Source organism: Gnatocerus cornutus, chromosome 9 (genome assembly GCF_029298725.1).
Source record: "Gnatocerus cornutus isolate USDA-ARS CGAHR chromosome 9, icGnaCorn1.1, whole genome shotgun sequence".
Taxonomy (NCBI): domain Eukaryota; kingdom Metazoa; phylum Arthropoda; class Insecta; order Coleoptera; family Tenebrionidae; genus Gnatocerus; species Gnatocerus cornutus.
Genome location: NC_142241.1, coordinates 9,300,887 through 9,443,544, shown reverse-complemented (window position 1 = coordinate 9,443,544; position 142,658 = coordinate 9,300,887). Strand labels below are relative to the sequence as shown.

Genomic DNA, 142,658 nt, shown 5'->3' with positions numbered 1-142,658 from the left:
CAGATGGTAAATTTCAAAACAAAAATTGACTAAGTTTAATAGTATTCGAGAACTGATAAAAAGTTAACAACCAATCCCAAAAGCTTATTCGAGAAGTGGAGTAAATGGCCATTCCAATTTCCTAGGCAACGAGAGTCTAATGCTTAACTGACCAATGGATAATAGTATGTGTCCATATTTACCAATTTTCAAATTCTGTTCGGCTTCGGGATTTGCTACAGTTTTTTTGTCTTATCTCGGTTATTTTTTGAGTTAAAAAATTATGGTTTCAAAATTTTGGTTCAGAATTGTTGCCTCCATAAACCCTTTCTCTCTGGGGCGTAGTTCTGGGACACCCTGTATGTACATAGAATTCCGTAATTCAGGATAAAACGTTTTTGATTGTAAACGAAGGACATTTTGACATTTATTTTTCGAGTTTGAGTTTGAAAATTAACAATTTATGAACCTACCTAAATTTAACATTGCTCCTTATAATTATAATGTAGGTTGTAAAATGTCGTTTTCGCTAATCCTTAAGGCTATATATGTTCTATTCCTGTCGAAGTGTATAGGAAATAGCCCAAAAGCCATTACTTTTTACAGCCACAAATTGACACTTGTATTTTTTTTGTACGTGTAGATAATATTGAAATTTACCTGAAAAACTCTTCGTTTTTCAAAAATTTTTTAAAACATTTTATAAGAAAAAGTAAAACTGAAAAACGCCATGTCGTTTTAGGAATTTTTGCTTGAACTACGACGTGATGGATAGGGAATTTTTTGGTTTTTAAAAGTTTCTTTTTAGTTAAAAATTAATTCTAATGTAAAAATGGTTCTCTGAAGATTTGTCTTGCTTGGAGATCTCTAGCACAGGGATTATGGATTATGGAAGATCCTGGAGAGTACCGAATTATTGCAAAAAATACCCATAAATTATAGAAATGTATTTTTATTTGTAAAGTTATAAGAGTACATAATTTACTATCTATAAATTACACCCTGTACACCTGTACATAGTTTTACAATTAAATTTATCCTTTTAAATGGACCTAACTGAATTGTCTCAAATACCAAATTTCACTGTCTTACTTTCTAAAGAACAATTTTAGAGATTTTTGTTCTCTATCAAACGCCATAAAGTCTAATTAAATCTGTGAGAAAATAATAAAGTTACGTTCAATAAAAGAAATTAGAAATAAATTTCTTCAGCGCAGCGCTCCCTAATTGCAGTTAGTGACGAATTCCATTAAAATATTGTCAAGACTAATGCAAAAAATGTATACCTCGAATTTGATGTTGTTACGAACATCTTTTTCGATTTTTCACCCTGTGTAAGTTTTCCACTGTGACGTCTTGCATTCTACTCCTAATGATAATTAAACTTTGGTCAAAAAGAGGTCTAAGATTTTTTTTCTCTTTGAAAAGTTGTTAAAACGAAAATAATCGGTAAAAAATAACGTAGAAATAAACGGAAAAATACATATAGGTATATAAAATGTTCGATTTTTAAACATTCCTCAAATGTTTTAATTTGAAAATTAAAAATCAGAAAAAAATCCTTATTTTCCTCATATTCGGTCGATATTTCGTTTATTTGTGGAGCAAACTTGATTGTTGGTGCTCGTTTTACGTAGAATTTTACTCAGAATCTAAAACTGTGTAAATTTTTCACGTACGTCAGTTAATACATGACCAAATTAAAAACGATTAAAACTTTAAATAATACAATATTATTTCCGAAATGTATAAAGCTGTACGTCTCTAAAACTAAGACAGAAAGATGCGGTTTTTACCATCGTTTTCTTTGCCCTTGGGCCGATAACAATCAGTTGCCTAAATGCAAAACCCGAAATCTGCATCAGACCGAAATTTGACACAGCAATATAAATTCCGTAATTGTGACTAAATTGGTTCTATACAGATTTTGAAAATTTTTGGTTCACCTTTGTAATTTATAAGCTTTTTGCTATAAACTGACAAAATTTTATTTTCCAAGTAACAGGGCTAGCATATCTTGGGTTGAAAGCAGATGTCGGGTTTTGGACTTCTATATTGAATTTGAAATTTGAATTTGAGATTAAGAATAGTTGGACTTCTAGTGGATTATGGGCCTAAACTGGACTAAATTCGTATTGGACTTGATATTATTAGACAGATTAATTAAGGTAGATTAACTGAATTAAATTGGATTTATAGCCAAACCTAAGTAGCTTTGTCGGATAACATAAAAAGCCATAAACTGTATCGTCAATCTAATGTACGCATTTGTACATGTTAATTGTCAAAAAATAACAGTCTCAATCAAACTATCATAAACAAACACAATGAGTGGCACACCTAGAGTGAAAACACAACTGTGATTTATAGCCCCATTTTTAAACTTGCGGCTATTTCATTGAGAGTAGATGTTTAATGTTTTATTATAATACGCCATTGTAAACACAACTGACATAATTATGTAATTCGATATTTATGACTTTTACGTAGTCAAAGATTCCGTTACAATTGGTAAAACTGGTGAAAAAACGTTAATAATCTCCTGTCAAAAATGTAAGGAAGCTGTTGTAGAACACTCCGTGATTTGCATGTTGATTATCCCAATCGCATAGTAAATTAATTATACGCTGCCACAGCATGAGTCTCATATAAAAGTGCTCTTAAATTTATTAAGAAGTGTTTTAGTTCATCAAGCAAACGAGCAAGAACATACACTGTGATCGCAGCATCCGCGCTGTATGATAAATGAATGACGACATGATGGCGGCCGTAGGAGAGGCAGTCAGGGACTTAACCCCTCCAAAAAATCGTGAATGAGTAATTTGCGTTATAAAAGTGGATCTGCGTGATTTTTTTTTCAAAGAGGAATCATCGAAGCTGTCATCGCTCTCGTTATAAATTGTAATTTATTAGATGGGAAGGTTCCAACGCACCCAAAGTTCCTTTTTGGTTCTGTTTCGTAATGAATGTGCTTTAATTGGCACGAAATAGGATCAATTAGTTACACGAAATTTATAGACTTTTGTAGTTTCTTCAGAGAAAAAATCCAGCAATTCAAGATCATTAAGACGGTAGATAAACGCTCTTAAATGTTTAGACGATTACGAGCAATAAACAACAATATGGTTTATTGAATCGCTGTTAAGTAGTCAATTGTTAATTAACAATAGGCGAGTCTTTATTTGTTAGGCAACAATGATGAATTGAAGCGCGATGGTTCGGTTCTTTCGTTTTTTTTCCCTCTTCTTTGTACCGAGCCGTGTGACGTCCGCTTGTTTAACAAGTTAATAAGCCCAACAATCAGTTAGCGCATCAATCAAGCGTGATGCCCTGGTGGAAGAAAAAAAGGTCTCGCCCGTCAAATTCCTTCTTGATTGGTTGTTTGCTGGGAAATTAATAGCGTTTTTTCTTGTTTATTTTACTTGTTAATTGTGTAAAATTCACGCGTTTATTTATTCATGGGTTGCCCCCCGTCGGGTGCCCACATAATACATCTCTCTTTGGACGCCTTGCCCAGACGGGGTTCTGGACCCTCGAGTTTTTTTCTTCGGACAAACTGGATTTGGGCAATTATTCACGTTAATCGATCGAGGTTAGTCTAAATGGGAGGAAATTCAAAATTTTGTCAAACAATTTAGATGGGTGAAAACAGTTTTTTATATCCTCGACTCAATGCAGTATGGTAAATCGATGAACGTTGAAATTGATGTGGTAATTTTCATAAAAGAAGAATATCCCGGAAATTGAGGCACTCGCTTGATATGGAAATTTTATACGAAGCTCCGTCATATTACAAAAGGGAGTTATTTCCTGCATTTCAGATATTCTCAAACTAATAGTTCCTCAAGTTCATGATGACTATCCCGGATCCTTTTTCGTTTCCAATATTGCATAAATAATTTTACAAGTCGACAGCAACAGCTATAAAGTTTGTAATAAATGGTAGGTGTCAAGTCGAACATGGGATTACAGATGATTAATTTACAAATGAGCGTTTTAGAGTTGGAAAAATTGATTTTTTTACATTTATTAATAACGAGAAAACCGAAATATTCACGAAAAATCATTCAGCTGTGTGAAAAATTGATTATGTTGTCGCCTACGCTGCCGCAATGGTGGAATGTTTTCAATTAAGCTGATCGTTAACAGAGTGCTTGGATTTATTGGCGCACACAATCTAGAAAGATTTTGATATTTTCGGGCTTATTATTCCTCGGAAGTACCAAGTCATAAAAATGTTTAAAAAAATATAGAAAATGTGACATTTTATTATCTTATAAATTCTGAAGAATCTATAAATGTCTTCTCCAGAGTGGGTTATATAGTTTTTCAAGATTCTTCGAATTTACCAAATTGTCTAGATTTAGGTACCAAAATTCTTTATTTCTATTCTCTTGAAATTTTACCTGATTTTCAGTGTTTAAAAAATTATATTCAAGCATTGTTTTTTAATTAATGCGACTAAAGAGCATTGTTTCGTTAGTTGCTATTCTTGTCAACTGCTTGTCAAAACTGAGACATGATCTAATAAAAAGGGTCATTTGTTGACAGTTGACACTTGAATGACGTTTCTCTGACGTTGCACCAACATAACCGTTCTAGCAAAATGTCCCTAAATGGAATCATTAAAATAATAACTCTATAAAAATAAATAAATATTTTTTTTTACTATTTTACACTCCAATTATTCCAATTAAATTTCTGAATTTTAATTCCAGACTATTTCTATTATATAGGTATGTATCTACGTATAAATTTTAATTTGTCAAGATTTACTTTATATTTAGTGTTAAATTAAATTTTGGCTGACTACGTAATTTTTTTGCTGTGAATTTACCGATTTACGAAGGAGCTATTTTTTAGTAAGTAGAATTTGATAGGGTTAAGTTAGATACCTTTAATGAATGCATTTTAATTTTGTTTAACAAATGGCTCCACAAGCAACTGTCACTGGCTCCCACAATTTGGTGTCAATTTGACAAATGTTCTAGTTTAACATTCCGCAAGAATTGCAGAAGTTTTAAAAAACAGCATTGTATAACTCGCTCTGTAGCAGGACTAATCACAGAACCGTATTTTAAATTTGGCGCCTACAAAAATTCTCTGCAGGAAAAATGAAATTTAGGAACTTCTTAGAAACAAATCCATTTTGCCATAAAAATGTATTGGAAACGAAATCGTTTATACAGCGTGTTTTTGAAATGAATGTACAAAAAGAGTGTGGTAATTAAGAGGAAAAGTTTTAGTAAAAGTTAGTTTTTGTTTTAGAGATAAAATTACACAAGAATTTCTATAAACTTGCTTGTGCGCCACTGATTTAAAAGATTTAAAAATCAAATTGTTTTTTGCCAGTGATGTAGAAAGTACGTGGCATGGGGTTAATTTTAACTTGTCAGGTTTTTATTTAAAAACTGGTTTTTGATTCTTTGTACTTCTTCTAGAATAAGGCAAAACTGTTTTGTACATGCGTTTTAAAAACAACCTGTATTTTAGATCCAATTTATAACATGGTTTTGGATGCAAGTTTTAAAAGGTTTAGTGGTTTCAATGTGATAATTGCGATTTTTCTAAAAAAAATAATTTTAAGCTTAATAACTGTACTTTCTAAGAAAATAAGAACAAAATTTCGAACATACTTTGATTGGTACAATTTTTAGGTAGATAATTCTGTATTAACACAGTAGAATATTTGGTCAGTATTAATAAATAAAATATGAAATAAGAGGAAACAAAGTCTGTTTTGCCAAACAAACGTATGAGAAATAAAAATTTTTATATCTTGATTCAGTTTATGCTTGATTCAATGGAAGCTATTTGTTTCAGGTTTTCAAATTTTTAGTGGTTTCAATGTGACCAGTGCGATTTTCCGAAAATTATGTCACTTCTAATTTTAATGAATTTAGTGTTAAACTAAGGCCAAAGTCAGTACTTTTTTTCTCGGGGGCGGAATTATAGATAAAAACTTGTTCTAAAAGTGTAAAAAAAGCATTTTTAGTTTTTGCTGGCCAACATTAATAACACATCGGCAATTGTTGGTCGAGTCGACAGTAATTGAGTGTAAACGATCCTCGTCGAGTGGCAATTTCCATAGATAAGCTCGATGCAAATTCAGTGGTGTATAGCCGTGCCGAATCAATTTAGCAATAAACATAGATTAGCCCGGAGCCACCACACCGTCCAATAAAATCTGGCTAATTAGCACTAAAATAAATTAAGTGCTTATTACGGAACACATTGTATTTCAGCAATTAAACGGTTGTAGCGCGCATTTAGCATATAAATAATCCCTCCATGGGCACTATTAAAAACTTTAATTCGCGACAATGATGTAGTAGTACAGGTTTGGAACTGGTTCTATTAAATATTAAACAGATATTATTTTATAATGTTCGATCAGTGTTTATTTTTCAGTGTTGGCGAACAGAAGTGGTGCAAGAATTGTAAAATATGTCCGGGCTTGTTTGCTGCTCGTGTGTATGCTTCTTTATGACTTATTTCAATTCGAATGGTAAAAGCGTCTGGTTTACGCGCCCTATCAGGCCACCATTACAGCGATATTTATATCGCCAGTCCCACCCATCATATATGTTGACTTATTGACGGCGTAAATCGCGTAACAGGCTCTAGGGGGCCGCCAATTGTGCGTTGCAAATCTAGATAGCGATGTCTAGACGCTGACGTCACAATATAACCTATAAAGTGAAGATGCGCCATATTGAATACGTCACGAGAACTCAAAAGGAGTAGTTTTAGTAGCATCTGTGCTGGAATGTAGTTCCCACTGTGTTCACACCATAAAAATTACTTCGAATTCTTATTTGCCACCAAACTGATTTGATGGAAAGGTGGGCCAAAATGTATTGTCCCTCTGTGATTGATTTTTCACCCGACTAAAGGTGCGCGCAGGCACACTTACTCTTTGTATTTGAAAAGGCATAAAACCATCCGAGAAAAATCAAGTCAGCTGCAACAATACCCACAGTCACTTATTTCGCCATTTACACAATGTCCCAGCCGCCTTGATCTTTATTTGTTAACTACACGCTCATTATTCGTCAATAGAGGGTCATTTTGTCAATTCTCCGAAAAATGATGGGAATAAAGCCGTATATACTTGACAACTAACGCGAATATTGTGCCTTTTCAAGTGGCTCAGCAGGACGTCTTTACGTTGTTTGTAACGAATTATTTTACCTGGACGTGTTTGTATGGTGATGGTGTCGGTGGAGCCAAGTTTTTTTTTTGACTGATGAACGAAATATTTCGGTTGCACAGACACACTAGCTAATAAGGCGATTATCGTGTAATAAAAACGGCGGAAGATTGAATTCTGGGCCTTATGATTTAAAATTGCGGGGTGCAATTGGTCGGTTGAGTGGTCGATTCGAGTTCTCCGAAGAAGCAAACACAGTGTTCTTGTGTATTTATGTTCCGTAATGATAGGCTGCCCACGGCCTGATATATTGGACGGGCCGGCTATGTTGTTTATGTCCACTGAACAGGGACGGACTCTGTTGGTATAGAAGTAATTAAAAAAGATAAAGTACTGAAAACAAACCGAGATCCTAACAAATTGAAATTTTGAGATTTTTTTCTTAACACCATCTCAAAAAACTATTTTTACCTGTGCACTCTGAGCTTTATAGTTCAAAGAACCATAAAGTGTTCAATTGCCTTAGGGGCAATAGAGAGTGTTTACGACCGTGAACGTATTTTACGCCGGATTTGAACCCAAGGATGCCTTTTACGTTGAAAAGATTTTGCAGATTTTTCTACACGAGGCAATGAACCACAAGAAGCACCAAAACGAAACGGATTTTGATAACTAATTGGGTTGTCTAATTTGATAAATGGGGTCCAAATTTGGACGCAGTTTCGGGTCTAATTATAGCCCCTGTTTAATTCGCTCACTCGCATTTCAAAAAAAATGTCAGCAATTGACATAGTTTTAAGATCTTGATGTTGAAAATTAGCTTCTTTTCTAAAAAAAAAAATAGTTTGGATAGTATGAAAGCGTGAAGAATTAGCAATAAGTTGTTTCATTTAAAAATTCTTTAATAGTTCTTCTGCTTTTACTTTGTTTCTCAATGTTTCGTACTTTGAAACTTAGAAATAGCAGAGCAAACAGATGAAAACATGTAAAGGACTAACGTCGATGATATCTTTTTTATAGTCAATATTTAGGATATTTGGTCTTTTCAAACACAAATTAATTTCATATTCTTGAAAATACGCTGAGTTTCATTTTTCAGAGCAAAGGAATTTGTTCTGAAAGTCCGGCAGAAGTCGGTGCTAAATTTCGTTGGCCACGCAAGCGTTTCCAAGTTCGAAAACTGAATAGATTTTCCCTGAAAAATATCTTTAAATCAGGAGCCCTTATAATCCAAGAATTCTTCAAGCTTATCTCTGTGTATATATTTCAAGTTATTTCTTTCACACACGTCAAAACTCTCGTTGTAAAAAGCAGTCATTCTATCGTTATCGCTTCACGTCAAAAATGTAACCGTGCGTGCAGAATCCGACCCTGTCGTGCCTCGCCATACCATTGTTAGCACAACACTTTACCGGCCTCTGGCCACGATTGCATCGCTTATTCATTAATAATTACCGGTCAAATTGATATTTATATTTCGCCCGACTACCCCAACGTTATCTGGCACTTCATCTTAATAACAATTATAAATCTCACAAAGGTAAAGATTTCGCCGGAGCATAGTCGTTTCGCAATATTTAACACTGTCGTGTATTTCACTTAATAAATCCGCCAAGTGACCTCCTTCGAGGAGCTTCGCAATGAACGCGCTTTCTGCCTTCGAATAATTTATTAATTGGATTTATGACAGCGGAGTAGGACAATTTCGCCCTTTTACTGGAGTAGTTCGAGGTGAATCTCTTGATGAAATTAACTGGAATTAATTAAATAGGATAGAGAATTTTTTCCGAGTAGAAGCAGCTGGTGATTAGGCAATTTGTCATTTTTATCGATTGCAGCTGGAAATAATGTAAATGAAAGCAGCGCCCGAAGAATTTACATTAAAAAATAATTAATAGTTTTCTAAAGTACGTCGAACGTGGTTAATAACATGCTAAATACATATGAATACTAAGCACACAGCCCGGAGGCCTCGCCATACTAAATCTAAACCCATGCACGTTACAACGGCGTTGATTTTTTAATTTATTTACGTCGGCGCTAACAATGTTGGGGTGTTAAGAAAGCCATTATTTATAGGACAACTCATGAAACTTTAATCGAGCGAGTCTCACTCTGTACCACTGGACGGCCCCAATAAACAAAATTTATTGTGTTTCGAAGCAGCTAAATAAATACTCCCCAAATACCCACTTGACTTCCAACGCCCCGACACAAAAGAGATCAATTTCTCGATACTCTTCACTTGGTATTTTAATTTTTCGCTAGGACGATTCCAGGTGCCAGGCTCTTTCGACCACCCATTCGGCTTTTCCGGGCCGATGGACCCGGAATCGCAAAATCGGACACATTGAAGAGCCTGCCATTCCAATAAAAGTGGCTGTAATTCGTACATCGAGATGATTATCTGTGGATATCCTCCGCGGAACCATAAAACCCATTAGCGGTTATTGTTATTCTGGAATGAGTCGAAGAGAGCCCGACAGTTTTACAGTTTCCTGGAAGACAGACTTGATGGTCTCCCCATAAAGTGAATACCAATAGATCAGGTTGAATAACTCGCACTGAAAGACACCCACTACTTGCAAGTACATAAATATTGAAACTGACGCGTTCTTCCACGAACAACGGTTTAATTCAATTACGGGCGCTCAGCAGACGCTGCACGACCAACGCTAAACACCTCTTCGGCAAACGAAGGAGAGCACAGCTTCCCGATAGATCTTCTCTTCCTGTTATATTTTTTCTAATTATCGTGAATAGAATTGTCCCCTTTCAAATGAAATAAAAATATTTACTCAATTCCCACCGCATTTGTCGGGCATTTACCGAATCAATTCGCCGCTTCTTTTGTAGCCCACGTCAGGTAGAACTTTTGCTCCGTAGTGTAAACTAAACAAATTGCTTTCACGATTTCGGTTTTGGAAATGTTTTCAGGCGCCTCCGGCGTCCAACGTTCATTAACGCGTCGATCCTGCTCCTGTGAGGTCGTATCAGTATTCAGTTGGCAGGAATAGTTAACAATGGCACCAATAGTCATAAATTAACCACCCTCACCCGTTGTTTACGGTTTTGTCGCGTTATGACGTACTTTTCCTGTGAACGTTTGTATGCAGGCTTCAGGATGAGCACGGAGTATTCCACGAGGCTCATGGGTTATTCATGACGATGCTATAGCTCGCTGTAATTTGTATCGTTTTATGGACGGCGATGTGCCCATTTTTATTATTTGTTGATAATGACCTTATGGGTGAGAAAAGTTGGTTAGAATTTGCACAGAGAGGTCAGGTCGGGTCATAGACGCCAAATGTTAGAACTTGGAAAGCAACACCAACAAGCAGAAGTGAGCAGTCCAAAAACAGAATTCTTATAGAAAATACAAAGAAAATTTATAATGCCCACAGAAAGTATAGAGAGTCTAAAAACAAATCGAAAGAGTTAAGAGATTTTGAGGAAAACCAGAAACAAAATTGGAGAATCCACAAAGTTTTTGAAAAATTAAAGCCTCTGAATCAGAATGTTAAAAAAAAAAACAAGAAAAATGTACGAATAATTCAGACAATTTAAGAAAAGATTAAACAAATATTTAAAAGAAATCTCATAAAAATGAGTCAAACCGGGAAATTATCTAGACGAAATGAGGAAAATATGAGCTTTACAAAAATTTACAGAGAATTTAAAGAGAAATTCTACAGGTTCTAAAACAAACTAATAGAGAAAGCGAAGAAGTAGTAGTAGACTCTAAACAGAACTAAAAATCTGAAAAAATAGAGAGAATCCAAAAAGAGTTTAAAAAAACCTAAAGAAAAGTCTAAAGAGGCACAAGATAATCTCAGAAGAATTCAGATGGAGTTTATGCATCAATACAAAATTCAAGCATAATCTAAAAAAGTTTAGCTTAAGAAAAATCTGAAGAAAATTCAGAGTATTTAATACACAAATCAATACATAATAAAGAATCTTGAAATTTCAATGAAAATCGAATTAGAATTTAAAGAAAATCCAATAGTATTTAAGAAAAAATAGAGAATTTAATAAATTTTACAATCAAAAAAATCCAGATAGAATATAAAAAATTTAAACAGATCTTAATTATAAAGAATATTTTGAGATTTTATAGACACTTTAGAAAATCTGGAAAGAATCTAAAGTAACTGTGGACTAAAAGACTAAACCTAAGAAGCTAAAGTGTAAAGGAATTTAAAATCATATAATAAAATGTAAAAATAAAAAAGCATAAATATAAAGTGAGTAATTCAAGACATTAAAAGAAATTAGATAAAATTTAAAGAAAATCTAGAAAGAATTCAATGAGATTTCAGAGAATCTAGAAAACCAAATAAAATCTTAGGTAAACTTAGATCAAATTTAAGGAGATTTGGAGGATAATATACAGGGTGATGAAAAAAGACCATCATTTTGCAGCTAATCCTTTTATGAGCCCAAAATTGAAAACTAAAACAAAATTTGTTCTTTTTTTTCCAAGATAGAGGCTTTCTTTTATAAACGATCAAACTCTATTTGTATAAACTTTTAATAACAATTTGTTGGACACCACATTTTTTACAGTTAATGATAAATCTGTATCAAAAAAAGGACAAAAACTGCTTTAATTCAGGTTTTTTAAACTTCTAAAAGTACCATTTCTTGGCTTTGCCGAAAATTTTTCAATGTTGCAACATTGTGAAGTTATTAGTTGTTTAGTTACGGAGACTGTCGAATGTAAAATTTTATAAGAAAAGGTTGAGCAGCGTTGCCAAGTTTTTCCTTTGAAAAAAATTCATGTTGTAAAGAAGAACAGGTTTAGATTAATTTTAATTTGATTTCTGAGATTGTTTAACTGAAAAGGACATGGTACTCCCACTCATGGGCGTCTTTTTTTCATCACCCTGTATTATGAAAAAAAATATAGGAAGTCTAAGAAATCTGAAGAAAAATTAATAAGAGTTTATGCAGTCTAAAAAAATTGAAAAATTTTTGAGATATTAAAGAACTTAAACAAAACCGCCAAAGTAAGAAACATCGAATTAGAGTTAGAATTAGAATTAGAGGGAATCTAAAATTAATCTAAAAACCTCTAAAAATGTAGCAAAAATCATAAGAAAAATTATAGACGAGCTACGAAAAATTTATAGAGAATTTTGAGATATAGAAAAAAATGTATAAACAATCTACAGAGTATTTAAAAGAATTTCCGTGCCTAATATTTTGTCAGGTGTCTCTGAGCTCGCCTATTGAATTTTCTTATTTTCTTTTTAATTATTGTTTTTCGTTTATTAAAAATGCAGCATTGTCAAGACAGTACGTACAATATGCGAGAATGCAAAAAAATGGCATACATTTCCTGGAAGCGAAATATCGTAATTATTCTCCTGGCCCCGACTAGAATTTTAATGCGGGCATATCATGAGTTAATTTTAAATGTAACTTTCCGCCTACCAGTTGTTTTAAAATTAATTTTTCCTGAAATCGCCTGTACACCTATAATTTCTCTCAATTTCCAGAACAAATCTTAATTATGGCCATAATTGACCATCCTTATATGCAATCTTGCAGGCTGCCGAAAATTAGGTAATATTATCGTAAATTTCGTTTAATTAAATTTTTATTTCAAGCGTGCATTTCCCACTTATTTATATTGTTCCATAACTGGATGTAAATGCGCTGCGAAAATAAAATTAAAATTAAAAAGGCCACATTGGCATGACAATAACGAACATATTGCGATCGTGGGGTTCCTCAAGATTTACGAGCGAACTCAAGTCTTAAAAAAGCTCTAACCGTCAATTTACAAATATTTAATGAACCTGAAAATTAGATCGATTGAGTTCAATTCTCGTTCAATTACCAATTGGTTTTCTAATTAATTCTATTTATATGACAAGTTGAAATAATGCTGATTTCCGGTGTTACGCCCTTGCCTTCAGCTTGCGATTTGGATGAGATTTATTATTTCCCTACAACATTCCCTTCACCATTATTAAACCTGGACAGAACATAAAAACAAATGACTGCAACATTTTAGACCAGAATCGGGCCAATTATGTCGGAATTGCGCTCACCTCGGGGAAAATGTTCGTTCTAATAGACATGGTTTATGGAAAACGACGGTCGCTACCTCAAAGAAAATCGACAAAAATAAAGAAATACGAGCGCGAGACCAGAAGCTCGCAAGCTCAAAATTCTATTCTTCGTTGGCTAAATTTTGTGGCCACAGGCAGGATATTGAATGAGCCACTTTCTAATTACGGGCGTCGGTAATAAGGACGAGGGAGTTATCACAAACTGGATATAAAAGCCCCATAAACAAGAGAGAAAACAACAGGAGTGCGAGAAGTGTAACGTTCATTTGTACGTGTCGAAACAGAACACAACACAAACTAAACAAAAAACACGTTAAACATCCGAACATAGCCTTTCGTCGTCCATGAATCATTGGCATTCCTGAAAGTGGCATCCTTGTCCGTTGCGAGCTTTCCAACTGGGTCCATCCCTGTCTCCCCGCTCGTAAATTATCACTAACCAATACGGCTGGTTGAATTATTGTTTTTTTACCTCATTAAATAAATTTTCAAACTCGATAGGTGTTTTCGGAGCCGTGAAAATGGTAAAAATAAAGCGCGTATTTATTTTGTGGCGATGAATATATTTGGAATATATCAACTTGTTTGTTGTAATAAACGTTTTCATAAATTATCCAAGAGGCAGCTTTCGCATGTGGGTTTAGGGACTTATTAACTGGCTAATCTTTTCTTTTTAATTTACTCTCCTGTCGGGGCGTTCAAGTACCTGGTGCTTGACGAAAAAGGATTAGGATGTTTTTAATGGTTTTAAATTTTCGGAGAAGCGGCTCCGGACACCACGTGCAAAGAGGCGAGGCACGGATTTTTGAAACGGCTTTTAAAAAGTCAAATTGTTGTGTCCGCTCAAATTGGATTTTAACCAGGTAGGTACAAGTTTCTTGAAATAGTTTGATAAGGATCTTAAATCTGTTAACTGATACCCAACAGGACAACTTAGCCACCCTTGAACTGCTCTCATCCAAGAACTCACGCATGGCTTAGCCCATATTCACTGAAATCCAAATTTGGAAACTAGTTCAATCAGCTTTATACAAAAAACTATCGAAAGTCAAAGATCCAAAGAATGCAAAAATTGAAACAATTAAAGATCCAAAGGATTGCAGAGAATCACAAGAATTTAAATAATTGAATGAATATAAAGGATCTTCAGAATTTCTGAGGACCAAAAAGATCTGAAGAATCCGTGGCATCTTATTAAAGGTACAAGAAATTTAATTTTACAAGCATCTGCATAGGAGCAGTGATTAGAATCTCAGAAAACTCAAAAATCTGAATTTGAACAATTCGAAGAAAAAGAGAACTTAAAAAGTCGGTACACCATTGTTAAGATTTTTCATTTCCATTTCTATCAGACACATATTTAGTATTCCCATATCGAATTATTAATTTTGAAAAATCATAACAATCGCAGTCATAGTTATTTATCAGTTATATCGTGCGTTAAAACAAATTTAACGTCAATGCAATCTAATTTAGCGATAAATTTACTTGTACGCACAATGTACTCAAATTCAACGATCTGTAAAATAAGTTGCCCAAGTAGGTGTTATAGCCGGTATATTTTTCCTTACTTGTTATATAAAGGATGTAGGATGAAAATTGCCCGAACAAAGTGCTATAATTTCAATTTATTTTGCAAGCTTTCCCGGAGTTTAAGATGAATCACAGGTAAAGTGGTTAAGTATGTCCTAAAGATAATTTAAGAAAAGGCGACAATGTGATTATGGTGAGGATTAGGTTAATCTCTTCTTATAATTAAGAGTCAATAACATTTTGAAAAGATTACAATTCTCGTCGCAAACTTTAAGAGTCAGGTTGGTCTTTTAGGAAAAGAAAAAAATGTGGGAATGGGCTGGAACGGAGTGGATTAACTTGTCTTTTTTCGGTCTGTTCTATAAGCACGAGTATTTACTTTTGTGATTTATGGCGGTGTTTAGCATTTTCTTTGTGGACTTAAATACTTCCAATAAATTTGGATTAAGGGGAGGTTCTCTTCAGACTTAATAGGACATAATTTTCTAATCATGTATTTAGCAAATATAAAAAAATAATTCACCTTCGGCTTATGGTTGTAAATATGGCAAGAGGTGTATTTCAACAAATTCGTGACAGTGGAACAACTTATTTTGCTGTTTGGTTTGTAGTTCTGTCGCGTCATACTAGTTTTATTTTATTTCAAGATATTTATCATATCGTAGCCACCATGGTGTCATTTCACACTTAATGTAGCCATAGACATTCTTAGCCTAGCCATTAACTTCGAGAATTTGACTTTTTATTCAAAACGCATCTTGTTCACGAGCCCTCTTAATGTTTATTACATCCTCTAATATCAAAAATGTGTTTTGACGCTTTCTTCAGAATCATCTAACTTTATGACACGTTTGTTCTCACCATGGTGTTTCGATTACAATTTTAAAAAATAAATTCTGCGTTAACATACTCAAACTACATTAAAAATTTTACGAGCTATTTGGCAAATTAAATGTATTTGTAATGTAAATTTTAAAGGTCATTAAGTGGGCAGATTGTTATCGACAAGTACGTCTTAAATATACTCGATCGTAAATCAATCATCTGACAATGCTTAAAGTTTATTATTGCATTTGTAATTAAAATTTTTTGCAATCATTTTCCCGCATAATAGGTTTGCTCATGTACTTGCAGGGTAAACATTTTTTTTGAAAGCCATCCGAAAAAAGAATGTTAATAAAAAGGAAAAGCAAAGAAGACCAAAAGAGAAATTTGAAAAAATGAAGAAAAGATAAAATTTTAATTGTAAAGTCTCTGTTTATTTATTTAAATTGGTCTAAATTCAAATATCATTGCATTGTGAGCAATTTTAATTCGACTTTAGATGAATAACAAAAATATGTGCATATAAGGTAAAATTATAGAAAATAGGAAAACAAAAAAATGAGTTTAAACGAAAATTCAAAAAATATTGAAATAAAGTGTAAAAATATTTTTGGCACACAATGAAACTCGGAGAGGTTGTTACTTTTGAACATCTTATTAAGTTTAATAAAGACCAACATTATAGAAGAAGTTACAATTTTAGAAATTTTTTAAAGTAAAAAAAAAATTTCCGACACTTTATATAAAAAAATTTAATTTCGCTAATTTTGGCACTATTACAATGAAATTTAAAGAGGTTGCTATTTTTGACTTTCTTATTAACTCTGCTAAAGGCCAAAATTATAGCACAAGAAGTAACAATTAAAAAAAAATATATTTCAAGATGAAAAAAAAATAACCGAAAATTTATATTCAAATTTTTAATTTCGCCAATTTTGGCACTATTACAATCAAATTTTGAGATGTTATGTTTGACTTCCTTATTAACTCTGCCAAAAGCCAAAATTATAGCAGAAATAAGAACAATTTTTCAACTTTTGATTTTCAAGACGAAGAAAAAAATTTCCACACTTTGAAACAAAAATTTTAATTCTACTAATTTTGGCATTATGACAATAGAATTTGGAGAGATTGCTATCTTTGACTTTGACTATGCCAAAGACCAAAATTATAGCACAAGAGAGACGGATTTTAGAAATTTGTAGTTTTAAAGTGAAGAAAAGTGTAATAATACAGGTAAAATTAGAATCGATTAATAACTTGAAATTTGGGTACAATATCTCTTTGTTTCCAAAAATTTCACATTTTTTTACATTATTAATAAAATTAACTTTAATATGATGATAATTTTCCAAGTTTCAGGTGTAAATTGTGACAGATACTTTTTTTTTAAATCGTCGAAAAATAAAGAATCTCCTGAAGCAGAACATATTTATCATTTTTTCAAATTTTATCATCTAATTTGAGTCAATTTTTCCTCTCTGAATTCGCTCGAAATGATTGTCGAAATGTTCTGGTACCACGAAACCGATCACATTGTCAATTCGTTTTGGAAGTAACCGAATTACTGATATTTTAAATACGCGTGAAATGAGCTACCTGTGCCAAGTTCATAGCACAAGGTGCCTAACTCCAGTTTCAGACTTCAGATCTGTTTGTTTCTGTCATTGGAGCGCGTCGCATTAAAATAATTTACGAGTTGGTTTAAATATATTTAGTTGCGGTCATTGTTAGAATCTTTTCTAAAAACTAAATTAAAGAAGAAATGAATAGCTGTAAAATTTAATCGTTAATAAAAGCGCTCTAACAGGTTGTATTTAATAACCGTTTTGGTAAAAACCATCCCAAATAGATATATATTATAAAACCATTAAAAAGCTAATATATTATGGCCTCCTTAACTACAGTTTGGCTTTGTGGCTATTAAAATTATGTTAAAATACGCTCAACGAAACGCCCGCTCATAAATCTAACCTTTTGTGGCCAGGGCTAAATCTTTCCGGACCGCTTTCAGGAATTTCTTTACCAAAAATCACCCGTGAACTCAACTTTTTGTTCATTTAGTGTCACCAAAACCACGAGATTTGGCAAGTTATGTCATCCAGAAAAAAGCAAATGTGTTTGCTTAGTACCTCATTTAGGCGTTTAGACTGTGAGGAGTTGGACACGATCATAAATAACACGATGCACATTCTGAGAATCTTTTTTGAATTATTATGGTAATGCAAAAGGCGTATACTGTTTGAAAATGTAAATTGACAGCGAAAGAGAGCGCAGATCCTGAATAGCGAGGGCAGACGAAGAAGAAACATATTTTATTACCTGAAGGTCTAGCTAACCAATTATACGGTGTCTTTTTTGACAGCTTTAATGTTAATATACACCAAGAGTACCTTGTTAATATGTAATAGCCTTTGTCCGAGCTTGGTTTCTTCAATGGAGCATAGGGGAATGGAAATGGGAATTTTATTCGGAATTTTTTAATTGATGTCACACTCGCGCCCAATTTCACACTTAACATCCTCAAAACGTCGTGAAGAAGTTAATGAAGAGCTTATTCCGCCCACAATCGAAAGCCTCGTTTATCACAGGAAAATGGGACAGTTATGGTACTAACAAACACAACCAAGATTGAAAAAAAAAGAACTTTCAGAGATGGTTTTATATTTTAATCTTACATTATAATTTAACTTGTCATAAGATGAATAAATTCACTTGACTTCTGGGTGTTTGCTTGATCCCTGGTAAATAATGTGGTACAAGCCAAAATCAAACGGTCACGCATCCTGCTCATTTAATATAAATTCCTGAATAGCTTTGGCGTAGGACGACACAAAATGCGGTATTACCAATCGGCGGCAGAATTACGAGTTTTCTTCTCAGATCCAGAATTTCGAATTAAAAATGTGTTGGTAGCTCTGGTTAAAACAATGACAGTGTTACCAACTGTAAAAAACACAGAACCGACTTTTCAATCTTGCGGTTAATATTATTAAATTAGATGGTAATTGCGGTGAAAAAGGTGGGCCCATAATAAACTCAAAAAAGTAAGATATGTTGACACTTATTAAAAAATGTCAGAACGTTGTACATTAAAAGACAGCTTCTAAAAACAGGTATATAATTTACGCTATTTAAGTCCCATTTATGACAACAATATCTTCCGAACGCCCCTTTATTATCCAACGTAGGCAGCAAAACGTCAAATGATGGACAAGTGATCCTCCCAATTCCTCGTAAACTTCATCACGGACGAATTTTCAACTCCCATTTCGATTATCAAGCGCCAAGAAAATAAACAGTTGTCATCAATGTAATTATCTTTTTCAAAACAATTAAAAATGTAATAATAATTCAGTCCAGTTTCCTGTATGGGCGCCGTAATAAATTAAACATACAAGATCTTCAAATAAATTATGATTTATATTTGAAGGCATCACATGGGCAGATATAATTAATGGCGATAAATTCGACGTGGAGCCAGTGTGAAAAACAAATAAAAATCGTGACTTGCAAGTCCTCCTCGTTGAAATAGAAAAAGCAATAATCCTCACGTCCATCAAATTGATTCGTATCGACACAAATACACGGAATTAACGCCCGAAAAACAGACATTATCTAGGTCCTAGCCGGAAAAGCGTGAACTTGGAATGTCATATAAATCACTCAATCTTCGGCAAGTTGCTCCATGGTCCCATAATTGTAATTTGTTTGTTTTTTCCTCCACGACAAGAAATCAATTTTGCCCAGTTCCAGCACATTTGCTTGATTACAATGTACTTTTGATTCGTCAGGAGCCTCTATTATTGTGCACGTCGACGAGGTGTTATTTAGATCCAGATCTAGATTGTGATTGTATTCATAACGTTCAGTTGGTTTATTCTGAGATAATTAAGATCTTTGCTCGCGATGAGACTATAATTTTTTCTTCATCTCTCCATCAAAACGATTAAACAAACTCTTTCTCTCATCTCGTTGGCGTTGTTGTTGCATATTATTGTTATTAGAAGAGCGATCGTATCAGCTTTTGAATAAATCGCCACGGAAACGATACGAGACGCATGATTTAATGCGGCAATTAGTCATTGCTAGGGATGGGTTGGATTTCGATATAATGGAAATATCTGTTCAACCATCTTTGTCTGGGAGATACACAAAGAAGAAAAGATCTGCAGGGTCTGTCTAGAAAATGTAAAAGTACTGGCCCATTTAAGAGATTTATTTTTACTGGCCACATGATTACTGTATTAACTAGATTGGTATTGTGAAAGTCGAGGAAAAAGTTAGTTAACTTAATAGAAGGGTAAAAACCGTTCAAATTAAACGAACATTTTTGTGAGGAAAATTAAGAAAGAGCTAACTTAGTGGAAGAAAAGTTCTACTGTGATAGAAAACAATGCAAATGGAATCGGATTTTCGTCAAAATCTGTCTGATCTGTTAGCACTGTCGATTATGATTTTGTAAAAATAAAATCAAAATTCTAATAGGCAAAAACGCCCTCGGATTACGCGTTATTTAACGCTTAATTTCACTGAATTCAACAACTGTCAACTTCTATTTATTACCCGTTTTAAAGACAACACACACATATTGCAAAATCAAAATATTTGTTTGAAATAAATGCTTCATTTAAAAGGACTTTTTTCGACTTGCTCGGTTGATCAAACTAGAATTTTAATTAGAAACGAAAAAATTACCTGCAGTTTAAATGTTGCTCTTCTTATTACACAACTCACAAGTAAGTTTAGTTTCACCTGTAAACTTTAGGTTCATCAGCACTTTTGAAGAAACCGCGACCAAACAATTAAAAAACATAACTCAAAATAATGGAAATTTTTACATTTCAGCACTGTAAAACTCACGTTCCTATACCACGATTACTAGGAAACTGACGGAAACTCCGATTATTAGGCATTTTTTGCCACTTATGTAATTATTTATCAACGTTTTTATTTCAATGTTTTGCACTAACATTGGCATTAAAAGTAATCTTTCATAACAAGTCATTTTAAGTTAAAAAAAACGGAAAATTTGTCAATTTTAAAAATTGACAACTGGACATTTATCAGTTCCAGACATTTTAAATTTAAGTTGTGGTTATAAAGTTTTATTTCGAATTTTTAATATACCAAACATGAGATTGCATCAAAAGTCTGTCGGTATGTGAGTGATTCTCAAGTAAGTAGGTAAGTAAGTCAAGACGTTTCATTATTTTGACAAATTGCAACAAATAAACGTCAAGTTGATTTTTTTTTAGTTTATTGCCTTGTTCGAGAATAAATACTTATTACTCTATTTGAAAGACAGTTAAAATTTAAATTTTTAATACTTCTACTATTGACGACAACGAAAAATTGTCTTGAGTGATTTTCGCTTGAAATCATAGAATAATAATTCCGAGACATTAAACTGTAGCTTAAAAAGCAAGAACCGCGGAAACATCTTCATCAATATCCTTTTGATCAACATCACTTTTTTTTCTTTGTGTTCTCCACATTTGTGTACAAAATCACAATTCTCCAAATCATTGCGAAATTTTAACGGATAGTGGAAACTGCTTCATTTTGCTAGCTGCTATAATCTTCTCAAAAAAATTCTAGCAACGATGTTCAAGCATAGCATTGTCTCGATTTTCCTTAGAAGCTTTGAAGTCTTGGAAGTTAAGCTGCTGCTCTTATTAGCGACCAATTTTCTTCTATTTTTTTATTGTAATATTGCTGTTTAACTTGAATTCAATGTGATATACTCGTTTTGTTATAAACTGTTATTTAAATGTGTTTAGTTTAACTAATATTCCTAATTGTCTTTGATTTCACAAGTTTTTTAATATTTGTTTAGAGAAAAATCAAAGAGGAACGCCACTGCTCAAAGCCTATTATGAAAATTAAAAAAATTCATGACAACGAAAAAATCGGCCACTTTTCGTTGTTGCCAATATTATGTCTTTAATTCGAATATCTATGTTCAAAATTTGATCAAAATGGCATATAGACAATTTTATCTTCTATTAAAAGCTCTAAAAACGAATGAAATTTGTTAAAAAATAAAAAAGTCAACAGAAATGCTTAGGTATTCATGTAAATTAAAAATAAGTAAAAAAAACATGATAAAAAAAACATGACTTGTAAGGGAGAGAAATTTTGAACGGATCAAAAGTCGAACCTAAATCCTCAGAATGCTGTAATTAATTGCTGGAAAATTCTAAAGCGATCTGTGTATTGTTTATTTCTAATTTAAGTAATTCCCAATGATTTCTACACTATATGCACGTTGCACATAAAATACTTCATTTTTATAGAGCTTGAAAATGTTGCCAGAGAAAAAAAAAAGATAAAACGAAATGTGAGGGACAAAATAAATTAAAAAATATTTAATGACAAACAAATTTCTTGAATCTGTTAAGATAAGATTGCTCATTTGACTAAGAGGGTTAACTAAACAATATTGCAAGATTTCATGTGTTTGGATGTAATTTAACTAGTTTAATTAATCACAGAATACATGTGAGGAACACATCAGAAATTAGATATTTTGTCCATCAAACTTCAATTTCAATAATGTTTCCAAAGTAATATGTATAAAATATAGTGGTCCTTTAGGAGTGTAAATCTGCTTAAATATTCTCTGGTTGGAATTATTGTATTTGGCGTTGCCACCAAATTTACCCATGTATTTAATATTAATTTTGCAAAATGTAAAACCCAAAATTTGTAAATTGCGTGTGGCTGCCGGATCTGAGAACTTTAAATTAAAAAAAAATAGAATTCTTAATTTTTACTACAACCTTTTATCGAGTCTCTCAAATAAGAAAATTCCTGAACGAATTTCGTGCATTTTTGTGTATTGCAAGCACAAACTGAACTGAGCAATCTTCCCACGAGCAACTGAAGTTATTAACTCTCAATTCTGTAGTGACTTCACTATGAAAGAAGCAAATAGAAAAACAGTTTTATAACTTTCTTCACAGCTGTAGCAATTTTTAACGACCAAATTTGAATAATTCTGCTCCAATCGCTGGTCATAACAATAGAAAAAAGGCACATTTTTCTCAAAACTCATTGATTTTATCGCAAGCATGCATATTTAATTTTAGTGGTATTACTATGTGTGTACAACTCATTGATTAACAAAACGTGCATATTATTCCAAGTGTGCGATTCTTGTACTTGGAACAATAGCCGCCAAGTAAAATTCCTGTTCAGCAATCGGACATAATAGAGCTTCCTAATGATATTCAACAATGATCGTTATCGGTAGCCTACTTCTTGGAAATCCAAGTGACAAGTCGTGAAGCCACGCAGCCCCTCGCTATATTTTGGCCGTTTAGTTGCGTTTCACGACTCTGATAACGACCAACAATCAGAACATAAATAATAAATAAAAATACATATGTAATTCCCGTATGTCTGATTGCTTTAAATTCACAATCGATCAGAAATTCAAGACACACAGATGGGATAAGTTAAGCCAGGAGCCATCGTTGTAGTGCGTGATCGCACACAAGAAATATACATCATAATCAGGCGGTGTGACTGTAACAAGACGCATTTATATGAATATTGTGAGAGTGGCTAAGAATGGCCGCAACAATGACTTACGAACGGACTAAACGGATTTCGAAAATTAATTTCTGGGGTTTCAGGTGCCGCATGCGACGTAGGTTGTGCTGATAAATAGCCGAGATAAAGACGAAGGCACAATATGCTCGAATAAAATATTACGCGAGCAAGCTGAGATATGTGCGGGAGATTATACTTGGATGTGGGATAGAGTTGTCACGGACGACGGAGACCTCTGCGGAGGTTTTCTGAAGCTTTTACCAGAAACACTTTTACAAATGAAGAGAATCGAGAGACAAATGAACCGGCTGCCCCGCATCATACCGCATAAACGACATGCAGCGAAATTCATCATAAACATGGCTAAATCCGGCTCTGCTAAATTCAAGCTTGATTAAAAATAAAAATAAAAGCACAAGAATATATGTGATAATGAAATTAACCTTTTCGTTTTGCCAGTTTGCCCAGGTTAATAACCAGAAGTTGCGAGCCAACGACATCCATAATTGCAAACTGATACTTTTAACAATTCCCAATCTCATTGAAACTGATTCTAAAACAATAAAACAGCCATAATAAGGCGAGGCACCATCCGCCAATGTAAATATTTAAATTGAGTGTCAAATAGCATTAAACTCCATAACACACAATAGAAGTCCGTGTAAATCATTTCTTTCAGGCATTCAGGTCTCTTTGTTTCTCTCCAAACGCTTTCTAAGTGCGTCCCTTTTCCCGCTCGCCAAACCCAACGCGAGCGAGCGAAACGACTCCTGAAGAAGTGTGGGTACGAGTAGGTAATAAAATCACCTCCGAAGAGTCTCAAATATAAATTGTAGCGTTTTCATGGCCTTGCCATAAATAAATGGCGTTTATTTTCGCGACGCGAGTGAGTTTGTGACAGTTCTTTTGGAGGGTTTTCGGGCCCTCGGCGCAGGCGTCCAGGTGCAGAGACGGTCAGGCGCAGAACAGCAGGCGGCCAACATAACGAACGCCCGCTGAGTTTTAAACAGCTGTCGCTGTGCTAACCTGCTCGGTAGACATCTTCATCAGAACGTGGCAGGAGAATTATAAATAAGACGGGCATAACGCCGAGATATCGCTTGTTAAGTTCTTCGGAGGCTATCCAAGGGAATGTGCGTGGGCGAGACGTATTAGGTTGGCTCGGTGATGGAGGCTTTATGGGGAATGTGATGGAGAAGTAATATTATTGTGATGCGGTCCAAACCTTGAAAAAATCGCTCACAGCCCGAAGACAAGTCTATTAACACGAAGACGTTTGTACACACTGGAAAAAAAACAGTGCGAACTTGACCACTAAAGATGAGATGTTTATGCGACTTGCTGGACCGCTGATCATTTGCATAATCCTTTAATTAAGCTGTAAAGTACATAAAACAGCAATTTATAACACAAATTCAGCCATAGTTAATTTTTGTGTAAATAAACTTGCACATGTTGACTAAATTAGTCGTTAATAGTTGGAAATAACAGCCCGGGGGCGAGAAATATCGTCGTTTAATGCCGTGGAAACGTGACGCTTATTAACAATAAATTTATTGTCTAATTTGAATATTGCCTGGGAACGTTCACCATCAAAACAATCCGATCCGTTAGAGGCGGACGAAACGTCGTAACGTCGCTTATTTATGCCCACACCAAATCTGGACACTCTACAATCAGAAGATTTAATGCCCCAGCCAAAACCAAGTGCCCAAAATTTTCATTCTCTGGTTCGCGATTTGAAAGAATCTCTTGGCAAAAACTCGGAGCCAACAAATTGGAAGAATCAGTTTCTATGGGTCGATCGCCAAATTACATGATTTTGGTTTTTGATTCTCTGCCACATTCTTTCTTTAGTTTTGGTTTTAGAACTCAAAATTTTGATTTTTTTGCAGTTCCCAATTTTTTGACAATGCTAACTGTTAAATGTAAAACGACCTTTATGTTCTCCATAAACAGTCAACTTTTGGTTCACATTAATTTTTAACTTAAATATCCAGTTCAAAATATTATGACCAGAAGTGTATAAAAAAAGAGCCAGAAATATTTACAATTTATTTTTAATTTCAACATTTCGGGTATCACAGATTTATTTTTTTAATTGTCATATTCATTTCATGAAATGTTTAAGCTTTTAAAGAAAACCAGAACTATTTCTAGTAAGCTCTGTGGATTTTGTACACCTTTGGTCATAGAATTTTGGACAATGTCAAGTGTCAAATGTGAAACCACCTTTATGTTTTCCATAAACTTTCAAATTCTGAAAAATCAAGCCTAATCACATTAAAGTATAGTTTACATTCGCTTTTCTTGACATAACGTAACAATCGTGTCTACAATTCTATGACCAAAAGTACAGCCGCGGACACAAAATCTTAGACGTCAATGTCATTTAATTATCGCATGGTGTAAAACTTGTAAGAATTTGTATTACTTTTTTGTATTGTCAATTTTGAGTTATAATTTTTTAATTCAAAATTTTCGATATTTCCAATATTGCAAAAAACTGACTGTAGATCATACCGCTCTGTTCTAATTTTATTCGTTTTAAATACTTCAGTTTTGAGAATTCTTAATTGTCAACTTGTCAATACTTTGATGTTTAAAACGTCAGTAATGGCAATGACAGTAAAGCACAGTCTGCACTCAAATTTTTGAAACGTCAGAAAAATGACGTCTAAGATTTTGTGCCTGCGGCTGTATATGTCTTGGGATTTTGATTTTTTTAGATATTTAGAGACGCTGGTAAAATTGTTCCACTTCTCATTCTTCTTATCATTAATTGCCATTCAAAATATGCTAATAAATGAGATGCATATCAACTAGCCAGTTTTATACAATGAAAACGAATTTGTTTTCGCGAGATGTTACCACATGATACGCCTTCCGCATAGCTGCCACTCAAAGAACTGTCTTCTGTCAAATTCCCCTTGACTTGACAGTTCGATCTTAATGCATTATTAAAAACGAGCGTCCTATGAATTGTCTGAATTTTCTAGATTTATTTCCACACATTCGCTTTGAAATCATTTCCATTTTGGCTCGAAAAGCGACATTGTATTGAAACAAATTAAACGAGTTATAAATGCGCCTACCATCCGTCTATGCACGTTAACGGAAAGCTTGTCGTCCAAGCCAATATATCAAAACAATTTATGCGTTTTTTATTGATGTAAAGTTTCGATTAAATCGAAATTAAATATTTTAATAGTCGCACAACAGTCTGCCACTCCCTGGATGTCGGACGACGCTGTAAAAACTATATTATCACTTCACAGTGCTCCACAGGGGTCCACCACAAAATATTACACCTCCGTTCAAGGCTACCAAAACAATCGCACACCCATGAAACGATCCAATGAATTCTTATGAAAAATGTTGAGAAACTCTGAAGCTTTCGTGCGAACAACTCAAGTCAAAGATAAGACGAATTAACCTAATGGTAAATCACCTAGTCAAGGAAACGAAAATTAGTCATCAGAGGATTTTTATTAGATCTGTGAAATGATAAACAAGAAGAATTTTGTGTGATTTATCTGGTGATGGCACCTGAAATTAAGAAATATGTCGACAATGACAATTTTTCTTTCATTAGATTCATTCGATATGGTTGTGGCCGAGGAATCTTGACATGTTTATGGGCGAATTCTAATAGCTAAAATAACTCCATTATCAGAAGACGTTGGTGTAGGTAAAGTTGAGGGTTCTGATGTCTTAATCGGTTCTTTCACTGGTACTAATAGCCATCACTTTAAATAAATTCGTGTAATTTTTAATATGGTCAGTGTAAAGAGATGGTCATTGTACCTGTCACTGTGCAGCCAGTTTAAATACGACCTCGCCGATACCATCTCGTTGTGTTATGTACCATTCCGCTTACAGATTATAACTTCTTGCAACAACTTCTTCATATCATATGGTGGAGAAATGTTAGAACAACGATGCTAATTCAAGAAAACTAATTTAAGATCAAATTGTCCCCGATAAGTGCAAGTTTATTTTTTTACGAGCTGAAAACGGGTGTACTTACTATTTTGACAAGGACACTATTAATATTCTTAATAGCACCTGTTGTAACATTCTAAATTTACAAGTAAGTACAGTGAAGAAATTAGCATGCATGTAATAATAATGTCATTGTAGATACAAAGATTTATTCCTCTCATATATCAAACCTGTGCGAATTTCAGCAAGATTTTTTGTATTTTTTCTTGAGTGGAGTCTTCTCCAACATGTGCGCTAATTAGCTCGGGTCTTTAGGTGTGGTCGGTAAAAATTTGAAGATTACTTTGGGAACAGGTGTCCCTTAATTCCAAGATCAGGGTTGGCCGTCGATAAGATCCTTAAATAAGACATATTTAAGACCCCGAATAAACCTCATTGATTATATTGTAGTAGTGTTGGAAGAACATGTCGCGTCATAATACAAACGTCAAAAATTCCATGGGCGTTTAGATGATATCTATGCATGGTCTGGGGCCGAGGCAATGTAAGTGTCGCCCCCTGGTGTGTCTCATTCAGCTATTATAAACAGGCTACCAAGCAGTGCCCAAGGCTTCAGATTAGCCTAACAATATACTTAATAACTATTAGTCTCATTCAACTTCGAACTACGAGTTATTAATTACGAGCGAATTGCGCAAAATTCCATAATACGCACACGACGTAAATGTTACCTGTCACTCCGAGCAGTGATAAATCATTATAAAAGAGTAATTGAAGAATTATTAATAATATCAATATTGGTTTAGATGGAATGTTGACCTGGACGTCGACGAGGAACGGCCGCGGAAATCAACGGGTTCTGATTTATCGAACCATCGATCGCTGCCTTCAACAATGGCTGGTGCATCGCCAAAGACCGGCTTGACCATCACTTCGGACCTTAGTAGTGCTGAAAACTCAAATAGATCTTTTCTCGCGCCCCCATGACAAGCGCGAATTTCGATACAATCTTGTGTTATGTGTTATGTTGTGTTTTCACATAATTAGTGATACGGTTTTCGATATCAGATCATAATTAAAAACTGTTCTACTTCGTAAAATCTGAACAATGTAGTCTTTTGTTTGTTGTAAGTGGGTGGGTGATAGATTTGTTTTATTGTACTGCGCTTTCCACCCACAGAATGCCATTCAAGCATTTAAAGTACACCACCCTGTAAGAAAAAAATTGGATTAAAAGTCAGAAAACATATTATTGCTTTACTACTTTTGACATGGTTATGAATGAGGTATTGCGCAAAATTAAAAAAAAATTGCATCGCCAAAATTGGGGTACTTTTTATTATAATAATCGAAGAATTACGAAATAAAGAATTTTTTGACAAAAATTGAGTCTTGTTTTTACTTAAAGAATCACGAAAATGGATTGAAGAAAATGGGAGTAAAGTAAGGAATATGAAACTTGGTACAAATGAGTAAATGGGCCACTCAGAAATTTGTCCAAATTCAACAAAACTTTGGTATCTGTGACAACATGATACTCTAAAACTTCTCGAAAATAATTTTGGGAAGAATACTTTAGTTTCAAATATTTGGAGCGTTAAAATTTCTCATTTTTTGCATGCATAGAGTAGAAAAATAAATTCTAGAAATTTTTACCAGACAATTATAGAAAATGTGTTGATAGTAGGTATATAATTGACAAAGAAATATTGTTTTAAGAAAACAAAAACCCCATTCATATTACTTGACACCACATATTTCAAAATTGCGACTAAACAATAAATTTCATTTTTTTTAAGTATGACACTTTCATTTTTTATATTTAGTGTCAAAATAAAGCTAAATAAGTGTACTTTCGCCTCTAGAAAAGACAATGCGAGCAAATTTCTGGTTTAACGGTACAATTTTTTTCCATTCTTTTCTTCTCTGTAACAATTTATAAGCTATAGGTATCTACTTCTATTTTTAAGCATATGCTTCTAAACGATTTTAAGTTATTAAGAACTACATAGGATGGAAAAAGAAGTTTCATTTTACTACTATTCCAACACATCTTTGATGCAATTAAAATCACTTCTTGCTAAAAGAATTAAATGCATCAAATTGTATAGGTAAATTGTATAATTTACTTTAATAAATTTTTTTTTCAATCTTATCCAGGTTATTAAAAAAACAACATAATAACAAAAATATATGTACGCAGATTAAAATATAGAACAATAAACGACAAAAAATTGCAATCAAATCTTGACTATTTTCCGAATATTTTTTTTTAATTAATGATTGCAAAATGTGTCTGTTCACAAAATTCAAATGTTATTTTATTTCCAATACCGGCATTAATCCATCAAATTGAGTTTATAGACCAAATAAAGAGAAAATGGTACATTGCAATAACGATGGGCAGTTTAAAAAAATTGTAGCGATTATCTAAATAAAACGTTTGCGCACAATCTACTTTATAGAAATAAAAGTAAAGCCGATAATTTTATTTTTACCCTAAATTTAAAAAATAAAGTGTTTTTTAGAAAAATTGAAATTTATTATTTTACCGCTATTTGAAGTACCTACGTAGTGTCAAGTAATGTCAATAAAGTATTTTTCCTTTAAATATGTGCTTAATTGGCTTATATGGCTTAATATTCTACCGACATAATTTTTATAATTATTGTCTTGTAAAAATTATTTTTTTAGGCGACGTAAACTAAAAATAAAATTTTTAGGCCTTAAAAGCGGCCTAAAAGTGAGTCTTTTCTGGCCGCAAACATTTTCGGCCGATCTATGGTGGCGCCATCTATCCATAGTTTTGCATATTACGTCAAGATACCGATATTACCCTCAATTTTATAATTATTTGGGTAAAATCAAATCGACAAACTGCTGTAAAGTGCAACAAAAACGTGTTGAATTATTGAAAATGAACATGTCTAGCAGTGCTCCTGCAACAACATTAAAAAACACATTAAACCTAATTCATACAAATTGTGAAGCTACACGTGCTGAAACTGCAAATGTAAATAAGGAAAATATGAACTTTTCTGAAGGATTTATAAATATTTATAATTATTCAGTTGTTATAATTGATTAAATCAATAAATCATAAATAAAAATTAATTAACTTAAAAAATCTTGTGTGTAACACGGCCAAAAAGTGACATTTTGCCCTCGCCTTCTTTCTGGCCTCGGCAATTAAAAAAAGGCTCGGCCAAAAAAGAACCACTTTTTGGCCTTGGTACACAAATAGCTATTTTAGTCTATGCATGTAAAAATGCAAAATTTTAACACTCAGTATATGACAAACACCGTTTTGGCCAATTTTGTAATTTATAAAGTAAGTAACATATTACGTTCTCGGAGGTACCAAAATTGAGTTGAAATTATGAAAATATTATTTATGGCCCAATTCATTTGGAATTATCTGACGATTAGATGGAAGAAAAAGATTTTTAGCTTACAATGTTTATTACAACCTTACAATCTAAAATCTTTAAAAACTAAACACTAAAAGATGTAAAGAGAGAATACAATATGTAGAATATGAACAGACCTAGAACTGCATTCCCCCAAATTCGCGCCCAAATGAACGAAGATTAAAGATTTAAACTCCCGGAAATTGATGGCTTATCATTAATTCAGTTCAATATTAATTCGCTTTGATTAAATATCTGACGAAAAGTATGCATTGTGAAGCCTCATCCCCCAGTTGTGTAATTTATAAAATGTAGAAGAACATTAATAAAATCTAAAAAAATATTATTTTTTTTTAAATATAACAAAAATTACATAAATCCATATTCTCAAGCAATAAATTGTAAAATCGATTGTGATTTAAATTCGAAATTCGTGTGAAGCAATTAGCCTATACACAAAAAGCGCATTAAAAACGCAAATGTACGCCACTATTTTATTGGTAAGGACTCGTTTCTGCTTTTGCAATTTTTTTCTTCCACAATGAAAAACAAATTGGAACCAGAGCATACAGTTCTGGCCTTTATTTGAGTCTTTTCAATGTGACAAAGTGTTAATTCTGGGAAAATAATTGGAAGCATTCTAATTAATTAATTAATTCCCTGAAAAACAAAATAGATTCAATTAAGGACTCTTCCCCGAAAAAGATCAAAAAGACCGCCATAGCTTTAGAACGCTAGCTCGCGTTTCTAGCTAATGATTTCGAACAGATTGTGTTTACTATTTTGTAAACACGAAATATAAACTAACCACAATTAATTTCTCGGTGCTCTTTAAGAACAAAACTCTACCACATTAGAGAATGTCACCACAAGCTGTTTTGAAAACAACAAAACATTGCCGTCCATTTTTCCTCTTCAGATTATCATAATTTGAATCGATTCGGTGCAGTGAACCGCAAATAAAAAAATCTCATCAATTCTCAGCTGACAATATAATTACCCGTCATTGTGGCGGGATTTTTAAATCTGTCTGCGTCAGGTCGTGAAAGTATTCTATTTCAAATGTCTCTATTAGAATTCCTTTGGTAATTCCTGAGTTATAATTACACGAAGTGTTTGAAACACGTCCGTAAATCTGGCAAGCCCATGCACTTTAATTCGCAACGGTATTTAACCTTTAATGGTGGCTATTTTCCGCAAGCGCATATAAAAATAAATGATCTCGACAATAATGGAAGTTGAAATACTGGTTATCAAACATTTGCACGTAGTTTGTGCCAATTGTCAGAAACAAACGACCGAGAACAGAGATGATCGCACCGCGGTATGCCATGGTTTATTCAACAATAAACGCAACCAGAAGGGCCGAGTTATGAGTTAATAAAAGATAAGGAATGAAAATGTCGTGATGAAACGTGGAGGATAAAATTGATGATTTATTACAGTAAACTTTTTGATAGCTTAAGGAGACGTGTGCGCTTTGTAAGTAATGAATTCTCCAATTATTTAATTTACAAACCCATCAAGAGTTTTGTTGAAATATCGCTTTATGGAAGCAATTTTGGAAGATTCTGATTGACCAATTATCTGTAATAAACCCGCAATTAGACAACGCCACGAAATATTCGCTTCAACGCCCTCTTCTACTCTTCATTATTATTCCTTCGATTATTCCAAAAAGTTTTATGGCATTGTAATTGTCAAGTATGGTGTGTATCCTATTGTAGTTGAATTGTGTGGTACGAGGTTTTAAAACAAGTCATTTAACAAACATCGGATTATATTACAAATAGAACTAGCGTGCGTAGACCGAGAACACGGAAAGCTTAAATTTATGCCAAACGGGACAAGGTTCAGGTAACTCGACACCCAATCAATTTCTCCTTGGTCCTTCGACAATTGGATATTTCTCTCCAGTGCCTACTGTACAACCAAAAGAAGCACCGATTTAATCGATGAAGAACTTCACGACGCCACTAGATTTTTTACCATGTGAGAAAAAAATTGCATTTTGTTTCACGAAACTGCTCGTCATCTTGACAATTTAAGCGTTACATTTTGAAAAAAGCAACAAGCATAGGTGCGTGTACCTTTAATTGGTATTACCAGTAAGTACTTAGGCAGCTATTGAAGACTATTGTCCAATATTTGAATGCCGCTAGCTATCGGAGTTGTCCCCAACTAATGGTTTTTCAATAAGGTTAATTTATAGGTGACAAATCGACATTGGTATATTTGTGTAGCTACTTAATGTCACACTTAATTAAATATGTAAATTGCGAGAATAATCCGTGATATTAAGTTCATGTATCATGGGCACAAATAAGCAGCTTGGGGAAAAATCGAACTGAGTCTACAAGTACAAAAACTAATGAGGCCTTGTTTTCTTTGGCACTATAATGTACGCATAATTTGCATCTTGGTTAATCGGACAGATTCATTGTGTAAAGTTGATTCTAGAACCGGACCTGTTGATGTCCGTAGTGTGCACTTTATCGTTAAAATATTAAAATAAATAATGTCATTTGACACCCTTGTTCTAAGATGTATTCGGCAAAAAAAAACAGTGAAATCCTTTATGAAGAAAGCATTCAGAGAAAGATATTATAGATATATTTTTAGACAAATAGAAAAATCACCATGTATCAGGTGTTTCGCGGATTGCATCAGAACAGAGGGAAATAACATGAAAATTTGTTTTTTTCCTGCTCTCCCGATTGTGCTTTATAAGAATCTTAACTCGAGGGCCATTTTTAAGATCCAAAGTTATTGAGGCATTATTTAAAAAATCGAATCAAAAACGTGAAATTTCAAATTTCCCACACAAAATTTCGTCGTTGGTGTTACTGAAAATAGGAGAACTGTCACGACATTGTATAAACTAACCTTACTTTTTACTTGTGCCTGAATAAAGCCAAAAGTTAACATGGAACATAAAAATGCTTTGGAAAGGCATATTTGCAGTAAAAACGTTAGTTTAGGCATAAGGCGACGTTACACAGTGACATCTTTATTTTGCAAACCCACAATCTTCGAAATTTTGAGCGGAAAATTTGAAATGTTAGATTTTTATTTTATTCTTTTGCTAGTGCAGTGATAAAAATAGCTCCTAGAATAAGAATTCCCTAGAGCACAATCTGCCATTAATCAAATTTAATTTTAAAGTTCTGTAAAGCATGAAAAAATATAATTGGGTAAACCGAGAGATTGACGCGTCGTGCAGCGGAGAAAATCTGAACTGTTCGGTTTAGGATAAACAAGGGCTAAAATTTCGAGTTTTTGGCTGTTAATGTTTGTTTTTTTCATGTGGTGAGAGTCCTGTGTTTTAAGTGTTTTTTTTTTGTTGAATTTTTGTGTTGTAAACGTCCAGAATACAAAAATCCATCCGACAATCAGCCGACATTATTGTTGTTTTACAGCGCCACGTCCAGCTCGTTTGCAAGCCCAATTCAAATTCCCATGTTATTTCCCAATGTCCAGCAATTCGCGGAACACCCGGTACATACAGGATAATGCCGAAATTCAAAATTTTTGAGCAATTATTTCACGTTCCAATGGATTTGTGACATAAAAAAGATTGTGTAAAACAACGTGCTGCATATAAAATCTTAAGAATATTACGAAAAATCTCTGAAAATTGTTATATTATTATTATTATTACAGTTCTCCTTATTTTGTTTTGGTTTTACCGCAAAAATGAAGATTGTCACTTTTTTTTACATTTTTTTTCGCATTTTAGTGAGCCCAATTATCTTCCTTCAAGGTGGTGCGCGATTTACCGGTTACCTGTATAGTATGTACCTGCATTTTTTATGTTTTTTTTTAATATTTTGCATTAGAATACATGTAGGTATGCATTTACGTTTATACAGGTGTCCGAAAAGTGGCGCACCACCTTAAAAAGGGGGTAATTGGATGATCCCCCAGAGTACCAAAAAAATGTTAAAAAAAAAATCCACACTCTGTTTTCGCAATAGAACTAAAATGAAATTAGGAAAATGCCAACATTGCTGAGCTGATTCTCCAATAATTAAATTTCCAGAATTCAAAGTCAGCTAGCTCATGAACGAAACGAATTTTTACTCTTCAAATCATCATATATTAAAATTGAAGATATGAATAAAGACATGTATTTTTTTTAACATTTCGGTGATTAATGGCATTGTCCGATGATACGGTTTCACGGTAGTGTGCGACTTTCCGAACACCTGTATTTATATTGTGTTTTAATAATATTACATGATATCTATGTATGTATAATCGAGATTTTTGACTAATCCAACAGGGAGCTGGCAACTTTCGCGTCCGATTATCCGCACAGACTGCGCCGAATTTCAACAAACCTCTAAAAAAAAAGGTTTTGCATGAAGATATTTTCCGATGAAGCATGAAGATTGAACAGCGTCGAAAGGCAGCGCCTCGTTGCCTCGTTTTTAATTGTTATGGATCAGTAATTAAACAAATAAATTACTAAACGGTCTCTTTCGTCGTTATTAATGATCCCACAACAGTTGCCAGCTTCACCAACGTGGTTATTATGTAATTATCAGTTAGTTTTAATCTCGGGTTAAGCAAACCTTTCAAGATTGCCAACAAATTACTCGTCGTACACTCCTCCGAACGCTCACTATCTGGATACGTTTCTATAAATTATGCGCTAATGCCCCACGAGCACGACGGGGAAACGATGAAGAGCCTTTCACGCGAAACCATTTCCGCCGAACACTATTTATGAATTACAGGTATCTGTAATGACGAGTGGAGGGCTGACTCCGCCTGTTTTCGGTCGAGATGTGCTAGTTATGCAAATTGGAATTTTTGCTTTTTGGCGAAATGCGAATACAAAGTATCGACACTGTTATTTTGTAAGAATGTAAGTACTTTACATGTCGACACGATTTAACCGTACAATGTGAACTTACCTTCAGTTTCACGCTTTTTCTAGGTTTTAAAGGCCAGCGTTTCGCGACGCCGATCTTGCTAATTGTCTTGAGACTTTTCATTGGCGTTGACGGAATGCCCTTTTACAGGCTATCAACATCATTCATCGGTCCATTCATCAATTAAACTTGCAATTACTATTTTTTTTCACGTTTTCTTCTCACGATCTTGTATCCGCATCATAAAGAATCATAAATTGGACATTAATGATCGATCAGCGAGCATTACAACGAGCAGATCGGGAAAATGGAAATTATTTTAATAAGATGCGCAATAATAGACGAGTTATTCATTCTCCACATTGCGTGCGGATGTTTGCCACAAATTACGGAAACGCGTGAAGCTGCGAAAGAAAGTGTAAAAACAAAAATCTTAGAAATGTACGCAGCTGTTCTTCTACCATCCACACATTTTTGAAAAAAATTCGCGTTGGATTCCATGAACAAAGTCAATCCGTTTCAAAGTTAATTCTGGATGAAGACGTCATAATCGGAGGAATTGACATGGACAGCTCCGCAGACTAGATCGTGAACCGTCATCGCTTATGATTTTCACTGTTACCAACTGTTGGCACTTTCACTTCATGATGAAGCTAGGTAATTACGGCCCGTTAACATCACCAGTCGACTTTTCATGGGTTTATATGGCAGATTTAATCAGTTAATTATTTACAAGGTGTTAAACGGTTTGCTCGAAACATTACGGTTCTTCCGAAATTGCGCTTTCGTCCAGGTGTTCCACGTTTTTACCATAATTCTAAGAACCGGTGTGTAATTGCGCAAAAATTTTTATTGTTTATGAAGCAAAAGTTGCCGTAAGTCCGGTAATTAGTGAGGAATGCAGTTGTCTAATGGGATGGCACGTTTAGGCGATTAACAAGCCAAAAATTCAAATTACCATCATATATAATGCGTAAACATAAATCAGAGAATTTATGATACCACATTAAGCCCTCGACGCTTCCCTTGTTATTATGCATCATTTACCAAACCAACATGATAATTAATTCTAAGAAAAAGCGAATTGAGGAGTCTGACACTGATGATGCTGGTGACACGTTCGAAACGCCGAAAATGACAAAACGCGACGACTTCGCCGCTCTGTAGATATACCGGGTTGTACTACAAGAGTCCGCGTTTAAATTCTCATAAATAACCCGCTAACAATCTACTAGTGACAGCTTGTTAAGTCCTAACCACAGGTTAGGTTATAATTAATGGCTTACGTCACATTGTAATTGTTGAGTCGTCGCTATTATACCCACCTCGGTACGTGTACGGCCATTTGTTAACGATATTGGGGTATTTCAGGTGTTTATGTTGATATCTCTTCTTCACTTTGATGTCGCGTCGCATAACCAATACACGTGTTTTGCATGCAGGGCGGTACCGTGATACTGTTTACACCCTCAGGCTTTTTTTAAAGACATGCCTTAACGATTTTAAAGTCGATTCACTGGGTACTAAAATCTACCCTCCAGTTATGAAGACTTAAATGAACTGACACGAAAGAGGAAATTATGCAAAATGGCGGAATTGGTTCTCTATTGGTGAGGTGGTGATAACCTGATAACTGAATGCATGTGTCATTTTTATAGCCACTGGACACTTAAAGTTTTATATCTTTGCGCATTGATTTTTGTGCAAGTTTATACTAAACAGATACATTCTTTGTCTTAAGGGGATTCCAGCTGTATTTCCTCATGAGAATTGCAACATTATCCACTGACCACCGTCATCTTAATAATCCGCAATAATTTTTGCCTTCGGTTTTAGCGCCCTTTTGTCGCTAAGAATCCGGTCTCACATATCCGAAATTAAAAAATAAATTTTTTCAGTTTATATTGCAAATTCATTTGGTGAACATTTTTTCCAAAATTTTTGGTGCTACCTATCTCTGGAACTATGACAGATAGAAATATGCGGTTTTCGTTGTCGTTTTCCTTGCGCTTTTGATTGATTTTGATTTTTTTTTGTCCACCAACTATTTGACCTACCGATTTGAAATTTAGCTAGTTGAGAGATCTTGAGCTGCTCTTTCGATTGATGTGTAACTCAAAAGTATTAAAATCATGTTCGTTGCGAAAAAATTGCTTAAAAATGACCTCAAAAAAAACCTCTAAAAATTACCGAACCATAATTCTCGTGGTGCTCATTTAACGCAGAATTTCACGCATAATCCAAAACTGTGCGAGTTTTTCACGTACATCATGGAGGCAATTAAATTTTCGGATAGTAAATGTTTTATTTCGAAATGAATCAAGGCCCCACATCTCCGAAACTAGATAGATAGAAAAATGCGAAGCTCGCCATCATTTTTCTCGGGCTATTGTTGCTTAGAATTCGCTCTTAGATAGATATCCAAAATTCAATGGTCAATTTTTTTAGAAAAACAATTACGAGTCAAACGATTAAAATATTGAATTTATTTTCTTTGATCGCCATTCGCAAACTGTTTGACCTACCCATCTGAAATTTAGCCAGTTAATCGATCTCGTGCTGCTATTTCGATTTATGTAAATATCAAAGGTATTAAACGTCGTTTTCGCCCAGAGAAAGCTTTTTAAAAATGACTCTAAAAAAACATCTTAAAAATTTCGGTCAATATGTCTTTATTTGTAAAGCAAACTCAAGTTATTGATGCTGATTTAACGCAGTATTCCACGCAGAATCCAAAACTAGTCGAAGTTGTAACGTACGTCAACAAATAACCGAATTAGAAGCGTTTGAAGTTTTAGGATGTCGCCAGAGAGCAAAAATTTGGAGGCTCCGGAAAATTTTGCTATTTATATCTCCCGAACTATGACAAATAGAAATGCGGTTGGTAGCATCGTTTTTCTAGCGCCTTTGTTGCTTACAGTCTGATCCCAGATATCAAAAATTTTATGGTCGGTTTTTTGGAGAAAAAATCCGACTCGAACAATAAAAAATTTGGATTTTTTTTTTATTGCCTGCCACTCGTAAACTATTTAACCTACCAATCTGAGACTTGACCAGTTGATAGCTGTTCTTTCGATTGATGTATCAAAGCCAAAAAACGTTCCGAAAAAGTTCCTTCAACGACTCCAAAAAGATTTTGTGAAAATCAAATCTGGTCAAACGTTATTGATTCTCATTTAAGGCAGAATTTCAAAACTGTGGTAATTTTTCATGTACGTCAATAAACAACTAAATTAGAAGCGCGATTAAAGTTTTAGGTTGTCGTCAGTTGACAAAAATTTTGAGGTTCCGAAATATTCGGTGCTCCATATCTCTAGAACTACGACCAATAAAAATGCCTTTTCCGCTCTTTTGTTGCTAAAATCCGATCTTAGTTATCCTCAATTCGAAAGTTAATTAAAAAAAAATCGGCGCAAACCATAGAAAAAAATGTTTTTTTGTTTTTTTTTGACATTTACATTTTTACTTCAAATTTAATCTCCTTTCTATTATACATAACTGCATAAAGATTAATTCCTCATTGTGGTAAAATACTGTTAAATTGTTAATAAATGTAGGTGGCTACTTCTAAAGCGATAAAAAATTGAAAATGGTCATCATCCCACACGACGTAACAGATCTTTCGCCCCCCCATAAACCAATAAAATAAATAATAAAACTTACCCATTTGAATTAGAGAAATTAAAAATATTATATTAACAAATTCCTGCCTATAATGGAAAACATCCGTTAAACTATATTGCAATAAAATTATACCTACACTCTACTAAAAGATCTCCTTTAATATCATACCCATTAAAATTCTATCGTAAAATGTACCTATCATATAACCACTTTGTACCAAGGATAATTTGTTCATCACTATCAATTATTCGCAACACATGAAGAAAGAAATTAGTATCCTTAGCCTGAAGTAAATACTAACTATATGGGGTAAGTACCAGCTTTCTAAGTGAGAGGTGGTAAAAAAGTCTTATTATTAAATTTGAAAAATCTGTACAAAAAATTCGGCAACAATTTATAATCACCAATCAGTAAATTATGGTACGTCTTAGTTGTATTCAGGAAATGTCATTCAGAGTAAATTATAATTTAATTAATAACGAGTAATTAAATTTATTTGAAATTATAATCAGCAGGTACTAGATCAGTACGCAAAAAATCACATGTTGTAATTAGCACTTCCATCACGCACAAATTCCGAATTTGCATACAAATGATATTAAATAAATTAAATATGGTAAATAACTTTAGCATAAATTAGTAGTTTCAGAAAAATTAAATAATTAATGAACGGAGACGATAAATCAACCAATCAATTTCGGTAGAAACTTCTGTTTCGTGACGTAATTGTATTACTATCTTCTCCAATCACAATTATGCAAAATTCTGGTTAAAAATTATGTTTTGACAATAACCCAAACGGTAGTCTGATGACCTTTGGAAAACGTATTAGCATTATTTCTCATCCATTTGTCACCAGTCAAATTAAACAGTGCAGATTTCAAGGCATTTACACAACAATACAGATATGTAAATTGAAGATATCTAAATGTAAATTTAAAAGTGAAACCTGCTGATTACATGCAGAACTGCTTCCACTACACGTATTTCAGAAAAACGTCTTTGATTTAGGAATACTCAATAAATCTAAACTAAGTGTAATTTTATGTGATGTGTATCTATGATACAAACAAGGAAGGACATTTCATCATGTTTTGGGTGTAAATCAAAAAGTTCCAAAATAATTGGTATTGTTATTCCGCCTACAAAACAGTCGCGTGTTCTTGAGGATTTGTATAGAAGACGTGATAATATGACACCACACAGCTAGTTTTTATTAGGTATCAATATTTTTACCTAAAAATATCGAAGTACAAAATGCTATCAGCATACTTCCACAGCCACAGGTCCGGGCAATTTTAACGCCTAAAGCAGTATGTGTCTAACAATGTAACTTTTTAGAACATAAGTACTTTTCAATGACTAGAGCTTTAGTAAATACACGGCGGTGAACTGGTAATAAGTGTTTGGACTTCCTAACAATATTCTGATTTTTTTCCCTAAATCATTATAGTTTCCGCAATTTGTTCAATAAAATGCGTTACAAAAAAAACCTAAAAAACACATGCATCAAGTTACGTTGCTAAACAAATTACACTATTTGTTAAATCTGAAGTAAAATTTATTAAATATAAAGGATTGAATCAGTGTCGCGTGTACCTAGATGCAGAAGAAAGAAAACTAGAATAAATAGTTTAATATACCAAACACTTACACCAGGTGTACCTATGTACATAACAACTTCTCAATGAGTCCTCAAACTGTTCCAAAATCTGGAGTTTTCTGATAAAACTTTTCTAAATATTCTGCGTTACGATACAACTTTCGGTTACTTCACCATAAACTAAAAGCATGTGCGCACACTTTTGAAATATGTAATTTATTATTTTTTTCTCAAAGTAGAGCAAAAGTTCTATTTTAACGCCGAAAATTGCAGCTTTTTTTAAGCGTAACAAAATGTTCGTATTATTATGATCAACAACATTCTATACAGGTCTCCCTGAACTCGCGCCCCAGAGATGTCGGCAGCAATACAGATGGTAAATTGCAAAACAAAAATGACCTAAGTTTAATAGTATTCGAGAAAGGATAAAAAATAAACAACCAATCTCGAAAGATTATTCTAGAAGTGAAGTAAAAGGCCATCACAGACAACGAGAGTATAATGTTCATCTGAACAATGGATAGTATGTGTCCATAGTTACCGATTTTTAACTTCTGTTCAGTTTCGGAATTAGCTACCGTTCTTTCGTCTTTTCTCAATTATTTTTCGAGCTAAAAAATTTTAGTTTCCTAATTTTGGTTCAAAATTGTTGCCTCCATAAGCCCTTTCTCTATGGGGCGCAAGATCTGGGACATCCTGTATAGAAGTAAGGTTTTGTTTCACAGTTAAACAATATTCACATTACATTACTAATAGGTAGTACAATAATGTTAGTTCCTAAAACAATCAGTTCGCCGTTACGGTCGTATTTTTTATACTATTTGAGAACCATTTGAAGTTTCCATTGATCTGACATTTCTATCCGCTAGTGAGATGAACGCTACAGTCTATTACAGCTTATTGTAAATGAAGGTTTCGTTTTTTAAATTGCTGTCTCAGTTTTAAGAAAAAAAAAATTGATTCCAATTGTCATGCTACGCCAGTAATTACTAAGGTTACTAAGGTTACTATGCATAGGTACACAAATGCTCTGCGTTCTTATTAAGGTTATTTTGTGCATGCATATCAGTGGCGCCGAGAAAGGTCATGATTTTTTTTCCGCTACTATTTCAAAATCACCCTGTATTTGCAGAAAATCTTTAATCTCATTAAATTGAAAATTATTACTTCAAAAATTTTTATTTATCGTCTTTCAATAGGCTCCTCGACAGTAATAAAACATTTTCATGACTCTTAGGTAGAGGTATATGTAAATAGCTATTAATAATAAAGGCATTGATTCGGCTTAGATATTATTTGGTGACAAAAATTCCACGAACTGCACTGATTTCACTGCCACTTTTAGCGTTTTAGAAAAACTGCTAATTCAAAGTAACTTGAATAAATTGTTTTTCAACCCGTGCGCTAGTGCTCGCTCATCTTAAGAATTTTTTAGTTCTTAAAAGAAAGACTTACCAGTTCACGGATTGCCGTCTATTTACAAAACACTCTGTACAAGTGCAAAAATATTTTACTGCGCCGATCTAGAATTCCTGTCTCTTCATTGTGCAGATTATTTAACACGTCTCAGTGATTTTACAGCGGAAATTAGTAAAGGTGCTGGGCATATCAGATTTGTTTAAAAAGTTTGAGCCCTCAAGAACACAGTAGCAGACTATTTTTTTCCGAAGCGTAGCCGAGGTTTGTGATTTAAATTTTTTCATGAATTTTTATTCATGACTGAAATGTACATAAAGGTGTAATAGAAATATGGTTGTAGATCTCAATAAAAAAAACTAATTTTTCCTCTTCGGTTTTTTAAAATTCTCCTCAAGTATTTTCCAAAAAAAAGTGACTTTTTAAGTGTCCCTTGTATGCACATTTTCGTACGCAACAACGTGACACCGACCTTATCCGCAAAAACGCGGTGCACAAAAAACTTATCTGTTGGAATTCATTTTCCTTTGTGCGTTTAAATTAATTAAGTTATTATTTCCTAAATTCTGTCAACCCGACTTTTAGACACGTCTTTATGAAAAATTTATGGAAAAGTGTTCGAACTGACCGTCATTTATTTTCATAACACTGCGCACGTCTCAAAAATCTTCAATGTAAAAGCCTTTGAGCTTGAGCACCATTTTGGTCAGCCAACTCAACGTTTGAAAAATTAACCATTTTTTAAGATTCAAACACTTTCACTTTCCGTAAAACAATGATCTGTTTCCGAAACCGGTAAAATTACAACTAAAGTAATTCATAAAATCCAGTAATTAAATCGGTAAAAAACGTTATCACTTTTTTTTTACGTGGCTGCCGACTAGCTAGGAATGTTTACCATTTTTTGTATATACAATATACAGGGTGTCCCAGAACTCGCGCCCCAGAGAGAAAGGGCTTATGGAGGCAACAATTCTGAACCAAAATTTTGAAACCATAATTTTTTAACTCAGAAAATAACCGAGATAAGACAAAAAACTGTAGCCAATCCCGAAGCTGAACAGAATTTGAAAATTGGTAACTATGGATATATACTATCATCCATTGGTCAGTTAAACATTAGACTCTCATTGCCTAGGAAATTGGGATGGCCATTTACTCCACTTATCGAATAAGCTTTCGGGATTGGTTGTTAACTTTTTATCAGTTCACGAATACTATTAAACTTAGTCAATTTTTGTTTTGAAATTTACCATCTGTATTGCTGTCGGCACCCTCCCTTGCTCTCTGGGGCGCGAGTTCTGGGACACCCTGTATGAGAGATAGTCTTGAAAACTGATCTCAGATCTGATAAAATTATAAATAGCTCAAAACTGAGCTCAAATTTTGAAAAACCGCAAAAGAAAAATGTGTTTGTTTTAACAAGATCTACCACCAGTTTAATGTACTTAATTCTATTACACCCTGTATGTACGTACCTAATATGTGTTGCCCAATTTTTTCCAAATCTCTAGAATCAGATCTAAATAATTCGCCTCGGTCTGTACTGTTTTATTCACAATCATTTTTACATTTATAATGGCTCATTTTCAGTTTATGGGATGAATTTTGAATTTTGAATAATTTGGACAAAATTAGATTGCAATCGATTAATTACTGTTCAGAGAATTAATTTTCACTGAATACTCTGTTTACAGACAAACTCTGATGGGTCATCCCAAAAAACGCCTAATTAATCGTTATTCTTGTGTAATTTACTGATACCTAATGATAACGCTTACAAATACAGGAAAATTAGATTCTTGAAAGGATGAAACCGCAAGAATAAAATAAAATTTTGATAAAATTTCTTTTAGGTATATTTCGTGTTCTTTACAAGTTTTTAAGTACATCATACTCAATATAATTTTGCTACAGTTATAGTCTAATAAACAAAGTTTGAGTTTTTAATAAAATTGCATTTTATTAAAAATCAAACTGTTGGGTTAAAATGTACAAGTAAAAAACTTTGTCAACAAACGTCTATTTATACACACATATTTCTGTAAAAAATCGTTAGATATGTGGAAATAAAAACATGATAATCACAGAAAACAAACACTGGTGTCTTCTCTCGAATAAAATTCGATATTCACAATAATACTAATATGTACACAAGAAACAAAAATAAATACAAAATTGTATAGCAAGACGGAAATAAATAATGATCGTATGTACACTGGGAATTTTCTCTAGCTACTCTGCTAGGACAATTTTGAATTTGCAATGGTTGGCACTAACGAAACAGTTTGGCACGTAAATGTTGGCACTATCATCGTCTTATTTGCACACATATTATTTACAAGTTTGTCGAGTGTCTATGTTTCACTTTCTACATCACTCACACATTCTTCGTCCATGTCCATGTCGATATACTCCCCATATTGACTGTCATCGGTCGTTTCTTGTTTCCACTTATTCACGTGATGACTATTATTTTGTTGGGAGCCCTGCGAACCGGACTTAGTTCCTCCTTGACTCGTCTTCGCCTCTTCTTCCTGTTGCATCCTCTTGTGCTTTGTCCTCCTATTCTGGAACCACACTTTAACCTGCAAAAGAATAATCGCATGAGAAACTAATACAAAAAGTTCGAGCAGCCGGCGCACCCACTGCCAACAACAAAACGGCTCCAATTCACAAGCCATTAAGCACTTGACAAACGACATCTACCCCTCTATACAAACTACTTTATTTTGCCTACACAAAAATTACCGACAATCATGGCGGTTTTATTCGCCTTTTTTCGCGTTCTCTATTCACTTCCGGACGGTTCCAGGTTCCGGCACGAACCAGGCCAGGATTTTGCGTGACGAACGCCGGTATTACGCATTTTTAACACGGATTTACGACGCTTGATAAAAATATGTCGCCGTAAACGCCACGCATTTTACCAAATCGTGAGTAGTTACCTAAATCGTGATCTTTTAGTTATAAAACTGCTATCAATCATGTTTAATTGCTTTTTTGACGAATATGGACGTGGCGCCATATTTGCGCTAATGATAGTGTAATTGTTTGTAGTTTTCATTGTTATTGCTGTGAATGACCGAGAAGAAACTGTCCGACGTGACGCCAACTAGGCGTCACGTACGCTTTGATCAAGCTAGAACAAAGAATAATTTTGCAGATTTTAAAGAAACTTTCAAATTCTTCAACCAACAGCAGTTTGTCGACTTATTCCGAATACTAACAAACGGACGAACACTAAAAATGTTTACAAAGAACTGTTACGTTATGAACCTCAAACAGAAATACAAAAATAAATACATATTTTTTTTACTACTTTATATGCTCTTTTACGGACCCTAAAATGAGTTTTTTTCGGACTCAATCCCACAAAGTTGCTATGACAACTAATAAAGCATTTAATACAGCAATTAAACAACTTTATTTATGTAAATGGGTGCAACAATACGAATAAATTACAAGGTTTGTAAGTAAATTTAACAAATTAATCTTCTTCGCGTTTTCGGTAATTTTTATCAAAAATACGCATTTTTGTGTTTATTTTAAACAATTTGATGGTTACTAAAATCCAAATCTCACTCTTTTTAAGAAATAAATTAATCATAACTAAAAAAATGTTGTTTGTAACACGTAGTTAAAAATGATAGCGCAATCAAACAAACTTTATTTTAGGTAGACACTTCCAACAAAAATTGCTGTTTTCTACAATATAAAGTTGACATTTTGAATATCATTTTAATTTCGAAATCACATTCTTTTAGAATCAATGCGTAAAAGTGACATAAGAGTGCGAAAACCGAATTAAAAGTGCCTAAAACTGTCACTATAATAAAATTGTAAGTAAGCAATCGCTTTGTACTCTCATTATCGACTTTTGTTGCAAAAACTCTGCCAAGTAAAGTGTTAATTTTAAAATAATTGTTAAAACCGTCCCTTGTAGTATTTATTGTCAAATTTTGCATTTTGCTGCGATTGTAGAAAAAAATCTTGTTTTCTTTTTGTGCAAAATTATCATTTCGCAACTTGTTGCAAAAATAGCTACTTTTCAAATTATGTACAGTAGACTCTTGATAATTTGAACCTCGATAATTGGAATTTCTCGATAATTAGAAGTTTTTTCCCGGTCCCCTCGATTTCTCTCGATAAATTGAAAAATTTCAATGTATGTGTTTTGGTCCCCCGTTAATTTGAAGTAAAATCTAGAACTTCTTTCCCACCAACACTATAAATTGAAGTTTTCCCTCCCGAACTCTTGTTAAAAAAGAAAAACTGGAAACTTCTGAACAACCCATTCTTAAAAATTCCATTGCAGCTTTAAAATCAGATTTTTTTTGACTCTTTTAATAAAGGGTTCTTGGAAGTTTCGTCGTTGCATAAATGTTTCACCAGAAGAATTCGTAGCTTACAAAATATAAGTTTTACGATATTTCTTTAAAGTGAAGTTAGTGGATTTTACGCTCTCTTCACTGATTGGTTTGTTCATTCTGACAATTTTTTTGTTCTCTTTCTCTAGATTATTTGAGTCACACTATATTTTGAACTCCCTATAATTTAAACTTTTTGCCAGGTTCCTTGAATTCCAAATTATGTAGAGTCTAATGTATTTCAAATTTTTAGTGGTTTCATTGTGATCATTAATAATGTTTTTTTTTCAAGTAAAAAGAAGTTTTTAGTTTATTTTCTTTACAAATTCTTAAAAAAAATATTTTGATAGAAGAGAAATATTTTTAATACACCTACTACTGTGTTAAAATTTCTCAGCTTCTGAAATCAAAATTAATTATCAATATCAATTATGGTGTTTTCATGATTTTATACAAGGTGTTTATAAATGTTTCTAGCATCAAGGGTGGCTCTGAAATTCCTGTCGTGCACTACTTTGTCGCTTTGTTTTCATAGTGAATTTAACTATTTTGAAAATTATTTACAATGTTACTTACGTCAACGACGTTTCAGTTACAGTTTTGTGTCCAGATTTTGGATTTTCAGGTTTTAAACCACAACTAGAACAGTTTTATTCTCAAAATTTACTTTGGTTTATGATTGAGGTTAACTACAAATGTCAGTTGAAAATTTTAAACTCCCATTGATAATGAGCGGCAAATTTCTTTAATATTTCATAGCCACCCTTGATGCTAGAAACATTTATAAACACCTTGTACCTAGTAAAAAATTTCTTTCTTTTTCCTCGTAACTAACTGAAAACCAAACATTTGCAAAAAGTTCAGTTAGAATTTTACATACTTAGTTTCAGTTATTACCAATCCGTCTCCTTATCCACGGTTTTTACGTTTTTTAGACTAATAGCAGCGCGTTCAAAAATTCTTCTGCATATCTTGAGTAATGAGCTAATGAGTGAAAGAACACAAAAAAAGCTGTTACACGTTTCTAACAATTATGTTTTTCAGCACTTTTTCACCTGTTCGTTGTTTCAAATGCCTGCACGAAAACACTCAAAACACTAAAAAGAAACACCAAAAAACATTTCAGCACGAGTTTTTATTGTGTTGATTACACGGAAGGCAGACTTCACGCAAAGTCTTTTCCAACAGAAAAATGGTGCTAGGTATTTAAATCTGCATCAATTTTATTATAATTAGTTACTACCGGTACAGTTTGTTTACCTCTCGTGTCTAAAGTGTAAAGTGGTTAAAAATTGCACAAGTTTAGAAGCTCCTCTCGGCTACACCGATAAAATCAATTTTCTCAATTTACAACCTCCATAACTCCGCCAATCTCCTGATCGCTCCTCCTCTCCCCCAAGCCACGATGTTTCCTAAGTTCCCTCAGCCATCCCACATTCCGCCCAATTCCCGTAACACACGAGCACAGAATTGAAATGAATTAATTATTTAATAATATGTTGGATCCTGTATGCATTTTTGTCCATTCGATTCGTGGAAGATTAGCATGCAATAAGTCTTTTGATCCCAGTTGTGATAAAAGTGGCTGCGACCATCCCACTGATTAATCATCCCATTTATAATTTAAATCAGGATCTATTTATCAGTGGAATAAAATTCGGTCATTTAACTCATCCAAAATCGTTGGGTGATAATGAGATTAACTTCGTCACAGTTCGGTCGATAACACAATGCGCACGCAGTAGGATAAACTATCAATTTCACACGCCGTCGGCGAATTAGCATCAGAAAGGACAGCCATTAGAGTGCTATTGTGCACCCCAAGGAAGCTCTCATTGGACGTTGGGGAAAAAAGAGGGAACCCTGGATCGGGATAAGGGAAGGAAAACAAAGGAACAGGAACTTACTCTTATTGGTGCTCAACTGACAGACTGGAAGCTGAGATGCAACAACAATGAATTCAGACCGCATAGAGGAAGAACGAAGAAAACAACTCGTGCCGTTAATACAATCTTTCTACGTCGAAAGGAAATAGAGGAAAATTAGCAGAGCTCCGTTAATCCGCGCTCGAAATTGCTCCCAATAAACCGCGCTAAGAGATTAAAAAGCGAGCCGACGTCGGTCGTTATTATTTTAAGCGTTCGCCTGGCATTCGTGTGTTTGTGCTCGTAATTGAAAACGTGTGGGTCGGAGTTTTCTGCGCTTATTTTAATGAAATGTAAACAATACATATGCGTGTCGGATGGATTATATTTGAGTTTTTAATCGTTTTCATGTATAATCAATTAAAAGACCCACACTCGTACACGGGGATTTTTTTATTTGCACGTCATCGTCATAAACCCCAGTAAAATATTAGGACTGTCATATTTATACAAGGTAGGCGGAGTTTATGGGCGGGTCAAAACTTTAGCAGAAATGCCCTGTTATATTATTCCTATCGTTTCCATCGACGCATTTGCATAAACGTAAGTATAATCATAAAGTATGGAAAGAGAGATTTGAGCGCAGACAAGAGCCGACGGAAAATTGAGCTTCAAAAAGCTTCAGATTCCGAGTTATTTCTGACACCATTCTCACAACTTATTTACCTTTTTGAGCGCATTATACCAATGCCCACAAGTTCCGTTGATTACAAAATACAATGCAAAATTAAAACTAATTATATCGTGCCATTAATAATAATTGTGAATACCTTTTATCTTGAATACGCACCTACTTAATGGATTTTCATGACTAATAAACGAAACAATAAAACGAGGAAAAAAATTAATGAACTGTCACTATCAATAAAAATAATTTTTACGATGGGATACGTGTAATTAATTTGTTGATAAGTAATTAGTTTTTAAGCTTATTATAAATAAACACACGTAGCACTGTTTACTCGAAATTTTATAACCAAATTAGCCTTGCTAATTAGGATATTGTTTTAGTTTAAAACCATCAAATTAGAATAGCATTTAATGGTAAAATGATTATATCAAGCTGTAATTAAGCCTCTTGCGTAGGCAAATTTGGGTAAGTAAAAACGAGATTTTACCTGAGTTTCAGTCAACGATAACGACTGAGCTAGTTGCTTCCGTTCGGCGCCCACAACGTAGTGGTTCTTCTCGAAAGCATGCTCCAGTTTGAGCAGCTGCGATGGACTGAAAGCAGTCCGTATTCTCTTTGGTTTCCTAAAGGGCTGGAGGAGAAACCCCGGAATGTCCGGTCCTGAAAAAGAAATTAATTGGTGAGTAATTCGAACATGGTTCGAATTTATTTGGAACTAATTTATTTTCCCAAATTATTACAAGGTAGGAACGTGGTACCTGCCACCTTTCCTCTATAATTATCAGCGGCGATTTGCATAAATTTTAAAGTGAAATTGCGGCCATTACACGTGATCGAAAATTTGCATGACATCTGGTATCAAACGCGACCGTTCTAACAGAAATTACTTAACAATGCTTCGGTTAATAAAGCAATGAACTTGATTTTATATCGCTCATATCGGAGAAATATATTCTCAGTTCAAGTTCAATAAACAAGTCGAGCTAATTATTTGTCACATTGGTTACAACACAATTATGTCATGTCTGGGCGTCTCGTTAAACATTCCTATTTCTAATAAAATCCAAAATTTATTAACCATCACAATTTTTATGCGAATTTCAGGTGTACAGTGCGATAAAAACGAAAAATTCCTGAATATTTATCACCTGTGTATGTTAATGAGTCTGAAATTATAATTCTCCTACTTTTTCAAACAAAGAATTCAGCACTTAATGAGAGTGAACGCCGATCGCTGAAAATGATCATTTCAGGCACTTAAAATCTGACATTAAATGTCGAAAGGGTGTTTACATTTAATCGAACAACGCATTAGAATCGCGGTGAAAGCGGTAATTTATAAATATCGTTCGCTCAGAGGCGTCCACTCGAGGGGTGCAATCAGCATTATCCAACTACTCACTCCCCGCCTCTGATCTCAATCCGCATAATGTAAATATTTATCCCGATTGCATTAAATTTAAAATTTATTAGACAAGAAATCGGTAAAAAGGCGTCAAAGTTATTATTAAATAGCCCGAGCTAAGTGAGATTAAAATCAAACATTTTAAACCCAAAATAAAATCAAAGTAGTCCCACTCCCAACATAAACATGATTTTATAAATTCGTCGATGTTATCATGGGAAATAATAATTACATAAAGTCTCGAGACCTGAATCTCAAGATAACGTTCTGGTGTAATAAAAACGCAGCACCTGAAAACGAGAATGGCTGAAATATTATCGCCTAAATATTTAAATTTATTGACGTAATCTCATCACATGACTGAAATTTTAACGCGTTTCCTGTGTTTACATGGAAATGGCTTTATTAAGAACGGTATTAAAATTAATTAGGAGGGAAATTCGAAGAAACAAAGAGTTATTTAGTGGGCGGTTGAGTTGATTTTTCCACTTTAAACGATGTTTGTTGAGGAAATTTTGACCTGGAAAATTGTACTGATACATATCGCGGTAATAATAGTCTAGCTCTGCCTACACTAATTAGGTAAATTGTAATTAAAGTGAACAAGGAGATATGGAATTTGCGTTGTAGGATCTAATTGTTTAAATGTGCACAATCATGTTCGGTAATTTGTTTTTATATTTACATTTTTTAGTTGTTTTTATTTTCTGTTATATCCACGTCTTCTCTTTGAATTTTCCTTTCTGCCTCTTCTTCTAGAAAGTAGTTCTTCCATCCAAAGCTTATTGCAGAAGCACCTTTTGAAGTTGAGTCTCTAAACAGCTTTAATGAGTCCTGTTTTGTTTATGGTGGCTCCTAGCAGACAATTTCCTTTTATTTCCAATTCTTTCAAGATATTGATACGAATGCAATGGCTCAATAAAACTATAATTTATAGCTTGATTACGATTACTGCCGTAAATCTTCTTTGAAAGCTAATTTCATTTCAAAGGCGTTAAAATGAAGTGACATAGCTAATTTTCACATCGAAAAAGCTTCAGATTTGATAAACCTATATAAGTTGGTACTACCATGATGATTACAGTCCCAAGAGTCTAAAAAGATGATATTGCTGCAAAACATAATGTCATAAAAGAGTATGTAAGTCGTCGTTCTAAATGTGCCATTACAAGTCTCTTTGGTGCCAATTGAGTGGAGCCGTATCGTGCATGGACATAAAAATTCCGCTTATAAAAGCAGCAAGATATTTAATGTTCTTCAGGAATGTTTTTATAAAGGTACTTAGATGGTACTCTCGTCGATCATCGTTCCTCCTGTTATAGAACCTGCTAAGAAAAACCCACTAATCATTTAGCGGTGAAGCAATAATTGTTTGATACTTCCACCTCCACGTCACTAGCCCGACCCTGCATCCAAGGCTCCATCGGTACTCGTCGGTAACGAAGCGTGATAATAATTACGTTCGGAAAAATCTTTCGATCCGCCCAGCAATCGCAGAAACAACGAGAACGTAATATACCTCCATACGTTATTTTTACGTGGCGCGCGGTGTTGGCGATTTCACAAGTCAATTAGGAGTTGCGTGATAGGGGGCCATTAGGGCCGCAGAGATAGTACGATACGTACACACACACACAAACGTGTTCATTACGTGAGAAACGCGCCTAGCAACTTGAATGCCATATATCGCACCTTATTATTACTGCATTATCGTCGTTAACGCCGAAAGTGCAAATAAAGACTTGGGCGAATTTTTTACTACGATTTACAAAGCGTTCGCACCAACTGCCGGGCAATAAACACATAAATGGGGAATTTAACGAATTTAATTTACAGGTACGTAAAAGCGTGAGTACCTACTTAATTAGAAGCGATTTTAAATTCCTAAGTGAGGGTACTTTAGGCAGCTGGACTGAAAGTACCACCGAACGGGTACGATACTTCACGAAATGGTCAGAATATTATAATAAAACTACTAGGAATGTAATGTGTGACCAATTTGATAACAAACAGTAGTGTTCATTCACAATGAAAAATAAATCAGCCTACAAGCGAACATTCAAGGATTCTGATTACCAATTTAACGTCAAATTAAAAATTTTTCTTATTTTATGATAATGAACCTGTCAAAACCCACACCATTTCAAATTTTTACACTCCATTATTTAAAAAATGATTTTATGGAACTCGTTAATTAAATACAAGAGTTATAATTAATTGTTGTTTATGAAGTAAAATATTGTTCATAGCTCCCACAGTAACATAAATCTTAAGCATAGCAAAATATCACTTACAACCTTTAAAATCAATTTTCACTACCTATCAAGATAGCCAAGGTGAAAAAGTAACATTTTCTGTCACTTCTATTTGTCTTGAGTAAGTGAGCAATTTTATGGTTTTATTGATCCATAAACACGTACCGTTATCTACGAGAGTAACATCAACAAGAGCATTGATCTACATTGAGATCTGTAATGACCACGATAACAATTTTATATCTAAATCAAATTATATGTACTGTTTATCATAAATATTTTAGCGGTACTGCTGGATTCTGGTTTGCCGCGGGCCCCTTTTGTGAATTTCATTGCTGTAAAAGACATGGAACCCGCGGAACCCCTGTAGGTACGTTCCTGACTGGATCATCGTTTATTTCTCATATGCTTGCAAAAGTCATTCTTTTAAGTGTTGCTAACACTGTTTTATACACATTCTGATATTTCGGAAATGTCAACATTATATCAATTAATCTTTAACCTCTTAAACTATCGGAACGCTTTTAGGTAAATTTTTATTTCATGGATTGAAAGCTTTTCTCATCGTTTTCTTTATAGAATTATTTTTTGTACCATAATCAGCAGTGAACGCAAAAACTAGAATTTGAATAAGAATAGACCACAAGGAAAGCTTTTGACCGCAAACGCCCATTTTAGCCCCATCGCCATTCAGCTAATTGCAATTCCAACCACAATTCACTTACTATCCAACACACGTCGTTACATCGATAGCAGTAATGTTTTGATTTTTTGCATTATAAGATGAACGATTGTTTTAAATGCCAAATATGCGCGCGAAGTGCATATAAATTACGGAAAATTGCCGCCACGGCCCATTTAATTTGTATAATTGCACATTTTAATTATTTTCTAGCTACTAGGTGGGCCAATAATAGAAATTAGAAAATCCAATCAGTGCCACGCATTCAAATCTATTGTTTAAATTGTCGTAATTTTGCTTGATTGTGACATTTTAACGGTGACTGAATTTTTATCGCGTCATTATAGCGACAGATGGGGCGCGCAAAAAAACACGACAGCCATATTGGAATTTTTTTTCAAGTGACAACCCTAAAGAGAGTGTGATTGACTTCTGAATTGTTTAATTTGATAATAGAGTGGCTGACAATGAGACTAATCTAGTTTGCACGCCCTTTAAAAAAGGGCCGTTTGTTGTGTCGATTCGACGAACCGTGAATTGGTGGAATTATAAAAAGAGGATCATGTCAGCAGAGGGGGTGATGGGGCATTGTGAGGGCTAACGACGAACTTGATCCGTTGACGGCCAGCAAGACTACCAAAAACGCACAAATTTATCGGTTTGTTTACTACAATTACGAGTTTATTACGGTACAAATGCGGAATAAACAAAAAAGTGGTTAATAACGTAAACGCTGCTTTATTGTTTTAGTGGGGGATGTAACAAAAGAGAAATGCAGCGGAGGCGTGAGAAAGATTTATCGCATCTGCAGAGGTGGTAGGACTGGAGCGAGTTGTGTAAACAAAACATTTCTACATTTTTTTTAACATTATTAAATTAGACCTAGAAAAAGCATCTTATCAAAGTATTAATTAAGAGGCTTAACACTGACATATTTGTGGGTGAACACATGACTGCGAATTATGATACAACACCCACAGTTTTAATTTCGCGATGACAGTCATTTTATCACAATCATGTAAGTCAATTTTTTCGGAAGAAATTAGCTTCAAAAACTCGTTTTATTATGTAATTACGGTACTTGTTCTTTGCTGCCTTGCGGCTCCTTTTATAAACAGTGATTTTTCAGTATTGCACATTTAATTATCTTAGCTGTCTGTATCACTAATTGCCAATTAATTTATCACATGTCGCATCAAAAATGATGTGATAAAAACTGAGAAAACACTAATTTCCACGTTGCAGTTTGAGATAAGCTATCAGAGTTGCTAAATGAGTCATTTCTGTGGGATTTTTGCATATCGATTGCTCTGATTAAATGACTCATTTATGATCAATGGGTGAATATTTACAAACAGATCGTTGCATTCATCTATATTGAATTAAAGGGGTCAGTGAATGCCGCGCGATTTTATCAAAATAACTGCAATTATTTTTTTCGTTCTTGTTTATGTTGGCAAACTATAAATGCGTCAAAAGTAGCGGTGAAACACTAATTTATCGGTAATTGCCGGCTTCTTTGATGAGTTTTAGAACCATCACAATAATGTGAGTAAAATTTAATATGATTATAATTTTATCTAATAACAGTTTTGGGTTTTTGGTCGTACCCAAATAATTAAACAGTAATAAAAAATGATTGGGAAACTGTTATGATTAAGAAAAGTTAATGGCGTTGAAACTTCTCCAATTCCGAGAACTTTTCCGAACGTAAAATCTCTCCATAATTTAGCTCTCGATGCGCTCACTTAACGCCGTAATGAGAAAGAAATCGACCATTTTTTGTATTACCTACAAACTTAAAATAATTATATTGTAAACCAAAGTCAACCAGCGTAGAAAATGCAAGAAATGTCACAGCTCAGCCACAAGAACACGAGTTTTTTGACATTTGAACAGATATTTTGTGTCAAACAATAAATTTTCTATTTTTTTTCCGTGAAGATAAATTTCACAACCTGAACATAATAACAGGTCGTCCTTCAGAACGACACCTTCTGCTTAATTAAGTCGCCGTAATTAATCGAATAAGTGCACGGTGTGTCCACTAATGGCGCTTTAAGTGCTCCCTATTTCTATTATAATTCGCCTGAAATTATGCCTTGTCGCTGTATTTTTTACGCTGGAGAAAACACGGCCTTAATTGCGCTCTAATTATTCTCTCGTAGAAGGAAGAAAGAGGCGGTGCCGGCTAATTGTTATATAAATACCCCAGCTGCTCCGAGCCTGTAAAAACTGCGCAGATTCTACCAATTTTTGTTTATAGATTCATCGATCCCCTCAAGTTATATTTAATAGGTACTTAATATTGCCTAATGGTAAATGAACTTCGTTAACAAACATTTCCTGCATTCCGCCGCAGCATTTGATAGTCGGATTTGAATACGGCCGTGCTTTGAAACCGAAAGAGCAAGTAAATAAAGTTGTGCACGGATGGAACAATTTGTAGCTATTTGTTTGTAGTTGTTTTGTGCTCAATGGCTGTTTTACATACAAAGAATGCTGAAAAGCAGCTGGGTAAAAAGACTTCGACGGTAATTGCAGGTTAACAGATTCCTCAAGCGCGTTGTTGCAATTGTGAATTGCGTATTAATTACGTTGTAATTTAATATGCTTTCACACAAAAAAAGATTTATTAATCAACCTTGGTCTAGGATCACGTCTAGTTCCAATTGATTTTATCAAGTGCATCGTTCAGGAGAGTGTCTTGAGGACAAATCGATTAATACCAGATTTTATTGCATTCTTCTGATGAAAAAAACAAGAGAAATATAATAGTGTATTAGTTATTGGAACATAATAAGGTGTTCATGTGGGTACTTATTATGGTGGAAAATATAACAGTTATTATCTTGAATTTTAATTGCGCAATTAATTAATACTGGCAATCGTAATTAATTATTATACACCTGGTTTGTAAAAAATTGCACATTGTAGTAAGAAAACAAAGCTAATATTATTAAAGCTCTAAAACCTGACGTTAGTCTCCAGAGAAGCAAGCGCCAGTCAACTCCAATTCTGAGAATCTAAAACGTTCAAAATGCATTTAGAAGTAATTTTAGAAGAAATCCAAGAACAAGAAATTGAATGAAACGGTGATATATATTATTTATTTTTAAATTATTCGAAAAATCCGAAGATAAGAAATTCTAAAATCTAGAAAATTTAAAGAATTGGAAATTACTAATACTGATTTTGAAATAAATATAAAATTAATTAAACCAGGATCCTGAAAATTTCGGTAAAATTTCATTATTGAACCACACAGCACTTGTGCGCTTATTAATTATAAAATTGTTTCATGCCGAAAAACGCTCTTTGCTGTCAATTTTTGAAGTAGATACAATTTAACTTAATTGCAGTAATTTTCATTACGAACCGCGCAAAATCTAAAAGATGTAAAACATGCTCCCGTACAAGTGCATAATTGGTTAATTTTTATAATTCCCTCCACTTAAGTAACATATGCGTTCATACACGCTCTTAACAAAATTAATAATTATTTCTGCAAATTACAGGACCAGAGCTCATGAATAAATAATTACATAATGTGTAAAATATTGTTTATTAATTAAATCGAATTAAGTCAATAGATCGTGCTAATTGATATGAAATGACGTTAATATATTATTTGATCTAATTCCCAGGAAAGTGAGTTGAGAAAAATGCGTTTTAAACAAAGTATGAAATTTGAGATAAGAGCAGTATTAGGTATTAAATTACAATTTTAATTATGGACCGCCATAAAATGCTCACTAATACTTTTTCAATAGTTAATTATTAAACCCATTCGCCATTCAAAACACAATTATATGGAGATATAAATAATTTAGTTAATGAATTGACGCCCCAACTAAATTTCTTGATTATACAAAAGACAGGTGAAGTACCCAATGGAATAAGAAAGCAGAATTTATGGTTAAGTGGCTAAGATAATATTAATCGCTTTGATTGGTAACAGTTTGTTTCCTTTTAATTAAATTTAAGATTACTTAATAAAGTGTCATTCCAATTAAACCAGCCGATTAACCAGAATGTGATTCGTTTTGCAAACAGGCGATCATCGCTGACATATGAGACGTACGAGCACGTTTTTTCGTTATTTCGTTCGCACAAACTCTCTCTAATTGCGATACGTAACATCCATATATTCCAACTGATTCTGCCGCCAATTATTCGTAATTAGAATTCTCAACACATAAAGATGTTGGGATAAAGCGTCTCACGCTTCTTACAAAATCCCGATTTCAATTTCAAGTTGGGCCACCAATTGGTCGCCGTTTAAGACCATTTAATTACGTTCCCTGAAGGCCGAAAAACAGCCAGCCACTAATTACGTTGGAGTCGCACCATTATACATGCGAGAGAGCAATCTAACATGTAAATGTATCCTTAGAAGCTCACAGTAAATTAAGCACGCAGGAAAAAGGAGCAAGCAAACGCCTCGTCCCGAATTATCATAATTTGTGAACATATTAAGAAGCGCAGTGATTAGAAGGCGCACAGGACCGGACGTTAGAAAAATTACTTGATAAATGACTTCATCTTCGTTTTTGGGAATAGAGGCGATCCTACGCGTGTCTCACTCCGGTCCTGTCCGGAGTCTTTTTCGGCCGAGATAGTGATCGTGAAATACCTTGAACCGAGGTAATTATTTACACATTAGCAGCGCCGCCGTAATTATATCTAGGAGCTGCACCACTGTTATTATGTTTAAGACTTGAAATTAATACTTTAATAGCGTAATTGCTTGCTCGCTCAAAAAAGCTCTAATTATGGAGAGTAAACTCCGAGGTTTTGCCATGCAAATGGCAATTCACTTTTGTTGTTTCATGATGCAAGAGGCGGTTTTTATCGACACCAGGAAAAGGGAACATTACACGGAAATACTGGCGATCTCAGTTGGCTGTGTTTATTGCCACGCTAACTTGATAATTGGAAGACGATAGATGTGTCAAAATTTTCTAATTTATTTAATTTAAAATTCGTTGTTTCATGGCAAGATGTAATTATAGAAATTTCAAAATTGACCACACTAAAATATGTTTTCTGGTACAATTAATTTAATTGTCTTGTTGAAACAAAATCTTACCATTAGAGAGTCAGCGCCATTTCCGCCTGTTAGCACGTAGTGGTAAAATATTCAAGAATTTCGTTTCAGTTAAAGGATAATTAACATAACTGTCAGAATTTTTATGTAAATAGACCACTTTTTAATACCCGCCATTTTGAATGAAGTATCGATGAATTAACGCCCTGTACATATTATGTATGTCGATTGGATGATCCGATTATAAAATTTAAATGTTAGAAGACATAAAAATTACCGAACTCATGTTCAGGTTTCCTTATAAGTCTTTTAAGTCATAAATACTGCAAGTTCTTGCACTAGAACATAACACGAATGAACAAAGAAGTTGTTGAGGTCAATGTTTTTTAAGAATAAATCTCTCGCGAATGTGCATGGTTTTACAAACATGTCCATCTGGAAGAGACATTACACTGTTGTGGTATTATGGTTATGAAGTAATCCATGCAACATACTAATAGATCTTTGTATTGTTATAACACGTAAGAGAGCTTTCTTGGATTGTGGCCATCGCCAGTTTGATGGAAACGAAAGGTCTCCAATTTTGTAATTCTTTACCAAATTTTGAAAAGAACGAGGAATTAAAAGTGTTGTGTAAATAAACACTAAATGGTCAATAAAATTGATCTATTTAATACTAGTCCGTAAAAGGCCTTTAGAATCTGACGGCTGTTGGTAGCGCTGCTTGTTATGTCACAGCGCCTCTTTGACAGTTTGAGGTTAAACTTTAATTGATGAGAAAGAGTTAAATTGTAGCAATCCGTTGTAAACCTGTTTTGACGCCATTAAATTAAATTAATTTTTTTTACTCTATTGTGCTACGGTTAGCAATATTTTCAAAATTTTACCAATTTTTACCCAAAATTTTTAATTTTTTTATAGAAGACATGTAGCAATACATTTTCTCCTGTTTTAATATTAGGTCCGAGTAAAGCAAAAAGACCGAAATTGGAACTCGTGTTTGTTAATAAATCATAACAAAACAACTGTTCGTGTTTTGAGTATAGTTGGCCCCACTGATAACCTTTCTGCTTTCTTTTTTTACAACACATAAATTAACAATTAAACATTTAGATTACGGCTTAAGTTTCCGAACAGGAAGTAATAACGATTTAAGCTGGCCGTCGGAACGCAGGCGCAGCTAAGAAAAAGGAAATTAAAGAAATGGATACCAATGCCAAAATTTTCCGTGGGTGTGCTTAAATTTTGTAATAATAGTTTTTCTACCAAATTTAAGGGAGTGTGGGACGTAATTTATCAATCGTTGCAGCAAAAACCTGACATAATAGAATGTGAACAAATGAGAAAAATGTCAATTGTGGGTGCCTAAAATAAAATAAAAATCTGTTGAAGGTATTTAGTGAATTTTCGAATAGTCTTACTAATAAAACACTTGTTGCTAGTTGAAAAATGTAAATACAAGAAATACGTGTTTCAAATACCTACACATGGCCACTTAAATATCCACACACAGCGGCATCATAATTCAAATCTTGTAAACAGGATTCTGTACTGCGAATTACCATATTCAAAATGCTTTTTATCTTTAAAATAAAGTGGCAGGTATGTATAAAAAGTCTTTGTTTAGAACTGCTTTCATGTTGTAAGTATGCGCAATTTTTATGACATCCTGTACACGGTGTAAGTACACACATACTTAAGTAGGAACACATTCGTTGAAAGCCCAAACCGCGTTGATAAAAATTACACTAATGCGATAAACTCAACAAACGTAAAGGTAATTAACAGGTGAAACATTCATTAATTAACATCATCCGTTTACATGGCTACCATGAGCTGTTTTTAGACCGCTTCCCCAGCTATTGTATCTATGTCGCCATCAAATAACTTCATTATAAGGGCGTAACAAATTGCTCCCTTTGGGGTCCCTAACGTTTCGAAAATTAGGCCTACTGCAGTCATAAATTTTCACGTTTGACGCATGTCGACGGGGGTTAATGATTATACAATCAAACATAAAAGTGTCTCTGAACCTACCTCCTGGGAACCTGTGAGGGAAGATGCGTCCGTGCCTGGAGAGCAGCCAGGGATAAAGGGGATAGCTGTCTCTGGGTTGATGCGTGGCGAGTGGCGACGGTTGCGGGAAGCCGTGTTGGCCCGACGTGAGAGCGGCGGCGAGCGCCGCACCCTGGAAATGGGCCGCCAGAGCAAAAGGATGTTGTTGATGGTTGTGCACCATCTCCGGCTGTAGAAAACCGTTCTTGGGCACCAGATTGGGGTCGTACGTGGGACTCGGCCGTACCAAGGAGTGCGCGGGTATGCCCGGCACCATAATGGGCGGTTTAGGAGAGGAAGGCGGCGAACGCGGCGGCGATCCGTTAGCGCGGTTATCGTCGCTGGACGGAGACAGCGGAGCGGAACCTTCTGAGAAGTGTACCGGTGACTGTTGCGGACTCTGGCTGCCTCCGACGATGGAGTCTATGGAAAAGCCGATCTTCGGCTTGGAGGGCACCGCTACGATGGGGGTCGGTGCCAGAGGCATCATGGTTAGCGGGTAGTTCAACAGCCCATCGTCACCTTCCGTCGGTTCAACTCACACCACATGTCTTATAGCACCGCACTGACACATCCGCACAGGAGGACACTTACTTACTCGACATGACCAAAAATAACATCGTAATTACGTGATTACTAAGGTGTCTAAATGCTATTACTTAGCACCAAAACTGCGTGCTACCGACACCGAACCTCTTCAGCTAATAAACTCGCCTAACCACTCAACGCTCAATCCGGGAGGGGAAAGCATTAAATGGTATTAAACAAGTAGTGGGAGCAGCTTTTCTTCTATTGGTGGAACTCAACAAACCCTCGGTTTATAATGACTACATGCGATTGGATCTCCCGTGCAATACAAATGGAATTACAACTCAACGACACGCCCATTATTTTCACTTCTAAAAACTCGTTTAGTTGGGTAAATGCTCGGATATTACACTTATGGCATAGGCACTTTTAAACCAAACAGGTTAGCGACAGCACTTAACAGTTTTTTTATGAACCAAGACGCTCAGTTGGCATTTGCATGTGTTCTTTTTTTCTTAAGAACATTTAATTAGAATAACAGAAACGCCTTCTATTGCGCACGCACATCAGAAGGCGGAGCAATAAGTAAAACTTGTCTAAATTCCTAATTAGACATCATACACACTGTTTTATTGACACGTCTTATGCACCCCTGAATTTGATTAATCGCCCGCAACTAGTTGGATTAACGATAACTAGCACATTTTTACAACAAAATCTGACAGGTCAGTTATATCAATTATAAATTTCTGATGAATTATCGAGCGATAAGAAACCAATTAAGCAAATGTCATTTCATTTTCATCATGGACAGGATCATTCATTTACAATCAGTAAATTACATTTGATATTGGTACTGTTTAAGAAAATAATTATTATAAATAATACCTAATTAAAACTCTGGCCTACACTAACTAAATTACTGACATTATGTCCATCCAATTGCATAATTAAGTTCAATTGTTTAACTCATCTTTGGGCAGAATTGAGATTAATTAATTGCATGCTTAATTGAATATGCAAAATGATTGTGATTAGTACTTTTTATTATAAAGATCAAATTACCTATTGAGAGACTACATAAGTAGGTTTTAAGTTTAAAATGATTAAATAATAGGCGTTGTCTGTTTACAGTAGGTAGATACAAATTTGCAATTTGCATCCCTGATATTGAAACCCCATTTTTCGTTTTGCTTGGTTACACATATGAGCTAGGGGTGAGGTACTTTCTCTAGTGTGGTATTTGAGGTGAATGTCCGAGTTCTATTATTCAGGAAACTCCCCTAAAATTGTAAGAGTTGACAATGTGACAAATTTAAATGAACAATAATAAAGAACAGTTCAAGTAATAAAATAATAATACCTATATTCTGATATTAATTAATAAGCTTATGTATTTTAGTACTACACCATTCTACTGTATAATACTAATCAAAAATATACAATGGAAAGAAGAAAATAAAAACAAAATGGGGATGCTGCTAAATTATGTAAAAAACAGGTGAAACCGAAACATTTATAAAAAAAACTATTTACTAGATAGGTATATTTATAATTATTTGTCATTGTAGAAATCCATAATACTTTACCCATTAATTCCTGGTTTCAATTTAATTTTCCTTTCTTCATATTCTTATTGATATTGTCATTTCCACGAGACGTTAAAACGCACCCCAAAAATGCAAATGCAGCTACTTTTATTCGCAGTTTCTGAAAGTAAACGTGAGAACAAACCTATGAATGCATTGTCACATTTCGTTGCACATAACTGTTGACAACTCACCATACCTACTATGAAACTGTGACAGATTTCGTTAGGTCGATTGCATGATTTTTTGTTATTTGCACTGAAAATGAACAATTTTGCTACATGATTAAAAATAACCAACCATAAGAAAAAATATTCAGAAATTTCAAATTATGTATTACATAATACAATTTTTTGTATTGAGTTAGATTCTAGAAAAATGTGTGTAATAAAATGAATAATTTATTAAAAAGTATCTACAGGTGCAAGCGTATAATAATTTTTTATTTTTTTTTATGACTGTTGCATTCTTGTTTTTATTTTTATTATTTTATTAATTGATTCCATATAATGCAAAAATGTTTTTCACAATTTTTGGAAACATGGTGCAGAATTAGATAACCCGTCAAGACAATAAAAGTTTTGAATTTTTTGTCAATTGTACAACAAATAAAATCAACAATAAATTCCAATTTGCAGCATCGTGAGTGGTCCAGAAGTTACGTGAAATGTGTTATTTTTGTTAAACTACAAAATTACAAAAGTGCTGCAAATTTGATATAATGAAAATTAATGCTTGTTTTATCTTATATTTAAACTTCAGCTCATTTTGCCAGCCGGAATATTATAAATTAGTAACATATAACATACATAGTTTTTACAAATTTTTAATTTAAGGTTTAGCAAAGAAATTTAAATTTTTTATATTAAATTCCGTATTTTTGCTAATTTGAGGAATTGAAAAACGAAATTTGAAGACACTAAAACCTTTGATCCGATTTTCAACTCCGCCAAATTACAAAATTCAGAATCAGATAGACATTTTTTAGTATTTTTTAATTTTCAAATAAACTAAAAAAAAATAAGTATATTTTATATCAAATTTCCTACTTTCGTTAATATATTAATGAAATTTAAAAAAATTGCTACCTTTGACAGACTTATTAACTCCTCCAAATTTCAAAATTTTAGAAACACGGTTTTTAGAAAATGTTAATGCTGGTTTATGTAATCAAAAGAATAAAATAGCAAAGATCATTAATGTTCCGCATGGTAAAAAAACTAAAAATTTAACATAAGATAAAAAACAACTTTCATTTTGTATCAAAAGTGTACTTTTTTTATAACTGTATTCTCATAGTTGGTACAGAAAAAAATCACATTTAATTTTTTTACTTCGGAAACCTCCTGCGATGCTGGGGAAATTGGGATGTATTATTCTTTATACCTAGGATTCGTTGTAAATTTGACGAAAATTTCAAAACTTTTGGAATGTTTTTCATTTTTTACGTATCCCCGATGTTCATGTTAACTGAGCTATTTTTCACATACTTTCAATAGGTTCGATTAAATAAAAGAAATTTTTATTTTTTTTTAAATTATTTGTATTATTGTCAAAATATATTCATAAATTTATAGTATATCCTGGGAGAGATTGGGAGATTGGCAGTTGACATATAAGTCACTAAAACACAAAATTCCTACGCGAACTAGGTAGACAGTGAGTTTTTTAAATTTCCCGCGTATGGTAGGACACTTTTTGTCGCGTAGATATACTGACTTTTCTGTAATTCAATCTATAACTATTATACTACAAACAATACCACATTTAAACCTTGCATTTTTTTATTGTAAATATCCAACGAAATTTATTTAGTTCAAGACTTGATTAAAAATACGAGTCCCATTTAGGAAACCCGCATTTTCAAAAAATGGTACTGGTTCCTTTCTTCTTAATACCTAATAATAGATTGTTCTACAAGTTAAAAAGAGTGTTGTTTGTCTAGTGAGTGCAAAGGCGTTTGTATACACGAGCTGAAAAACACACATTTCTGACAAGTGAACATGCAATTTTTTCGTGCACTCAGCTTTAAACTGAATTTCAAAATTAAATTTAAATTATTTATAATCATGTTCTCGTAAAATTGCATAATTATTGCCGAAACACCAAGTCTTTATGGTTCAGTTGACCGTTTGAGCATTGACTTTTATTGTTGATAATAATAACTCCCCTGAAATCACCCTCAAAACATTTGCTGTTATTTCAGTCTAGTATGTACATATACCCAATCTTTATTCTAGCATAATTTAAAACTTAGGTACTACCGCGGAAACAAAATTTCGAACATTAAATTGATTGATGTTTAAAAATAGTAAACTGTCCTTTGTCTTTATAACCTTAAAATTTATAAAAGACTCAGCAAGTGTCAGAAATTTACTTTGTATGTCAGTCACAATGACAATAAAGCTTGATTTACATTGCCATGTCAAAAAGTGATGTTCAAAATTTGATTCCGCGATAGTATAGTTCAGCCAAGTTGGTCTGAGCCACCATAAAATCATAAAAATTAGCAACCGCAACCGGACAGTTTGTGGTATTTTGTCAATTATGACGAGACATCTGGCCTGTTTAGGGATCCTGTTTTTATGACAGGGTGCAAACTTGAGCAAATAAACCCTCATTATGTGCACTTGAGAATCTTTTGAAGCTGTCCCGTTGCGGTAGCCCGCAGATTTTTATGCTTTTATAGTAGCTCAAACCAACTTGGCTGAACTATATATGTATTTGCTTGTAGAAAACTGCTTGTACTGAATATCTCAGCATTATTATAACTGCTGTTTAGTATAACAAATGTTACTGAAAAAAACTGTAAGACAGATTTTTTGACTTTCACAACCCCAGAAAATTGATCACTTCAATATCTGCACACTTTAAACATCAATTAGCAGCATTTTGAAGATCTTTATGGTGATGTGGATTTTTTAGACTTAGGTTAATGTCAAACTGACAAATACTGTCACTATTATCTTTTGTACCTATTTTGATTAATTTTTCAACCTGTCAATGTGAAGATAACGGCAAAGCCAAAACTTTAGCAAAAACTTTGTCGAAAGATTCAGAAAATTTTAAGCATAGCCAAAAAATTTACTGTTACTATACGAAAAGGTGTCAAAAATCACCACACGCTTCAATAAAACAAAGTCAATAAAAAATAATAATTAATCCGACGCTTCATTACCGATGAATATAAAAACCTCACTTGTAAATTGGGGTTGCGTTAATAGCCCCGTTCATCTCGTTTGCGGGGGCCATTTCGTCTTTATTATAGGGTACCTCTTATTAATATAATAGCCAATGTTTATCCGCTTTCTAAATCATCCGTTTAGCATAAATTTAAAGGCAATTTCGTCGACTCGCCTCGTTCCAAATTCGCTTTTAATACCTACATTTTTGAAGCCCGCAAATTGCCCCAATTAAAGGGTTTTTAAAGATTCTTAGACGTCGAGTTTTTTAATTAGAGTCGTGACGACGGCGCGCCTCATGGTGCTGGCAGGGGGCCTGTGTTTTATCGCAATAGAGCTTAATTGCCATAATTGGTTCTTCACTTGGTTAGATTTGACGATATTATTATAATGATGCTGGAGGAACTTTGCAAAGCTTTGGCCTAAAACTGCATTTTGTTGGATAATTAGAGAGAGATGGACCGAGACTGTGCATGTCTGACAGGCTGTAATTTGGCCGCGAGTGCGTTTCCTATACATGCACGGCCATCAGAATCCACCATCGGCGTTGGCTGGGTTTCTATGTTTAATTGTTTGGTGCAATGTCTGAATGCCTCGCCCACGTTGATCATGACAGTGTGTTTGCAACGAGACAACGTTATTTATTTGCGTTGATGAGCTCTGAATAAAAATTACTAATAAGAAGACGTCTTCATTTGCAGATAACATCAACACCCCATGATGGGAATTTTTGCCACTACGACAATAAAAATAAATCAGTATATCACTACCGCACTGTTCTTTTGACAACCACAGCTGAATTATTACACCTTAAAAGAACCAAATAACAGCAAAATAGTGACAACGCATCCTTAGAATAATAATGACATTTGTGACTACCCCCTGTGTCCAAAAGTCCCATTAACACAAAAAATGGTACCATCCTTCGAAGAATTTCTTAATCTTACCGCAACATCATGCCTATTTCCACCTGTTGCACCAACAATATGTAATCTCGGCGACACAATCTATAAAACAAGGCATTTGACATGGTTTCAGCCAAAACATCATTAAAAAGGCACCTAAACCATTAATACAGAATGTTGTTGCCACAAAGTATTTTATGACTGCACTGCATTGAATTGTCTTCAAAGATACCAACTATAATAAACAATAATCATTTGCTAGAGGTAATTCCCAATGCTAATCGATCATCCCCACACAAAATGTCAAAGCAGAATTTCGTCTTGTGTCTTGGGACTCTTCTCGGAAAACAACACTTTTGTCATCTCTTTTGGAATTTGTCGGGCTCGATTTGACCAATTATAAACAGCGGATTTTGACATCATCAATCATTTGGGCACCCTTTAGAGCCTCCTGAATCCACAATTCCTTCGCAAGTCTTATCAAAATAATACGATCTAGCCAAAAATTTTGACCATGCTCAATTTAGTCAAGTATAATGAATGTTATAAAATTATAACTTTGAGAAGTTTATAAACATTTAAATTAAAATACAGGTAATAAATAGCTTGATAATTTACTACATTTAATCTTTTGTACGCATCAACCCACACGTTCATTGCATTTAATGACAATAATAACAACAATAATGTTTTGTTAATAACCATAAAATTTCCCAAACTTCTTTCCTATTCAATTTGGCCTGTAGTAGACCATCAATGGTCACTCAATTAGCTAGATCTGAACCACCAACTGCGTTCAGTGACAGTCGACAATCGCTCATGCTTCCGTTTGTCATGGTTGCCAAGAATCGGACGCTTTGTTGCCTTGTCGGCCATGCTATCACCCATTATAATTCAAACCTAATTGTGGTTTATGCTAAGTAATCGTGAGTCGATCATTCTGATTCGTGAGAAATCAGACGGAATTAATTCTGAATAGAATGAAGGGACAATGTAATGACGGAGGCCAAAAAAAAAGACGCCTGCTGGTTGCTGGCTGTGGGGCAGAGATAAATTTGGAAGTTGCTGGACAAACAAGAACTGTCGGATTTGAATTGATAAACCGAAACTGAAAATACCGAAAAACAATTAATTACAGTTTAGTACAAAACTGTAGGTATACAGAGTGTTTCACAAATAGACAGCAATCCGTAAACTCGTCAGACTAAACAATTTTTGTGCAGTTCATTACTCGCTCATTGGTCAACTTAAGAGTCTTCAAGTCCGAAAGACGTTGAGACAAAAATTACTGCACATTCTCGTTTGACTTGCCGTCTATTTACGAATCACCGTGTATAATAATCACAACTAATAAGTACCAAGTTTCGCAAGACTTCCTCGTAAGTTTTCTCTTCCTCATTAACAACTGCACGTAGATATCTATTTATTTTATATCGTTTGTTTCCGCTCCTTAAAATTCGGCAGGCATATTATTTGGTAGAAAGTTGACCATGGAAATATCTACAGGTGTCAAAATATTTGTTACAAAGTAACCTCAAGTGATAATATTACTCTAATTGTTGGTTGTCAGCAGTCACGGCGAATTTCCCTTACACCTTTACAAAAATTATTGTTAATTATAAGTACACGCAGACAACAAATTTAATTAGAGACATTTATAATTATCATTTGTACAACAAAAAGTGGATACATATTAGCATACGAAATTAGCCTGGGAGCAGGCAATAATCAGGTCTTGCGGTTCCATGCGAAATTCTACCGAACGATGAAGGAAGAGAGTCAGAAATATAGAATAACTTCCAAAGAATTATGCGCCATAGAACAACGATTCAGAAAAAACAAAGCATTAAAATTAGAAGAAAACTTAGAATTACCTAATAAAAGGAAAGAAAAAACGACAGAAAAAGATCAAATAGTTTATTCATAAGAAAGAACCACAACAAATACTATTTTTAGGCGACCTGAACTAAAAACTGAATTTTTAGTTCTCAATAGCGGACGAAAAACGACAGTTTTCTGGCCGTTTTCATTTTTGTCCGTACTAAGGTGGCTAGTTAGTTAGTTCGGTATAATACCGATATTACCCCCAATTTTCTAATTATTTAGAAGCAACAAAGACGTGTTGAATTATTGCAAATAAACATGTGAAACTACACATGCATGCCGAAATTGCAATTGTAAAAGAAAATAAAAACTTTTCTGAAGGATCCATAAATATTTACAATTATTCAGTTGTTATAAATAATTAGATCATTAAATCATAGATAAAAGTTAGTTAACTTGTAAACTTAATAATGTCGTCTAAAAAAATCTTGTGTGTATCATCTCCAAAAAGTGGGATTTTTCCCTCGCCTTCTTTCTGGCCTCGGCTAAAAAAAACACTTTTTGGCCTTGGTACACAAATAACTATTTTTACCCTTTCCATGTCTTCCTTTCTTCGTTATTTTTTGAGTTCTACAAATTTGTTCTTCTGATTCAATTTTTTAATACTTTGACTAGTTAGTTAGCACTCTTGCAATGTTTAGATATTCTGTGTTTCTCACAATTCCTCGCCTCTTTTTACAACACTTACATTGATTTTTGTGATTTTCTTGGATTTTTATATACAGATTGGTCTAAGACCCAATTTTATTAAAATCCGTTCACAAATAACAAAAATTATAAGCCACCCTTTTTTTATTTATGCTTTTTTTTATTCTTAAAATTTTATAGATTATCCCCGTTTTCAATGTTATTCTTTTTAAATTTAATTTTTTTAAGATTTAGGCTTCCTAAATTTTCGGCATAGACAAATCTTGAAGCCTTTCTTTTACGAATCTTCCTATTTTTTTCTCAAGTCCTTAGAAATCCTTTGAATCTCTGAAATTTTTGAAATGCCTCAGATCCTTTTAATCGTCTAATGTCTACTGTCATCAAAACTTCACTTGGAATGTTGAGTTTTTCGTTTTCTTTAAATAGTTAGAGTTTCTTCCATTGTTAATGCTATTGATACTTTGGATTTTTGTCTGACATTCTATAGATGTATAGATCCTACGATTTTTAAAGATTCAGATCCTCGAGAGATTTTTAAATTCGTTAGATCTTTTAGACTATATCTTCAAATCCTGATTGCCAAAAAGAGATTGTGACTCTTTTTGAAGTTCTGCGGGGGTTGTGGAGCAGAAGTGCTAACGAGGCCGCTACTAGATCAGCGACCGCCTCCTCCATAAATAACGGACTTTATTTAAATAAACAGTCCACGATCATGTCGATGGCGATTGTGGCTTGTTTTCTTGTTTATTTTGAAGTGTTATGGCGGGTAATTTGGTAAATTATCCCCCTGGAGGCTGAATTTGTAACTAAACTACGTATTAGCGGTGGATCGAACGGCCGGCTAATTCCTATCATTAGCGTTAAGGTTCGATTCGTGATGTTTGAATATGCTGACGGGACGGGGTCATCATCGAGGTGTGCCGTGACGAGAGGACCCCAAACAGCCCCCTCGAGCACTTACGAGCTGCCTTCCCGTTGACTCCGTTCCCGGTATTCCATTACAAAATGAAAACGTGTAATTATATTTTCAAAATATCAAAAACCAGTCTCCGATTTATTATCGGAGGGATAGACTGTGAAGATTCGGATGCCTTGGATGCCTGCAGAAGCACAGTCTCGAGCTTCGTTCGTATTAAGCTACATTAGTTAGGTAGTTTTCTCGACTTTACTTAATCTGTATAATTATATTGCGATCCACCATTACAGCACCAGACTCATCGATAGTTAATAAATGAATTTCTGCACTGGGGCTTATCTGACACGCTTTTATTTTGTGATGGCATCGCGTTAACACTCACTTAGGAATTTCAAAGAACACTGAAGATTAATGAGAGTTTAATCGTTTTGCGGAGGCTAAAATACCTAAAACCACGTAAAACAAGTTGTTTAGACATTCCATTTTAATTAACTACTGTCTCTGTGGGTCTATCAGTTCGTTACGCAAATCATTTTCTAATAATTCCACGACTACTGATAATAATTGTTATTAATAACGTTGCTACCAGTATCAAACAATGCAATCATACGCCTAACGGTAGAAATCTCTCTCCATTGAGTGTTGAAATAAAAAACTGGAACTGCCATAAATACAAAAATAAACCTCATCTGAAGGAAATTATCAATTTAAAACAGGTAGAGAGTGTAATTTTGAAAAGAGGACCTGCACAAAATTTAAGTGTTTATGTTCTCAGCATGCCATAATGAGAGTCACGTCGTAAATTTTCTCTTCGATGCTTCTCGTATACATGATGGGACGTAGAACCGCCTCAGTTAAATGAATTTGTAATAAAGTATAATGATTACACTGAATGTTTAAGAAAAGAATGCCACAGCTGTTCTTTGCAATGTATTTGGCTGGAAACTGATTTCTGTCAGCGTCGTTATTTAAATTCAAGATGATAAATTTAAGCACGAATATGAATATTATGTTTGTTTTGAATATTTTTAGTTTCTTTATTTAAAAAGAGGGGGGTCCATATTTTACGGCCAAAACATAAACCAAAATATCAAAGTATGTATAAGTAGGTGTGCACAAATTAGTGAAACTGCAGTCAGAGTACTTATTTAAAAGCATCTTCTTAGCTTTCGTTTAAACTCATTTAAAAATAATTATTATTATTGTGGGTACTTTATATTCAATTTATATTTTAGATTTCTATTATTTACGACTGTATTATGCCATCATTTGTACTTTCACATTTGCTGTTGAGCAGTAATATTTGCATGGTAATAGTAATTTATTAATTATGTTCTAAGGGAGAGAACAGACTTTTCCTGCCCGAGCAATGTTAGTTCCAAATATACGAAAGATCAAAAAAAAAATAGACAACGAGAACCAAAAAAGTCTTCTTTTCCGTCGTTTACACATTTCGGCGGCTTAAGTTCATTTTATATTTTTTTAACCGAGCTCAAGAATTTTTTTTTCATATTTGTCATCAAATCTGAGATTTGAAAACTTAGGGACTAAAAGTCAAATGTTCCTTAATTTTGAAATAATAATACATAAACAAATCCATCGCTAAACCTTTAGCTTTTGTAAAATTAAAAACGCATTTCATCCTAAAGTAGAAGAAAGTAAAATAAAAGGTGTTTATAACTTTACCGCTTTGTTTTTATACTGAATATAACTATATGATATGTTAAAAAATATTTGATACAAAGAAGCAATATTAGAAATCAGAAGAATTTTAAAAGAATAAATTAGATCTCTGTAATAGATAGAAGTCAATTTTAATTAATAGATGGCACCACAAACAACCGACACGTTTTTTATTAATCGCAAAATAGATGATAAAAACTGTAAAGTTACAATAAAATACATAGCTGCTACTCAGCACTGAAAATTAGAAAAACAAGACAAATGTGACAGTTTTTGCTTAGAATTCTACATAAATTGCAAAAATCAGCATTGTGTAACTCGCTAAACGACCAATCACAAAGCCGCATTTTAAATTTGGCGCTTACAAAAAATTCTCTGCAGGAAAAATGGCCTTTAGAACAGCTTTTTAAGACTAACTTTGCTCAAGATTAAGGTTAACTAGAAATGTCTGTTAAAAAATCTAGACTCACATTTAATAAACGGCAAATGTTTTTGTCATTTCATAGCCACTTTAATGCTATAAACATTTATAAACGCCTTATATTTGTTAAATAAAAATTTCTAATTTGAAACCAATAAAACATTTTTTGATCTATACATGACGTTATTGTTGTTATCTCCATCTCCAGCTTAATATAGACAACACAAAAAACGATTTTTATCTACTTGTAAGATAGAATTTAATTTCGCAGTTCACAAGCAGACGACATAGTGACATGTTCTCGAACTAGCAGTGAAAAAATTTCATTATTTTAAAAGCGGAAAATCATTTTATATTTTATTTACATTTAAAGCGATTCAAATTCTAAAAAAACAACAAATTAATTTACAAAATCCTTAAAATTCCTGAAATCTCAAGTTGCAAATTTGTTAAAAATGCCTAAATAATGAAATAAAAGCTTTCTCCAAATCTTTAATCTTAAAAATTCTCCTCGATTTAATTTTAAGTTTAAAGCCACAATAAAAATAAAATAATATCAGAAATTTGTGCCTAAAAATCCTTCGTTTCCGTTAGAAACGCACGCGACGTAATTTCAACGTTAGTTGTAACCATAAATTGTCTTGATTTACAGCGATATTTTATACAAATACTTGTAATAAATATTATATGATCGAATAAGCGACATGTACGCGAGCTTTGAAATAGAAAAATCTGTTGGTCGCGCTGCCTCTTTGACAGTTTGAGGGTAACAGTTAACAGGGCTACCAACTCAATACTCACAATTTAAGAAAAAGGTGCGAGTTGTCTCTTTATTATTATCATATTCAAATTGCCGTCCTCAGCATATTTGTAACGATAATCGTCGGCTATTTCACAGCAGGTGCATACGCTGTCTTTCCGAATTTATTCAAAGTATGTCACTTCATAACCTGAAGGATGCGTTGATAGATATTTAATTAGTGGCCATCAGCGAACAACATTTTAATAAACTCTCAATCGAGCGCGTTGATGTGCCTTAAAGGATAATTATGCAAATGATGCGCGAAACGGAGAAGAAAATTGCGATCTGAACGCGTCTACAACCTGCACGAAAAGTCGGCTTATTGCTCTTACGAAATTATTATAATTGTAATGACTCTAAGTTTAAATTATTCAAATTAATACACATGTCAATCAGTTTTAATTTTTTCATGAAATCGCCTTCTCAACTACTCATTTGCATACCATTATCCACTACATTTAATGGGTAATTAACTTCGTTTTGTCTTATTTGTGCGCAGAAATTCGCCGGAAATTATTTAATGACGCTTAATAATCTAGAACGCACGCATTGTGCCTTAGGAAAATCTTCTACAGATAAATTTCACGCCCATATCGATGAGGCGATGATGTCGGTTTTGCTTAAAAATTATACTCGCATGGAAATGCCAAGTATCATAATTATTTAACAATGTACATACAACGTGCACTGCAAGCAATGAGATGCACATATTAATCAGAGTATTTATATTATTAACACCGCCTTCGAAAAAAACAAGTGCTAATTGAGCAATTTGAATACATTTTTCAGGCTCACTGGAGTTGCAGAATTAAACTATAATCTGCGGTTTCGGATTCTACCTTTTATTGAGATTATTTTTTCTTTTTCTTCTATGATACTTGCTACTATTCGCTTCTCTGCCTCTAGTGGTGACTATTTTTAGTTCTTTTTATTATGAGTTTATAGATTAACCCAAAACAACCAAAATCTGTTAGAAAATTAGTAATTCCCAAAAGTGATATATGCAACCAAACATACACTTTTGTAGTTTTTTTGTGGTATTTTGCGCAAAATACTGAAACTGGAAAACACAAGCCAAAGAAAAAGCTGAAAAACTCGGCCTAATATTTTTGATTGCTAGGTTCAAATTCATGTTTATTCATCGTTTATTCATGCTTCAATGATTTATAGGGCTAATTAAGGTGCACACATAAATTGATGTTGAATAAGTAAATGTTGTGTTATGTTAACGAGTGGGTCCAGCGCAAATTTTGTGGTATTTTGTTGATAAAATCAAGCAAAATCGAGGCTAAGCAACACGTTTACGATGGCTAATAAATTGGCGTTTTTAATTAGTAGTATCAGTTATAAAACGATCCAAGTGTTTATTCGGTCATTCGGACGTGTTATTTATGTTGGTTATTAATTTTAATAAAGACCGGAGGCCACTAAATCATACGGGATGATTATCCAGCGTACACATTAGTTTCCACAAGGAATAATTATATTAGCTTTGTCCGTAGCATCAAATTTACATGAAGATATCAGTTATAAGGCCGATTAAGATCGACTTTATGGGATGTGTGATGGTGGAATTTATAAATTACACAGATCGCGCATCCATTATCGGACGGCTAATAATTCGTTAGACAAATTATAATAAAACTGGTTTCGCCATTAGACATTCGAATGGAAATTGTGGGCTATTAAGACGCGCCTATGTGTGTTTGTTCTCGATTTCTCGAATGCTCTCGGATAATTAATACGGCTAAATTGTACGTTCCTTGGCCATAGGCTCTAATTTGTTATGAAGGAAACTACTTGCCTAATTATATTGCCACGTAATTACGGGTCGAGCTCTTGTCTTACATTACAAAACAATCAAGGAACAACGAGATGCTAAGACGCGAAAAACATGGGAAGCGAGCTTCTTATACCCACTTCGGTTGATATTATGACGGCTTCAGGAGTTCCCGTTAAATCATTATTGGGCACCAGGCGCGATCACTGTAATCAAACCGGGAAGTAACGGCACGAATGCGATTTCATGCCCTGAGCGACTGCTGACGATGGTCTCGTACATTCCTTTACAGGGAGAGAAAGGTTTCAAAAACACAAATAGTCTTAGAAAAAAAAAACAAAAAGAAACTACCAATATTGCCCCCAATTATTTCAAACACCATTTTTTTTTTATCAAAATAATTACAGAGAGGTATTCGTTGACGTGCAGAATCAAATTCCTATGCGATTTTTTAAATCGCCCTCCAGTCAAAATTAATATTAATTCAAACATTCTTTAGCGATTATGAATAATAAATAAAAATTAAAAAAAAAATGCGTCTCTACACTATTTAGTTGACAATTTGTGGTTCCTTTTCTTTCTTTCATGATTTTTCTATGATCCATTTCACGTTCATGTTTTTATTTTTCATCAAATTGCAATTTTAATTTGTTTCAAATTCTCTTTAAGTGGTGTGGTCGTGACTATATAGTAGATACTTTTATAATCGTCTTCATTTCTTCGTTTCTTTCAATTAGAGCCATTTCTGGTTTTATATGAGGCCTGAAACATTCTTTAATTTTTTTTCACTCCTCTACCCCAAGAAAGAAGACATTTATTTCATAATTTATTCAGTTTTAAAAACAAAAGTAATTTAAACAAGTGTATGGCTTCTTTTATTTCTACCAATTTTACAGTTTACAGGTTTTTCCTTCAAGCACTCAATTGTTCGAAAAAAAACAATAGACTGTTTTTTCATTCCTTTTTAACGGCCCTTTCTCATTGTTTCTTCCCAAACGACTCTTTTGCACCTGCCCCATTTTGAACTCTGAACTTTAACTTGATATTTCGTTAATCAAAACAACATTTGGTATTTCGTCTTGGTCAATTAAAAGTTAAAAAGTGCCCGTTCAATTCCGAAACGTCCCATCAAACTACTTGTTTATACCAATGGTCCTGGTTCTGGTTGAATTTACATACCAAAACGACATGAAGGAGATGACAGACATACATACTTAAAATGATATCCGAATGATGTAATCTGGTTAAACTAAACGGCCGGTTAGTTCTGGAGAAATGCGCCACATAATACACCCTAATTAAATTAAAATGCCGCAGTCAACTTAGAGATAATTGATTGTCGAAACAAAAGGCTTCCGATACCATCTCGCAGCCATTCAAGCCCTGCCATCAATAACACGAAAATGACAATCTGCCAGAATCGGACCCAGAATATTCACAAAGTTACTCGTCCAAGCGCCCGGTTCGCTTCACTTTTCTCGTTTTTTTTGTCAACATCGTATTAACTACACATCAAACAACGCCGTGATACAGCATCAGGCGCCCCCCGGACCACAATCTCTCAGTTAAAAAAATCAGAGTGAAGCCGGGCCTGGTAATTATCGGTCCTAAATCTAAAAAAGTATAAACTGAAGCGCACGTCAATTGTTAGGAGCGACCCTCTTTATGAAATGTTGTCATACAAGTATCTTATCAGATGTTAACTCGCTCATTTGTGTATGCCAAGTTTGGGAGAGAGGCGTCCCTTGTCAGGTTTGATAAATTTCACAATAAATATGCCGATTTTTGCGATTGCGGTGGCGATGATTAACGGGCTAATTCGGTTAATTTTCCAGAATGCTAATTTGGGGTCTGGAGGGAATAATTTGCGAAAACAATTTAACAGATGCTCGGTCAAACAAAACCACAGATATTGGACGCAATTCGCGGGTTCGTTTAATTATCTGTATGAAAATATATTGTGGTAGAACTATGTGTTCCATTTTAACTATTCGGAGCGATTTTTGTTCACTTTTCCCTACTTTCAACAACAACAATTAGAATAATTATTCATACTTTTTTATTCCACTCGCGCTTTAGGAAGACATTTAAACGGACTATGCCGCTTAGTATATAATTATGATCGATATTATGAATCTATTATGGCAATATTTCAATATTTGGTCTCTCATAACGGTGTATAATAATTATAACATTCAACTGGTTACACACGAAGTTAATAATAAAGAGAAAATGTATATTAATGATCAATAATTAATAACCTACACTGATACAGAGTGACATTACAACGGGATTTCCGGCAATTAGAGCCTTAATAACCGTTGTAATAGCCACGCCACTCTTTTTATATCAGAGTTTCTCACATGAAAATTTGCATTCAATTAATGGTATTAGTACGTATTACCGAACAAATTTAAATATCTTCAAGCAGGCTCCACCTATGAACAAGTAGCAGCAACTCCGCTGAGGATGCTCTCAAAGTGACGAAACGTGGTTGTACAGATACCTGTAAAAATGTAATTTTGGTGGCAGCACCACCAGGGCCATGTGTTTCTTGTTGTATACAATTCATTTAACAAATGTAAAACGGACAAACGCATGTTTAAATAACAAATTCGTGACTCAAGGTCACCTACAATTGCGTTAAAATTTGAGGGTAATGATTCGTTCCTTGAAGCACGAATGTTTCATTATCTATATTATCAATTGCCTTTCCACAAAATGGGTCGAAAATCCTCGAACCGGTTACCACCACCAATGTTTTGCTTCAGTTCCGATCTCGTGGTTGACCCATACAAATGGGTGGATTGTCTTATTCAAATATACAAAAAATAGCGTCACAGTAAGCAGCAGGCATATCGCGACGTGTTCCGTATCACCTTATCAGTTACTTTGACGGTTTTCTAACGATAAAATGTGTACAACAACAGTACTTCATCTTGTTAACAATTCAAAAAGATTATTTTTGAATTGCAGATCGTATGACGCGATTAGAAGCTTCAGTGTCACTGCTAGCGACAACATGAGGTTCGTTCAATTCAAGCTTAAAGCGGGTGGTTTGCCCCATTTGGGGGGGCAGATTACGCAAGATGGAGACATTTTTGATATTAGCAATGTGGATTACTCCATCCCCAATACCCTTACGAAGTTTTTGGCAGCGGGTGGTGACGTCTATGATAGGGCTAAAAGGTAACTTTCGTGTACAATATTGTTGCTAATTACGTGTAAAAACAATCATTGATAGCATGTGGAAGTGAAGGGGAGAGGCAGAGAAAATTATGAAAACAAAATAAAAATAAAATAATTATGTAAGAATACTGATAAAACCACTCAGTACCAGTTTGCGGTTTTTACATACAAAGCAGTAAGGTGAAATTACCAATAATCTCAGACCTGCATGCAAAAAGTGTTTATTTGCACTTGAGTTATCTATAGATATTATGACAAACATTTTAACGAATTAAGTAAATGGGGCCACGATTACAATAACAAGTTACGATACACTGCACACAAAAAATCGTAATTTTACCAAATTACCATACTGCACTCAAAAAGTTAAGGACAATTTGAAAATTCAGGCTGTCACATTATTAAAAAATATTTATTTATTTATAAAGGTTTTCGTGTCCCACTAACACATGCACTCTTAGGGTACGTTATCAGGTCAACAGGCAGATTTTCCTCAAGTTTTCAGATTGAAATTCCCATTTACATCGGTTTCTAGGAAATCTCAAATTTTAGCCAACAGTGGTGGTTACAGGCGTTGATTAAAACGCTAAAATTAGCCAGTTTTTAATGGCCCCACCGTAAAAGTTATCCGACTCATTATCATTCTAATTTATATAATTCGTCGTAAATTATCACAGTGCATGGCCATTATTAACAATTGATATCATCAAATTTATAACAACCCGTTTTGACTAATTATAAATGACTTTTCTTGGATTGTTTTAATATTGTTTCGCCCCCCAGAATAATAGCGTCAGGAAAGTCTGTCGTACCCCTAAAAGACGTCATTTTGCTCCCCCCAATCACAAAACCAGACAAAGTGGCTTGCGTGGGGCTGAACTACAGCGGTCATTGCGATGAACAGAATATCCCACACCCCCGTGAACCGATGTTCTTCAGTAAGTTTTCGTCTTGTATTGTAGGACCATACGACGATGTCCAGCTGCCCTCGATAAGCAACGTAAGATTTATCCTTCTGCCTGTTAAGTGTGCTAAATCGCTTTATAGAACGTCGATTGGGAAGCTGAGCTTGCTGTGGTCATCGGCAAGAAAGCCAAAGCCATCAGGTCTGATCAAGTGAATGACTACATTATCGGATATACAGTGGCGCAGGATATCAGTGCTCGTGACTGGCAGAAGAAAAGGAACAATGGACAGTTTTTACTGGGGAAAAGCATGGATACGTTTTGTCCACTTGGACCAGCAGTGGTCACTAAGAACAAAGTCGACCCAAATAATTTAAGTGTGAGGAGCTGGGTTAATGGGAAGTTGAAACAAGACGGAAATACTTCAGAAATGATCTTCAAAATTGATTTTCTCGTGTCTTATTTGTCCCAGTATGTTCTTTGCATGAGTGACTTTGTAATTGAAATCATTGTTTTAGGATCGTTACCTTGTATCCTGGGGACGTCATCCTCACAGGAACTCCTGCAGGTGTTGGAATGCATAGAAATCCTCCAGAATTCTTACAAAAAGGGGATATTCTAGAAACTGAAATTGAAGGAATTGGTAGACTCAGGAATACAATTGTATAATTTTGTACCCATAAATAAAATATTTTATTACTGAACGTGTTAACAATTAGGTACTGTGCCACTTGGTGGTTCAAAAGATTGTGGTTTTTTTGAAGACTGTGGGTGGTACTCCCTCTCATGATAAGGCTCATATGGATCATCTACATACCATCTCCGTTTAGTCCAAAAGGGTCCAGCCATTTTATCTAGAAGGTAACTTTGGGAGGCGTTGCAAAGAACATGCTGCCTCAATCTTCTCTTATTAGCTGATGACTTCTTCCAGAGCTTCTTCTTATGTCCTGCACGGGTTCTTATCCATCCACCCCACGCAAGGCGGTAGAAGCGGAGTCGTACCGCTTTCACTGACTTCCTTTTACCTTTGCCGATCGAGAATTTGATGAGGTTTCTTGAAATTACAGAAGTGAGTGCGGGTTTAGGGCTCACAAAAAGGCTCGACGTGGGTGCCGCATTTGTCGCCGGAATAACAGAGGTGAAATTCCGTGCAGATATGTTACTAACCAGTGGTTTTTGCACTACATTTTGCACTTGTGGGGCCCGGAATAAGAGACGAGAAGCCGGAAACAAAAACCGCAACATTGCTTATAGTTAGTGACTTTATTTTTGTTAAGTTTGTGACATTATGTAATGGACGAATGGGGAATGAGTGCGACAGAGATGGGTAGATTAAATTTGAGGAAAGTTAGCAGTGGTACCAACTTCCCATCCTAACCTCAAAATTCAAAATAAAAACAAACTATTTTAATTTATATTTCTACAGAAACCGTTATTTTGGGGTGTCTTTCGGAGAAGAGGGTCCAAGCAACGTGTTTCGCCCTAAGTTTGTGCAGCGGCTTCAAATACAAGTTTCAAGATTACTAAATTGAGTGATGCCTGCGCTGTCAAGTTAACTGCACGGTGTAATTTTGTGTTCGACGATTTTTACAGAAACCGCTCCCAAAGTGGCTGCCCCATAAGATGTTAAGAATTGTAGGCAGGTTCCCCTCTAAAAATTTACAAACGGTGAGCCCCAATTCATACAATGATTGAATTTTGAAGTGATGACCGAGTGACTGGTTATGTCATCTCGTGACTCCTCTACTACAAATAGTTTGCATAATTTCCCGGTTGTACTTTACTTAATTCCATTTTTTTGACCCCAAAATGAGCTCATTACGTAATTTTGAGCTATAATTAACGATTGTGCAACCTAACCTCCAAACTCGCTTTTTTCAGAAACCCCGGCGAGTATTAGAGTTTAAATTGAAAAATGTGAGATTGTATTCGAAAGACATATGTCCCCCTCCCGCTCCCAAGAAGAAAGGAAAGTCTGGCTCTGGCGCTATTTACACCTTGGGGGCACTCGCTTTGGTTGGTGGTGCTACAATCGGATACGCTAAATATGATCCAGATTTTAGACAAACTCTAGTTGAATATGTTCCTTGGACAAACGACGTTATAAAATTCGTGTTTCAAGAAGACAGCACGCTATTTGATTCCATCTCGACCCTTTACGATGACGCGAAAAAATCTGTCTTGGGGTTATTCACACCTGACCCCAAAAAGAAGATGGAAGTCGTAACCAGACCTGATACAAAACCATACAAAGGTAGAATGGTAACTTTGTTTGTTTGTGACTAACCTAGTGTCATTAGCGCCACCGCCAATCATACCCGCTCTAGAAGACACTAAAAAACCTCAAGAGGGCTACACTGAAATCAGGCTTGAGCAAAAAGACAAGGCAAAAGACAAATGTGACGTCGAAATTGGTATTAACTTTACGCTTTTTAACTAACTGTTCTTTCGTTTTCACATAATATAAATTACACGATTTTTCTAGCTGGTGCCGCCAAAGTACCTTCCCAGGAGATCCAAGTCCCTGAGTCCCACCCCAGCAACTTGGCTGATTTAGAATCGAAAATTTGCGAAGCCGCTACAGAGGCCGTCAACGCATACAACCAAGCAATTTACGACTTGCGCCTCTACAATCAAGAAATCTATTCAATAATTGAGCAGTCGGTGCAACAAGTTGAAGGCCCACAATGGGAAGCACTGAAGACCAAAAGCAAAGCAAAAAACGACTCCATCAAACAGGCTGAAATTCAAGCCAAAGAAGCGACAGTGCATGTGATGAAATTGAAGGCACTACTCGCTAGACCGGGTTTCAAAACATCGGCTACCACTAAAGAAATGGTCAATATTAATATCGATAAAGTCCAAGAAGATATTGCCAATGCTAAACAACAATTTGAAGCCGAGAGAAAACTGAGTAGTGTCACTGAGAAATACTGGGAGAAAGTGCAGAAAGCTCGATCGCACTTCTGTGAAGAACTGGAGTCTTTGTTTCCATCAATCGATATTTACAACAAAAACTTAGAAATCAATGAAACTGATTTGGATTTGTTTATTCTGCATGCTTTCAACCTCGTCTTATTCTATCAAAAAGAATTAGCAAGAATTGAAACGATAGCGCTGTATAAGCTAGATACAGCCGTGGAGGCGGCGAAGAAAGGCGGCGGCCCTATTTTGGACGATGCTCAAGTCTGCCAGGCCGTGGATGAAGAAAAACGCAAGTTGACTCTGTGTTTCCAAAAGCAGGTCTGTTTACATTCTTATATCATCACAATTTCTATAGGTGATGTCACATCTTTTTTCACCAATTAACACTTGACATTACAGTGTTTGCAATTACGAAAGGAAGCTGAACACGATCTACGGGAGCAGCTGAAACGCCAATCCCAAGTTTTTTCCGACCATTTGGATGAGGTGGTAAAAACTCGAGCCCTCGAAATCGAGCGCAATTACGCAAGAAAATTCGATGAAGATCTAGAGAATGAAAAGTTGAAGTACAAGGGTCAACTAGCAGCGATGGTTGGGCGTCTAAAGGGCCTGGATCATGCCCTTAAAGGTTCAGTGGAACGAAATATATTATAACATTCTTAACATTTTAACAATTCACAGCAAGAGACGCGGCAGATAAAGCAGCGAAACAATCGCAGGTGTTGTGGTCGGCATGTCAAGCTTTGTTGCGCGCCATCAAAACGGGATGTCCAGGAATTCCGTGGAAAGACCAGTTGAGACCTCTAAGTCCTGAAATTACATTGGTGCAGAAAGCAGCAGGTCGGTTAAAATAAAAAGATATGAGTAACTGATTTTTTGTCGATAGCTAAGGGCGACGAGTTGGTTGAAGCTGTAATCAACGGCATTCCAAAGGAAGCAAAAGAAAGAGGAGTTTACCCTGAAGATGCTCTTCGCGAACGCTTTCTCCAGCTGGAAATCGTAGCCAGAAGAGTTGCCCTTGTCCCGGAAGAGGGTGGAGCCCTTCCGCTTCATATCCTCTCCTATTTCCAATCAATTTTCCTAATAAACAGCCCAAGTCCTATCCCACAAGCGGAACTTAACGATGCAAAATTAGATTTTAGCAAGTTATCCACCAACGAAATTCTTCAAAGAGCGAGGTGAGATAAGTAGGGTAAAACGATTTTGTATTTGGTTTGGTTTTCAGATATTGGGTAGATCGTGGGGATTTCGCCCAAACCCTTAAATATATGAATTTGTTGAAAGGTGCACCAAGATCCGTAGCGAGGCAGTGGATGAATGAAACGAGAATTCTTTTAGAGACACAACAAGCTGCGAACACCTTAATGGCCCACGCTGCATCTAGTGGTCTTTTGCATCTCTAAAATTGTATAAATGATTAAATTAAATAGTAACAATTACAGTTTTACTTATTTATTATTACTGTGCTTTCGATTTATTTTTTCATTGTTATCTGTAATATATTATTTTTAATTACGTCCTCCAGGTGTCTGATTAAAGAGAACGATTGTTAATGCCACGGGTTTTATTTAAGACGAAATTTCTTTGTAAATTGAGCGTCACGCAAGACTAAGATGTGGAAAAAAGTCAACTTTTTAATGAGTTTCAATAAATGCAGCCGTTGTTAATTCAATTTATTTATTAATCCAAATACAGTCATTAAACCTAGCCGGATCGTAGTATATCTTTTAATTCCTTCATGTTGTTGAAAGCTGTCATCACTTCCTGATTCCGCTTCTCTTCCATAAATTTGTCCTCTGCGATAATCTCCCGCAGTGAGGGCAATAAATCCTTCAACAATTGATACTTCTGCAACAGTTCCATAAATATCTCATTGAATCGATTATATTATTTACCTCATTATTTGCAAGAGTGCGGTCATCTGGTCTTGAAGGAAAGGCGGAATATGCGTGGAAAAACAACGCAACCAGAAGTATAACAGCATTTCTGACAAACTTAGCGCGCATTTTCGCAACCTGAAAACAGAGTAAACCCACTCAAGAGAAATACCCTGGAAAGACTGAGAAAATCATGCGGAATGCTCCCTTTTATAGCTACAAGAAACCGTGATTGAGAGTTTGCGAACGTCGTACAGTTTACAAACCATTAGGAATGAACACAGTTCTACAATAAAGTTTTATTTAGAACATAATTGACAAGTTATTTTTTTATGGAATTTTTAATATCGGCAGGAATGGTACAGAGATCGAAAAGAGCAACGGTCAGGTAGTTGCTCCTCTTGTTTTTCCCACATAATCGGTCTAAACTATGTCCATGGTTAGACCGTTTCTGCTCGTTTAAAAAATTGTCGAAAACGCGACAGTTTTGAAATGCTTGCTGAAAGTTACGTATAAATTTTCAGTGTTCACAGCAGGAGCTAAACTTACTGGGGAACTCCAACACAGACTCAAGTCATTTACTTGTTCAGTAAAAGCAGAAGCGGTTATCACAACACTACACAAGACCAAAATTATAATAATACGAGACATTGCTCACCTTTTTTGGTTCTCGGGATAAAAACCACTGTGTTACAAAAACAATTTTCCCTCTTTTTGTATCCTGATTTATCTATCCAAATTTGGGTTTTCCGGGATATGTTTGATTATCGATATGATTGAACCCCAACCCTGACAGATGGGAGAGGCTTTTGATAAATCTATGTCTCATCATAGGTCTATATTTGGGTCATTATTATGACGAAAAAAATCTATTTTTGTATTGTTTTTTAATTTGTTTAGTCAGTAACCGGAGGACTCTTGAACGCTAGGTGGTTTTACATGATGATACATATGGATTAAGTGTTGCAGAACGTGTTTGTTCGATCCGATGCAAATTTTTTCAATCAAACTGTTTTTGCTTATCACTTTATTGTGGATTATACACGATAAATACCCGAAATTAGATAGAGAAATGAGAAATGAAGTGATATTATTAAATGTAAGGGTGGATATCACGTAATCTTTTTAATCAGTTTATTTTATTCATTTCATCTGTTTTAAATTCAAGAGACGCAAAAACTTATCTTGCCGGGATTGCAAAAAAAGAGAGATTTTATTCTGGAAATCAATAACAAAACTGAAAAACAATTTCTTCAGGATTATTGTATTGGGGAGGCGAATAGCGAGATCTGCGTTTTATTGCGGAAACTATAAATGGACGTTGCCTAGTTCGGTCAAAGTTTTATATCGTTGTAATTTCTGTAAAATCCCAGTTGTGATAGTTTCAACGTTATAGGACTGAAAACGGGGAAGATAATTAATTATTCTTCGTGTGCTTGTTGGATGTGCCAAGTTCGAAAATTTGATTTTTTAATTTACATTTCGGTGGACAACTTCTTCCTACGCTTTTGTTGCTAATAAGAATCCGGTATTACTCATCCCGAATTCGCAAATTTATTTTTTATATAAAAATGTGTATGTAAAACTAATTCGATTGATATTTCGCTTATTTTCGGAGCAAACTTAAGTTATTGGTATTCATTTTAAGCAGAATTTGATGTAAAATCCAAAACTATGCCATTATTTTAACGTGAATCAACAAATAAGAGAATTAGAAGCGATTAAAGTTTCGGATAGTAAATTTGCAGTTTTTAAACCTCGAAATTTTCGAAACAACAGATACGGTCTTAGCCATTGTTCTTTTCGCGCTTTTGTTGTTTAAGTCGCTCCCAGACATTTTAAATTCAACGGTCGATTAATTTGGTGAAAAAAAAAATCCGATTTAAACAATGAAAATTTTTAAATTTTTTAATTTTTGATCACCACTCATAAATTATTTGATCTACCGATCTGAGATTTGTCCAGTTGATAAATCTTGAGCTGCTCTTTAGATTGATGTATTATTGATGTACTCAAAGCTTGATGCTCATTTAACGCAGAATTTCTCGCAAAATCCCAAACTGAGTGAATTATTTACGTACGCCAACAATTAACCGAATTAGAAGCAATTGAAATTTCGGGTCGTTGTCAGAGGGCAAAATTTTTGAAACTCTGGAATATTTCGTGTTTGACTACAAAACTACGACAGAAAGATGCATTTTTTTAATAAGAATCCGGTCTTACATATCCTAGGTTCAAAAAAGTTAGTATTCAATTTAGCATACTCGTAATTCGGTTAATATCTTGCTCATTCGCGGTGCAAATTAAATTATTGGTGCCAGTTTAATGCAGAATTTCACGCAGAATCCAAAGCGAGATAGTTTTTCACAAACGTCAACAAATAACTGAATTAGAAGCAAATTAAGTAATTAAGCATAGTGAAGCCTTACTCATATTTAGGTATATCTGCATACCGAAATTAGAAATGAAAGAATTGTTTAGAGAAAATTACCCTCTTCCTGTATTTGGGTCCAGCGTAAAATAAAATACTTCAATATAACGCTGGTGGAGTACGAAATTAGAATATACATATAAAACCCCACGTCATTTCCATTTTTCATGTGCTGTAATAATTTTTGCTCAGTTGAAATAAAAATGTGGATAAAACCACTAAAACAGTTTCCTAAATAATACTTTAATTAGACTTTTATTCGATTCGCCGTTCTTAAGTTGGTTTAACAACTTGATATTGCACCAGCAACAGCTGCGAGAACAAACAGGAATGCATTCTTAACACAGCTTTGCTTTTACTGCATTCACTGGATATAAATCGAAATCCAAAACTCAAATACTGGACACCACAAAAGTAATAGTTGACTTATTGTTCTGTTCTGTTTTCACAAGAAAAATGTTCGCTTTGAATCAATTGATTTTATTTATCCTTTCGAGCATTACAACAATTGATGAATATACAGAGAGAGGTCACACACGCATGGTTTATTGTAAAGTTTTATTTTTTACCATCACGATACATCTTTTGAGTTTCCTCAGAACCAATAATCGCATTACTAACTTCCGAGTTCCGTTTCCCTTGCAGCGGCAACCGGTAAGGTAAAATCGGGACTTCTTGTTGAGGAATTAGTTCTTTGGGGCGAAGCTGGGAGGCGATCCAACTAGCGAGTTGGTGAGCGCCCGGACTTGAATACTGCAACACAATTTAAGGGAGGATTTCTTCACGGATTTTACTTACGTCTCGGTCTATATATCTGAAATCATCCCCTGTGGAAGGGTAACAATCGGTGGGACTTATCGCTATCAGTCCTAGCGCAGATATAAATAAAAATGCAAAATTTTGCATTTTAGTCTAGGAAGGATAGAGTTTCAGTGCAGACTGAAGCTGCGAGTTTTTTTATTGTCTTAAATAGGCAGTGAAGACGAAGTCGATGAGTGTGTTTTAGACGTCTTATTTTAAATGGAATCGTCGGTGTTGTGGGTGCTTGTCAATAACAAGAGCTCGGGAAAAAATATCCGCTGTAACATTTATACGTATTAAAATTAAATGTTCGCGGAAATCCTCGGAATAGGTGACTTTCATCAATTAGTTAAAACAAAAACACAACCTTTAAAGTAAAAAAATAATTTATTCGTCTAAAACACTATAATTTCTTCACGCTTCTTCTCGATTAGATCATCGTCTAAACATAACAAATACATGAAGATGAGGAAAAGAGCAGGAGCACTAAGTAAGTGCCACACGTCATGTTTATCGTAGAAGTTCATTACGACACATTCTTGATTCCATTGGCGGGATTCCGCGGGAGTAACCTACGATTAATTATTTCTATTTTTGTTAAAATATTTTAATTGCCACAAACCGTCCACAAAGTGGCGTTATCCAAAAAGAACACTCCGGAACTAGCCCATGCTGCTACGCTCAAAATTCCGAAAACTATAGCTTCAGGACAGATTTTTTCGCCATTGACCAGCTACAACAAAAAATTAAACAGTGTCGCTGAATTAAAACATTACAACCTTCATCCCAGTGTAGAAAATTGCATGAATTATAGAGTTTCCCATTAGTATCCCCAAGAGAAAAGTCCCAAAGTCGGTAATACCGGTATTGTAAAGACACAGCCCTGTTATCAACATAGCGTAATTTGCCAAGTTTGCTATTAGTAAAAGAGCAAAGCGACCTACGAAGAGTGTGTTAGTTTAACTTTCGGGTGGAAGAAAAGCTTACTTTTTTTGATTGGAGCGATTGCTTCTACTTTGTGGTCTGAGGATTTAAAATGCGTCTTAAATTGCTTCAAACCTTCGAAGACGAAACTTATAAAGTAGATTTTGAAGGAAATGTAAGCACATAGAAGAGAGTAAATTATAACGAAGGCAATCCAGACAGTTAGTGTGCCATTGAGGATACCAATCATTGCTGGAAAAATTTGTATCAACTCGGTTACGTTGCTTATCTTATCAATAATTATCATTACCTAAGAATATTGCTAATCCTAAGACTGTAAATGTTGCGTAGGCCGTTGCGTTAACATCAGGATGACGATTTTGGTACATCTTTATCATACAAAGTACCGCCATGACATACATAAAGCTAGTATCTGAAAGTTAAATTAGTTGGGTTTTCAACCTTGATCGTGATCTTACCGAATTGATAATTGGATTGACTAGGACAAATGTGATAACACGCTGAAAGAAGACCTTCGATTGTCAGAGCGATACCCATGGCGTAATACACACCATAGTGGACAGGGATACCAGTCTAGAAACCAAAATTAGTAACTCTCCAAGCCAAAATCCGGCGAGCTTACATTGCTGTTCGGTATTTTAAAATGACGATACAGCACCACTCCTAGGAATAAAATCCCCATAAAAATATACCCCACGTTTGAAAAAATATGATTAAAATCGCTAAGTCCAAAAGCTGGATTGGCACACAGAAAATTGTAGTAACACATGTCTTGGTCTCCGGTCGAATTAACCACCCTTTGATACGTAATAACCAGCTGCACCACAGGAATACTGTAGAAAATCGCAATACTCAAAATATGCCACAAATAATTGTAAGCTCTCCGATTATCCTTCGTGGGAGCTTTTGCCAGAAGATCCACCGTAAGTTTGTCTTTAGTAAGAAGCTCTTTTCGCTCCTCCACTGTTATAATAGGCTCAGATACAGTTTCGGCATCAACAAAAAGAGTACTGTCGGTTTGATCATTTGGTTTGGTTTTTACGTAATGCGAAATTGTACCCCATTTGGTAAAACCAAGAACCAAAGCGATTGCAATGACGTAAAAGACACCAATTGCTGATAATGTTACCACCATTGCAATGCCATAATCTTTGCCGTTGATGCCTTTTGTGACAGTAAACTTTACAATAGAAGTTCTGTTTGCAGTGACGATTTTTGAGGTTTTAATGTCTCGTGGAAGGAGAGAGTGCTCTTGGCTGCATTCGGAGTTGTCGGCTTTTGCGACGAAGACTAAGAAGAAGCCATCGGGGTATTCTCGTTGCTGAAAATAAAATTTTTATTATTATGACCCGAAAATTTTCTAATTGTAGGGATTCCAAATCTTATTTTTAAAAATTAGGGAATGTGAGAAGCAAACTGATATGATTCTGAATTTGAAACTTTTAGGGCCGCTTTACAGACCCTAAATTAAATTTTTAATTCCGATTAAATAATTAACATCTTGTTAAAGTGACATGTGATCGTTTTTCCGCCAATCAAATGTCACCAATTGGTTGAGAGAAAGAGAAAGAGAAATTATTGTTATTATTTAAAAAGGTCAATCTAAACAATCTCAACAGCTTAAAAAAAAATAAAACGACATCAAACCTGATTATAGGTATTGATTATATAATATTGTAAGGAAACAACTATATTTATTATTTATAATTTACTTACAAAATCAATGCATTAACTAATACCCGAGGAGATAACAGTTTAATTAAAGTTTCTGTGTTTCTGTTTATCCAATATTGATAAAACATTTCGAAGTAGAAACCATAATTTGAACTATTAAAATATTGATGGAAAATAGAGCAAGACAACTTATTTACTTACCCGAATACTCATTCCGCCTTTGCGATTTATTGTCTGATACTTGCCCTCGTAAGTGATATCTCTATCTAAATCAAAAACAGGACACTAAAACGGTACGTTCAGAAAAACGGTGGTACTAAAAGAATAATATTCTTACGATACTATCTTGGATGGAGACAGTCAGACAAACGTCGTCATCTGAAGTAATTTCTATAACCGCATTTGTTGATGATAAGACTTTTGGATCACCTGTGAACTTGTAGTAATAGTACTGTGGCTCACTTGGTGACACCGAAATAGAGTAATGTTGTCCATCACTCAAATAGAAGTCTCTGTCTTCTTCGACAATAACCGAAATGTCAAGTGGTAACATTGAAGAAGTGGAGAGAGCAACAATGAAATTTTGCGAAAGGTCCATCATCACTAATTTTGATAATTTCGTGGTGTTTTTTTCTAAAAAATTCAATGAAGATTGATACTTGCTCACTGAACAACTTAACTTACGTTCAGTGATTTCGTTCATGTTGTTGTGGCAAAGAGTTCTTGCGGTTTGATGGAAATGAACTTTGTCTCTTGTAGATGAATCTACAACAAATGGAATTTGCCAAGACAAAACTTCGCGTTCTTGGCGAACCACCACCAACACTGGATTGTCGACTCTTGCATTTTTGCTCCAAGCTTTGATTCTGTAAGGGTACATAGATTGTGATGTTGGGAAGACCAACACATATTCAGTCGTTTGGTTGTACCAATAAGTCATCACTTGGGAATATTTCCCTTCAATTTGTTTAATGTCAAGTTTAGCTACACGAGCACATTGTACCAAAGGTACCACCACCAAAAGGAACCACCACTCTGTCCTCATTTCGCACACACTCGCGAAGGATGCACCGGTATGACTGATATGAGTCAAACTGAGATACTACTTATCCTTTCGTCAATAATCCACTACAAGTGTCTTATCAATTATTTACACTGAAAAGTCGTAAGTAAGCTGACGACAAATTATCGCTATCGACTGTGGTAATTCATAAAAAACCGCTTCCGTTTTAATTACTAGGAACCATCTTTTCGCCAGAAACGAATCGATAATTTTATCAGAGCAGCTGTATCAATTTCGCCGAGGGTGTGCCTGATGGTAATCGACCTGTTGGTGAGGAGATAACCCCAAGGTCGTCTTCTCCAAGTCAAGTACCTTTGTTGATTCCAACTGGTCCGGTACGACTAATAAAAGTCGCCGAATTAAAACTGTTGAAACCAGTCACGATTGGTGTGAGGGTGGCGGCAATCGCGGTGGTTGAACAGACACGTTTCATCTTGATGAATATTTATGGAAGCATTCAGATGAATAATTGATTGATTTGTTTCCAATATCGATCTTCGCGTTGTGGCAAACCGTCAAGGTTAATTATAGGCGGTGGAACTTTCGCTCGAGGTTTCGGTGGAAACGTTATGAATATTTAGGGGTGGCTCAATAAGAAAGAAAAATCAACACTAGGAAATGAATCAAGGACGTGTCTAGCCCCAATAGTGATGGGTTTGCGATTACGATAAACCACTGATAAGAAAATTCTTGAAAAGACACGAACAACATTTTTGCGAATCTTATCTTTTATCTTATACATCGAGCATAATTGATTTATATATAGCTCTTATCTGAAATGTAAAGTTCACAGATCTTCTCAGTGATTTTAAAAATTTAAGAGTTAGGTGCAATTTGACCAACAGTTCAAGCTCAAGGTAGCAGAAAGCTAGAATACCTGAAACCAATAAATTAAATTCTACCATCGAACTCTCACCTGTTGCTGAAAATATAAGAGCGTAGGTGTACCGCATAACGTCTGTAATTTATTTTTATGTTTTTTTTACTTGGTTTTGATCATCTTTAAAAATATAAAATTTTGTTCCAAAGCTTTAGGTTCTTGAGAGATAATATCTATCGAATCAAGTCAACAAACCTTTTCTTGAAATTTGAGAACTAGTTTACTGCGCAAAATAAATTTAGGAAAATAAAATTTATGCTGATGTGCAAACGTCAAAGAAAGCGAAATTAGAAGCAGAACATTATCATAACTAAAAGGGAATTTATGGGACCGAGATCCAAATATGAGAAAAACCAGTTTTGTGAGATTGTACAAAAATAGTGAAAGATAAATGTGTATACAATAAAAATCTGGATGAGGGAGTGTCTGTGTGAATAAAAATTAAAAGAAGTGTTCATTTTACAAATTTGAAGATTATTTTCTTTATTACTTACTCCTTTCGTTATTTAAATGACTTTGAAGAATTTCTAATATATGCATCAATCGAAAGAGGACCTCAAAATCTATCAATTGGCCAAACTTTCGTTTGAGTCGGATTTTTTTTTCGCGAAAAATCGACTATTGAATTTTGTGCTTTTGAGAACTTTTTCTAACGTAAAATGAGCCGAAGAAAACAATGGCGCAAACCGCATCTCAATATATGTAAATTAGGAAAAATTAAGAAAAATGAAAATCAACTATCCGAAACTTCCGAAACTTTGATCGGCCATAACTCAGTTATTTGTTGTTGAATCTGAATTTCAATTCCAGATTCGGAATCGGCAAAAAATTCTGCGTACACTGATCTAAATAATTCAAGTTTACTCCAAAAAATAAGCGAGAAATATCAAAAGTTTGGCATAGTTTTAGTCATGAATTTTCGCGAAAAACTGCAACTTTCTACTTTTAGAAAACCTAAGAACTATTTTTTATGTAAAAAATCGCGAGAAAAACGATGGCGCAAACCGCATCTCAATATCTGTAATAGTTTCCAAAATGTCGAGCACGAATTGTTTTAAACCTTCAAAAATTTGGCCCTCTGGCGACAACCCAAAAATTCAAACGGCCATAACTCAGTTATTTGTTGACGAAAATTAAAAATTCTTGCGGCTTTGGATTCAACGTGACATTCTGCGTAAAATGAGTTGAAATTTGATGAGTTTGCTTAATAAATAAACGAGGCATTGGCCAAAAATTGTTTTCAAGAACTAATTTTGGGGTGATTTTCAATCACTGCTTTCAAGGTGCAAGCAACGTTTCCCACCTTTATGTTAACATCAGTCGAAAGAGGAACTCAAAATCTATCTACTGGCCAAATTTGAGATCAATCGGACAACTAGTTTACGAGTTATTGCCAAAAATAAAAAAATTGAAAATTTTTCATCGTTTGAGTCGGATTTTTTTTTCGCGAAAAATCGACTATTGAATTTTGGGCTTTTAAGAACTTTTTCTAACGTAAAATGAGCCAAGGAAAACGATGGCGCAAACCGCATCTTAATATCTGTAATAGTTTTCGAGATATTTAGTTTTAAAAATTAGGAAAAGTTAGGAAAAATGAAAATTAACTATCCGAAACTTTGATCCGCCATAACTCAGTTATTTGTTGTTGGATCTGTATTTTAATCCCCGATTTGGAATCTGCAGAAAATTCTGCGTACACTGATCTATAATAACTCAAGTTTACTCCAAAAAATAAGCGGCATATCGATATCAGAAGTTTGGCATAGTTTTAGTCATGAATTTTTGCGAAAAACTGCAACTTTAGACTTTTGGAAAATCAAAGAACTATTTTTTATGTAAAAAATAGGGAGAAAAACGATGGCGCAAACCGCATCTCAATGTCTGTAATAGTTTCCGAGATATTTAGATTTAAAAATTAGAAAAAATTATATATATTAAAAAAAAAACAACAAAAAGAAATGGAATGTGAATTAAACAATTTGAGAAATAAATTAAATTAAATAGATTCAAAAAAAGAATTAAAAATACAAATGAAACAGTTAGAGAATCAAAACTAAAAATTCTGTGGAGAATAATAAAACTCTGGGGAACGTAGAAATTCGACAAGTAAAAATAAAGCAAATGAAGAATACAACGAAACGAAATAATAAAAAGTATAAAATGGAAACAAGCAATTTAAAAATTCCGAAGGATTATTTTATTCATTAATTAGTACATATCATGTAATCGAGACGTATTAGAAGCGCTGAAATCGATATCTGTCGGTAGGTAGATAAAATGGCTCTATTATTGATCAAGTTCTTAACGTTTGACAGTTATAAACTGTTACTCAATAGATATCAATTAATGTATCAAAAAGAAGCTTTGAGTGGACAGCTTTGGCAAAACACCTCGTTCTCCTTTCGTTTTTCTTTGAGTTGCGAATTAAGCTTCTTATTATGTCTTTAAGATGTCGACTTTTTGAAGGCTAATTTAAATTATGTCATAGTGCCGAAAAAATCTTAATTGTGAACACTTAAAAATTTGCATACTGACATGCGAACATAAATTTTTGATCCAGCTTTTTCCTTAAAGCCATTTAAATAATTCGAAAATTGTCGACCTCTACTCAAAATATTTTTGCAACAAATTCTTCAACAGGTTATTGAATCTAACTGTAATGGTAAATACTATCAAGCATGGTATAAAACTCGTTTCTGCTTTGATTAATAGGAGGTTGGTAGCTTTAGACATGTGTTCACCTATCTAAAAAATTCGAACATATTTTGTCGCTGGGTGCGTCATGGTGACATTATCATGCATAAGATTTGTTGTAGACAATCAAACACTCATTAACGAAGGTCGCTGAAGACTTTGACCCCCACGGAATTATACAAAAGCCACAAATTAGCATCAAGAGAATAAGAATTTATAGCTACGTATGGATGCATTAGGTTGACAACGGATCGCCATTAAAAATCCAATTAGATATCCCTCTATTATAATCCATTTTTGGAAATCCACGCTGAATTTTAATGTTGTGTACCACCGCGAATTTTCTCAGGAAATGGATTTCTCAAATACCCTCCAATTAACTGTGCACGAAATTCAACAGTTGTCATTGCCGGTTGCACGCGATGGTAATTCCGCCTGAAACGTGAAATGCTGACATTTTCAGGATGTTACTCACTTAACGGAAAAATAGAGAAATACAAGTTACGTGACTTCTTTTTAAATTTGATTGAGTGGGTACCTAAAGAAAATAACACAGTATCGGACTGTCTCAAGGTGTTGCTGTTTATCGCTAAGTAATTGGAATTTAATGGGGATCTTCTGTATGGATTAATGGCTTCGGAGTATTGCGATGAATTATAGCTAATATGAAATCACGTTGCCACAACACAATTTAGCTGTAAATTATCATAAATTGAGGCTTCGATGGTTTTGAAAACACTACAAAAATCGTGACTATAATAACTAATTCAGGACTCAGTCATTACCTAGTTCAATTTAATCTGAGTATAATGGAAAAATTAGTTGAAGTATTATAATAAGAGCAACACGAAAAAAACGTGTTGCTTGATAGTTTATCTGAAAAAATTATAATGTTCAGTGGTTTCAACGTGATCATTAGATTTTTCAACAAAATTCTGAGAAATTTTCTTAAAATTGATAACCATTAGGTAAACAAATAGATAAACTAAATAAACAGGTGATTTCATCGGCAAGTCATCCTTTATGTACACATCATTTTGGGAGAGTCGGAGGCGCCAAAATAAATAATAGACCCCCTCTAATTTTTTATTGATTTTTATTGAATTAATGAATATTCCACCTCTGCATGTACCTAATTTATCTTATTTCTAAATTATTTACATTTATATTATTAATATTACGTCTATTTTTAGATTATTTTTAAGTCCAAACTTAAAAATCCTTATTGTCTGAAAAACTTAAAAATGAATCTCGGATCTTCGAATGAAAAATCTCAGACTAATCATCATTGCGTTAGAAAGTATTTTTTAAATAAGACTAATATAAATATAAAATAAGTCCATAAATGATAAATAAAAACCGGAGGAATATTGATTTCAGCATAATGAGACATAATAGCTCTACAATGTCAAGCGCCAGTCTCCAGAAATATTAAATATGCATATGTGTGGGACCTGTTCAAGCCTATAAAATTACCTGCAAAAGAAAAAATAATTCATGCAAACAATGGAATTTACAACTGAACTGGCGTCCTTCACAATAATATATTAATAAGATTATTAATCGCATCGATTTTCGCACCATTCAGTTTAAAGCTTGAAGGGTCAGCTTCCATATTAAATGACCACTTCAGTGAATAATAAATAACAAGAACGAAGACCGATCAAAGTTTCATGCTCATGAAATATCCAAAACGACAACAATGCAAACTCAAATATCAATTTATTTATCATGTCACCTTGTACATTTTTCATTCACAGACGGAATGAATATCAATAAGAATTTGTTAAACTGTTGTCTAAAGTATCTTTAAGTTTGATAATATTCTAGGATATGGGTTTGACGTCAAATATTTGTCGTCTATTAATTGTTTCTCAGTTATCTGCCGGTTCCTCTGCTCGCTAAATCAGGAAATAAGATAACTTCATTTTTAAAACAAACATAATAAAAAGGAACTCTTAAATAATAAAACCATTAACGTAAATTTTAAAGCTATAAAAATTGATGTTCACTACCATTAAAGAGTTATTCTAAATTGCTCACTTGGATGCTTCAACAAGTAATAAAAAATTTAATTCGCTTAATAAATTTTTTGCATGTCTTTCTTAAAAAATCTGCGGATTGCGAATTAAATGGATCGTTGCTTCGTCACAATAAATAATTTGAAGTGTAGACAGGAAGATGGCAATTTGGTTGGTGCTAAAAGAGGATCATTTAGGAGATGCTGATAATTAATTATCTGTTCTGACGTCAGTTATTGGAAGCTTGTGTTGGGATTTCGCGAATTTGTTTACAAGAATGTCGTCTTCAATGGTCCATCTATCAAAGCCGAGACTAATAAACTAATAATACTGGTAGTACCTAAGGACAAAAGCTTTTAGTAAGCAAACGTAAAATACATATTAGGTAATACGTTATCTCTCTTATCATGTTATCAGTTTTCTAGGTCGTCACATCTAATTCTCGGAAGGTAACAAAATCTCTGAATTGTTTTGACGAAAGCTAAGTGTTTACTACAAATTTTTATTTCCCATTAAATAATGTTCTTCCAGTAGAAGTACAATTTTAATTCTCGCAAAAACATTCTGAATTAAGACTGCATACAAATTGAGTAATTAATTTCAGCAGCAATGCACACAGAATGGCAATCAATCGAATTCTATTTTTTCATGGTTAGAGATCTTGCTCAACCACGACAAGTCTTCATTCCAATTTTGAGTAGCGTAATTTGCTTATTTCTCTAAGAAACAGAAACAAAAATTTGTCAAATCCATAGAGTCAACATTGACTAATTTGTTGACCGCTGTTTCCTAATGGGTATTTCAAGCGGATGTTTCCTAGCTCCGATTAATCGAAATGAGATTCACTGAATTTAGTTTTAAGTTCCAAAATTTTGCCTTAAACCATTGACTTAAACTAAAAAAATGAAGAAGAAGGTTTGGCGCTACTAAAAATGAGATGACCATCGTCACTCTTATTTTTTCATATTTTTTTACTCTTCTGATTATTGTTGTTTTGAAGATTGTCCTGTTGTGGTTAGTGGCATTGACACAGCAAGCAGGTAATATCAGTCGTTGTTGTTTAACAGTTTTACAAAGTATAAAATTTCTTTCGATGGAAGCATTTATAAATAATGCCGTTGACCAGCAAAAGCTAACCATCCTATAAACACACGTTTCTCAAGTGCTAAAAAGAAAGGTCAAGTTCGTGGTCACTTTATTAATATCACAACTCAGCTTCACCGTAATCTCGCATAAAACCGCCCGAGGAAGTGCCAAACACTTGATAATTACCTGTTACCACCCCTCACTCAATTTAGTACTTAATTGGCACAATTAAGAGGAAGGCGTTTGCGCCGATCAAGTTCAAGGTGATTCATTGGCATTTGTATCAAATTGCAAGAAGTGATATGCATTGAACGGTTGCACTGGTCGCTGCCACCATTTAGCCCGTATGGGTTCTTTTTCAGGACCGGATTGTTAATTGGCAAAGATGATTTTCGGGCTCGGACACCAGTCCTGCTCTACCTCCACCTCTACACCTATAAGAATCAGTCTTTTGGAGTCTAAACGCATTTGTGTGTTTGATTGGCGGACAATAAACTTGTTGATGTGCCCTGAACACCACCGAGAGCGAGAGTCCGTTGTGGTGCGTGTTGTGGAAGTTTGCGAAAGGAGATTTTGTCCAAATTGGAACCGACCAAAGAGTAAGATTTTACAAAACTTCCATATCTAACAAAATTGATTTTTTGTTTTTTTTCTTAAATTTGATTTATGTGGTGATTAAATGGAGTCGTTGATCTATTGGAGAAATTAACATTTTAAAAATTAATTAAAAAGACAACCACGTCTGAGCGGTTTTTGCACGACTAAAGTCGCATTTCTTGTCGGGTAACCCTGAAGGATAACCAGCAGAACAGGAAAGGACGAATTTTGAAAACTCTTATTGTTCACTTACCAAGGCAATGAACTTGTATGTGTACGTATTATGTCACCAAATGTAGCTAAATAGAGGTTCATTTACAAATTCTTCTTGGAAATTTATTCAAAGTAAATCCTGCGTGGGTTCAACCCCAGCTTACCCCATTACTCACCGCACTGAATCAAAGGAAAAAAGAATTGCAACACCAGACAAATAGGCGTGTTATCTGTAATATTTGAGAGTCTGGTGATTGTAAAGAATTTTAATTTACATTGTGACTGGACTTTTTTATAAATATTGGTCAGTGGCACGCACGTACATCTTCATTGTGTCAATGTTAACAGTGTATTTTTTCTTCAGGGGAGGACATAAGACTGCGGTTGTGCATCCACAACAAACTCACCTATGAATGTGTAAATTTAAGTTTTACTACTAATTAACATGGAACTGCTGCACATAACAGTAAGTACATAACTTCTTCATTTGAATAATGTATTCGACTTAAGATATAATCCGCGTAAAAAATCAATTTGCATACTTATTTTTACGAGTTCAGCACGGGTTCATCGCGATAAAAATGTTGACTTTTGTCATTTGGACATAATTGGATTGACGGCTGTGTTGATTTTGAATTTTCAAATTTAGCACCCACTGTTTACAAAATTTGCACATAACTGTTTAAATTTATGGTAAATGTACCCAGGAAACGACTCTGTGGGTGGTGAGTCAATTTGACTTGATTTTCATTCCAGAGACCACGCCAACCACAAAATTGCAGATCATCGGGTGCCTTGTACTCTTTTTTTGATGATTCATTCGGTTTAAAGCCCTGTAAACTTTCGAAAGCTCTAGTTAGTGTCATTGTTGTAAAAACTCTTGAGATAAATAAATAACATTTCCATACCGGTTTTGGCGCTAATTTATGATAATGCAAACAACTGATTGTTGGGCCAAAGCAGGCTTTATCTTATTTTTAATGGTTCATTAAAATTTTTATTAGACATTAGGCAACCAGTTGTTGGAGATTAGAGCGTTGTCCTGCAAATTAAGAATTTTTGTTGGGGGTAACTACAGGTAAATGGGCAATTGCTTAGAACAATAAAACTAATTATAACTGTAGAGGATTTAACTGAATAATAGGTAATCAAATAGCAATAAAGATACAAAGTTGCAAAGTGCTTCGAGGTCTTCAACGCGTTATTGTTGTAAGAAATGATTGCTTATAATTGTTTAGCCTCACTCCTCAGCAACGTAAATTTAAGAAGTGCTAACCAAAGAACACCAATTTTCATAACTTTTGTTTGTTTAAACTACAGAGTTTTTGGTGTGGAATTTCGTAATTGATCCCATTTTTGCCTTTTCCATCACCCAGCAAATGCGGTGCTCCATTTTCTTTGTTTTGTGTTTTATTTGCTATCATCCAATGAATTGATTCTTTTTTGCGCTTAACTTAATTAGCTTTGCACTGTATTGAATCAACAGCAGCCAAGGAATGAAGAGTTACGATAGAGTTGGTTGCTCGGATGCGTTTTTTGTTGTAAAAACTCCTTTGATAAAGATAATGCGAGCCAATGAAAGAATTCTTTTTTGGGTGTTAATCCCATTTCAATCATTTTTTATTTTTAAATTGATGATTCCTCAAAAAATAAAATACGTATTCTAAAAATTTGTCTATAATTTTGTAATGGTTTATAAGAAAACTTCAGCAGTACTCATCATCATCAGTTTTAGCTTAAAATAATAGAAGTAGACATTTTAGCTTGATGGAAATGAGACATGGAGAAAGAAGAGCTTGATGGGTATTGTTTAAATAAATATTTAACATATTCAGAACCTGTGAACCAGTAAATAATTAATAATACATAATAATTACCTCAATAATTACCAGTTTTATTCATCAGGTATTTGTTTTGGATTATTGATTAACATTAGCGGTATCGATTGTGTAAAAGAATTCAATTAAAATCTTATAGTAGATAAAGGATCATATTAATTGAATCAAAGAATAAAAAATAAATTACCTTAACAAAAGATATAAAAAAATAAATAAGAATAGGTATATTATTAAATTATTATTCGAGCACGTTGTGTGCCCCATTATTTACAAGGTTGATGTGAATAAGGAGTATAACATGCGAGTGTAATACTATACTTTATCTACGACCATGCACTGACCATTCTTTAAGTCAAAAATAAAAACTAAATTCTTTATCAGATTAATTTAATTTGTGAAGTGTTCAAGAAGGTAAAAGAAAAGAAAATTACTTATTGCACCTCAAAACAGTTTCTTATTCGTCTTCATTTCTGCCTATGATATTGAAAATTCTTTTTATAATAAAATGGCCATCGAAAAATAAATATAAACAACAAAATTTAACATTTAATCTTAATATAACAACCTCAGTTAATTTTAATTAAAATTTGATGATCTCACGTGCAGTTTTTCTTGATTTTTAACACATTCGTCTTCTTGAAAATCCAATAAATTTTGAGTAAATTTTTATGTTGATATTAATCATTTAAGCTATGTTAAGTGCGTTTTTTGTAAAATATAGCGCTCATAAAGGCAATTTATATTTTAGATAATCTAACAATTTTCTGAAAATATGCAAAAAGACATTTCTATAAATTGCGTCGGTTTTATGGTACCATAAAACAAAAAATTATCTCATATTGTAATCTCGATTTATTAGGTACTTAATAATAAATCGTTAGCGCATTCTTGGTGATTCCAACCTTGCGAAAAAATCCATTTGACTTGCATCGCTAATTTTGCAGCTATGTGCACTTTTGCTATGCTTAACACCAACTGAAGAAAGGGTAGCAAAAACGACAAGAACAAAGCGAGCTCACATACCTTCATTGACCGCACCAACTTTTCGACGAGATGACGTTGAAAGAATGCCAACATGGTCGGAAATCTCAGACAGGAGTGCCGCTTATATTAATAGCCAACAATACGGGAGTCGATCTTTGCCCCTGAGAACAGCAGTGGAAAGAGTTCCCGACCTGTGAGTTACTGACCCCCAAATTTGCTGACTAACTCTTTAAACTTCTGTAGAATTGCAGACTCGCGGCGGATTCCTTTGAGAGATGCCGTGGAGAAGAGGCCAGCTCCTGATGAGCCTTTGGAGGACAATGTGGATCTTTTGGATTTGAATAACTACGATCTTTATAATTTCGATGGGAGTTTTAAGAATGTGGATCTTTATTATTATCCGCCACGACAGACTTTGTACACCCCTTTCCAGTACTTTCGGGACTTGATAAGGGATCAGTATGTGTCGTCTCCTTATGCTACTCCGTTTCGGGTTGATAACGACTCTCAGGAGTTGATAAAGTATCCGAGCTTTGCCAGAGGTCGCAGTCTTTACTCCAATAATCCATTTTTCAAAGGGAATCGACACTCCGAGATCATCGAAACCGTCGTGGATCCTCGTGAGGAACAAGAGAAGATTGTTTGTTATGTCCAAGCTGCTGCGTCTTATAGAAAAGAACCACTGGCTTTCAGCCCGGAAGATTTAGATCCTTTTGCTTGCACTCATGTCATCTACGCGTTTGCTTCCATCGACCCTCATAACTTCAACATGATTTCTAATGACGATGAGTTTGATATTGTCCAAGGAGGTTACACCTCAGTCACAGGTCTTAAACGCATAAATCCTAAGCTAAAAGTGTTAATAGCAGTGGGGGAACGGCGACACGAAGGTTCTAACCGGTTTAGCAGCATGGTCTCCAGTGCCAACAGGAGAAGAGAATTTATTAGATCAGCGATAACACTAATTAAAGAGTATGGTTTCGATGGAATTGATATTCACTGGGAGTATCCAGGAGCTGAAGAGTTCGGAGGACGCTTGACTGATAAAGAATACCTCAACTTGTTCTTGGAGGAACTTTCGGAGATTTTCAAACCACGCGGATGGCTACTTTCAATAGCTGTCCCAGCATCGCGGTTTAGAATAGAAGACGGTTTTATCCCCAAGAAACTGACGAATTTAGTCGACTTCGTCAACTTACAAGCTTTTGATTTTCACAGAGAAAGAGAACCGGTAGCTGATCACCATTCTAACTTATATTCGCGCCCACATGACAACGGTTTAGATCTCTTTCTAAGTGTCGTAAGTTTAGTCAAACTTTATAAGTCCAATCTAAAAGTGTTCATTTAGGACTACGCGGTCAAATTCTGGCTCAAGAAAGGTCTGCCTAAATCGAAAATTTTAATTGGAATTCCTTTCTTTGGCCGCTCCTTCACCCTTCAATACCTCAATGAAACTCAAGAAGGAGCTCCCATCAAAGGTCCGGGGCGTGAAGGGTTCTACACCCAAAATCCCGGCTTTTTATCCTACTTCGAAATCTGCGACATGTTGTTGAATGAAGGGTGGCATAAAAGCACCGATGAAGCAGGATCGCCCTTCATGGTCTATGGTGACCAATGGGTTGGTTACGACGACGCGGAAAGCATCGAACGTAAAATCAATTATGTACAAGACATGAATCTTGGAGGTGTTTTTGTGTGGACCACGGACCTCGATGACTTCAAAGGTGTCTGCGGCATGAAGTGGCCTCTTTTGACCACAATCAATCGGCATCTTAAAGGTGAGAGAAACCATCGACTTTCTGTTTAAACGTTTTGATTCTCTAGGTAATGAACTGTTACCAATGCAAGAAAATAAGGATCCACCAACGAAACCTTATGGTACTTGCCACTCAGATGGTCTTTTCAGTGACCCTAGAAACTGTGCCGCTTATTACGTGTGTCGCTCAGGTTTAAGTTACCACTTATCCTGTGCGGATAAAATGATGTTTGATCCTGCCTCCGGAAAATGCGAATTCAATTTGGGGCAAAAATGCAGACCTGGAGAAGTTGTTCATTTACCCAACGTGTTCAGATTCGGTGATAATTCAATAACTGCTGAACTAAAAGACGACAAGCCTAAGGTAACGCTTGGAGTTGCTCTAACTTGGATTGACACAATCTTTTAGGTTGTCTGCTACATGACCAACTGGGCTTTCTACAGAAAAGCGGAAGGGAAGTTTGTACCAGAACACATCGACCAGAGACTTTGCACCCACGTGGTCTACGCTTTTGCCAGTTTGGACCCCGATAAACTCATACTGAAAGAGTTTGATCCTTGGGCTGACTTAGACAACAGTGAGTTTAATTACCAACCAAATCAACACCTTTCCACGTTTATTTTTAGATCTTTACGAAAGAGTCACCTCATTCCAAGACACCAAAGTCATGCTATCGCTAGGCGGTTGGACTGATTCCGCCGGAGACAAATACTCAAGACTGGTCAGCGACGGTTCCGCAAGACGTCGATTTGTTGTTGGGGTCGTCAGTTTCTTACGCAGACACAACTTCAGAGGATTACATTTCGACTGGAATTATCCAGTGTGTTGGCAAAGCAACTGTTTGAAAGGAGCATCTTCGGATAAACCCAATTTCTCGAAGCTCATCCAGGTGGGAATATCTTCGTCCCGATAAAAATCTAAATTCAGTTTTAGGAACTGCGACGGGAATTCGATAAACAAAATCCGCCGCTTCTTCTAGCAGCGGCGATTTCTGGGTACAAAGAAGTTTTAGATGTAGCGTACGACCTTCAGTCACTCGGAGCAGCTTTAGACTTCCTTTCGGTTATGACCTATGACTACCATGGCGCTTGGGAGTGGCAAACTGGTCATGTTAGTCCTCTGTACCACCGCCAAGGCGACAAGTACTCGCAATACAATACTGTAACTACTCCAAAGTTAGTGACGTAATTATTTTAACCATTTCTTTTAGAACTTCACCATGGAGTACATAGCGGCACGTGGAGTGCCAAGAGAAAAACTCCTTGTAGGAATTCCTTTCTATGGCCAAAGCTTCACATTATCCAAAACAACAACGCACGATCAGGGAGCTAAAAGTGCAGGTCCTGGTGAAGCCGGCGAGTACACCAAACAACCTGGAATGTTGGCTTACTACGAAATTTGCAACAGAATCAGAAGCCAACGCTGGATAGTCAACCGCGACACTGCCGGTGCTACTGGACCTTTTGCCTACCGTGGTGACCAATGGGTCGGTTTCGAAGATGTGACTTCAGTCCGCGAGAAAGCCGAATATATCAAAAATAAAGGTTTTGGAGGAGCTGTCGCGTGGACTATCGATCTGGACGACTTCTCCAATAGATGTTGCGGTGGTTCTTACCCTCTCCTCCGCAGCTTGAATCGCGGTCTTGGTTTGATACCTGACACACCATCTAGAGAAGATTGTACGAAACCACCGGCACCTGTAACACCCGCGCCTCCGCAAACCACAACAGGAGTAGACACCGGAGCTGCAAGTACTGAACATATGCATCCAGACTGGGAACCTTCGAGTACACAATCCACGACTACTAGTCCTTGGTGGTCAACTCAATCGACGACAGCGTGGTGGACTAGTACAACACGCAGAACCACCACGACTAGAAGAACTACAACAACTAGACGTACCACTACCAAAAGACCATCGACAACTACTACTAAACCAACGACATCGACATGGTGGCCTACTCAAGGAACGACGATTCCACCACCTGCTGTTGTTATGCCCGAAGTGGAAAAACCGACACAGCCATGCGAACCAGGACAGTACATTCCGGATCCTAACAATTGCAACGCGTTTTACAGATGCGTTCTTGGAGAGTTGCGCAAGCAGTATTGTGCTGGTGGTCTTCATTGGAATAGAGAGAGGAAGATATGCGACTGGCCAAAAGAAGCAAAATGTGATGAAGATAAACGTAAATAAATAGTTTGGTTCGTCACATTGATCCCCAACTTGAGTTTTTAGCTATCCACAAACCCACAACACCGTGGTGGCAACAATCAACCCAAAAACCACCAACGGCTGTGACTCACTGGCAGACCAAAACAACCACGGAGCGAGTAACTACTAGCACTTCTGGTACTACAGCGTCGCAAATAATCGAAGAAAAGTGCACCAGTGGCGAGTACTATCCACACTCATCTTGTTCATCCTTCTACGTTTGTGTCAACGGACATTTAGTGGAGCAGAGTTGCGCACCTGGACTTCACTACAACACGGCTAGTGGTATCTGCGACTGGAAATATAAAGTTAGTTGTGCAGGGCGTAAAGAATTAGCTCAAAAGTACAAGCTACACAAATTTAACGATATAGGTACGTATTAGTACGCTTCAAGTCTCTTAAACCAAATCTAAATCACTGTTAGGTCAACCCCAGCCTTACTCCGACTGTAGCGGTAACAGATTTGCATCGTACCCTGGCAACTGCAATAAGTACTTGCAGTGCAATTTAGGCAAATTTGAAAGTTATGCGTGTGCTGCTGGTTTGCACTGGAATAACGTAAGAAAACCAACATAGTCTTACAAACACTTCCATGTTTGTTTATAGGAAAGATCTATTTGTGACTGGCCGGAAAATGCGAAATGCACCGGGACTAGCAATGTTGACGAAGACGACATTGTAACTGTTAAACCACCTCCACCAACCACCCATGCTCCCACAAGCGAGTGGAAACCTCCAACCACCGATTGGAGCCCTCCTAGCAGTACAGGTTATCCGGAATGGCAACCCACGGAGTGGCATCCACCTATCCCACCAACTTCCGAGCAGCCGCCTCTTCCAGAAGCCTTGAAACCTCAATCTGGGTACTTTAAAGTCGTCTGTTATTTCACGAACTGGGCGTGGTACCGAAAAGGACTTGGAAAATATCTCCCCGAAGACATTCACCCAGACCTTTGTACTCATATAGTGTACGGATTTGCAGTGTTGGACTTTGAAAACTTGATCGTCAAAGCTCATGATTCTTGGGCCGATTTTGATAACCGTAATACCACAAAACCCTCTTATCACGGGTCTAACTTTACTGTTACAGAGTTTTACAAGCGAGTCACTGCCTTCAAATCAAAAGGCATTAAAGTCTCCCTTGCGTTGGGTGGCTGGAACGATTCCCAAGGAGATAAGTACTCCAGACTTGTCAACAATCCCGCAGCCAGAGCAAGGTTCATTAAACACGTCCTGGAATTCATAGAAAAATGGAACTTCGATGGTTTAGACCTCGATTGGGAGTACCCGAAATGTTGGCAAGTCGACTGTAAGAAGGGCCCTGATTCCGACAAACAAGCCTTTGCTGCGTGGGTCACCGAAATCAAACAAGCTTTTAAACCGAAAGGCTACCTCCTTTCAGCTGCTGTCTCACCAAGCAAAACTGTGATCGATGCGGGTTATGTGGTACCAGTTCTTGCGGAATACTTGGACTGGGTTGCTGTTATGACGTACGACTTCCATGGTCAATGGGACAAACAAACTGGACACGTGGCTCCGTTGTACTATCATCCTGATGACGCAGTGTCGTTCTATAATACCGTAAGTTGATTTTATAACTTCACTGAATTTTACAAGAAACGTTTCAGAACTTCTCCATCAACTACTGGATTTCTGAAGGTGTACCAAGAAGAAAGATCGTCATGGGTATGCCCTTATACGGCCAAGCGTTCCGTCTGGAAAAAGAATCAAACAACGGCCTCAACGCTAAAGCTCCAGGTCCCGGACAAGCTGGAGACTACACTAGAGCCGCTGGATTCTTAGCTTACTACGAAATCTGCCACAACATCAAAACTCAAGGATGGACTGTGGTAAAAGACCCCAAGAGACGCATGGGTCCTTATGCTTATAAAGGCGACCAATGGGTTTCATTCGATGATCAAGAAATGATACGTATTAAATCAGAGTACATCAGAAAAATGGATTTGGGCGGTGGTATGATCTGGGCTCTTGACTTAGATGACTTCAAAAACAGGTGTGGGGAGGGACGACACCCGCTTTTGACCACAATCCGAAACGTGCTAGCTGATGCTGGCACAGGCCAACAAGAACCCATTGCACCCATCGAACCTGAAGAAACGTACAAACCGTCACCACCAGAACCGGTGGAAGCAGAAAGCGAAGTAGATCTGCCACCAACAGTTCATTCTTCCACGATGGTACCTTCACCGGCTCATTCCACCACGGAAGGGACATTGGTTAACACCAACTCTGAATACAAAGTAGTTTGCTACTTTACGAATTGGGCTTGGTACAGACAAGGCCACGGCAAATATCTACCTTCTGATATTGATCCAGATTTGTGCACGCATATTGTCTATGGATTCGCCGTGCTCAATGGAGATCAGCTTATTATTAAACCACACGACACTTGGGCAGATTTTGATAACAGTAAGAAAAATTTGAGTCCTCGAACATTTTTAACACTCCTTTCTAGAATTCTACGAAAAAGTCACCGCTTTTAAAGCCAAGGGAATCAAAGTCCTGGTTGCTATAGGAGGATGGAACGACTCTGCTGGTGACAAGTACTCCCGTTTAGTCAACAATCCATCAGCGCGCCGCCGCTTCATCGCCCACGTGGTTGACTTTATTGAAACAAATAATTTCGATGGATTAGACTTGGATTGGGAATATCCCAAATGTTGGCAAGTCGACTGCAGCAAAGGACCGGCTTCTGACAAAGGAGCGTTCGCTGAATTCGTCAAAGAACTACATGAAGCCTTCCAACCAAAGGGATGGCTGTTGTCAGCTGCCGTCTCACCAAGTCGGCGTGTGGTCGATGCAGGTTACGATGTCCCCGCTTTATCGAGATATTTGGATTGGATAGCAGTGATGTGTTATGATTACCACGGCCAATGGGACAAGATAACTGGGCATGTGGCACCCATGTATGCCCATCCTGAGGATGCAGATGCTACTTTTAATACAGTAAGTCAATGAAAATTCGAGGGTTATTTATTGTAACGAAATTTTAGAACTTCACGATTCACTACTGGATTGAGCAAGGAGCTGACAGGAAAAAACTGGTGATGGGTATGCCCATGTATGGACAATCCTTCTCTCTAGCTGATAATAGTCAGAGTGGGCTCAACGCACCCACCTATGGAGGAGGAGAAGCCGGGGAAGAAACCAGAGCTAGAGGTTTCCTCGCGTACTATGAAGTACGTTTATTTTTATTTAGTACCATTGCTTATCTTAAACTTCCAGATTTGTACCAACGTTATAAACAAAGGTTGGTCGGTGGTCAGAGACAGGAAAGGACGAATTGGTCCCTACGCCCATCTACGTGACCAATGGGTTTCTTTCGACGACATAGGAATGATTCGGCACAAATCCGAGTATATCAAAGCGATGGGACTTGGAGGTGGTATGATCTGGGCGCTTGATTTGGACGATTTTAGAAATCTCTGTGGTTGTGAAGAGTACCCTCTTCTTAGAACCATCAATAGGGTACTAAGAGACTACGCCAAACCAGACCCTAAATGTATCCTCGGTAAAGCGACCAGCAAGCCCACTAGCAAACCAACCAAGAAACCAATTATTCACAAGCCGACGACTCAGTCTCCTTTTGAACCCAACGAACCAATTTTACCTCCAGAAGTCCTACCGTGCCAAGGACGACTTTTTGTAGCTGATGACCATAATTGTAACCAGTACTACTTGTGCAACCAAGGACAGCTGCAACTTCAAGTTTGTCCAAATGGGTTGTATTGGAATAGAGACCATTGTGATTGGCCCGAAAACACTGAGTGTCATCCTGATGCCAGTAGTACAATGCCACCTTCGACAACACCAACTCCTGCGACTGAAGAACCGAACGAAATTGAGGGTCCTGAGCAACCAGTTACGCCACCACCACAACCACCAAGTGGTGGTACCGATGTCGTTCAAAGCGACTACAAAGTCGTTTGTTACTTCACCAATTGGGCTTGGTACCGCCAAGGCGACGGAAAGTACCTTCCACAAGACATAGACGCGAATCTTTGTACCCACATCAACTACGGATTCGCGGTGTTAGACTCCAGCTCTCTAACTCTGAAACCCCATGACTCTTGGGCCGACATCGACAACGAATTTTACAAGAAAGTAATCGAGTTCAAATCGCGTGGAGTCAAAGTTCTTATTGCCTTGGGTGGTTGGAACGACTCTGCCGGTAACAAGTACTCCCGCTTAGTCAACGACCCACAAGCTAGAGCTAGATTCATAGAGCATGTCGTGGAATTTATCGAAAAGTGGGGCTTCGATGGGCTGGATCTCGACTGGGAATATCCGAAATGTTGGCAAGTGGACTGCAACAAAGGCCCCGATTCGGATAAAGAAAGCTTCGCTGCCTTAGTACGCGAACTTAGCGAAGCTTTCAGACCTAAAGGATTATTACTGTCGTCGGCAGTCTCCCCAAGCAAAGCTGTGATCGACGCTGGATATGACGTCCCAACTTTGTCGAGGTATTTCGACTGGATTGCTGTCATGACTTACGATTTCCACGGACATTGGGACAAGCAAACCGGACATGTCGCGCCGCTTTATTATTATCCAGGGGACGCCTATGACTACTTCAATGCCGTAAGTTTCACCCTTATTTTAGTACCATCTAAAATTCTAAATTATTAGAACTTCTCCCTCAACTACTGGATCGAGAAAGGCGCCGCACCCTCCAAACTCGTCATGGGCATGCCACTATACGGCCAAAGCTTCAGTTTAGCCGACGCAGCCGATCGTGGTCTCAACGCCAAGTCCTATGGACCCGGAGAAGCAGGAGAATTCACTAGAGCCGGAGGTTTCTTAGCTTTCTACGAGGTAAATTCCAACTTATGTAACATCCAAATTTAGTTGACACGTGTCGTAGATCTGCGAAAGAGTGAAGAAAAGAGGATGGACCGTCACAAGAGATCCTCAGGGTCGTATAGGTCCCTATGCTTACATGTCAAGTCAATGGGTTTCTTACGATGACATAGCTGATATAAGAAGGAAATCTCGTCTCGTTAAAGACTTGGGATTAGGTGGTGGTATGATTTGGGCGTTGGATTTGGACGACTTTAGAAACAGATGTGGTTGTGGTAAACATCCACTTCTGAAGACTCTTAATAATGAGTTGCGCGGAACGCCTTCTGATATTGATGTGCTCAATTGTACGTAGATTTAGGGTAGATGCAGTAAGTTTGTGATGCTTAAGTTAATGAAATTTTCATTATGACAATTCCTATGTACTTTAAGGATTAGAAAAATAAAAACAATGTTTAAAAAAAACAGAGTTTTATTGATGAGGGTTGATATGAAAACGCTCCACTGTTATGCAATAGTTTAATCAGTTTTAAACGTTTTATTTTCTATAATATATATTTTTTATAACAGTGTGTTAACAATGCAATATAATTATGTATAATAAATTTCGTAAGTATTTCACAATTTAAGAATCTATTCTGAAACGTTGCTACCTAATAAAGTTAGAAGTAATTTGACTTTGGATTTGTTATTTTAAAAAACCATACATCTTAAATTTCAATGTAAATATTTCACAGCACAACAAGAAATTAAATTAACAACCCAACAAAACAATAAGTCCAACCAACATCTCCATGTACAAAAGAAAATAAAGCACATCATCACAAAGAAGTTCGGTTAACAACGAAGGAACAGTGTTCCTGTTATAACCCGCACACAAAGAAATAAATATATTTTTGCGATTTATTTGTACTTGAGCTATCTATAAAAATAAATATGTCCTACCCACAGGAAAATCTATACAAGATTTGCATAGGCAAGAGGAAGAAGTATGCCCTTATTAAATTACAAAACAAATAATTTCAATTCAGATCAATTCCCATAATGACGCCGTGCAACAATTCTTGCTGTTGAAATGATATTTGTTTTCTAGCAAACTCCTAAACTATAACAGCTAATCACCGTCACGAGACATTATGAAATCTATAAATCGCTACCATCGCGTCATTCCGACACGACCTTTAACCTTCGCTATTCGTCGTCGGTGTCGTATTCGCTCAAGTAGTCTTGGATGGGTATAGGTCTAGGGAACGGCGCTGACGTCATCTGACTGCAACCCCCACCGTCTATGACTTAAATTTCGCGCATCCACTACGGAACGTACTTACATCAACCTACGATAATGGTTTAGCCACTCCTCCACCATTTGAGCAACGAGCAGCGGCCGTTTATGCAGCAGTTGTTGTGCCACCAAAATGCCGCCTTCCGTCTCGCAGACATCCAACCACTGCCTCAGAATGGTCTCTTCGCGGCCCAACTGCACAAAAACCACAGTTTTGTTAAAGTTCACTCTCCACCGACAGCTTAGTTGTCGGTGTGCAGCGACTTACCTCTGATTCAGTTAGAAAGTGTATCGGGAGTAACTTCCGATCTCGATCCATTAATGGAAGAAATGTACTTTGAAGCTGATCTGCGCCTATGTTACTATGTTGAGTTGAAGGTCGTGTATCTAAGCGACTATAAGGCTCCAGTGGAACCAAAGCAGAGAAATGTCCTCTAGTGTAACCCAAAGCTATCGGCGTGCGCATACAAAAACTTTGCTCCCACAGCAGTGGTAAATAGACACCTTCAAAACGGGCGTAACCCAATGCCTCGCCTCGAAAACTTTTCACGTATTTCACTCCGTATACTATAATAGGGCGGCGTAAGATATGAGCTAAAGTAAAAACATGTAATTGCTCTAGACTAGTTCCAGGTTGACTGGCTAAGGAAAGCAAACTTGTCCAATCTTCTTCCCACTGCGCCTCGTCCAAGGAATACTGAAGGAAAGAAGCTTGGCTGGCTTCGTACTCCTTCCAGCGCGGGTAAAACCTGGAACAACATCATCAGACCTCCCATTTATAACTTTTGGGTTGAAATTTTGCGACTTACATATGCCCACTCTGGCTGAGACTCTCAGCCAACGCCCTCCTCAAAGTGTTATCCCTGTCAAAGACCCCCCACGTCGCCTGCATGACCGAATCCAGCAAACAATCTCCAGCTGACCTGTTCCACAACGCGTACAACCGCGAACCTAATCGAACCGTTAATTCTAACGACCAATTAATAACAGCAGGTTCACTCTCCAACTGGCATTGCGCATCTTTATCTAACAACTCGTTAAACAACTGCTCCTGAACAGCCCCTGGCAACTCGTCCACCTCAGCGGGTAAAGCAAAAGTTGGAAAATCGGTAACAAAATTGCATGGAAAATTCCCTTTCCTCTGCCTCAAACTAGACGCAAAGTGTCTCCGAATATCAGCAGCTAAATCCGGTGCTACATAACTCGGTACTCTCTTCACACCTGACCCTGATCCTTCTATTTGAGATAAAAGAACAGCGAGAAGATCTTCGCGCTGAAATCTGATTGCTAAATGAACTAGAGTATGCCCAACGTCAAAAGCGGAGCTTCTATTAAGTATCGCGACTTCCGACGCGGTTAGGGTACGAGCAGGGTTGCCTCCTGAGGCCAAATAAGCCTCCACTGGGTTAGGATCACCCTCTATAACTCCAATACAAGCGTTAAGCCAATTCCAATCGGCGTTACGACGTGAATGACGAGTTTTACGATCGTTCTCGAGATTGTTTGGTGTCTGAGCTGATTCGAGGATGTTTGGGCTGGTACGGTTCTTTTCAGATTCGTTGTCGCGATCTGGAGAAGGCAATATCAGACTTGACGCTTGGGGGCGGTGGGGGTTGTTTGCGCCGCACATTGCGCACTTTTTGGATTTGGGCCAGTTGTCGTAAGTACATAACTAGAAAGAAAAAGTGCTGAGGTCAGTTTATTGATTAGATTGATTGCAAAATTCAAGGATGCACTAAATTAATAAATCTAAATTATATTGCACAAATGCAATGGAGGCGCCGATTGTATTGTAGCGACTTGAAAAAACAATTAATGCAGAAGTTATGTAAAACCGTATATAACATTTTCGCATAAATATTCAATAAAGATTATATCTAAACATAGAAAATTCCAATAGTAATGTCAAATGTAGGTCAAATAGGGTAATAATAAGAAAAATCCATAATTTACCGCTATAAAAAAATGCAGTGTTCATTTTATTATTCTTTAAAAAAAGGTTTTCAGAATTTTTTTCAATTTTTTGTTCCTAACCCAAAAAAAGTTGAATTTTTTAAAAAAGGCAAAAATTTTATTAGGTTTATAATCTTAATTTTTTTTGTATTTTTTTCTAAAAAGTACATTTCAAACAAAAAAATTTGAAAAAAAAGTCCCAATAAATTAATTTTCGAAAAAGTTATAGCTATTTAAAAATATAAAAGCCATTTTTTGGAAAAAATCGTAACTTTTTTGGGTTGAGAACAAAAATTTGAAAAAATCTGAGAACTGTTTTTGATAGGGTAGCAAAAGCCAAATCGAAAAGAGTCGGGGTCAAAAGTGGTAGATTTGGTATGGAATACCCCAATGAGATCCAAAAACGTCCATTTTCATAACAGAAATGTTTGTTTGAACTGTTCATCCATAATTTCAAAGATGTGGTTTTTATGGACAACAATTGTCTTGTTGCTCCAAACCTTTGTAAACTCATGTTTATATAACTGCACAATTACATAATTCGCAATAGTTGAAAAACGTTTTCATTCCCATTCTAAGAAAGTTCCTTATTCTTACAATTATTTATATTCGGAGCCGTTCAAAAATTGTTAGAATGTAAATGCTATGGAGGTCATAAAATGCCTTTTTTCCTAATAGAAATGTTTGTTACAATTACTGTAGACAAAGTTGTTTTTATGAACTCATGTTTATGTAACTGTGGTTTCACAAATGGCAAAACCTAAATCAAATAAAAACTATGAAAAGTACTCACAACACAGACCCATTTGCCTTGCGTCCTTCTGCTGTTCTCAAGATTGGTAATAGTGGGAGGGCTATTGTTGTGTGACCTTGATAAACTCTGGGCCAGATCTGAATGCTGCGTCGAGATTTTAAGGGGTTGTATATGTTCATGTAGATTGTTGGCAGTGGTGGTTTGCAAAGCACCACACTGCTGACAGAGTTGTTCTTTTGATGGATTTGGAAACGTGCAATTGTCACATGTCCACTTCCTTTTGAATTTGTTATCACAAGACCCGGCTGCAGTGGAAGTAAGCTTGTCGTCGCTGCCATGTAGACGGTAGATGTCTTCACTGACAAAAGGTTTGGGACCTCTGCACATGGTGCATTTGATTGATGATGGAAAGTTTGCATATGTACAGTATTCACATGACCATTTTGCATCGCTTTCGCTCATTTTTAAGGTTTTTAGACGACCTGAATACAAAAACAGGTGATATACATGCGATGAGTTGTGTCAAGAATTGATCATATTTGTGTTATGGTGGCTGCTCGAAGGGTTGTGGAGACTACTTCTGAGGGCGTTGCAACAAATCCATTATTGGGATGATCACCTGGAAAGGGAAGGGGAGGATTAGAATGATTTTTGGCAAAGGAGTCGTTTAAACTTGCACTAAGACAATGCCAATGTCAGATCTAAAATTATGCTGTTATAAGTCCAAACCTGGTGGAAATTTAGGGCACGTCAGATGCTGCTGAATCAACGACAACACGAAAATTTATGATGGGTGATAAGTACAAGGCCAACAGAGTTAAAAACCGTGCTTTTTTATGGAATTCGGAATTATCACAAATTTCTCTCTCACCTTCAATAACAGGGTCAAATAAATGTTTTTATAATGAAGGCACAGTAATTTATGTCTAGTGTAGATCGAAAAACAAATAATTTAGATACCATTTGTATAATAATCGATACGCCTGATGTCAAATCAATCGGAATTTTAGAAAACGTCAAAATATTGCTATTTTGACAAATTTTCATCACCTTTCCACTTCGTCCATGACAACTACACAGGAAACTGCACTACCGACCCGACATACCAACCGAGCACCTGTCAAATGTCACATTGTTTTGAAGTTTTGAAGTTTCGACCTAACCTAGCAGTTTACACACGTGTCTAAAAATGAAGAAACCACGAAAAGTCCCCAAAGCCCCTACGAAGAAGACTCTCAACCCGTTTGAGATCCACATCAACAAACAAAAAATGACAATTCTGGGTCAGAAGACCAAAAACGACCGAGGGCTCCCTGGAGTGTCTCGGGCTAAAGCCCTGAAAAGGCGCAAGCAAACGCTTTTACAAGAATACAAAGTTCAACACAAGTCAAACAAATTCACCGATAAACGTATAGGGGAATTCAACAACGAACTGAGCGCTGAAGATAAATTAACAGCACGTTTCACAGCGATTCGCAAGAAGGCGCAAAAGAAATCAATTTACAACTTAGCGGACGATGAGGTTTTGACCCACAGGGGTCAAACGCTGGCGGAAATTGAGAAATTTGACGATCCACGGTCTGATGATGATGACAGTTTAGATGAAGGTACTTCAGGAAAACTTGAGAGAAATTTTGTAGAAGATGCGCATTTCGGCGGCGGAATTCTATCAAAAACCGGAAAAGAAGGAGCGAAGACACACCGAGAGCTTATTGATGAGTTGATAGCCGAATCTAAGAAGCGCAAAGCGGAGAAACAGAAGATAAAAGAAGCAACTCTTGAACTTACAGAGAAGTTGGATACTGAATGGAAGGACTTGTTACCTTTAGTTAACAAAAGCGCAAAGAAAGAAGAAGAAGTAAAGAAGCCGATTGACGACTATGATAAAGTTATGAGGGAATTGAAGTTTGAAGCTAGAGGTACAGTTTCTGACAGGTTGAAGACTGAAGAGGAATTGGCTAAAGAGGAGAATGAACAACTGGAGCAGTTGGAAAAAGAAAGACAAGAGAGAATGAAAGGGTTTGAGGAAACGAAAAAAGGGCCAACGCACCGTAGCGCTGACGATTTAGACGACGATTTTATGTACGAATCTGATCCTGAGTACATGTTGAGTTACAATCAAGAAGGAGAATCAAATGTTGAAATCGACGCGCAACTCAACGGGAAAAAACTTGAAAAGAGAAATGAAGATGTGGATGGAGACAGTGAGAATGAAGAAGATGGAAACAGTGAGAATGGTGAAGATGGAGACAGTGGTAATGACGAGGATGTAGACAGTGGTAATGACGAAGATGAAGGAGATGTTTCTAACAGTGGAGAGGAAGAAGATCAAACAGCATTAGAAGACCTCTCAGATCTCAAAGCTGAAACGAGTGAAGAAAGCGACGTGGAAGACGAACAAGACGCGCAGAAAAACATAAAAGCTGACTTGCTACAAAAGAAAAAGTTGATGGAAGAAGCTAGACAGGAACTCCCTTACACTTTTGCTCTTCCAGAGTCCTATGAAGACTTGGAAAAACTCCTGGAGAATCATTCAAGCATCCAGAAAGGTGTAATAATTGAAAGAATGATCAAATGCAACCATCCAAGTCTTGCAGAAACAAACAAAAACAAGTTAAAAGTCTTGTTTGTCTACTTACTTCAGTATTTAAATGATTGTACCACAGAAACACCACTTCAATGTTATGAAATTTTTTCCTCTGTGGCTCCTCATCTGTTTGATCTGACTCAATTGGATAAAGAGAACGCGTTTGTTTCAATGAAGGAACTCATCAAAGAAAAACAGGATGAATTTAGAAAGCAGAGGAAGAAGTATCCTGGTTTAGAAGTCCTCCTATTTCTTAAACTAGTCAGTTTGTTGTTCCCAACGTCGGACTTTCGTCACCAAGTAGTAACGCCTTCTCTTGTTTTTATTGAACAAATGTTTCTTAGTTGTAAAGTAAAAACAAGAAGAGACATTGCGTATGGACTATTTCTAGTAACTTTAGTTTTGGAGGTAAGTTATTAATGGTTTATCAAATCCTCCTGTACAGCCTGTTTTTCCAGTATACTACACTATCTAAGCGATATTTACCTGCAGCAATTAACTACTTAGCAGGGATTCTACACATGGCGATTCCTAAAACGGGCATTAAACTTATTAAAGTGAACCCACCTTTCCAATCAATTAGTAGTCTTCTAGTTCTTGTTAACGACTGCACAAGCAATGATGGAGAACTCAAAATGCAACTCTCCGATTTGACGGAAGAGAACATCGATGACTCGTTCAGAATCAGAGCTCTTTACACCACACTAAAACTACTAGAAGAATTCGATCAGAATTTTGCAACGTTACCTTCAAATGTAGAAATTTTCAAAGACGTGATTGCATATATGGAGCTGTTGCCTACAAGAAACTACCCGAAAGCGGTGAGTCAACAGTTTGAGAAAACATCTCAAATAAAAAATAGGCGCAATGAAAGAACTCTAGAATATATTGTAATGGCAGCGAAACGCCCCAAAGCGCTCCGGTTATATGAACCGAAAATTGAGGAAATGTAAGTTCTTTAATTTTTTTTTACTACTTTGACTTACTCGCTCGTTTTAGTTTCGATGGTAAAAAACGAAGAGTGCAATCTAGGGAAAAAGCAGAACGTGATAAACTATTACATAAACTTAAGAAAGAAACGAAAGGAGCTCTGCGAGAAATTCGAAGAGATAAGGCTTTCCTGGGACGTGTTAAAGTCCAGCAACGCGTTAGGAGGTATGATCTAATCATGTTTTTATTCAGATTTATGTAATTCGTTTCTTGCAGTGATAATGAGAGGAGAGAAAAAGTTAAGAGGATTTATGCCGAAGCCGCTATGCAGCAAAGTGAACTGAATAGTTTAGAGAGGAAGAAAAAACGGAAATAATTTTTTGTACAAACTCTATACACTGCTGTAAGATATTAAACTTTTTTTTTAACTGTTTTTTAGTTTGATTACGTAAATTAAATTAAATAGAACTAAAACTAATAAATTTATTCAAAAAAAGTATTTTTAAAAAATGGTGGATGCGCCAGGTTAATTTAAAAACCAGAAAGATAACTGTTAAAGGTTTCTGCAGAAATTTTTAATTTGTACAATGCGAAAATATTAAAAGAATCCTGCGATCATTTCTAAAAATTACCTGGAAAATTTTGTATTTCAAATTATTTGGTAATTTTATTTTTCCCTGCTGTCACTTGTCATAAATGACATTTTAGTGACAGATTGAGGTTACCCACTTGTCAAAATCACAAAATGTAAATAAAATTTTTAAAATTCGAAATGTCGTGAACTGATGCAGTATTATAAAAAAATTGTGATAATTTACTACTAAACCAGTGACTCATTTCCGCTAGTTCAAACATTCCAAAGAATCACCTCCTGTGGGTACCACGTATTTTACAATAGAAAAATCGGATCAAATTTCGTAGGCGATAACACAACAATGTAGTTACCAATCTTTTGTCTACCATGCACGCTATCAATTACGTTCTACTGTACTGGAGACCCATCGTATGGTCTTCAGTGCTGCTACTACTGATAGGTCTAAGCAACAAATTCTTTGAATTACCAATCAGTGGCTTCTCTCTTCTTGGATATGTGATTATTGTTATTATATCGAGTACATGGATCACTTTTGTGACCCTCCAGAATTTCCTCCAACAGAATAAATCGACGGATTTGTCAAAATTCTTCAAACTGAAGAAGAATAAGGAACAAGAACTGGATGGTTTGGTATCTGTGAAACCATTAACTGACGACATTGATAAGTATTTTATACGGAAATGGTTTATTTACATAAGCGAAGATCCGACTTTTAATAAAGAGAGTGGCGTTCTTCTGGAGGAGATACTCAAAAAAATTATGAATGTCCAGTTAAATCTGGATAAAGAAATTATTATACATGGTGCCCTCAATTTGTATTTGAAGCACCTAAAAGAGTTTCGCCGAAGTTTAAAACGGAGAGACAAGTATTTGGGGAAGATCACAGATCTCTATCGGTAATTTACACAGTTTCATCTCTCTTTTACTAAGCTCACATTTTAGGTATTCACATTCCTGCAGCACTTCTAAGAAAGCCAAAAACTACTTCATTCATCAACTTACTGTTAACTTATTAAATCACTTTATTAACTGGGAACTGGGGAATTCCCTTCCATATCAAATTTTAGTCTCTATAATCTCCAAGAAAGTCTTATTTTATATTTTAAACTTACTGTCAAATCCAGAGGTTCTCAACTACTACATCCTGCTAGCATGTGCATCTAAAACCAAAAAATCTGAGCTAAAACTTGATGGCTATAACAGAGTTAAAATCACTCAAATGACTGAACAAGGCGATGTCACCCCTTCTGATCTCATCAAATCTGGAAGTAAAGTTAATTTAACAATGCTAGAAACGAAGGAACCATCACCAACTAAAACGATCCCCGAAGTTGACAGTGTTAAGCTCGCAGCTACAGAAGACTATGAACTGAAAAGCGAAGAAGTCAAAATTTACGAGCCTAAGAGTTGCAAAACTTGGTACGACACTTTGGATCTTAGTTCCATTCCGTTGGGGCAAGATATTCTCGATACTATAAGTCTTGGAGACTCTGATAGAGACGCCGATAGTGCACTCCCAGGTTGTTTCATTTCTTACCTTTTCATCTAATCAATTATTTTGTTTTTAGATCCTGAAAGAGAACTGTTATCGCCAATGGCGTCGGCTAAAAATCTCTTAGATGAAGTGAAGAACATGACAAGTCTTGAAGGTCTAAAAACGTCCATGAAACCAATCAGCGAGGCTACTGTCACCACTTTTCACAACATTAAAGACTTCCAGGAGAGTACTGTAAATAGTGTGGTCAAGCCTGTCTCACAGGTTACTTCCACGGCGTTGCATAGGATTGGGGGCCTACATCTACAGGCAAGTGGCTTGATACAATTCAATTTGAGGAAAAAAAAAAACGATTTTATGGTCATTTAGGACGAAGCCGCTGGCGTTGTCGAAGGTCTCCTGGACTTCGGTCGGACAAGAATTCGAAAAGGACTTCGCCTCACCGGACTCCAAGACAGTCCTGAAGAAGCCGTTAAACCTCTGCCGAAAAAAATCACCAAAATGACCCACGTAAAGTCGCAATCTCAAGACAAAATCGACGATTTGGAGAGTACTTGGGTCAATCCGTTACAAGAAGAAGTAATTCTTTCTTTTCGTATTCGATCTAAACTAACTATTTTATTTTAGGCGAAATTAGAGCCTGCAAAAATACCTTCAATACAGACCCAGTCAGACGAATTCAGCCCGGAACCGGAATATGAAGAAACCGCCGATTTGGCTACAAGTATAGCAAAACTTAGATCTTTGCTTGAACAAAAATCGTCCGAATCGAATCTGTCGACACCGGCGCTAAGTCCCATGTAACACTCAGTTGAAGAATCTTTCAATTAATTACGTTAAATTGTCTTTTTAGGCCACCGGATGAACTTTTCAATAAGAATTTGACGGATGCGGAATTAGTGGATGAAACTGATGGAGTTATGCCGAGTTTTTACAAGTTCTGCGCTAAGACTGCGACTGGGGTGATCCACAACACTCTTAACACTATAAAAACGGCACTACCAGGAAATGTTTCGAGTGATAGATATGATGGGACAGAAAAATGGTTGTTTGTTGAATCTAATCCCACTGTGAGTAACCCATCAGGTGAAACTCAATTATTTTATTTTTCTCAGGAGTCCGATCTTTCCGTACGAATGCATAAGCTGCTCTGTGAAAGAAAAGTCTTCTGTACGGTGGATACAGCCTATGAAGCGATCGACTCTTTGGGATCGTTGGAACAAACCGAGAAGTTGCGACAGTCGATACAATTTGAAGGTGTGCTGAGTTCTTCAGTTTTGCAATAATTTTACTGAGCTAATTTCAGACGAATTAGACGACTTTGAGGTAAAATTACCCGTTACCAAAGCTCTCTGTGACATCGTCTGTGAGTTGTTGGCAGATACCAAAGACACGTCTCTGACCCAAGAGCCTGTAATAAAATCAGTGTTGTTGCTTTTTGGTAATTTTATTGAAGAAACCATCGTGAATAACTCCAATTATTATCTACGCTACTGCTGCGCTAATGCTAAAATCCCATCTGAGAGTAAGATAGAGACTTTGTCTTTAGAACTTGACGAGTTCCTCGACATTGTTCTCAGCGGAGTTCCAGGTAATGTTGTCACAAATTCACGTTTTTTCTACAATTTTCTTTCAGATTATTTCAAATATTTGGTTGGGGAGCAGCCTTTAAGAGACGCGGTAAACTTATTTGTGGCGTCTTTACAAATACAGAAGATCAATCAAGACTTTGTCATGCAGATTTTCGAGATTCTTTGTATGAAGTTGATGGAAGGAAGCAAACAAATGTCGCCGGTTTCCGCATAACTTAATGTTAATGTTAGAGCTTTAAATTATTTATTAGGTTGATGTAACTTAAATAGATTTATTGTACGAGTTGTGGGGGTTTAATTAAACACCTGTTTTAAAAACAACATTTAATAAAATTAAATTATGTACATTAACCTAATAACTGGGGCTGTATCAGCTTTTATCGAATTTGTCGGATTGTTTGCACAAATCGACAAAAACTCCTTTTCCTCTGCTGGCGATGTCGGAGTAAGTCTTCTTACCTTTGGGGCACAGTTTGTTGGAGAACGAAGCATCTCTTTTCCTGAATTGAAAACAGTTTGAAGAAGTTGGGGGAAAATAGACTCTTACCCTCTCCCAGGGAGCGCCATTTGGTCCACCGACACGCTTTCCACGTACAGATGGTCGTTGCACCAAAACAAACATATCGTTTTTGGTTCTAAAACATTGAGCTCGTACTCCCAACTCAGCTCGACTTTTTTAATGTTTCCTCCCAGATCAGCGGGATGGGAAACCACAGTGGTGAATGTTGTTCCATGCTCCAATTTAGTTTCTCCAGATGGTGTCAAATCGACGTGGATCACACCTGCAGAACTATAAAGGGACGCTTTTATGAACCCCTGGACCCACGACTCGGCCATTCTGGGTTTGGCTAATTCTACTCTCACTCGGTACAGTCTTCCTGAAAAGTGTTAAATTGTTGCCACGAAAATGAGTTTCGCCAATACTTACGACAAAACGGGAATTCTCGCCCCGTCGTTAGAAAATATTTGTTTCCAACCAGATCCGTTAGTTTGGATTCTGCAATTTCGTTGTTCTCAATTCCGGGACTTGTATTGGCGTGGTAGCCCATAACAGCACAGTTGGTGGAGCCCGGTTTGCATGTAAAGCATTTCCCAGACATAAACTGCTCAAAACTTGAGCATTGGTGTCCTGGAAAAGCTCGAATAATTTGATTTTAGGGAGTTGGAGGTTCTTACCAATATACGGACATTGTGCGTTTATACTATCTATAAATAATTTTATGGCTCTTACGTGGTTACACGCAACTAAAACTCTAGACGCTTCTTCTAGACCATCTCTGAAAAAAATCGATGAGAACCAAATTTGGCCCAACCACCAAAACAAACCTGATCAGAGTAAGCGGAACTAGAGGAGTTTGGGTAATATCACATCCAGGTTGCTCCTTCCCGTTGTTGGGATAGAAGTCTAAATGTCCACAAGGTTGTGACATTCCATACCCTAGAAAAAGTCGTTTGAATATTAAATTTCTACTGAACTCGGTCGCTTATAACGAGACTGAACGCATTTTAAGCTTTCTTGAATTTCAGCAATACACAATTTTTGAATTATTACATATTTTGATTGCATGAGAAAGTTTTTAATGCTAATTTGCCTATACAAAAGAAACTATGACTCAGCTAAACTTATGTCCCATGATTGTCGTTTCTAGTTCGGGTCTATTTGTTTTGATGTCTAGCAGAACTAATGCGAAAAATTGCAAACTCACCGAGAAAGATTATGCCTTTCCCGTCTGTGTGGATAACGTCTACGAATTCGGCGTCTGAGGGGTCCAATCTTACGTGAGGGGGCATGCCCTAGAAAAATACAAAAAATGTTACTTCACTTGAAGATTAAAATTTCCACTGATCTGATTAATTACGTTGCCCACCTTGCCCTCTTTCGTAAGATTTATCAATTGTCAAGGTTTCTTAAAATTTTGTTGCAAAATCTTCGGATTTTCAATTAAATGCATTCACTAATTCTAATGTTAATTCTCTTATTTTATAGTTCTTATTGATATTTTTACGAGTTTATGACATTCCTTGTTCTCCGACTTTCACGATGGGCATCCTGAATTTCTAAAATTTCTATAATTCTCACTATTTTATTTGAAAAATAAAAGGCCCAAAACGGGAACTAAACTTCTCTTACCTGGAAGAAAGGTTCCGCGGGATCCAGTCCTGTAATCCTCCCCAATTTCGGAATCATCGATCCAGCATACCCCGCCGTGTGCGCCCCCAAAGAGTGCCCAATAATATGAAAATCGCTGGCATCAAGATCATACTTTCTCTGAAAACCAAAACAATTCAAACTTGTCCAATTTTCTAATTAAAATTACCATCAAAAACTTGATTAAATGTGCGATTTCCATCCCCACCAATCTCGTGTTGGCTGTAGCCTGGGTGTAGAGGGGTAAACTACCCCCTGCCCAATCCACCACGATTACATTCATATCGCCGGCTTTAATAAGTTCATCTTTCATATCTCTCACCCAATTTGATAAGGGTGTGTCGATAAATCCATGGACGATAAATTTTGTACTCTTGTTAGGATCGAAGTTCGATTCTTCGACGGTAGTTTCATCTTCAACTTTGAGGAAGGTGCCCTGGAGAAAAATGAATATTAATGATATGGAGAATGAAGATTAACGAAAGTGAAAGGGTGCATTACTGATTTCAAGACCGTGAAATGTAGGAAGTAAACGGCGTCTCTGACATTTGCTACTTGTGGCTCTTGAAAGCACGAATAATGCGTTAAAATTGGATGTTGATGATACCTTATTAATAATTTTGAAGAAACTTGGAGATGCAAGAGTCATTAGCGCGGAATTTTGAATTGAAGAGCAACAGCAGGAAGTAAGAACCGTAAAGATTTAATTAAGTTTAATATTGTTAATATTACAGTTATGTTCGCGTTCGGTTCGATAATACATGCGCATTCTTCGGGTAATTATGGAAAGACGTGTGACAAAAATGTGGGAACTTGCTGTATACAAATAAGGTAATAATTAATTATCGAGATGTCTCACATTTTTAATCAATTTCGATAACGGTTGTAATTTTTTTAAATCAGTTTTCTTTCATGTCCAGTGATCACATTAAAGCCACTACATTTTTATTTGTCGAATTGTTTTGAAAATGCAATTAACGAAATTAGTTATTAATCTGTGGTGTCTAACAATGGAATTTTTTTAGAAATGATCACAAAAACAAAACGTTACATAAAAACGATGTAAATTGGATGTAATGACTAGACGTAAGTTCTCATTATACGAAGTTAATTAGCGGTCTCTTACGTATTATTCATAGACTCATAGAAAGGGACTGTCATTTTCTACAAGAAGATTATAATTATCATCGAAATGAAGGAAAGGAAATTCGAATTTCTAAAAAATAAAAATAGAGCCAATTTATTAGAAATATGCGTTTTATTTGCAGTTTTTTTTATTACCCGTATTTTTGTTGGATGTGAGGTATCGTGTGGGTCAATGTTTCATAATGAGAATGACTATACATATTATTTAAAATTTCTACTGTTGACATTAATTTCGTCTATTTAAAATACATATTTTTTTTCGATTTCTAATAATACCCAAGGCAATAATTTTCTACTGCATTAGTAAGGGTTTATGTTTTTGAAATTTGGGGGGTCTCTATTTGTTCTTCCAAAAAACTTTCCGAAAAAAAATTGAATGACCTAAAAGTCTAATTCAGGAACAAATTTTGAAGCTTTTCTTAATTTCCAAACTGTTTATAACTCAGTTCAATAAAAGATTAATACTCATGATAAATTATGCATTTTTACAAAAAAAAATATAAAAACTGGAACTCAAGTGCCGAATTTTCTGAAAGTCTTCAGTATAAATTCTAGAAAATTAAAAATAATTTTAAAATATTTTTTAAGGCCGATATTTTGTTTTACAAGTTTTTTTTAATAGAAGAGACTACATAGTTCAAAGCTCAATGGTGAAAACCATCTAAATTAGAACAACAAATCTGAAGAAATAATCGTCTTGACAAATTTTTATGAAAACTGTCGGATAATCTTTCGAATTACAAACCCGTATTAAAATATTTATAAATCTCATAAATCATTGTTGATTAAAAAATAATATTAAATGTCCAAAATTCTTTATTAAATTTATCATTTGTCTAACTCAAATCATGAGAAAGGTCTTCATATGGAAAGGTGCGGTAACTGAATATTTAAACGTCATCAAATGGAAGAATGCATTTAGGTGTGAAGTGTGAAGCTAATTTTTTTATTGTTTTTTGGTAGTAAAATTGTTAATAGCAATCAAGAGTTGTCTAAAAATAATTTCAATTATATAAGATTTTTTACATTGAATAAATACGAGATTCTTGCGAAAAATCGGAAGAATAAGTTGAATTAGTTACGTAATCAAAACATTATAAAAATGATTGCTTGACTTGCTTCACGATTCCGAATTTACTCGGGATGACGCATTGTTTAAATAATAAAATTGAAATATAGCGATTAAACTTAAAAAGTGTCACCCGGAATTTGCACATCACGACACACTTAAAATAAATACATACCTCGCTTGGATTATCCCTCGTATACAGAATAAACCTCGTATTGATGACTTTCCTAGGCAATGGAAACAGATTGATCGGCCTCAGGATCAAATGATACCAACTCCTCGTAATATTCAAACACCCCAACTCATCGTAGCACCTCGTTTCATTTTCAACTGTAAGAAGAAAGTGTCACAATTAAAACGGCGCCACTTAAAAAAATCCGTGAAAGTACTCACAAGGTAGCCACGGTAGATTCACATCAATTTTATCAGATCTCGCCCAGTCGAGAATTCCGGAATCCACCACTCGCACCAAGAGGAGTACCGCACTGAGGAGGAGGAAGCATCTCAGTACCATCTTCCTGGTACCAACCGCTCTTTGCAAGGCATGGATCTGAAGTTGCGTCCTCGTCCGAACGCTGGAAGAGAGGATGGTTAATTGAGGCTTGATCTTGAACTGTGGTAACAGTTTGGACGGTGGGAAAAAAGAGTGGTGGTACTAATGATCTTCAAATTTGTAACCTTTCCCAAGTGTTTGTTAGTTACACAAGATAACAGCGCGGGTTATGTAAGGAAGAAATTCAGTGAAAAGCTTTCACTAACACAATTAACGGCTGATGAAAAAATGGTCTCATTTTTGATGATGTTCGGGCGAGACATTTGCATTTCTAATTTATTGGGTTGTTTAGCTGGACTTTTACGAAGTTGGGAGAGAGTGGAATGCGAACGGGAGGAAGAAAAGAGTGATTTATTTATGAAGATATCGTCGCAGTTACAAATGATATAAAACAACGCACGAGGATGTTTATCTCAAAGACGTGATGACGCATGATTTGTAATTTCCTTTATAAACAATTAAAAATGTACAAAATAAATACGATTTTGCCATAAAATGCCGAGCCTAGTTAAAGTCAATTTGTAATTAATATTTGCGCAATGATTGATGCAGTTATAATAAATTGATAATTAGTAATTACCCACCGATCCAAAAATCGGTACTGAAAATCTAGGACAAATTCTGTTGGAAAACTGCGGCGTTTTTCCATAATTATGGACGCCCAGTAAATGTTGCAAACCCAATTTTCCATCGTAAAAATTAGCTAAAATGTGGCACATTGTAGATGTTCGAAACATGTTGACCATGGTTTCAATTTAAAGTCGACCCTGACAATAATTCCTTATCAAAAATTTCCCACCTACTTAACCCTAATTAAGTAAATATCGTAATTGATCCAAGCACGTGCTAAATGTTTTTCTCGGTTTTCGTAACGTAATTGTTAACTTATTATTAATCGCCTATTATCACAAAAGGTGAACGAACAGCTCGCAAATGCAATAAAACTTGACCTTTCTAATTCTCGCGCTTTTTCCGAAGATCGTTTCACGTTTTTTTGTAGTGTCACTGAATTTTTCCGACAAGAAAATCGTAGCTACAGGCAAAATTTATGATAAGCAGCAGCTGGGATACGAGCCAGAATTTTCCAAGATTTTGACTGGAGGAGCTTGAGGCACATTCTTGGAGGTAAAAGTACTCTCGCAATTTCTCTCCTTATCTCTAAATCCAATTGAGGCGAATCTCTCGCGACAATCGATTTAGAAAAAGCTTTCAAAAAACAATCTTTCCGTTCAAAAATCTGTGATCGATGGAATGAAGTCAGCTCTTATATAATTCCTTTGGAATGCGCAAAACAACTAGTTGCATAAGAACTTTCTGCACGTTGATGCAGCCAAAATTCACGAGAACAACCATTACGTCATACTTCCTCGTATTTTAATGATTTTACTAGAAAAATCGGTCAGTGAGTTACGTAAAAAATCTCAAGAATTCGACTTCCGGACGAAATTCGCGTGCTGTAAATCTGGAAGTGCGTGAAAGTAGGTTCTTTCTTTAACCCATCGAATCGGAGATATGGGTCATTGCTAAAGGCGACTTATTCAAGAGACAAGTGTTTAGATCTGCAACAATTGCAACTATTTCTAATGGAAAAAACTGCGATTTTTTACGCTAATTAATCAGTGTGCTACTTCCGCTATTTGTCACATTTTTTTGATCGTGCTCTTCATTTATTTGGCTTCCTGGCTTTGTTTACATTTGAACACAATCTGTGTGGTCAATTAGGGAAAACATGCTAGAACACTTAATGGTATTTGTGGTTATGCATTGTTTCATAAGATTGTTAGATGTTTTTATGGAAGTGGAACGTGTTGTCTACGGTATTTGTGGCTTTCGGCGACAACAGATTTGAAACTTTTTAATAATTACAATATGATTTTCACTTCTCATATTTTACGCTTTATTCATCTAATTTTATAGTGTATGCTAATGATAATGGACAATAGATCTACCGAAGTAGGCCAGAAGAACAGCGCTTTGGTAACATCGATGATTAATGAAATTTCATAATTATCTTACTGGAATCCAATTAATGTATAGAATGTCAATCTTGAAAGGTTTCTATCATGATAGTAAATAACACGACTTTTGAGTTCTCAGTGGACAATTATTCATTTTGTTCAGGAATTTCTGATTTAAAGTTTACGTAGTCCTATCTGTAACCAAATTCCTTTATGTCCGATTGTATAATAATCTATGTTTTACGGTATCGTTTAACGTCTATAAAGTGACTCTTTATGGACGGCGTCCGTAATGATAAATTAAAACGGCTCCTTGTCAGTGTCAAATATTTGTATATAAATTAATGACAAAGTACAATTTTACCTCCTGAAGAGATTCCTTAGCTTTAGATGCGATTTCTGCTAATTTTTTCCGTTTTATGCACAATTTAGATTTTTTTTTTACTTGCACTTTAAATGTAAACACAGTTTGTAGTCATGGCACTAAAAGCAGCACACTGTGAAATTGTTATATACAATTTTCGATGCCAAACCTCATTGCTTTGAAAAAAAAATGTCTTTACTGAAATCGATCATAAAGCTTTGTATTCAATTTGTACATATTTATTTATAGGCCTTGTTCTTCCATAAACTATAGAGCTCGTCCACAAAGACCTAAATTATATACCTACTTATTACATAAATAGCTATTTTAGTAGGTATGCGCTTCCGCAAATATTTAGCTATCTTACGGACTCATTTAAGTCTTTAAAATGACTTTTTTTCGGACTCAATCCCAAAAACAACAAATAATATAGCATAGTGGTTTAATACAACACTTTATTTGATCTAATTAGTACATGAATATGAATAATTTATTAGGTTTGTAAGTTAAATTAATAAAACATTTATTTCCTGTTATTAAATTATTATAAAAATAAATTGTTTATTTTTAAATAATCTGATAATCACTTTGGTGACATTGCAACTAAAATGTTTGAATGTGTTTTTGGGAGTGTTATACAGCAACGAATAGTACGCAAAAACTGTATTTTAAGTACTTGTACTCGTAACAAAAATAACTATTGTTATTCCCATTTATCTTTCAAAAAGTAATTAATGCATGTTGGCAAATGAACATAACACTACAATTGTTTGTACTACTAATCAAAGGCTCTTTATGATACAAGTGTGTCATGAATATTACATTAAAATCATGTTTATGCTAGTAGTAAGATAATATAAAAGAATATTGCAAAATACGATAACAAAGGCTAAAAGACAAGTTGAGAATTTTTAAAACGTGCAGAAGACTCAATTTCCAGTGATCAAGACACTTGGAGAAGAAAATTAGCATCTGCTTTGGAATGAAGGAAACATTAAACACTAAGAAACACCTTCAATATTAACAAATTTGTGACATACAAATCGATACACTACGAGCACAGTGGTTAATAAAAAGGAGAGTCCATAAATTTATGTAAAAATGTTATTCAGGAGATTCTGTCTATTGGGCTACTTGAATTACATTATCACAATCGCTGGAAGCCTAAACCATAAAATGCGACACAATGGCCGTAAAATTGTAGAAGTATTATACTTTACAATGCAATAAAATATGTTTTGTTAGCACAACCAATGTTTGAAGACATCATATAAAATTGATATTTTTCCAGAAAATTAGTAGGTTCTTCCTTGATTACACAACATAAATAGAAAGAATTGGAATTAACACCTCATCTGAAATATCTGCAATCTTTGGATTGAATTAGCTAAAATTATTTGGACTATCTAAAAATTTAAAAATTAAAAATTTTAGAACTTGCCCTAAATATCTAGTTCTGGAAAATTCTGTTCTATAATCTGTCTTCCAACCTTGTATTCAACTGACAAACCTAATCGTTAACTCGTTGCAATCACTAAACAGTTAACAATATTAATTAGTCGATCCAATTAGTACTAATTACAGCCCGCTAAAATTCCACAAATTACGCAGATAATTCTTTCCTTATTGACCGCAATCGTCAATTTTCTACTCCACTGCTTCAACATTAAATTGTTGAAATTAAGAGCGCTCGGTACACAACTGTACCTGACCAATTTAAAAAATCACGCATTGTTCCTTACTTGGCCGTCACGTCCTTGCCAAGAATGGTCACCTCCATCGAAAGCAAAAGTCATTTCAATACCTGACATCTTTTTTGCGCCGACGAAAGCTGCAACAATTTTCGATGTATTTAACCTTACGAATTGCAAAAAATGTTAAGCAACCGGTTTACCTGCGATTACGATTGTCGACGGACAATTGACATAGTAAATAAATTATTTGTTCATGTCATGCAATTGTTGACTTTACCAGTTTCAAAGTTTGGGTTGTTGGTTCCTGCTGATGGCATAATTCCTACCCAAAATGGATAAATAATTGTGCTAATGCATAAAACGCATGCGATGTTAGTTAATTACAGTGATATTTGATTTAATTTAATAGTACTTCAAAAATTCCTTCGTAAAAACAATACGGCCATTAAAATGATGAATATTCATCATTTTTAATAACTCGCTTCCAGTACCAATTAAATTATTCCTTAATCATTGTCGAAAGTCATCCTCAATTAAAAAACCATGTTTACACTACATGCTTGCTTGGGTACCAATTGGCCAAAAAAGAGTTCCATTTCGTTTAAAAGCAAAATTTATGCATCGGAAAACTATAAGTTGTCGAAAGAATTCGACCACTTTTACTGAATAAATTAAGATAGTTTGGCTTCACAGTTATAAATTTTATTAGATAGTGTTTTTTATTGGCGCCGATGCAATAATTGTGCAACACTGTTGTAACTAAATTCAAATTTAAAGTACGACGCACGTGTAACAATAGAATCATTGCCGGAAAAAAATTACAAAATGCAAAAACGTTGAAATTTTGATGCTTGCTTTGACCTACATGAATTTGAGGACGATTAAAATGTAAATGTGTTCTATAGAAAGCGAAAAAAATATTTAACCAAAAGTTACTTTTATTAAGTACCACTACGAGGAATTTAAGTGCCAATTAAATTAAAAGCGGAGTCAACAACGCGAAGAGAAACATAAGGTGACAATATAAAAAGGTTTTGTGCTGTTTCGACATCGAGTTCGATCGTCCTTCTGATGACACGAGTTCTGTTGAAACGCTCCATTTTAGAACAATCGTTGTGTTTTTTTGTTTGGTCTATTTTTTTATTTAATAGCTCTATATGCACAGGTAGAGTCTTGAAAAAAGTGAATTTAAAAATCCGATCCTTATTTTTTGAATGTAAAATCTGTAAAAATGTGTAAATGTAAAAATCTGATAATTTAAAATAAGAAAAGCTTGTTAAAGTCACAAAAAAAGTATCTAAATTTATTATTAGAAATCCAAAACAAATTTTATCAATTAAAAAAAAACAACAAATAATGATATTATGTATTATTGATAATGAAAAATTATTCTTTCCTGCAATATAACTTATAAATAAACATGTATCTAAATAGTGTAAAAAACCATAAATAAACGTTAACATGAGGAAGATAGATAAATATTCCAAGACTTTAATTGCATTTTAATGCAGCGTAAAAGTAAGAAAAGGTCAGAAAAAAAGTATGAATTATACATGTTATGTTTTATTGTTAACAGCATATAAATTATTATTCCATCTTGATATAATAAAAAAGAATAAGAAATTAATAAATACGCATAATTAATTAAATGAAGAAAAATGTAAAGAAACAAGACAAATACAAATATAAAATAAAATAGAGAAATCACAAAAACAATTTTGATGACTTTTTAGAGTTTTCACAATTATTGTAATAATAATGGAAAATTATAAAATTTTGGGACATTTTTATGTTAGATAATATTTTATTTCCTTCTGAATCGCGTTGATTAACGCCACTAAGCAAACATGAAACCAACACACAATTATCTGAACTGGTGGATCGAAATCTACTTCCGAAACTGCAGTATTCTGAACTAATTATTAAAATTAGCTCAAAATAATTGCTGGTATTTCCAGTTTTTGTTCATTATCTACATTTTAGTTAAAAAGAGCTTTTCTTTTTTTAGTTCTTTATGTGGGTTAATGCAAAAGTCAGCTTTCATATTTAAATAAAAAACGAGCAAATCTATATTGATTTTTGGTAGCCGGAATGTTTTAAAAGATTTACAACACTTAAACACATTATTATGCATTTATTGACATTGAAATTTCGATGACAATGTCAGTTCCCACTGATCTAACAATAACATTGAAGAAAATTTTCATTGTTTTGCATAAAGTAGAAAGCCGACTAATAAGAACACAAGTGTTAATAAAATGTGAATTTCAAATTTGACCTGAACTCAACATGGATTATTCTTTAAAACATGTCAATGTTAAATCTCTCTGACTTATGATTAAAGAAACTATATTGTTTTGCATAAAGTAGAAAGCAAAGCAACAAGAAAAGAACAAAGTCGATTTGGCTTTTGATATCTTTTGAAAAGTAACGGTGTTACTTGAAGTTTTTGTTAGTAAACAAACTAACGGTGTTTTAATGGAAGATTTTCAATCGGATTTTATTATATTTTGATGACGACTTTCTCCACGTTTCTGTTCAATTTTTATGGAATATTAATAAATCAATTAATTAATTAACATTTACCATTTACCATTTATGTCACCAAATGTAACACGAAGTACCCAACTGTTACCGTTGAAATTATCGTTTTCTGATTGCAACTATTATTTTAATAATCACTCTATCGCTTGACAAACACCGGAAGCCTTCAGATCCCATCATTTTCTTTTACTTATCAGAGCATGCATGTTTGCTATGCAAATTTCCGGGCGTCACTTCATGCAACTATAAAAAATCTCTGACACTCACCTGTTGTTCTTCTTTTAATCGGTGAAGCACACTGCACCTCTTCTACCACGTGAACGTTCCAAAGTGTTACATAACGCACTCAAGCGCGCCGTCCAAGTACCACCGAAGGCGTACTCACTCTACACCAAAACACCGTCTAGAAACATTGTTTAAAAACATTTACTTTCTCCACCACTCGAGCGCACCGAATAAAAATCGCTCCACGTTAAGTGGCTTCGGTACTTTCTAATCTCCCCATCGTGGAATTATGTAATTTCGATCAGAACGCGGTTTCTTTGTGTCGAGGATGAGCATATAGTGCGCTGGTAATTACAGGAAGTCGCTGAAAAGTAAAGCGATTCCTGGTGACGCGTCTTCGTTCAAGAACACGGATGATGAAAGAAATGCGCGGAGAAAGTGGAGAACGTACGGAACTAGGAGTTTGCCCGGAAGCCGTCACGACGGTGTTGTGTTGTGATGGTGATCATGACCCTGGTAGGGGACCAGCGGCTGTTTGCAAACAAAGACGTGGTGGGAGCCGAGCTGGAGGGGACTTGTTTTGGATTTTTACTCGGACATTTCTTCAGAGATTTTATCTACATGTAAATAAACATCCATAAATAAAAAAAAACAAAAACTAACGTAATGATGACGATTTATGTTGGGCTCATCCTCAGTCAGCAGGAAGTGCAATATGAAATTATTATGTACTTAACTGAGTATGTGAAACTGAATGATTTTTTTTAACATTTCCGGTTACATCGCACTTAACTTCCTCATTGTAAATTAAACATCTAGATATTGCAGTACATAATTTGGAAAATAATACCATCGATAATCTTTGCGTCCAAGAACAGACTCGATACTTAGACGACCAACAATTTCCAAAATGAAACTAAAATACAACAAATAATTTATTATGATAACAATAAATACATTTTAAATGAACAATCTTCGTCTCTCGTCACTTCTTGCGCCGCCAAGGCATAACACAACACGTTTCTTTTTTAAAATAGTCCGTCATAAAGTCAACAACTTCGTACTGCTTCTTCCTATTCGCGAGATACAAAGGAGTTGCTCCAACACTAGTCCGAGCTTTCACATTACCGCCAGCTTTCACCAACAACTTCACAACTCTAATATGTCCTCCTTCACAAGCCTCATGAAGTGGTGTCCTTTCATCTTTATCTTTGGCATTCACTTCAACGTTGTTCTCGATCAACAGTTGAACGACACGAGGATGATTCTCTTCGCTTGCAACGTGAAGAGGTGTCCGGCCCTCAAAGTCTTTAGTATTGACATTCACTTGGTGTTTAATCAGCAAGTTGACAATGGAATAGTGACCGCCTCTGCACGCGTAGTACAAAGGAGATCGTTCGTTGAAATCTGGAAGTTCAACATGGTATTGCTGGAGAAGAAACTCAACCATTTGCTCTTGTCCAAGAAACGAGGCGTAGTGCAACGGCGTCCAGTTGTCTTTTGGGTGGATTTTTGCACCACGTTTTAAAAGAACGTTGAAGATGTCGGTTTGTTGGTACTGACACGCTAGGAAAAGAGGCGTCCTGTCTTGTAGATCACCGATATTAACATCAATATCCACGTAAAAACGATCTGCACAGTCCAAAACGTATTGACACATCTTCACGTCTTTGTTAAGACATGTTAAATGAAGAAGTGTCAACCCTTGGCGGGTCGTTGCATTCACATTACCTTCAGAACTTATCAACAACCGGACGATTTCCGAGTGTCCTTCATTGCAAGCCACATGAAGAGGTGTAAATCCGAGTTGATCCACACTATTACGTTTGGCGTTTGATGTTATTAACAACCACGCTGCTTGAAAATAGTTATTTTCACACGCTGCGTGCAACGGGGTGCTTCCGGTGTTTGTAGCAGCATTAATGTCAACACTGCGCTCTAGTAACAATTTCACGACCTCCGTGTGTCCGTTACAACACGCGCTGTAAAGAGGCGTCTTCAAATCTTCAGTTCTTAGATTCAAATCCGCGTCGCATAAAATCAACTTCTTTAAAGTCTTGACGTGGCCTCGAAGACTCGCATAATGTACAGGAGTGTACCCATCACTTGTAGCAACGTTAACATTCTTCAGGTTCTTCATCAGTTTCTCAACAATCTTATCATACCCATTGAAACAAGCAACATGAAGAGGCGTCACATTTTTCCCATCCGCGGCGTTGACATCCGCGTCTTTGTTTAACAGTAATTGTACGGTTTGGTCATGCCCACATTGACACGCCAAGTGTAAAGGAGTGCTTTTGTTCTTGGAAATCGCGTTCACATCCGCGTCGTTCTCAGTGAGAAGCTTCACCACACTGTAATGGTTTTTCATACAACTTAAGTGGAGCGGTGTTAAGTCTTTGTTGTCGCGGGCGTTAACATCACTCCCTCGAGAAATTAGAACGTCCACAGTTTTGTTGTGGCCTTGTTGGCTCGCTGAGTGGAGTGGTGTTCGCCGACTGTCATTGGGGGTGTTAATGGCGGCGCCGTTATCTAGAAGGAGATGCACGATGCGAGTGTGGCCTTTGGAGGCGGCGACGTGGAGAGGCGTGTCGCCGTTGTTGCCTGGGGCGTTTACGGCGGGATCTGCAAAATACGTTCTTAGCCCGGCGCATCCACCATTTTAACAAACCTAAAATAAACCGATTCTACTCACTTTGTACGTTATTTTCTTCTTCAGAGTTTTCAATGCGTCCAAAATTTAGCAATATTTGCACCGCGTTAGAATGTCCGTTGTGACAAGCTACATGTAGTGGCATCCAACTCTTTGCACAAAGAATATCAGTTTGGGCCCCATTGGCACACAAAATTTCTACGATTCTCTCATAACCCTTTTCACAAGCATAATGTAAAGGAGTTTGTCCGTCTTTCGTAGCTCGATTAAGTTCAACGCCGAAGCGAACCAGAATCTCAACAACTTGCGTGTGACCGTACCAACACGCCGAGTGTAATGGCGTCCAATCAATATCATTGGGGATATTAATCACTTTAGAGATGTTAATATCAACATTTGCATTTTTTAAGAGTTCAATAATTTGATAGTGTCCGTTAATGCAAGCGGAGTGGAGTGGAGTCCAGCCTTGACTGTTGGCCTGATTAACATCCGCGTTCTTCTTCGCTAGCAATTCCACCACGTCTTTGTGGCCGTTTAAACACGCGAGGTGAAGAGGCGTACAGTTTTTATCGTCTTTAACATTGACTTTGGAGCCGTATTGGATCAAACGTCGGGCGATTTTGTAGTGGCCGGACTGACAAGCGTGATGTAAAGGCGTGCGGCCATCTTGAGAAGGAATGTTAATGTTGGCGTTGCAGCTGAGAAGCCGATTGACGACGTTGGCTTCACCATTTTGACAAGCTCTGGATAATGCGGTGTGTCCAGTTACATCTTGTTTGTCGATATTGTTCAAGTACACGTCAATGTCCAGAACTATTTGCAGAATTTTTTCTTGGCTAACACACAAGTGTAGATAAGTTTCTTTGTAAATAGTCCTTATCAAAGGTAGATCAAGATACAAATTAAACACTTCAAGGTAACCAAATTTTGCTGCGTAGTACAAAATGCTGGCCATGGACCAATCTTTTTCGAACGTAAACTTCTCTTTTCCCTGTTGCAAGATGATAGTCTTTGCAAACAAACTACTAGTTTTCTCTGCATAAGTTAACGCACTGTAAAGGAACAACTCATCTTTTTCAGCGACATGGCACTTATCCAGCAAGAGGTGTAACATTTCCACATATCTTGGATCTTCTTCTGTCACGGAAAAGTTCTTCTCCGTTGAGGTGTCCATGATGTACGCATCGCCATTAAAGTAGACTTTAAACTCCGGGTACTCTTGTCCCCACGAGCATGCCAAATGCAAAAGATTCCTCATCCCCAGGTCCTTAGAATTGGCCAAAGTGTCTCTAAGCTTATACAAAGTCTCAACACTTTTGTACATCACAGCGACGTGCGCGGGTGACTCCTCTGCCATCAGTAGATCAAAGAAAAATCTCACGTTTTTAAGAGTGTTGTCAAAAATAATATTTCTTAGTTCTTTGTTTTTGGTTTGAACGAAATACACAGCCACGAAGTACTCAGCGAAGGATTTGTGAATAAAATGCGGAATATTGTCGTTGGTGACTTCCGTGATAATGCCAACAGGGTCGGTTTTATTCCGAATCTCTTCAAGAAACTCGTTGCATTTATCTGTCTCTTTAAGAAGAAAAGGGACAATTGCTCGCAGAGAAGCCATCCGGTACTGATCACGTCTTGTGTTTTTAACATGATCACGTACGTGCTCAGAGTCCACGTTTTGTCGTTTGAAGTAGATTTTAAACTTTTCGGAGACGAAATACAAGTAAAGCTTCGTAACGTTGAAGATATCCGAGGAAAGCTGAGAGTAATGCTTTGGATCCTCGCGGAAGAGCTCTGTTAACATGTAGATCTGAAGAGGTATTCCCAAAATTTCATTATTCACAATCAGGTTCTTGATCTTCAGCGTCACGTCGGAATCTTGATGATGGAGACGCTTTTGAATGTATTGACTCTGTTGTTCTTCAGTGAACTGAATTATTTTTTTGGCAAACACATTGAACTTTCTTTCTAAGGAATTTTTTAAGTAGTACCGACAGGTTACCCACTGGCGAATCTTTTTCCGACAGATTTCCAAAATGAGATCGGTAATGCGTTGGAGATCTTCAGTGTTAATCTCGTCTAAAGCGTCCCATACGTACACCACTTGGTTCTTTTTTATCAAAATCTTCAATAGCTTCTTTTCGAAAGAAGTGAGACTTGGATACTTCTCTGTTAGGATAAAATTAGAGACATCAATTGCATCACTTTTCAACATTTTCTTAATGTCTTCAGTATCAAAAAGAAGTGTCCACACAGCTGAAGAAGAATTGTTCTTCAGATTCTTCATCATCACCGACTTTCCCATGCCCGGTTCCCCTATAATTAGATTAAATGTACTTTTCATAGACCACAAAGCAGTTTCACAAGTGGATCCGTTTTCCGCGAGGAACGGTTTGAGTTCTTCAGTGGTACTTTCACTGTGCACCCATTCAAGCTGACCATCGGCTGTTAGGGAAAAATGGTGACCTTTGTTTGCGTTGACGTTCTTTTCGTAAATCCTCTGGAAATCTTTAGCTGAGCACTCGGTTTCCTTCACGAAAAAGTCTGGGACGAAATTGGAATCCTTAGATTTAACATTGATATTCTTTCGAGTCAGGTGGTCATTTATGTCCACAAGATTGAAGTTGCGGACACGATTTTTAAATGTGTCGTTTCTACTAATGCAATCGATGACGATAACTGTGTTTTTATCTATTTCATTCAAATATTTATAGTTGATGATGTTTCTGATAAGATTCCGATCCATATAAGGAGTTGGTATGACTTCTTGGCCACCACCGGTGACAACAGGTCCTTCCAGCAACCCGAGAAGATCGTCAGTTGAGATGTTTTGAGCAACTTCTTCATCCTGATGGAGTAAACACTGGAGACTTTGTTTGGTTTTTCCTTGAACTGAATATTTCAATTTTTTGGTTACGTTGATGTAGTCTTCACTCATGGAAAACAAATCTGATAGGTTCTGAAAAACAGAACAATCTTGAAGTTCGTCTTCATTGATCTGACCAAGAACAACAAACTTCTCGCTGGTGCACAACTGGATAATCTCGTAGGTGGAGCGGTCGTATAAAACAATAAGCGGAGAGATTCCCATTATCCATAATAACTTTGAACAGTTATTGTCGTCGATCTCATCAGCGGATTTTACATATTTCAGTTTTAGCCTGTAGCGACTTTTTACTTTGTTCACTTCTTGTAGTTTATCGTCAAGCTCCTTGCGCTTGTCTCCCCATAACTGCTTCACCTGCTCATAACACTGTCGTTTGACAACAGTAACTTGAAACTTCAACATCGCGTTTCTTAAAATTATCATTCTCTTGTTAAGTTCTCCAAAAGACAACGGTTTGATCAGTTTAGAAAGTACACAGAATGCGATGACTTTCTTCATTTGATCCTTCACCAACATGTTTTTATTTCCAGTGTCATCAGACCAGTCGGTTATGAACTTATGGTACTGTTGAAATGCATCATCGCTACAAGAAAAAGTTTTTTGAAACTCCATCGAGACGCTCTTTTCCAACTGTACAACATTTGCTTGGTTCGTATACAGGAAAAACTTTTCAAAAAACTTCTGATAATCACGTTGTTGTTGAGAAAGCGAAGCTCCGGCGCTCCTGAGATGTGTGAATTGATAACAAACACCCAATCGTGAATTACAAATAAGAGGATCGACATCCCTCTTCATTAATCTTACAGAAAAGTCTTGTTGATCGAAGTAAATTTCAGTGCCATCGGGATAATTAAACTTCCGGTTAGTAAACAAAATGAATCTGTGGGTGTCACTATTGATCTTCTTGTACGCTTCGAAGTATTTAGAAACTATGAAATTCGATCCTTCTTTTAAACTATTAATGGAAAGAGTTTTGCCACCATCGGAATGTTTGAGTTGTAAAGCTGAGGATACAGTTTTCCCCGCAGATGTCGTCTCGACGATTATGTCGTCGAAACTGTCGTATTTGTCGTGGTTTGATGCGATTTTGAATTCGTCAATAGTCTTGTCGCGGACTAGTTTTAGTACCAAATTGGAAACATTGAGGTCTTCATACGGTTTGCCGTGGTCTGTGGTTCCAGGGCGTTTTTTAAATGTCTGGAAAAGGGTTTCGCTCTTGAAAATTTGAAATTTAATTCTAATCCGGAATTAATTGATAAGAAAGTTTTATCGTAATTTCAAATCTAATCAAAGCGTAAAATAAATCTATTTTGTCTATTGTTCTTTTTGATTTAGATTAATAAAAATGCCACGGAATAAATTAGTTTCTATATTTGCGTCTATATTTTATTTTCTACAAGATTTGCTACACTTCTTATGAAGTAAAAAAATTGATTTCAGAATCTAAATTTAACAACTAGAATTATAAAAAACATGATACTTACATCGTCATTCATTATGATAAAGTAATTTTCGTTTTCTGAAGTACTGAGATTCTAATATTATAATACATTTACACAGCTTTAAAAAGCACTCACAGTTTCGCAGCTTTTGTGCAACTTCTTTAAACTTGTGAATACCGCAAATGATGGCCCATTTATCTAGCGAGAATCTAAAATTGATAAGATTGGATTGAGTAAAAAAATTCTTGGAATTATTGCTTGGAATTTAGATGCAATTTTGTTATGATAATGATAAGAGTTATTCTTTTTTGGCATTAACTCTATACTAATTTATTAATAATATGCATCGGCGTAGACTTCCGAAAATGTTTTGCTGAGATAGAAAATACTGGTAATTTAATTTAAGCGTAGACTTAAATTATATACAGAATGTCCCAGAACTCGCACCCCAGAGAGCAAAGGAGGGTGCCAACAGAAATACAAATGGTAAATTTTAAAACAAAAATTGACCAAGTTTAATAGTATTTGAAAACGGATAAAAAATTAACAACCAATGCCGAAAGCTTATTCAAGAAATGGAGTAAAAGCCCATTCTAATTTCCTAGGCAACGAGAGTGTAATGTTTATCTGACCAATGGATGATAGTATGTGTTCATAGTTACCGATTTTCAAATTCTGTTCAACTTCGGGATTGGCTACCGTTTTTTCGTTTTATCTCGATTATTTTTTGAGTTAAAAAATTTTAGTTTTGAAACTTTGGTTCAGAATTGTTGCCTCCACAAGCCTTTCTCCCTGGGGCGCTAGTTCTGAGACACTCCGTATTTATATATTTATCCGAAATATTAAAATCCATTCATTTGTATAAGATGTTCTGTATGATTGAGATAAAAAGAACAATAGAAACTGATAAAACCTTCATTTTTAATATTCGGATAACCACAAGGACAAAACGTTCGTTATTAGATTTACTAATTTTGAATCTTTTCATAAACCACGAAATTTTGATTTTCTTTATGTTAATATCAAAAATTTGTATTTTATATTTTTGCACACTTTATAGGGGGTATGTTGAATAAGTGGCAGGGCCGCTGTTTATTATTCAGTAATAACCCCCATCACTTCACTACAAACGCTTCCATGTGGTAAAATACAGAAGCGGGCAAAATAAAGTGGTACAAGTGCTGAATCACTTTTTTTAAGTTGAACTGTTTAAAACAAACTTTCAAAGTTGGCATAATAATAATTGGGGAATTCAGAGGAAAAATGGACCAAGTCCATTTGATCTAAATTTGAAATGCATACATTTGAACTTATTTTATTCATAAAATATATTCATATTTTTTAACGTTACCTAACACCTGTATATGCATCAAACAAAATTTTATTTGGTGCTGGATAGAACCAAAAATGCTGTCTGGCTTTAAGAAACTTTAAGACATTTTTACAGAGTAAAACCAATAAAAAAATAAGAATAATTTTGATTTATGGACTTGCTTCACTTTTTCTCTGAATCTCTCAATTATTGTAAGCAATTATTGTAAACTTAACAAAAACATTAATAAAACAAAAGAATAAATGACATGCATGTTTACAGTTGTAGACTTCTTATACATTCTTTTATTTTTAAATGCATCTGCAATCCACAAATCACTTTTACATTGTTAGACACAGATTACCCCTTGTAGGTTAATAATAAATTACTCCTATAAAATGTCTATTTATTGGTAGTTATAATAACGTCCTAACAGTTTAATTTTTAGCCTGGATTAAAAAAAAAAAAATGTCATTCAAGAGCTCTACTATTTTATTTTGTATATTTCATATATTTTTTTATAGAGTGGTGATAAATAACCACCAATAGAAAGAAAAAATTGTTATGGATATTCCTAGTATAGTTCAGTTTTTTTAATTATTATTGTCCATTATGACTTTCTTGGTACGTTTATTATTAACAGTAGCGGCCAAAATAAAGTGGTACAAGTCATGGACCACATTTTTTCAAAAACTAAACTGTCTAAAACAGACTTTCAAAGTAGGCATAATGATAATAATTATTGTTGTTGAAAACGACTTGTCCAAATAGACATACATATTGATAGTTATGATAACGTCTTATAAGTAGTTTTTTGGCCTGGATTTCAATGTTGTTCAAGACCTGTACCACTTTATTTTGGCCGTCATTATATTATGAATAGTTTGGGTTTTATTAAATTCTGTTTATTTGGTTGCCTAACTGATGAATACGTATTCCGCAACATCTGGAGCTTACTTTTAAAAGCAAAAAAATTTAAGAATTACTGCACAGATTAAACAACAAAAAAATGTTTGCTAATAAACTTTATTCTTTAATAAATATATTAAATTCATTTATTATTAAAATAGATTACTGTACAATACAAGATTTTTCATAAATATTTGTTTTGTAGATCCTTAAGAATGTCCCAAAAAACTAAACACAAAGCACCATGAGGAGCCAACCTCATATAGTTTGCACCCACTCCTTTATAAAGTCCTCTAATTCCTTCTGACTTGTAAGTTTTGATGAAACAGTCACTGATGCCCTTATATAAAATTCCGTTCCCATGCACGTCGGTTCCTGAAAAAGAAAAAACAAATATAACAATAGAAAATGAGCATTTTTGTGAAAGTAAAAACTTACCTTGGTTGTACAACCGCGTGGAGACGAGATCAAAAGGTGTCATACACAAAGTCTGCACAACTCCTCCCACAATACTCCCTGCGAAGGCCGTCAAGACCGTCGAATTCCGAAATACTTCATACTCCCTCAAAAAGTCTTTCACTTTCGCGAACGTGGTGAGTTGCGCCGATGATCCAGCAACCGCCCTCAACATCGTCGCATTAGCCCCTCTCCACAGTCCTTTGATCTAAAAATCACGACATGAACAAACTCCCTATAAAATTTTCCATATTACTCCATGCTTCACGTAGATGGACCTCAAAGCGTGAACTAATCCAGAATGTCCATGTTGGTGCCCCACAGCGATGGCTTGTGCAGCTTGAGATTGCAACTGAGTCTTGATAAGAAACAGCGGACTTCCGAAAAAAGCACCTGCAGCTCCACTGAAAGAACTGGCCAATAAACTTCGATAGAAAATCGTTTTTCCATTACTATCGCAGATAAAGCCAT

At 35.5% G+C, this 142,658-nt stretch overlaps 14 protein-coding genes and 1 long non-coding RNA gene across 20 annotated transcripts in view; 5 read left to right on the top strand and 10 right to left on the bottom strand.

Annotated features, from left to right (window-relative positions):
- Positions 1–44,015: 44,015 nt before the first annotated feature.
- On the bottom strand, positions 44,016–61,149 carry LOC148168659 (homeotic protein empty spiracles-like). The gene is made up of 3 exons (XM_088046083.1): positions 60,367–61,149; positions 49,425–49,597; positions 44,016–44,599 (listed from the first exon to the last, which is right to left on the bottom strand). The coding sequence occupies exons 1-3, from the start codon at positions 60,872–60,874 to the stop codon at positions 44,369–44,371; spliced, it is 912 nt and encodes a 303-aa protein (XP_087902209.1). The 5' UTR covers positions 60,875–61,149; the 3' UTR covers positions 44,016–44,368.
- Positions 61,150–77,461: 16,312 nt separating this feature from the next.
- Positions 77,462–79,520, top strand: LOC148168658 (oxaloacetate tautomerase FAHD2A, mitochondrial). The gene is made up of 4 exons (XM_088044861.1): positions 77,462–77,911; positions 78,695–78,911; positions 78,959–79,287; positions 79,335–79,520. The coding sequence occupies exons 1-4, from the start codon at positions 77,637–77,639 to the stop codon at positions 79,483–79,485; spliced, it is 972 nt and encodes a 323-aa protein (XP_087900987.1). The 5' UTR covers positions 77,462–77,636; the 3' UTR covers positions 79,486–79,520.
- On the bottom strand, positions 79,478–80,153 carry mRpL35 (mitochondrial ribosomal protein L35). Its single transcript, XM_088044862.1, has one exon. It carries the CDS (start codon positions 80,059–80,061, stop codon positions 79,525–79,527), a length of 537 nt encoding a protein of 178 aa, XP_087900988.1. The 5' UTR covers positions 80,062–80,153; the 3' UTR covers positions 79,478–79,524.
- Positions 80,154–80,305: 152 nt separating this feature from the next.
- Mitofilin (inner membrane mitochondrial protein mitofilin) lies at positions 80,306–83,295 on the top strand. 2 transcript variants are annotated; one of them, XM_088044859.1, is made up of 8 exons: positions 80,307–80,484; positions 80,698–81,070; positions 81,117–81,230; positions 81,302–82,059; positions 82,141–82,369; positions 82,423–82,581; positions 82,628–82,919; positions 82,967–83,295. In XM_088044859.1, the coding sequence occupies exons 1-8, from the start codon at positions 80,440–80,442 to the stop codon at positions 83,142–83,144; spliced, it is 2,148 nt and encodes a 715-aa protein (XP_087900985.1). In that variant the 5' UTR covers positions 80,307–80,439; the 3' UTR covers positions 83,145–83,295. The 2 variants fall into 2 exon arrangements, with proteins under 2 accessions (XP_087900986.1, XP_087900985.1); XM_088044860.1 differs by lacking the exon at positions 81,117–81,230 and having other exon boundaries at positions 80,306–80,484.
- Positions 83,296–83,389: 94 nt separating this feature from the next.
- LOC148168654 (uncharacterized) lies at positions 83,390–84,387 on the bottom strand. Of its 2 annotated transcripts, XM_088044863.1 has the most exons (3): positions 84,277–84,387; positions 83,637–83,756; positions 83,390–83,589 (listed from the first exon to the last, which is right to left on the bottom strand). In XM_088044863.1, the coding sequence occupies exons 2-3, from the start codon at positions 83,745–83,747 to the stop codon at positions 83,446–83,448; spliced, it is 255 nt and encodes an 84-aa protein (XP_087900989.1). In that variant the 5' UTR covers positions 83,748–83,756; positions 84,277–84,387; the 3' UTR covers positions 83,390–83,445. The 2 variants fall into 2 exon arrangements, with proteins under 2 accessions (XP_087900989.1, XP_087900991.1); XM_088044865.1 differs by lacking the exon at positions 84,277–84,387 and having other exon boundaries at positions 83,637–83,796.
- On the bottom strand, positions 83,941–84,269 carry LOC148168655 (uncharacterized). The gene is made up of 2 exons (XR_015770780.1): positions 84,168–84,269; positions 83,941–84,117 (listed from the first exon to the last, which is right to left on the bottom strand). It is a non-coding gene; the product is annotated as an uncharacterized LOC148168655 (long non-coding RNA).
- A 2,133-nt stretch (positions 84,388–86,520) lies between the features above and the next one.
- Positions 86,521–87,050, bottom strand: LOC148168653 (uncharacterized). Its single transcript, XM_088046041.1, has 2 exons — positions 86,848–87,050; positions 86,521–86,802 (listed from the first exon to the last, which is right to left on the bottom strand). Exons 1-2 carry the CDS (start codon positions 86,953–86,955, stop codon positions 86,608–86,610), a joined length of 303 nt encoding a protein of 100 aa, XP_087902167.1. The 5' UTR covers positions 86,956–87,050; the 3' UTR covers positions 86,521–86,607.
- A 168-nt stretch (positions 87,051–87,218) lies between these two features.
- LOC148168652 (SID1 transmembrane family member 1-like) lies at positions 87,219–91,000 on the bottom strand. The gene is made up of 10 exons (XM_088046082.1): positions 90,154–91,000; positions 89,807–90,102; positions 89,671–89,754; positions 88,418–89,116; positions 88,254–88,368; positions 88,085–88,207; positions 87,838–88,026; positions 87,630–87,790; positions 87,473–87,583; positions 87,219–87,422 (listed from the first exon to the last, which is right to left on the bottom strand). Exons 1-10 carry the CDS (start codon positions 90,512–90,514, stop codon positions 87,246–87,248), a joined length of 2,316 nt encoding a protein of 771 aa, XP_087902208.1. The 5' UTR covers positions 90,515–91,000; the 3' UTR covers positions 87,219–87,245.
- Positions 91,001–98,392: 7,392 nt separating this feature from the next.
- On the top strand, positions 98,393–110,103 carry Cht10 (Chitinase 10). The gene is made up of 19 exons (XM_088046007.1): positions 98,393–98,489; positions 100,806–101,038; positions 101,089–102,145; positions 102,194–102,623; positions 102,670–102,965; positions 103,011–103,179; positions 103,229–103,491; positions 103,536–103,763; positions 103,813–104,791; positions 104,842–105,189; positions 105,242–105,375; positions 105,424–105,859; positions 105,908–106,398; positions 106,446–107,247; positions 107,294–107,784; positions 107,832–108,017; positions 108,064–109,419; positions 109,468–109,653; positions 109,703–110,103. Exons 1-19 carry the CDS (start codon positions 98,469–98,471, stop codon positions 109,991–109,993), a joined length of 8,397 nt encoding a protein of 2,798 aa, XP_087902133.1. The 5' UTR covers positions 98,393–98,468; the 3' UTR covers positions 109,994–110,103.
- A 424-nt stretch (positions 110,104–110,527) lies between these two features.
- Positions 110,528–114,729, bottom strand: trbd (ubiquitin thioesterase trabid). 4 transcript variants are annotated; one of them, XM_088046012.1, is made up of 6 exons: positions 114,678–114,729; positions 113,667–114,246; positions 111,730–112,592; positions 111,189–111,669; positions 110,967–111,115; positions 110,528–110,908 (listed from the first exon to the last, which is right to left on the bottom strand). In XM_088046012.1, the coding sequence occupies exons 2-6, from the start codon at positions 114,087–114,089 to the stop codon at positions 110,830–110,832; spliced, it is 1,995 nt and encodes a 664-aa protein (XP_087902138.1). In that variant the 5' UTR covers positions 114,090–114,246; positions 114,678–114,729; the 3' UTR covers positions 110,528–110,829. The 4 variants fall into 4 exon arrangements, with proteins under 4 accessions (XP_087902138.1, XP_087902139.1, XP_087902135.1 ...); XM_088046013.1 differs by having other exon boundaries at positions 113,676–114,246; positions 114,499–114,723; XM_088046009.1 differs by having other exon boundaries at positions 114,499–114,722.
- A 10-nt stretch (positions 114,730–114,739) lies between these two features.
- l(3)07882 (Nucleolar protein 14 homolog l(3)07882) lies at positions 114,740–117,562 on the top strand. The gene is made up of 4 exons (XM_088046008.1): positions 114,740–116,622; positions 116,673–117,163; positions 117,214–117,369; positions 117,421–117,562. Exons 1-4 carry the CDS (start codon positions 114,817–114,819, stop codon positions 117,518–117,520), a joined length of 2,553 nt encoding a protein of 850 aa, XP_087902134.1. The 5' UTR covers positions 114,740–114,816; the 3' UTR covers positions 117,521–117,562.
- A 273-nt stretch (positions 117,563–117,835) lies between these two features.
- Positions 117,836–121,111, top strand: LOC148168648 (uncharacterized). Its single transcript, XM_088045408.1, has 8 exons — positions 117,836–118,635; positions 118,682–119,259; positions 119,308–119,543; positions 119,604–119,813; positions 119,862–120,034; positions 120,088–120,491; positions 120,541–120,825; positions 120,871–121,111. The coding sequence occupies exons 1-8, from the start codon at positions 118,106–118,108 to the stop codon at positions 121,038–121,040; spliced, it is 2,586 nt and encodes an 861-aa protein (XP_087901534.1). The 5' UTR covers positions 117,836–118,105; the 3' UTR covers positions 121,041–121,111.
- Positions 121,112–121,135: 24 nt separating this feature from the next.
- Positions 121,136–133,039, bottom strand: LOC148168647 (pancreatic triacylglycerol lipase-like). Its single transcript, XM_088045409.1, has 11 exons — positions 132,571–133,039; positions 125,584–125,765; positions 125,366–125,520; positions 123,145–123,411; positions 122,958–123,095; positions 122,533–122,620; positions 122,153–122,264; positions 122,003–122,103; positions 121,755–121,955; positions 121,374–121,704; positions 121,136–121,326 (listed from the first exon to the last, which is right to left on the bottom strand). The coding sequence occupies exons 2-11, from the start codon at positions 125,702–125,704 to the stop codon at positions 121,197–121,199; spliced, it is 1,644 nt and encodes a 547-aa protein (XP_087901535.1). The 5' UTR covers positions 125,705–125,765; positions 132,571–133,039; the 3' UTR covers positions 121,136–121,196.
- Positions 133,040–133,450: 411 nt separating this feature from the next.
- LOC148168646 (uncharacterized) lies at positions 133,451–139,623 on the bottom strand. Its single transcript, XM_088045226.1, has 3 exons — positions 139,553–139,623; positions 135,224–139,265; positions 133,451–135,153 (listed from the first exon to the last, which is right to left on the bottom strand). Exons 1-3 carry the CDS (start codon positions 139,562–139,564, stop codon positions 133,514–133,516), a joined length of 5,694 nt encoding a protein of 1,897 aa, XP_087901352.1. The 5' UTR covers positions 139,565–139,623; the 3' UTR covers positions 133,451–133,513.
- A 2,209-nt stretch (positions 139,624–141,832) lies between these two features.
- LOC148168645 (solute carrier family 25 member 35-like) overlaps positions 141,833–142,658 on the bottom strand; it is a 1,951-nt gene continuing 1,125 nt past the window's right edge. The window contains exons 2-4 of the mRNA XM_088046591.1: positions 142,444–142,658; positions 142,170–142,395; positions 141,833–142,106 (exon numbers count right to left, since the gene is read on the bottom strand). The exon at positions 142,444–142,658 is cut by the window's right edge and continues 311 nt beyond it. Of these exons, the coding sequence (XP_087902717.1) occupies positions 141,916–142,106; positions 142,170–142,395; positions 142,444–142,658 (632 nt within the window). The 3' untranslated portion in view covers positions 141,833–141,915. The remainder of the gene's footprint in view (positions 142,107–142,169; positions 142,396–142,443) is intronic.

Bases quoted from the DNA above. Each gene is read 5' to 3' on its own strand.
- LOC148168659 (XM_088046083.1), bottom strand. From the start codon at position 60,874: ATGATGCCTCTGGCACCGACCCCCATCGTAGCGGTGCCCTCCAAGCCG. The intron at 49,598-60,366 runs GTAGGTTCAGAG...TTTCTTTTTCAG, and splicing joins CCCTCACAGGTTCCCAGGAG to GACCGGACATTCCGGGGTTT. The intron at 44,600-49,424 runs GTAAAATCTCGT...ATTCTTTTGCAG, and splicing joins TATCGTTGACTGAAACTCAG to GTTAAAGTGTGGTTCCAGAA.
- LOC148168658 (XM_088044861.1), top strand. From the start codon at position 77,637: ATGTGTACAACAACAGTACTTCATCTTGTTAACAATTCAAAAAGATTA. The intron at 78,912-78,958 runs GTAAGATTTATC...ATCGCTTTATAG, and splicing joins AGCTGCCCTCGATAAGCAAC to AACGTCGATTGGGAAGCTGA. The intron at 79,288-79,334 runs GTATGTTCTTTG...TCATTGTTTTAG, and splicing joins CTCGTGTCTTATTTGTCCCA to GATCGTTACCTTGTATCCTG.
- mRpL35 (XM_088044862.1), bottom strand. From the start codon at position 80,061: ATGTTGCGGTTTTTGTTTCCGGCTTCTCGTCTCTTATTCCGGGCCCCA.
- Mitofilin (XM_088044859.1), top strand. From the start codon at position 80,440: ATGTTAAGAATTGTAGGCAGGTTCCCCTCTAAAAATTTACAAACG. The intron at 81,071-81,116 runs GTAGAATGGTAA...TAGTGTCATTAG, and splicing joins TGATACAAAACCATACAAAG to CGCCACCGCCAATCATACCC. The intron at 82,920-82,966 runs GTGAGATAAGTA...TTTGGTTTTCAG, and splicing joins GAAATTCTTCAAAGAGCGAG to ATATTGGGTAGATCGTGGGG.
- LOC148168654 (XM_088044863.1), bottom strand. From the start codon at position 83,747: ATGCGCGCTAAGTTTGTCAGAAATGCTGTTATACTTCTGGTTGCGTTG. The intron at 83,590-83,636 runs GTAAATAATATA...GAACTGTTGCAG, and splicing joins GCACTCTTGCAAATAATGAG to AAGTATCAATTGTTGAAGGA.
- LOC148168653 (XM_088046041.1), bottom strand. From the start codon at position 86,955: ATGCAAAATTTTGCATTTTTATTTATATCTGCGCTAGGACTGATAGCG. The intron at 86,803-86,847 runs GTAAGTAAAATC...ATTGTGTTGCAG, and splicing joins TCAGATATATAGACCGAGAC to TATTCAAGTCCGGGCGCTCA.
- LOC148168652 (XM_088046082.1), bottom strand. From the start codon at position 90,514: ATGAGGACAGAGTGGTGGTTCCTTTTGGTGGTGGTACCTTTGGTACAA. The intron at 90,103-90,153 runs GTAAGTTAAGTT...TGAATTTTTTAG, and splicing joins CATGAACGAAATCACTGAAC to AAAAAAACACCACGAAATTA. The intron at 88,208-88,253 runs GTAAGATCACGA...TTTAACTTTCAG, and splicing joins TCAATCCAATTATCAATTCG to ATACTAGCTTTATGTATGTC.
- Cht10 (XM_088046007.1), top strand. From the start codon at position 98,469: ATGGAACTGCTGCACATAACA. The intron at 109,420-109,467 runs GTAAGTTTCACC...CTAAATTATTAG, and splicing joins CCTATGACTACTTCAATGCC to AACTTCTCCCTCAACTACTG. The intron at 109,654-109,702 runs GTAAATTCCAAC...CACGTGTCGTAG, and splicing joins GTTTCTTAGCTTTCTACGAG to ATCTGCGAAAGAGTGAAGAA.
- trbd (XM_088046012.1), bottom strand. From the start codon at position 114,089: ATGAGCGAAAGCGATGCAAAATGGTCATGTGAATACTGTACATATGCA. The intron at 111,116-111,188 runs GTAAGTCGCTGC...GTTTTTGTGCAG, and splicing joins ACTTTCTAACTGAATCAGAG to TTGGGCCGCGAAGAGACCAT. The intron at 110,909-110,966 runs GTAAGTACGTTC...TGGGGGTTGCAG, and splicing joins AACCATTATCGTAGGTTGAT to TCAGATGACGTCAGCGCCGT.
- LOC148168648 (XM_088045408.1), top strand. From the start codon at position 118,106: ATGCACGCTATCAATTACGTTCTACTGTACTGGAGACCCATCGTATGG. The intron at 118,636-118,681 runs GTAATTTACACA...CTCACATTTTAG, and splicing joins AAGATCACAGATCTCTATCG to GTATTCACATTCCTGCAGCA. The intron at 120,826-120,870 runs GTAATGTTGTCA...ATTTTCTTTCAG, and splicing joins TGTTCTCAGCGGAGTTCCAG to ATTATTTCAAATATTTGGTT.
- LOC148168647 (XM_088045409.1), bottom strand. From the start codon at position 125,704: ATGGTACTGAGATGCTTCCTCCTCCTCAGTGCGGTACTCCTCTTGGTG. The intron at 122,265-122,532 runs GTGAGTTTGCAA...GACTTTTTCTAG, and splicing joins GAAAGGCATAATCTTTCTCG to GGTATGGAATGTCACAACCT. The intron at 121,956-122,002 runs GTAAGAACCTCC...GAGCTTTTCCAG, and splicing joins CGCACAATGTCCGTATATTG to GACACCAATGCTCAAGTTTT.
- LOC148168646 (XM_088045226.1), bottom strand. The intron at 135,154-135,223 runs GTGAGTAGAATC...CGTATTTTGCAG, and splicing joins AGAAGAAAATAACGTACAAA to ATCCCGCCGTAAACGCCCCA.